Genomic DNA, 144179 nt, shown 5'->3' with positions numbered 1-144179 from the left:
CATTTTTAGAAAGGTTTTCATTCCTGTTGTTGCAAAATGTACTGTAGCAGTTTCATCTTTAGTCTGTTTTTCCCTTACATCCCTGAATAACTCTGTCATTCACATTGAAGTTTTGCAAACTTGGTAACTTTTAGAGCATTTACTGTTCTGCCTTGAGAGAGGACACAGATTTCATTCAGCAGAAGTTTAGTGACACCGCCGCAAAATGACATATCAACTTCTAGCTGGCACTTAGTCTTTATTATAATACATATTTCTTTTACATCAGATGTGTAAATGCTGACATAACCTTCAGGTTTTGGATAATTTGGGTGTGGGTACTGGTGGGGTCGTGAGGAGGAAGGGGTAGTAAAGTCCAAGGGAATGGTTTCCATTGATGTCAGAAGGCTTCGCTTTCATTAACTCTGCTTTCAGTTGAAGCTTTTTCCCCAGAGGGGTGTATGACATTCTGAGTGCTGCTAAACAGCTGCACTGCAATGCTAGCTGCCAGGTCTGCCTTCCTTGGGATGGACTGGTTGTGCCCTCAGTGTCAATGGAATGGCTTGTCTCTCTTTCCTGGGTTTTCCATAACATTGGAATACAAAAATGCCCTCAAGGCATCCTAAGCTTTGCCAATACTAAGAGAAAAGAGGAAGGAGAAATTTGGTTCCTCTAAATAGAACTAAACAGTAAGAGATGTAGATGCTTTTACAGTGTTTCTCTGTTACTCTTGTCATTCTTTATGTCTAAAGTACCTTCCTGTACTTTAAAGAATGGCAGCACCTGGAATATTTTTTCCAGATTTGTAAATCTCCTTACAATTACTTCACTGACTTTTCTCTCCTATTTGATTTACCCATGACTTCCTGACAATATTTTTAGCTTGTTCTCAAGCTCACATTCATGTCTCTATGTGAATTAACTGATTAAAGTTTGTCATTCAGAATAAATATTTGCTTTAGGCTTACCTTTTCCCATCCTGCCAGTTTTCACAAACTGCAGCTTGTGTTTTGTCAGCTAAAGAACATAACTCCAAAGGCAAAAAAAGAGAAGAATGGAAATTAAATTATACCTCCAGTAAAAAAAAAAAAAAAGTTATTTTCTCAAGTTCTAGTTATCCTTCTGTGTGCCTATTTGTAGTGTGTTTGAGCAGTAGGAATACCCAAGATCTGCAAATTAGCCAGCAACAGCTGCTTACACCAGCAAGGCTGGTTTGTGGCAAGTGTGCTTGTCCTTGGCTGAGAGATGAATCACCACAGAATGGTTTGGGTCGAAAGGAACCTTCAAGATAATCTAATTGCAACCCCTCTAGCTTGGGCAGTGATACCTTCCACTAGAGCAGCTTGCTCAGAGCTCCACCCAGCCTGGCCTTGAACACTTCCAGAGATGGGACTACTCACACAGTTTATAAATAAGTAACAACAAAAGACCACTGAATGGAGCTGAAACATATGAAAGACCTTATCACATTAAGTAAATGGTAGTGAAGTGCAAAAATGTCACATAGCACCTTGTTTGTCACTAAAGGGTATCCAAAGGACGCTCTTCTTTGTTTTTCATTCCTTCTCTGATCCCTCATTCCCACTAGGTGTTGAAGAGTCTGAATTAACTCTTCATAAACCTGTTTCCTTGGCTGGATAAAAGTGGCTTGGCAGTCAGCAGTCAGGTGGGGAAAGAATGATGTCTGTTCCCCTTTGGAACAGAGATCCTTCACAATGTACCATAACTTCCAAGTCTCTTTTGGATGTGGCTTTTTTTCCTGCAGGGCTTTAAACATTTTCATGTTGGTGAGATTTTTTTTTTTCCTTTCAAGTCCTTGAGCTTGTAACTCACCTATCTGAACAATCTTAGCTTTGCCTACAATTTTACTTTTCTTACCTTGGACAGATCTGCTCGATTTGTTTTTCATGGCTTATTCTCACAACTCAGCAATTTTCTCAGAAGTTGGAGTCCAGGTTACAGAGCTGTGCTGTATCAGGTGGCCTTGGATTACAGACAGCTGAACCCTTGAGATTACTGGTAGCAAAATGAAGACAAGAAGTTAATTCAGCTTACTTCTAGTAAAAAATCCCAAACAGTTTGGGATGAAGAATCAGAGTGATTGTTTCTTTCCCAGTCATGCACCATCAAAATTCTAGTCTGATTAAGTCTAGGTAATTTGAAGAAGCATCTTTTAATGAATTAGTCCTGAAAAGCAAAAATAGGCCTCAGGTAATTGCTGTCTGATCCATGATCTAGTGCCTGTTGGTGATGCTTGAAAAAGATTCTTGCCTTGCTCAGAGCTGAAGGGGGTGCATAGAGTGGGACACAGAAGTGATGATCGTGGAGTCATGAGGATCCCCCTGTCATGGTTGCTTTCTCTAGGAACAATATCTCTTTAAAGAACTGAAATGGATTATGCTATTCTTTTAAACTCTCAAGCTGTTTGATAAATCTAGGCTGAGATACAAAGGGACCTGCAGCAATGTTTAGGCACAGACACATCCTCAGATTAATTTACAGAATGTAGCTAATTACAATGACAGCTTTCTTGCTTGTTTTTTTTCCTGTATCTTCTGTTTGCAGTAGTCTATGGCTAATAAAACTGTCAATTTTCTTTTACTTCAATAAAAGGTCACCCCCTGACAACAGCCCTGTGCCTCCTAACAGCTACTGCCTTTATTAATATTTAAAATGTACACAGTGATATTTCCAAAAGGTCAGACTTTTAAAAGACATAAAATGTCATCCCTAATTCTTTTCCCTCCCACCCTAATTCTCTGCCTCCTCTTCCCCATCCACCATTTATATGTTCTATTTTAGGTGCAGTATTTAGCATGGCTTGTGTTAAATCAGATAAACATCAAGTGTTTCCCTCTTGCAGTACTACAGAGAGGCAAAGGAGAAATTTGTCACTGATTCACAGTCCAACAAGTTGTGTATGTGGATTCCAATTCTGGCTGTAGCATAGATTCCCTTGAGTTAAATGAGTAATTTGTTCTGTCAGTTCCTGATTTAAGAATGCATTTAAGCCAGGACCTACCTTCAGGCAGGTAGGGTCAAGAGGGTATCAAGGCTTCAGCTGTGAATAAGAGCTTAAACTTTTTCCTCCCTGAGGCTTCTCTTCTTCCCATCTAACATGCAGTCTACAAAATGGAGAAAGTAATACTTCCTAACCTCAGCTCTCTTTAGATGGCAATCTCTCTATTCAGGGTCAGTTTTTCCAAGTATATTTATCTAAACAGAGCCTATTCTGCCTGAAAGAGAATTGAGAAAGGAAAGCATGAACTTTGTATGCTGGCCAGGTCAGAAAATGGTCACTTTTTCCACGAGAAATATGATTATTAGGGCTTCAGAATGTCATTTGTTGCCTCCTCTGCCCAGAGACAGGATTAAAAAAATCTCTCATTCCTGGTAGGAGCTTGATCATGCTGTTACTTTTTAAATTTCTCCAAGGCTAAAGATTGCCTGTTTTGTGGTGAATCATGGATTCTTCACTCATATTGCCCAATAGGTAAGAAATACCCAGGCTCACAGGAGTCCTGGTGAATGAGTTGCCAGATTCCTTCTGAAATCCTTTCACAGAAGTCTGAATTGCAACTAGATGATCCTAATTAGATAGCAATCCCTATTTTTATTTTTTTTTTGTGGAGGTTCTGCTGACACAATCTTTCATCTTCCAGACTGTGACTGGTTATAACATTGACCTATAAGCACTCAACAAAATTAATCTTCAGAACAAGATGAAACATCAAGGAGCAAGCTCTTGTTTTTTCCCACATGTTAGGATTGCATATGAAGATACTTCAAGAACTGATCCCTCACCAGTTACATCATATTTATGTCATCACTGTTTCTCATTCTATCACATACATTTTTTTTTTAAATTAGGTTTATTTGTATAGCTGATTACTTTGTCATAATTAACAGTGTCCTGGATCAGACAATCCAAAAATAGAAGTGAAGGGCTGCTAATACAGTCTTCAGTCTCTGATAATAAATTATCCAGTGAAGATCTGTCAGTGCAGGCACTGGGGAAAAATGTGCAATGAACAGAGTTCAAGCACAAGGAGTAGTTGCTGCTGTTCCTTAATGCCCATGACTGATCGACAGCAGATTGTTATTCAAGTTCTTCCTTCTTTCAAAGAATATGGTGAATTTTTCATGACAGTAGGAGAAAAGTACTTTCTATGCTGAAAGGGACTAATGGCTAGTATCCATCAGCCTAATTTTCTATAAGATAATTTTAAGTCCAGCTGAGAGTCAAAAATAAGATTTTGTAAGCCTTCAATTTGGTTTTGGTTTGTTTTAAAGGATTAAGATGATAAAAAAAATAAATGCATTGGTTATGATAGTGTAGTTTAGTTAAAAAATAGTATTTCCTGCTGTGGTTTGTACCTAACTTTGAAGACTGTAAAAATGCACAGGCATCATGACTGGGTTAAACATACTGCATACTAACTAGCTTGATAGCCTCACAGTTAGTTGTTCCTCTGCCCTGAATGGTGGAATACTGATTTCCATAAGGAGAGGAAAGACTGTTGGGGTAAAGGACAGGCCACCCACCTTGTGTGCAATACCAGATCAGTGCACTTGGTGACCATGGATTGAGAGTCCTGGATCAATAACCCCTTCAGGTGAAGGAGATTCAAACATACATTTCTTGGTTCCCAAGGGTGTGTCCAGCTTCAGGTCATAAGCAGGTGGTCAGAGACAGATGTGGAGATGGAAGGGCTAGGAGTAAACATAGCATTGCTCTCCCAAAATATGACTGCAGTGCAGTAAATGCTGCTTAAAAGAGAGAAAGAGCTGTCAGGAGCCATCAAGTGCAAAAAGGATCTGTGAGCCCTTGTCCAACATGTGTCTTCTTCAGGCTACATCCAAGTATAGCAGGCTTGGGGTGTAGGGAGAAAAATGTCATTGAATTGTTAACATTTGCTTCATTTTCAGTTTATTAGAGGGCTTAGGCAACTCCCAGCAAGCCCTTCCTCCTCCACTGTGCTGACTTCTTAATACATTTTTAGGTGTTAAAGTCTTACTGTCCTTTTTACAGGGTAATTAGACACCTAGCTTGAATTGTGAGAATTGTGAGTTTTCCTGGGTGTCCATCATGAGCCTGAGCCAAGGAACTTCTGCAGTAGTTCTGGCAGTTCATTTGTGGGTAGGTGTGGTGCACGTTTACTTTGGAAGCAATACAGAAAATTATTGATCATGTTCTAGGGTATTTGGAAGTGATACTTAATGATTGGAAGCTCTGGAGCTTTGAAAATTATTTTGTGTTATCTTTAATAATGGATTACAGCATAATGTGTGAGAAGAAATGCTTTGTCTGTGTGAATTTTGGCCTAAAAGTACTTGGGACCAAGTGTTAGGGAACTGTTCTTAGTATTCCTTGGGGATGTTATAAATACCAGTGTGAGAATTTCAGGCCCTAAAATCTTCAAAAAAAGGAAGTGATGAATAGTGAGTAATGAGCACAGCTGGAACAAGACTGTTTGAAATCAGGAGCACAGTGATGTTTGATTGTGATTTCGGGGAATGTAATCTATTTGTGAGCTTAGCAGTTTTAACTCCCTTGGGTTTTATAGCTCTACTGATTTATCTTTAACTACTTTGCTGGTAGTACGGTTGAAAATATATCTCTAGTGATATGTTCCTAATGAAAGCATAAATAGCTGAGTGAATGTGGCTGGCATGTTCCAGGCAGCAGGAATTTCTGAGCCTGGTGAATGGTGGCAATGACTAGAACAAAGCAAATTAATGATTAGGGATATTTTTGATCAGAACTTCTTAAAGGGCCTAATGTGGCGACAGCGGTGCTTTCGGCAAATGTAATTGTTATTGAACTGGTCTCTATTTTAGGGAAGGAAGCAAGGAAATAGGAGTACATAAATAGTCTGAATAGCCTATGCTTTATTTTTTTCAAAATAATGCTTGAGTTTATTTTAGCTGAACTGGCTTTTTCAAATACTTTCTTTAGCAAAGTAATGAGTTTAGAATTGTAATGAAGTGCTCCATTTAGAACTAATATTTATTTAAGTCTAATTTTGCACATTTTACTTTTGCTTATCACTGGAACTTTTGCTTTGTGTTAGGTAAATTGGATTTTGTCTGTCTACCTGTGCTCAGTAAGCTGAAGTATTTTCTGACAAATCAATTAATTCCTCATTGCAAAACTCTACCCACCTGCTCATCAAAGCCCAGGCATTGTCAGGTAGACTTAGCAATCAGTACTGCAAAACTGTTTAGGATTAACAATTAGGTGTGATTAATTCTGTAATCACTGTACCATGGAGGTGGCAAACATATTTATGGCACTTCCCAGCCTGATCCAGAGTTACAACTCGGCTTGCCTTTGTCCCAGCTAAATACCTTTTACACTAGTGTAGAAGGCCTTTGAGTTTAGCCTAATTGTCTTTCTGATTACACCATAAACTGTGCTAAAGACTTGCTGGAGCCTTAACCAGTGACAGCTTCACTGCACATGCACAGACTCAATCTTCTAACTCCCCTCTTAATCTTCAGGGGCTCTTTAATTCATAATGTATGGGACAGTAGACTAATGAGCATTATCAGAAAAACAGGCAATTGCTTCCTTTTCAATTCATGGCAGAGTTATATCTGTCTAGGCATCATTTTCTTACTTGGGTTTTTTTGCCCCCATACTGCTGCTTCTAAACAAGCATGCAGTTCACAACAAAAATGCACAATCTTTCAATTAAATCTACCAAGCAATGACCCACCTTAAGTGATGTGATTTTTATTTGCAAAAATAAAGTTCAGTGAAAGCTAAGGCCACCTGTCTGAATAGAGCAGCTGAGCCCATCTTACCTGTGGACAGATTTGGTCCTGCCTTTACTGTAGACCTCAATGCTGTATTTATTAGTTTGCCTGCAAAGCAAATTTATCTTGCAGCTATGCTCATTGCTATATAGTCAACATTAATGAAAGCAAATACAATTACTGCAGGGCTCCAGCAAAGGAAGGGCATACTCTTCCCCTTTTCCCACTTTTTAATTTTGCACCTACTAATATTTATTAAAAATAAACAGAACTCTTGTCAGCAGAAGCAGTTTTCTTATGTGATTAGGAAAAAAAGAGGGATCTAAGATAAGCAGACCTGAATAGAACTGAAAGGTTACTGAAAGCCTATGTGCTCCTGGTTTTGAAAGCTAAGTCAAAATTTATTTTAGCCAGTCCATCTCACTTGGTGTACCAATGTGGAAAATGGATGGTGTTTGCTGCTACCTCCCCAGAAGTGTCTTCTGAGAAAGCCACTTGGGCAGGCACAGACAGTCACTCAATCCACACTCACACCACAGTTAGATCAGTGAAAAAGACAGAAAGGGTCTCCTGTTTAGAGTTCCAGGGAGGTTTATTTTAACCCCCAAGAAGGGCTCTAGTGACAAAAGATGAGAAAACAATGCAGCACCCTGGGTTAAGTATGTGTGCCTGCAGCTCTCTTCACAGAGAGCAGCAGGCACAACCTTCCCAGGATTTCTCCTGGGGAAGGCAGTGAGAAAGCTCAGAGAACAAGGAGAAAACAATTCTTATCTCTGTTTGCTGCGCCCGTTGTTTGGCACAGGTGGAATGTGTTATGGAGATTGTTTACCAAAAGTGATTTGTTAATTGGACTCTGGTGATGGTTGTTTGGATTGATTGACCAATTAGGTCAAAGCTGTGTTGTGACTGTCTGTAAGGGGTCAAGGGTTTTTCTTTAGTATAGAGTTTAGTATAGTATATGGTGTAGTGTAATATCGTATAGCTTAATAAAGCAATTGTTCAGCCTGAAATCCCTGGAGTCATTGCATGTTATTCCCTGTTTTGCACTTTATTCCCTGCTGCAATAAAGTATGGGCTCAGGGGCCAATGTCTGTGGGCACAGGGGCAGTACAAGGGCAGGGCAAAGGGCAGTGACCTATAAAAAACTGAGGTAAATTAACATAGTGCTGCAGAGCACCGTGGGAGAAGCCCCTTTGTCTCACCCTGAGCTGCAGCATTCTCATAACCTGCGGTAGATTCCTCCAGGGCGTTACCCTACAAGTTCCCCTAATAGGCTCAAAGGCCTCCACAACTTGGTGTCTCCTTTCTTTGGAGATTATTACTAAAATGAGTCATTTCACTGCCCTATGTTCTTTTATTTCTACTCAGCCATGCTCCTTATAGGAAACTGTGAACAGCTGAGGGCAGAATGTGGGGGAGAATGGTCAAACTGTGGTGTGGTGATCAAGGGCTCAGGAAACAGTACTTTAACAAGAAGGAAGCCAAGCCAGAGAATGCTTTTGCAGGGCTCATCCCTGTTCCTGGCTTACACAGAACTGGAACTCCAAAAGTCTATATTATTATTGCTAAATTGAAATAACCTGACTGAAGCCAATTTGAAGATTTCTCTGGAGAAAAATTCCTTCCCTGCTCTAGTCAAACCTTCTGTGCTGTAAAGGCTGTCAGAAGAAGGAGCTTGCCCCTGTTGGATAAGTGATGTATCACAAACTCCAGTAATGCAGGAAAGTTTACAAAGGGAAAACCAGAGTGAGAGGACTTTGAAGATTGCTCATCTAAACAGCAAATACTTGTGCTTTGATTCTCTTTGTATCGCTTGCCTGAAAGTCAGTCTGACTGAAAAATATCTAAAATAATGATCAGATGTGTAAGGTTTTGGGTTGGGTTTTTTGGGGTTTTTTTTTGTTGGTTTTTTTTTAACTTTTGGGGCTTTTTACTTTTTCCTGTATTTCCTGATTTTCAAGGTGCTGCAAACTCATGGATGATGATGAATTGTGGTTTTATTTATGCAGCTAAACTGGCAGCTCTCTAGGACTAATTCTGTTACTCTGAAATTGAGCTGGGTAGAGCTGCAATGTGATCCTACAGAGCTCTTTGACGAAAGATATTTGACCAAATTTATGAGATATTACTGTGGCATTTCCTCCATTTATAATACTTTGATTTAGTTATTAACTAATGTCTCATTTTCAGTGATTCAATCTAAGTTTTATTGGCAAGAATTACAATGCAGTTGCTAGATTGGGATGCACTTTGCAATAAAGGTAATTACATTCTGTTACAGTATAGTGTCATATATTTTGAATTTCCCAGTACACGTTTATTTTGATTCCTATCAGAATCTTCTATTTTATTGCTGTTCTGCCTCACATTTTTTATTTCATATATTTTTTATGCTCAACAATTTAGTTGTGTGTCTGTAGTGTTGTCACTGGTTCCCAGATTTACTTTTCTATCCCGGGATATATCACTATACTTATTTTCCTGGTAGGAGTTCAGCTTTGCTCCTTAGTATATCATGGTAAATCACTGTGAAAGAATGACATTTTAGTGAAACTTATCCAGTCTACACATACCAAGTAGGATAACAAGACTTCACCAGCTACTCTGCTCCCTTTAGCTTCAAAACCAGTTCACCTTCTTTTCCTTAAATATGATCAGCTTGCATACACATGCTGTTGAATGATGGAATCTAGCACAGATCAGTCTCCCTGTCATTTATCACAGATTCCAGTTTCAGGTCAATTAAAAATTTCTTCTAATAGCTGTAGCAGCTTGGTGGAAATCAGATAATATCAGTTTGAGTTCTGTCACAGCCTTAAAATGTTGCTACCTCTACTTCACATTCTTCCTTTCCTGCATTTCCAACCTGACTTTTCCTCAAAAAAAAAAATTTTTTTGTGGACAAACCTATAGGTTTTAGTTTAGTCACAAAGCTGAAAGCTGGAAGAAAAAAAATTGTTCTGTCTCAAAATTCACAGTGCTTTGCATTTTTAAGAGAACTAAAAATTTAACAGGAGAATTGCTATTTATTTGAGGGTGACTAAACCAATTTATCTAAAAAACAGTTACTGAAATTCAAAATTATAAGAATTTAAATTACATATAAAATTATTTATTTAAATAAATATTTAAATTGTATATTCCTATATAATTTATGTTTATAATTTATTTATAATTATATATTTAAATTATATAATTTAAATTATATTTTTCAAAATATTACAAGTCACAATACTGAAAAAGGGTTTTTTATTTTTTTTAAACTTTTCCTACTCACATCAAGTAGAAATAGCAAGGTGCTTTAGATTAAGAAGCCCCATATTAAGAAACCCCAAATCATTGTTCCCATTAAAAAATATCACATATTTTTCCCACATTCTTACTGTTATCCAGTGCCACAACCCACCTTATATGGTTCACTGTGCTTCTGGTAGGTTACAAGTAACTGAGTTTTGTGTGGTTGGGAACTTTGGAAAGTGAGACTGAGCTTGGTGGGTGTTCTTTCTCCTTTTCTTTGTTTTCAGTTAAGCATTTTTAATCATTTGTCCAAGTGTACTGCTCAGAAAAGTAGTGGATCATCAGCTTGTACTGGAAACTGGCAAAATTAGTTTCATTGCTGTTTCATTATCTGTGTGTAGCTCTGGTGGGGCTTTCACAGGCTGACCTATGAAAACTTTTTCTTCTACCCTGACCTTTTCCAAACAGATGATGCTGGCACACATAAATAGAAAACTGTGCAGATGGGCTTGGTTTTTCTTGAATAGACTGAGAGCAACAAGTCTAGTAAGTGGTACCTTGAATTTTGATTTGAAATTGAATCCCCAGGAGTGGGAAGGTTATTTGACTCCAAACCCACTGAAATGCCAGCTTCCTCAAGAAGATTAATTTGATGGAGGAAAAAAAAATCAAAAATCTGCTATTATAGCTTGAAGATTGAACTGAGACAGGCTTTGTCATCTGTAGCTGGCTAGGTTTCTTTCATGTTTGAATTTCAGTCCTTGAAAATGCTGAATTAGCCCATCTGTTCACATTTAATTTTCCCTTTCTGCTGGGACTTGACTTGGTCTTCTTGTGTGTCACTCAGGCACGTTTCCAAAGTGCCTACATGTAAAGTATTCATTGCTTTCTCCTGAAACAGTAAAAATGATGCCTGCTCTGCTTAGCTAACAACAGCCTCCTAGGATACTCTGTAGTTCAGGGAACATCTGTCCCTGGAATGTGTGCATGCTTCATCTGGGCAATGCCTTTAGTGGTGTTAACTGAATTTTTTCCCCAAAGAATTAACTTTAAACTCTTTTCTGGGCAGTGTTGCTATCCCAAATTTTTTAGTTAGGCTGAAAATATTCTCACTTTGTGTATTTCCTTTAAACAAAGAGCAATAAGGATAATCAACTGGAGCTTCCATGCACCTTAAACTAGGAGAAATTTTAAGCATCTACACTTGCCAGTGACACTGCTGAGGTGTCTAGGCCAAGTGTTGTCACAGTCCTGCCTTGTCTTCCTTGGGCTGCTTCCAGCCTGCTTTCAGAACTTGATTTGACTCAATCCCTTTGGTTTTAGGAATATTTAGCCATATGCTTCTCTAGGGATCCATAGGTTGTCTGTGGATAACTCTGTTCCCTCTGTCACCTGCATGCCTTACATCCAGCCTCCCCAGGAGCAAGTTGACAGCTTCAGTAAGCCAGAACTGACACACACCTGACCAGAAGTTCTTCCACACTTGAGGATAAGTGTGGATTGAGAACTGTGTGTATGTACACTCTGGCACAGAGTTATTCTGCTATCACATACGTTTCCATGACAGTATGACAAGGCATGTATGTTGTTCACTAGGTTAACAAAATAAGCCTGGGTACTCTGTTCACTTAAATAACTGTACCTTTAACTGATCCATTAAAATTTTCACCAGTGTTGCCCTGATTTTTTAAGATTTTTTTAAGCTTTTCGATGTTGACATTCTTGTAACGAATTTTCTCATACACTTTTTGTAAATAACTTATTGTTTTGAATTCTATTATGGAGGAGGAGAAATTAGGACTGTTGGTTTGTCTAGTGTCATTGGAGAGGTGGCACTGTCACCCTCCAATCCACTGTTACTTTTGGAAATCTATAAATGTTAGAGTTAGAAAATAAACTTCCCTTTTTTTACCTTGAGAACAGCAGTGTGTGCACATTGTGTTATTTAATATCTTATAGTGACACACCAGTTCATATCTTACCACATCCTGGATGTCAATATAATACCAGTTCCTGTGACTGGGAGTTATCTACCTCTACACTACTTTGTTCCTGGTAATTAGAATGACCCCTTGTCAGAGCAAATGCTCTTTTTCTGCTGCTTTTTTTCTGTGCTCAGGCAGACACTTGAAGCCTGGGGACTGTCATCTGGGTTTCCAGAGCTGTGCTGTCAGGAGGCTCTGTGCTGTGCAGTCTCCTGTGCAGACTGACTGCACATTGGCACTGAACCAAGACCTTCCAGAACTGACAGCCATAGTAGAAGATGATGTATTATACCTACTAATTTCTAGATTACTGCACAGCAGCTTACCTATTTAAATTCTTCCTTGGGACTGGGGACTGCCGTGGATTTCAAACAGCTGTTCCCAACCATTGACACTTTCAGGAGGTAATAAAGCTAGCTGCAAATTGACCATTGAATAGCAGGAGGAAAAAAAATGTAGAAAATCAGCTGTCACTGTTGCACAGAAGGAAGCCCAGCATCCTCTGCCCTTAGTGTGAAGCAACAGAAGTTTGATTTCCTCCCTCTTTCTAGTGAGTTTGAATTTCTAAACTTCTCATGAGAGTCATAAATTGTAAATTGAATTTGAACTTCTTAACTCCAGATCTCCAAAGTATGTGAAGCAGAGAAGAAATCTTTAGGCATAGACAAGTTCTCTTTCCTGGCACAAAGCACTATTGAAAAAGTTCAAAGTAGGAAGCAGAAAAATCTTGCTTTTAAAACCAAAGTACTTAGTATCTGGGCTTTAGCTGTGTATTGCTTCCCAATTCCATTGCCATGGACAAAATGGGTCATTAGGTTTCTTTCTGCATTTGTTTCTTCTTTCTCCTGGGAAATTTTTTATTTCTCATTCTACATTTTTACTCTTTTTACTTACATGACACTTAACAAAGATGTTTGTGCCTTTTCTTCTCTGTATAGCACTGAGGAGAGATGGATTTTGTGTACCTTTTTATATATTTTGAATAGACCCTATCCTGCTCATATAAATTGCAAAACAGTTTTGTTGTAGCTTCTGACAACCTCATTAGTTTGTTACCAGAGGCAATTCATTACAAACCTCACAAAAAAAGCAGCCCAAATATCCCTGTGTTGGTGCACCACTGAGAGCCAAAGTAAATGGAAAGAAACCAATCTCCTTAGTTTTTAGGTTTGGTTGGGTTTTTTTTTTTTTTAAGTAGGAATTAATGAGATAATAGAAGAGGTTATGCAAGAATTTGAAGAACAGTTGCATCTTCTGTTCATCCTAGTTCTGTACATTACTTTTAGCTGAATCAGTGCATCCAGTCCTTGAAGACTGCAGGATCTTGTGGCCTGTGAGAAAAATATCTCCCTACACATGCAAGTTTTCTTTGTGAATTCTTACTGGGGAGAAAAAAAATGAAGCAAAGGCCTGAGCTGTGTCTTTTACCAGTGCTGTTGTTTTAAAAGCCAGTTCTTGAGGAAGCCCTGTTGGTGGGATGAATGGGAGTTTAGAAAACAAGCATATGCTAATCAAACAGGAGTTTGAGGTGGATAACTGCCTACTTTTAGCAGAAATTGTAAGCAAAACATCCAGTTAGGATTTACTGGAATGTTTGATGAGGGATAAAGTGCTGTGCTAACACGTTTGTATCCCAGTTTGTGGTGTGACACATTTTCTGACAATCTAGCCTAATACTTGGAGTATGTTTGCAGGGACATGAGGAAGAAGGTTACAAAAGAAAATTGTACCCTTCTAAAGGTTACATGCCCAGGCAGTCTCTCCATCACTGTAGAAAGATGCTCCAAATTCCCTCAGTAAGGTTCTGTACAGAGAAATGCAGGACAAGCATCTCCTTCCCTCTCTTCTCTCTCCTTCCACCTGCCCTGGGACAATAGATGAAGCTTGAAGAGATTAACCTTCTTAGTTTAAACAGAGCATGGCAAACAGTTCCCAGAACATTAAAGTGACAGAATTGGAAAAAAAAAAAACCTATGAAATCTTCATAAATAATAATGAAAATGGTGAACTGATAATAAAGGCTTTATGCTTATGACTCTGAAGGCTGCCTTCTGCCCTAATGGGAAAGATAATTTGCAGAAGCTAATTTTCTGGGTCTATTTCCAAAAAAAACCCATAAGAGCACTGATTATTTTTGCTGGTAATCTGTCAAACCACAACTGGAGTGAAATAATTACTTTATTTCATGTAGGCCATCAAATAGTTTTCTCCACATTAATTCTCAGCCACCAGTGATGCTGGTTACATCTGAATCACTGACCTGGAAAAGCTCTGAAAGTTGCTGCCAATTCCCCAGAGCCATCCAGATTCCTTCCCAGTGAGAGGCAATTGTATGGGAGACCAATTAAAATAGCATCTGTGAATTAAATAAATCTATAAAAAGCATCTATTTTTTTCTGCAATGTGCATGGAAATTAGCAGAGTATTTTTAAATAAATGCCTGATGAACAAATAAGCCTCTCTGGGGAGGAGGGGAGTAGATAAATTTCCTGTATCAGCTTGGAATAATGAAAGAGTAAATGAATAATTGTTGAAGGTTCCACTTGGTATAATTTGAGATTTTTATGGTTAAGATTAATTTCAAATTTTTTACATAGTAAAAAACAAAAATCAAAATAATCTGAATGTCTGAAGAACTAAACTGGCTTTTTAAAATGTCCCTGTTAAATACTTTTGGTATAATTTTTGCATTTTCCACTTCAATTTGGAGCATCCAAATTCTGTATCATTTGAGGAACAAAAATTCCTGTTTCCCCACACAGCATTAGAGATCTTGTCATTACTTCCAGTTAAAAGAATGATGAATGGTGTCATTACTGCTTGATAGTAGTTTAGGATGGATTAACCTGCAGTACTAAATCAAAATTCTGCTGACATCTTCAAGGATATAGATTCTTTCTTTCTTTTTCTTGTGGTGATGCCTTTTGATTGTTCCTTAGACTATGAGAACTTTTCTAGTTTTCATGTAGACTCATAAATACATGGATTTGATAATTTAGCATAATTTTACTGCTGCTATATTTTATCATCACTAGCCTTCAGTTTTATAGATTTGATCAACTGCTATCCAGAGGTAGGTTTGATGTAGTTTCTACCCAAAATGAACTGGCACAGAAAAAAAAGGAGCTTTGACAGGAAAACTAATCCTGTTCATACTCCAGTTTGTTTTCAAACTAAAATAGGCCTTAATTATGTAAGTACTTTTACATAATTAAGTTATCCAATTTGACTTCATATCTTGTAGCTCATATCAGTAATGATACAGGAGCAAAGAATGCTCAGTATATCAAAGAATAAGCTTTGAGTGTTCTGATGCAGAATTGCAGGCATGGAAATGGACAGTTTGTAGTGATTAGGAAGTCAGCTGGTAAACACAGGTGTTTCTGAAGCTCCTGCCTGTCTATAGTTATTTGTCTTGCAACAGGCATTTGCCAATAAATCCATTTTGATGGTGATCCTCACAACCTCTAATTTTCTTCCCTGCTCTCTTGCCATTTGCCAAAGATGCTTGGCCACTGCTTGCCAAGAGAGAGCAACGCCCTGCAATATGGTCATGTGTGTTATGCACCTAGAGCTAAGGCCCAGGCAGGTCTGGAGCAGATTGTCCTACTGCTTTTGGGGACTTCCAGGGCCTGCTGTGTGACAGATTTTCTAGGAGTTTGTCAGTGAACAGATTTGCCACCCACAAAAGTACAGGCGGCTTCATGCATGTCAGGTCACTTAATGTCAGATTTTGTGCTAGACAAGATGAAGGATAAATTAATAGGTTTACCTTGAAAACACCTTTGCAAATGTGGAAAACATTATTTTTAAACAACGTGCATGTTTCTTTAATGTTAGATTGCAGATGCTCTAGATATTCTTGTGCTCTTAAGCTGATAATTGCACTCTACAAACTTGGAAAGTTTCAAGACATGGCACAGGCAACCTGTTCATTTTCAAGCTATTATTTAAGTAACTCCTCTATGCCCTTATTTGATACTGGTTCTGGGAGTATTGTTCACCAGAAAATATCATTCAGCCTTATAGATAAGAACTGTACTTAGACTATCATGTGGCCATTAATCTGCTAATGCTTATCCTTTTGGCAAAATGTGACTTTATCTCTGTTCTTTGCTGTCACATCCCAGTCTCTTTGCTTCCATCAAGCTCTTTATGGCACTCTCTAACAAGTTCTTAACTTTAACAGACATTGGGTCTTTTTCATGCATCAGAGTCCAAAAACTTGGCACCTGTTTAGGTACTGAACAGCACTCTTGGAAAGCTTTGCTCAAGAGGAGCACAGTGAGCTGCTTGCAGCCTGGCACTGCCGTGGTGCTCTCTGGACGTGGGTGTTGGACTCCCAAGGTTGGCAGTGTAGACAGGGAACTGCTGTGTTATTCTCATGGACCTGCATGTGCAAACATGTGGCTTTCTGTGTGATAAATTGCATCTCTCTCATTCCATCTACCTTGGATGGAATTATCCATGAAATGCACAAAAATTTTATGCCTTTCTGGCAGAAGATTACGGTAGTAATGCAGTTGGGGTTAAACATAGAAGCAAAATTAAAATAATAATGAAGTAATAAAGCTCTTTGCTTTCTGGCCCTAAATCACTACAACCTTGTGTCTGCAGTGAGTTCTGGATCAGGCTCTGTGTTGTTGTCCTTGTGTATTTGTACATAGAGAATACTAGTATCAGCTTCTTGGTTATTCTCATTTATTTCCACAAGTTGCAGAGAACTGGAAATGATCCAGTGCTTGCTCCCAACAATAGCACCTTTAACCAGTCTCTATTTGAAGGTTGGCAGTGTAGACAGGGAACTGCTGTGTTATTCTCATGGACCTGCATGTGGAAACATGTGGCTTTCTGTGTGATAAATTGCATCTCTCTCATTCCATCTACCTTGGATGGAACTATCCATTAAAGGCACAAAAATTTAATGCCTTTCTGGCAGAAGATTATGGTATTCCTGATGCAGTTGGGGTTAAACAGAGAAGCAAAATTGTAATGAAGCTCTTTGCTTTCTGGCCCTAAATCACTACAGCCTTGTGTCTGCAGTGAGTTCTGGATCAGGCTCTGTGTTGTTGTCCTTGTGTATTTGTACATAGAGAATACTAGTATCAGCTTCTTGGTTATTCTCCTTTTTTTCCACAAGTTGCAGAGAACTGGAAATGTTCCAATGCTTGCTCCCAACAATAGCACCTTTAACCAGTCTCTGTTTGAACAGATTGTATCTCTGGAGTTTATTTGCTTTTTGCAGACATATTCTCAGTTCTTTCCAGGTCTTCATAGCTAGCATTTGAGAAAGAGGAAAAATAGAAACACATTTTGAATACAGCTATTGATCTTATACTTTAATCTTTGCTGCTCAGGTACAGGTATGCTTTGCATATTCCTTGACAGACACTGAAGATTTATGGAGCTTGAAAGAGTTAACCCTAAATTCAAGCACTTTGTATTTTTTTTTCCTCCTGATTTAGGGTTTATTTTATTATTCAATGGATGGACTAAAACTCGCTCCCTCAAACTAGTTCTTAAGAGCACATGTATAGAAATAGACCTATCATCCTATTAACTCAGGGATGAAATCATATTAAAATTAATACTTCATAAGAAAAAACATATTCGATGCACAGGTTATGTGTTAGTGCCCTGAATGAAAGGTAATTTTTTTTCCCAAGTTTCAGAGCAAATTAAAGCTTGTCCATGCTGACTATTTTTGACTGATAGGAAGCCAATAGATATTTTTATAGTATTTCTGAAAGAGTTTTTCATAAAGGATTATATATTCTGTAGGGGTTTGCTACTTTTCCTGCAGTATTGCTTGTTATTCCTGACACTTTCCCCACCACATTTTGCAGAGGGGAAGAAAAAACACCTTGTTTTGTGGAGGGCAGTGAGAAAGCTATGGGTGGCCAGAAAGAGGGGGAATGCATTCATTTTGGCCCTCCATTCAGCCCTGTCTTTGTCCATTCCCCCTGCATCTTTGGAATCAATAGCAAGGCTCTTGGGTCAGAGCTATCACAAGAGATCTACCTTTGTGGAGTCTAAATAAATTAGACTCATGGTGTGTCATTGCTTGGGCAATAGGGATGCCACAGTACTACAAATGACTCCTGTTCATTTAACTGCTATCACCCTGAAAGTGAGTCTTTTCTTTCATTCTATTTCCTAGTTCTTCTCATGGGACACAGTGATCACTCACTGTTCAAATAATCCATGCATAAAGTTAACATCTAGACTGATAGATACCAGTATGGATTCAGCTCTCCAGTGACACAAATACCAATGTGCTTCCAGTAAAATTTCCTGAATAGACAGTCTTCATGAACAATCTTCCCTCCATCATTCCTTCATGAATTCCTCAACCTTCATTCCTTCTGTCAGTGGAAAAGTCCTTTTTATGTAGAGAAGTAGTTAAGACGTGCATGTGTTGTTAGACATCCATGGATCTTGATTAATTAATTCCCATACTATCTGTCATCTCTCATTCCAGAAATAAATTTCACAATATCAGCTAAAGGACCCCAAAATAGCAAACGAAATGCTGAAAAATGGAGATAAGGAGAACCTTTCACTCACAAAACTTGTGCTGTGTCAAGTGGTGGAGTGTTGTGAGAAATGTGTGTGGCAATTAAGAATTGGTAGACTGTTATACTGCCCAAAGAAAAATGGTTTTAATTAGCATTATTCTTCAGTATTTTTTGAAAAGGGCATATTTGAATATTCCAAAATATTCATACAGTTAAGTGCCTAGAGCCCTGACATGTTTAGAACTGATACTACACTCACATGCAATTTAATCTCTTTCATTTCAAGTTATCATTGAGGGATGTCATGCTTGTGAAGCCAGCAAAGTATGTCTGCTGTGGCCTGCAGGGTGTTGAGAAAAAATGTATATATTTCATATAAGTATGTATGTATGTGTACATATATTTCATATAGAGATATGTGTGTATATATGTATATATATTTTATATTATTATATGAAAGAAATACATAAAATATTTAGCAGGAGCAATAGGAAGCTGACAGTCACCGTCACAGATGTGGTGACAATAAAAGGTACTAATATTCTTTGCCAGAGGTTTGAGTTATGAGAATGAGTGCAGATATCTTAGTAGAACTTCGAAAATTCCAGATTTAATGCTATTGCTCCTGTCTAAATTGTTGGAAGATATAGGTTTGTATGCTGATCACATTTTTATCTTTGTCATTCTTTAATAGTTTAGAAATTCCAATCAGTGATCGCTTTTCTGTTTTTCAACATCTGTTTTTTTAATTAAATCCCTGCATGATTTACAACTCATTCCTGATCAGCTTATCCTCCAAACTGTTGTCAAAACCAGTTAATCTGTTGCCATGTGTAAATAATTAAAGGGGAAGACAAAAAGTCATAAAGCTTTTTTAATACTGTTTGATATGAACAGGTCTAAAACAAAACAACACTACTAAACCTACAAACACTGGTAGTACTGTCTCTTTGCTTTTGATGGCTCTACATCTCAAACCCGTTGGTTATTCTTCCTAAGCACTGTACCATGTAGGCTTAATTTCCTTGTGTAACCTGAACCATTAATCTAAAAAATATTAAAATATTTCTTGCAAGATCATGTTTGAGTGATAATGTTGGTCAGCAGAAACCCCAACACCCAGTCTGATTCATTCCATTTCTTCTTCTCTAAGCCTTTGTGACAGGCTTTGAATAGACACCTTTGAATAGCAAAAATGTCTTTTCCAGGACAGCAGAGGTAGATAGCCATGCTCCAAAATCACAAAAGATTTTGTCAAGAAAGTGTACAACTAGCTAGAGTTGAATAAATACAAGTATATAGAGAAATGTAGAAATGCTTTGCTTTCAAACACAAAGGCATTTCATCTCTTTGCCTTCTTTAATAGAAATGCTGTGTCTCGGCAAGATAATTTTTCTGTTTGTTTGTTTAACTTCTGCCTGTTGCCAGGGATTTTTTTCAATACCCATTATGTTTGTTTTCAGATTGTATAATATTTCTCTTTGCATTAGGCTGTTCAATTATGGCAGGCACACAACAGCAGTACAGGAAAACAATAAAGAGATTTTTACAATGTGGGTAAAATATATGAAAAGAAATGCTATTTTTCTTTTTAGCAGCCTTTTATTAAGCCAGAATTTTCCTCCAGGGGACAGACAAAAGAGATCCTCACAGTCTATTGCAATGGGTATTAGTTGGTTTGGTTCATCTTTCATTTTGAACTTGCTGTGGATACAAATTGAAACCTTTCCAAGCAGCCTGGAATCTTTCAAGCCTCCCAAGACCTGAGCCTCCATCTGCAGCTAATTTTGCAGATGATTTATCTCTTGTCTTCAAAGATGATATGGGTGCAAATTATAATCACACCAAGTCATCTCAGCTTTTTGAGATGTTCAGCTGAATACATATATGCATCTGTCTTCTTTACAACAGAACGAACCAAAACTTTTAACACTTAATCCCCGAGCTCTCAGAATACTGGGTGCTCTGTAGTTGTGAAAAACAACCCAGTCATTTCTGTGCTTTTCCATAACTCTTGATGTCAATACTGAGTGCCAAGTCCATCACAATCGCAATTTGTCCAAGGGTAGAGCATTACAATTGCAAGTTATGATGCAAAAGAGCGTTCAACAGATGCCCAAATTACAGCCAGAGCTGAATCACAGTTCTGAATAATACTGAGCCTACTCTGTGTCCTAGATGGTGAATCTTTGTCTAACATTGGGCAACAGCTGGCTGTTCCTTTGGACCCAGAGAAAGTTCCTTTCACATGAGGAGGAAAAGGGTGTTTGCAGCTTGGTCTGCAGTACACTGCCTTTCTTAACCTTGCCTTTCTACCACCTTTCCAGTTTCCCCTTTCATATTTAGTATACCTGCTGCCCCTGTCTCACCTGTGCTCTCAGACATTGGCTAGGCAGAAATATCAGAACAATGCTTATGCAGTTTTAATGCCAAGTTTAGGGTCCATGTCTGCACTTTTAAGCAGGGTGAATCTCCATTGATTTATTTCATTGTCGACAGTGCCTGACCAGACCATTTAAAATGTTATTTTCATTTTCAGCGTTTAGTTGTGTCACCTTCCTGTGTCAACTCTATTACACGCCACAGAAGCTCTGAACTCTTCCTCTTCCTTTCATTGTCACTTCTTGCAGGGGCCTTCCTCTGCTTTGGAGCTGCTCTTTCCCACAAGCTCTGTGCCCTCCTCAAAGGTGTGTCATGGACTGGCTCTCAGGGGATGGGTCACCACCCCAGCCTTCACCAGGACACAGCCTGGTGCATCTGACATCTCTCTCTGATTCTGCCAAAGAGCAGCTGCTGGTGGGTCACTTCATATGGCTCTGTTGAGAAACTCTGAGAGGTGTTTAGTTTCTGTTGTAGGATAGCTGTGACTCTCTGTGCTAACTTTCAGGAGCAGAATGTTTTCAGCTGCTTCTTCCTATGTAATCTTAATTTTACACACTGCTCTTTTTTTAAAAATGCTGTGGATTCCTTCTATGTTGTTGGGGTGGTTTTTTCCCCTTCCTTCTTAGCTTTTCAGCTGCTAAAGATTTCCTTCACCTCAATGCTGCAGACAGCAAGATCCCCTTTAGTGGTCATCAGAGAGTTTCTGGTCCCATTAATCAGGGATAGAGACTCCATATCAAACTGCCCTGTTGATTTTGTTACCACATCAATGGCAAGATCTCAGGCCATTTAAGCAGTCAGGTTGTTGCTTTATCTTGTTTCAGCTCCCATCTTGAGTGAGCCATTTTTGTGCCAGGTTGTTCATTTACAGTAAATCATCAAAAAGTGGTTGGGACAAAAGAGATTTGCATGGAAACTACAGGATGTGGGTTTGAAATTAATATTTTCTGTACAATCAGCCCTGGCATGCTGGTCATACCTCAGTTTTAGCACCTTGTTGTCAGCTTCAAATAATCCAAAAATCTTTGCATTTCAATTGTATTTGTGTGTACTTTTGTCTTCATATATGCAGAAATATATGTGTTCTATACCTTATGCATGTTAGAGTGTGGCAAAATTATTGTTTCTCTTTTAAAAACATCATACAGGAAGTATAGAAATATACTCATTTCACATATCTTGGTAGTTCTGTATAAAGCTTACAGCTAGAAAGCACTAGCATGTAGCAGTGAAATCAGAATGCAGAACAGAAACATTTTGTATTAACTTGTAGATTAAATTGGTTGCATAGCAAATGTATTGCTGAGCTCTACATCTATTTGTGTTTCTGCAGTACAATATAACTTCTTAATTCACTCTGCCTCTGAGGAATGCCTCGTTCTACAGGAAAAAATGGAGCACTGGATAGTTAGTCTTGAATCTGCTGTTGAGATCATTGACTTAAGGACTTAAGACAAAGGAAAGGAGAGGGACCAAGGTGCTTTGGGAAGGGACAGAAGGGAGAAATAGAAAGGGGGCAAAAGTTACTGATCTATTGCTCACTGCAGTTTGTCCTGTATTCTCAGTTATCTCAATTTCTACAGGTCTTGCTGGGTGAGGGGCTCTGTTCTGAGTGCATCTGTGTGTGCAAGGGTGTCTCATGGCCAGGGAGTGGAACTGGACCAGACAATGGGCTCATGTGCCTGCAATGACATCAAAAGGACCAATTGTGTGTGCATCTGTGTATGATTGCTAGTGAGTGTAAGACTGGATTATCAGTATGAGAGGCCTGTGAGCTGGGTTTCAAGGCAACTGTGAGCCTGGGTCAGATAGCAGTGAGACCAGGGGGGCCTGCAAGTTGACTCTAGGAGGGTCCCAGAAGCCCACAGCTAGGGAGACTAGAAGATCCATAAGCTGGGAGTGGGATCCATTTGCATGTGAGTGTCTCTTTGTGAAGTAAACAGAGATTGAAGGATCCAGAGCAAGATGCTGGATAGGCTGAGTGCCTGTGGCCAGTCACTGGAGGGGTATCTAATGTGGATGGAAGAGTGTTTGTGGGCCAGCAGCTGCAGTGGGGCTGCTGAGGTGCTGCAGCTGGGGAGAGCAAGGCTTGGGGGCAGGCTGGTGGATAGACTGTCTGAGGCCAGTTAGATACAGATGTGTAGATACACCTGTTAATATGTGTGTGTGTGTGTGTATTTTCCATCAACAGACTTTTATCCTGTTCAGCTAGAGAGGAAAGCAGCAGGAAGCTGTTGCTGTTGGTATGAGTGCTTGGTGTTTCTGTCTGCTGTGAGCTGTATAGCTGGCCATGTGCCTACACATCTATTGGTCATACACCTGTGTTTTAGGGGCACCAATTTGGCATAGACACTACCTGTGTTTTATGGGCACCTATTTGGGATAGACACTCAGCCTCACTGCTCATGGAACCTGGGAACATGGAGTGCAGCAGCCTGGCTCTATCTGGCTCGTGCATTTGACAGCTCCTAACATGTTTGTCACAAACTCTATGAATGCTAAAAAGCAAAAAGGTATTCACTATATATTTTTCTATTGTGATTGCTGAGAAATAGCAGTAGGTCTTTACAGAAAAAAAAAATTGCATAAATTGCTTCAGACCTCCTGCAGCAATAATTTGCTGCACTGTTTGGTGATCACTGAAAGGCTAAGCCAGAAAACAATATTCTGTTCTGTACAGACAAGAACAGACTGGATTTTTTTGTGTGTGTCATAACATCCATTTTGTAACAGGCTGGAAAAATCTGCTGGAAAAAAAATTCTGATGAGGAAGAAAAGTTTGTTGGCTGAAAAAAATGTTACTGAACAAACACACACTCCATTTTGAAGCAAGTTCTTGTGCAGATGATAGACTGCCCTCAATTGGTACACTTAACTTCTGCTGACAGAAACCCTGCTGCAACTTGCTTATAAAACATAGTGACAGAAGGCTCAGAACAATCTTCCTTGTTAACCCTAGTGAGTATGTGATGTAACCCCACCAAACCAGCATGTTGTCATTTGTTCTGCATTCTCTATTCATCTGTACCTTAGTTCACACAGAGCTTATTTGAGGGAAAAGCTTCCAAACCTCTTACAAAAATCTAGACAGCAGCTCTTGAAATATGGCTGTGAATGTACTTTACAGGACTCCATTCCATTCACTGGCTTTGTTTTTGTGATCTTGCTGTTTGGTTCCCTTTTGAATAAAAAGAGGAAAATAAATTGATATTTCCAAACCACTACAAGGTTTAATCACACACAAAAAAATAATATGTTGCCATCAGAAGATGAACACCTCACAGAGCTCACTTCAGTACTTGACATCTTCTAGACAAGCAGCTGAAACCTTTGAGATGAGCTGCTGTTTATGCCAGATCTGAAGCTCCTCCTCCCTGCTGTCAGTCTGATCAAGCATAAGTAATGTTGCATCGTGTCTTCTGCAGGGGGTGAAGAGTTAGAAAATTGGCTCTTCTTGCACTGGAATACATTTGGTTATGATCTGTTTCGAGCCTTACTTATTTTTGGGAATGGGCCATGACTAGCTGTAGGTTAGGCAATAATTTGCTGACAGACTGTCTGTCAGAATAATCTGTAATTATGGCTGTCTTGGCCTGACTCTGATGTCTCAGCAGCTACTGTCAAGACCAGCCTTAGGTAGACAAATCACTGCTGTTGCACCATTGAAACCATTTCAAGTAATACCACTATTACACCCACAGCCTCCAAATGATGATACTGAGTGTCAGCAGGAGGGTGGCTGAGGAGGCAATTTGCATTTAGGAGCATTTGGTTGCTGCTTCTCAGGAGAGTCCATTGCTATACAGACCCAGGCTCCTCCTGAAACCCAAATTCAGTATGTTCACATCAAAATATTTGTTTAGGAACATTTCAATGGTCAGATAACAGCAGTTGGGTTTCTCTTCTATGTTTCCAGTGTGTCCTCTCATCTGACATTTCTCATAAAAAACCTTTTCCACTTACCCAAATCAAATCTAGATCTAAACACAATCCCCATCTGTCACAACCTCAAAGCCTGGTGTATCCTCCTTACTCCCCCTGTCTCAGAATGGGAAGATCCAACTACATTGTGCCAAAGAATATTTCTCTTTCTTGACGTGTCCCTTCAGGCTGTGATTTATTATTGTTGTTGTTGTTGTTATTGTTATTATTATTATTATTATTTCTACTGCAACATCTGCAGGCCTGGCTGTGCTGGGAATTGTAGTAATAAGGGTGGTGGCTCTCACCCTTCTAATCTACTGTCAGAGACAAGATAGAGCACACAGGCAGGGAAAACAAAAGCCTGGGGTTAAGGTGGGATGAAGAAGTAAAATTAGGTATTTGACACTGCAGTACTTGCCTGTTTATTTGCTCAGCTTTAATACTTTTAATACTCACCAACATATACATAATGTTATGAAGGCATAGGGGAAAAGGGAAATTCACTCAACTGTTATATCTATGAATTTTTAGTGATGTTTCAGAACTGTAAGGACTTTGTGGTGCTTGATCAGTATTGCCTGAATTTTTTCCAGGTGTCTCTGATAGGCATTTGCTGAATGATTTTTATGATGATGCATGTATAATTCAGCTCAGACACATATTTTGAGTCTGCTGTTAATCAGATCTGGGGGGGGAAAAAAAAAAGAACAGTATTGCTTACTTCTAAAATGAATTTAAAGCTTTCTGAATGCCTGGATCACAAATATTCCATATCTAATTACCCAATGCCCTCTTTCAGTGTGTCATTGTCTTACTTTTTTTCCTCTTTTTAATATTATGGAAATGTAAAATAACTTGACCTTGAATAGATACCTTGTGGGGATTCCTTTAATATATGCAGTGAATTAGATGAATGCCCGTTGATAGCTGAAAGAATTTTAGCTCTTCTATTTTGTAAGAGAGCTTTGCACTTCAGAAGAGCAAAGTTGCTGATGCTCATTCATTGAATTTTTATTAATTTGTAATATGTCAAATGAATAAGTGATCTCTCTTACTTCTGCTGATTAAAAAGTTCCATTAAGAACATAGATGATAAATATATATTATATGAAATGAACTGAGTTATAAATCCAAAATGTAGATGTAATGTAATTAATAAACCCACCTTTTCTTCCAACATCATACTCCATTTTTCTAATGTGTAGACACCTATTGTCAGCTTAATTATTGTAAGGTAAGATCAACCTTAATTAATCAAAGGAGAGTAAGACTGTCTTTGTAATAGTTAATTTTTAAAAAGAAGGGGAATAGATATATCTATAGTTGACACAATGCAGATAAGTTCAGATATAAGAAGACAAGAAGATATACTTATAAACTGAGCCAGAGTAACCAAGGATGTAGTTGGGGTTTATGCTTCCTTGACACAAAGAGGGATAACTTGCTGTCTTCATCTCAGAAATAAACATCACTGTGTTGGCTGCCAGATGCACCCAGCAGAAAGCTGATTTAATGACTGGTGTGCAAGGGAGGAAGAGGAGAGGGATGCACCCTAAGATTTCAGAAAAATGGGTAGATGTCAAGCTTATTACCAATTGTTTGAGCTGTCTAATTCCTGTGTAAAAAATTCTGAAATCATAAGCCAAGCCCAGCCACCATGTTAACCAGTTCAAGCAGTCCAGCATCATCAGAGTGTTAGAAGAAATCCAAAGCTTGCTTTTAAACAGATCAGGTTTTGTTTGAAGTGTGGTGTTTGGGCTATGGTTTTTTCTTTGATGGATTCAGACCATATTGATCCAGGGTCAGTTTCCTGTGAGTGAGAGCACTTTTAGGAAGTCATTAATTAAGCTACAAGCTGAGTTCATTCCTCCGTGTACAGGCACATTGGCTGCTGCTTTGGATTTTGTGAGATCCATTAGGATCTTAGGACTTGCACCCCATGCATTTGAAGTTCCTGCTTATTCCCACATGAATTCTCCACATGGGGACAAGCAGGATCCACAAACTATGGCAAGCCTTGGAAGAGAAGGCCAGTGCTGGTAGCACCTTCATCCAAAAGCCAAAGGAAGTCTTTTACCTGCTTGATTTGAGAGCCTGGGCAAGGGAAAAGTAAATTCTGCAAAGGGCCCCAGCGCTGACTCTGCTCACACCTCATTATTCCCATGTTCTTCTGTCTGGGAGATGAGGTGGGACTGGCAATGTCATGTTTGTGTCCCCCCCTCACTCAAGTGTAGTGTGCTATATAAGGACTTTGGAAATGACATTCCACACCTAGAAACAAATCAGTTTTAAATCCAGGATTGGTGGGAAAGATCTAATTTTCCCTTTTTCAGTGTGTGTATGTATATTTGGGGGAAAGGGATGAGGAGAGAGGTCAGTAAATTCAGACCTTAACGTGGTGGGGATTTTTTGTGTTGCAGGTATTCATATGTTGGTGGTGCAGCCCTCATTTACTCTTACCACAAATCTGGCTGATTCTCTTTTCCTCAGAGTTGAGCTTGATTTATTTTATTTATTATTTTTCCACACAGCTCTAGTGCAGTGTTTTTGTGGCAGTTATGCAAATTATATGTCACACCACCACATATTTTCCACATAATTTGATTTGACCTTTAAAACTAATAAGAGAATTATCATTTTTATGGGTAATTTGTGTTTCATGGTACGAGACAGCGGGACAGGGACTGATGGGAGGAACATCAGAATGCAGGAGTCGTGCTGCAGATAGTACTGGAGAGCTGTAAGTAGGTATCCAATATACAACTGTGGCTGCTGTGAGCTCCTAAAGAGTAGATTAGAAGATACATTGTGGAATAAACTTCCCAGAGGGGAATTTTCTTTCCAATAACCTTCAATGAGCTCTGGGCTAGCCATTGTACTTTTGGCTCCTAATTGTTTCTAATACCTACATTGATACCTTGTAAAATATACATGGATGTGACTAGGGATGTATTTCAGGTAATGTAATACAGGATATTAGTCTTTCCATACAAATGTTGATGGCTTAAATGTCATGTGCATGTCTAATCCCACTTAATCACAACAATATATTGCTATATTTTCCTTAGTTAATCAATTCTGCTGGGTAATCATACACTGTGTAATTTTTCACTTATTTTTGATGCTGCTATAGTCAACTTTTCTATGCATCCACCTGCTAAACTACTTTGAAAAGCAAAATGCTGAAAGCAAACAGAATTATCTATATATTGTCTGTAGAACAAGTGTGATTGCTAATTCAATCACATTAGGCCCATTACCAGCATTGTAATACTCTCCTTTCAGCCTCCTTCTCCCTCAGAAAAACCTCTGGAAAGTTCAAAGTGTCAAGAAAATTGTTGCAGAACTGTGATAAGGCATGACATTCAAGCAGTGAAGACTTCTATAACACTGGCTAAATGCCTTATTAATCTAACTTGTGTCAGTAAGATTTTCTGTGCGTTTGGGATGATGCCTGGCAGGAGCGTAGGATCTTCTGTGTGGGCTGTAGTTTGGGAAGAGGGAGGCAGAGCATTCTTCTCCTGACAGAAAATTAGTATTTCATATGCACTCAGCTGTACTGGGAAGTACCTGTCTACAAAACCCTAGGATGTGATGGGAGGGCTCTCAAAGGGAATAATGTACATCAGTGTTTTGACCACACTTATCACTTCCCAGCTTCCCTCATTACTTTTATATGATATTTTCTCCTCTTATTGTTTGATTAATCATCAACAATTTTATTGTGTTTTGTTCCCTTTTTGCCCTTTCCCTGTTCTTCAGTTCCTCTCTAGACTTCTTTCTAACAGATGTTTGCTTGTACTGCCACATTTTGGGTGGGTGGTTCTGTGTCCCACCGCAGCAGAGCCATGTGGAACTTCAAATACTTGAACATGAGGTTCTGCTCTAAGCTTATCATGCAGTGAAAACCAGCCTTACAGTGTTAGTGTCAGATCAGAAATCAAACTAAAGTAAAAAATCACAAGGCATTTTTGGCATAACCTGATTAATTTTGCAGTTACATAAGACCTGTGAGTATCCTGCAAATACTCTTCTCACCTTGAAAAGAAGATTGCACCTGTTCCTCCTCATCTTGCAATGCATTTGGTTCTTTTCCCACGTTCTGCTTCTTTCCTTTTCTGAGCATGCTTTTTCCTTTTCCTTGACACAGCATTATCTTGAGGCTTTTCTTCACATAAGAAATGAAACAAAAAATATGAAAACCATCTGACTGGAACACTGAGGTACCCAGAAACTTCATGCCAAATTCCAGTTTTTTCAAGACAAATTACAAAAATGCTAAAATCTTGGTAACTATAGCAGCACAAACACCACCGCTACAATATGCCGCAACAGATTGTTCATATGTCATTATTTTTCCAAAGTTCCTTGGCAAACGTTTCCATCAGTAAACAAGTCAAGTGAAAGAATTGTAAAATGGCCAGCAAACCCCTTAGATCTTCTCTAGGTAGTGAAATAAAATTCTGCTACTTATCACTGTTATTGTGTTCCTTAGCTCCTCTTCTTTCACCTGTGCTGACAGACTGCAGTTGTCTTTGTTTCTGCCTTCCCAATGAGGCTTTTGCCTGTCATGTCACCATCTTCTTTATACTGCAAGTTTATCAAAGCAATGTAATGTCTAAATGTTGGGTCACATTCTCACCTGGGGAGATAACGTACACAGATCCATTAACTTTGTCAGAAAAATGACAAATTGCATGAACTGCTGAGCTGGCACAGCATGTTGTATGTAGCATGGCAAGCATCAATGGAACTGAAAAAAACATTAATAGTGCCAGTTCACTAAAAAAATGATGATTCATTTTTTCCCATTATCTATTTTTCTTTGCTGCTTAATGTGCTGGTATCATCAGAATTTATTGTTGAATGAAATGCCTGGGGTATGGGCCAATTTATGCTGCGTCTTAACGATGGGCAAATGCTAAAGGTTTGGGAGTTCTTAATTGATTATTACTGGAATAATCTCTTGAAGCTGAAAAATATGTATTTCTACCATGCTAGTACATATGGCATTTGTAAAACTAGAATTGGAATATTGGTGAGTTTATGGAAAAAGTAATCTGATTAACCAACGTTTGAAACTGTTCTCCTGGTTAGAAATGGAGGGTTTTGCCTGACTATAACTACCTGGAATTTGAATGTTTCTTAAAGCTATATAAAATCACAGTAGACTGCACTGGAACATTTGCCTCTTCATGTATTGAAGTAACCTGGAAAACTGTTATATTCACTGAAACCAGCAGAAGCTTTGTCATGAGCTTTGAAAAGAATGAATTTAACTTCCAACTCTTAATGGTTTCACTTAGCACATAAAACGATGTTCTCGCTGTGCTTTGACTTTGGCATTGTCTGGAGTTCAAAGTGGCAGGGATGAGTGAAAAAAATTATGTAAGAGAAAGAAATATTTCATCAAACACCCTATGTGATTTAAAAAACCTGAGAGATAAATGTCTAAATGTGTCTTTTACTGATGAAAGGAACAGGAGATATAAGTGGCCACAGATGCAAAATATTATGAATGTATCAATAGAATGTATCTTTAATAATAGAAAAAAAATTAAAATATCAAGATTATGGAGGTCATACAGAAGAAAGGAAGGAGGATTGATTTTTTTTTTTTCTGGGCATGTGAGAAAAGTCCAAGATACTTAGCTATGTTTAATCAAAATGTATAAGCATGACTTAGGACAGGGACTGGAGCACAACAGCCCTTGCTTCTTCTTTATGGCCTCCTCAGTCCTGAATTCTCCTTTCATGCACCTTCTTGGGATGGGGCAGTGAGTGCCTGTGGAGCTGACTGCCAGATGAGAAAAGCTTTTAGATTGGGAGGGTTGCATCCCTTTCCCTCCCAGTCCCAAAGTAGGAATGGATTTAGTGTTCCATTGCTCAGGAGTTGGTCTTTTGGATTTACTGCAGTGTCAAAGAAATGGGCAGTGTTGCTGAGAAACAGATCTTCTTGTGAAGCCCAGCTGTAGTTTGTACAGGGCATGGGTAACTTGGCATTCTCATAAGCCGTGATGTATATCAAGTTGTGTGCTAAAAGAAAATGTATTTTCTTTTATTTCCCTTCTCTGAAAGAAATGTTATTTACTCCAGAGTTGACTTTAGCTCTGTCCCCTGAATTAAAAGAGTGAGGGGGCTTGAGGGGCCTCTGTTGTTCCCACTTGGCTGGCTACAGTGTTTTATCATAACAGTATCATAAGCAAAAGAAATCATTAAGTTCAAGTCCTAGGCTGTCCCCTCATCCATTTTTAGCAATTTAACACATTCTTCACTTGCTTTTATGCCACCCATCCTTGACTTAGCAAATGTAATGGACTGCTCAGCCAGGCCTTTTTATCAGAGCTTTCAGAAAGCTCCATCCATCCATCCATCCATCCATCCATCCATCCATCCATCCATCCATCCAACCATCACCTTCCATGTGTATTTCTCTGAGTGCCCTTCCGCAGTGCTCATTTCTCTCCGTGCAGCATCACAAAAGCTGTGCTAGGTGAGCTGAATTCTGGGTTGCTGAACTGGTGTCGTGACCTGAGACTCCTGCCCTCACTAGCCTGAGTTATTTATGACATGAGCAACAGGACTTTAACCCTAACTTTCTTCAAGGAGCTTACACAATTCACACGTAATTCCCATAGTGAAATTGAGTTTAACAGCCTGGCTTGCCCTCTTTCCTGCATTTATTCCTGTATACGAAAGCAGTGAGTTCCCAACAGGCTTAAAAAGGCAAGAGTACAATACCAACCCTTCTGTTGATTTATTCTCATCACCCAACAGGTGCCTCATACAGAGTTCAAACTAATAAATGCTGAAAGACAAAACTAACAACCTTACAGTGAAATGTTGTCAGGGACAACTTCTAATCCTCTCTGGTTTTATAGCAGTGAAAAGATGAGAGGGGAAAAAAAGAATAGGAAAAGGAGGGGATGGGCGACAAAGAATAAAATTCTGAAAAAAGTTAGTGCCCCAGAGAGCTGCATAATGATGAACAATTCTTTTTTCAAATTGTGATTCCTTTTCAGTCCTGGAGAATAGAATAGAATCATAACTTCATCAAAATTACTTTGAATAGTCCCATTAATGACACGCAGACTTGGTTTGTCCCTGCCTCAATGTCTGATAATATTTTCATACCTCCAATTGAATGTATGTTTAGCTTTGTCCACGTCATTTGCACAATGCATTCATACATATCAAATAATCTTCTTTTGTTCTTTGATGTTCAACAATTCAATCTGATGTTAACAATAAAGGGGGGGTAAAAAAGGAGGAGGATAAGAAGAAGGTTTCTTTTCAGTTCAAGCCAGCTAAACAATGGAAAGGAAAGTGTATTATATGATCTGTAGAAAGCAGCCTAGTTCATCCAACTCTAGCTGCAGAGAGTATTTAGAAAGCATCGGCCTTAAATATGATTTATTGTAGTACAATATTGCCTTCATTGCACATATTAGAGGCATTTTCTCCTAGAATAGCTGATTAACAGAAGAAGCTCCCTTAAGAACAGCTGCACAGAGTATTCCTGTCAAGCCTCTACCTTGTACAAATATTTTTAATTAATAGATGCTTTCATCAAATACAAGAAAAAATTAAGCACTAATACTCACCAGAGACCCTGCTATTAGAGTGATTATTTTAGATTTAGTTTCATTTGCAGATGTCATTAATTTATTTTTAATAGATCGCTAATTTAGTTTTGTCTATTTCTTGTTCAGTTTTTGTAGATATTAGCAGGCTGTGCTTCCTTCAAAGCTTTCCCCTCCCTCTTCCTCCAGGCTCTGTACTCTCCACAGTGCATCTGTGTTTAAATTAGCTGGACTGCTGCAGGCTGAGATAGCGATTAATCTGCACATCTGCCACAAGAGAGAAGTTAACAGTCTAGCTGAGGGACTCAAAGCAAAAAACAGCATTACCACTGCAAGTCATCTGTTCTGTTTGGCAATGCAGTAGTTGTGTCACCCAGGAGCAGGCTGCCCTTGAAGTATCTTGTGTTTGAGTGAGTGGCAGTGGTATTGTTGTGCAGTACATAAACCTCCTTTTGTCAGCTTGCATTAACCACAGAATTGACTTGTAAGACATTTGTACTTGGGGAGAGAGGGATGAGCAATGTCCTGCCTGTAACAAAGGAAACATCAGTGCCACAGCACAGAGCAGAGATACCAGACCTGGTTTATTGGAAAACTACAGCAGCCTGTTCAAAGTCCTCTCTTGCTGCAGCTCAGCTGCTTCTGCTTCATAGGTGTTAAGATTTAGGGTGTCTGTGCAAATGGACAGGATGAGGTGAGTCCCAGAGCAACGTGTCCAACAGCTGCCTGTTCCCAGGAGCTCAGACAACCCTTTTCTTGGTGTCAGTCTCAGCAGTTTTAGGCTTGTGCACACAAGAGCACTTCATTGCTATGAACAGGCTAAGAAAGTTGGGGCTGTACATCCTCGAGAAGAGAAAGTTGTGTGGAGACTTCAGAGTAGCTTTTGAATGTCTGAAGGAAGTCTACAAATCAGCCAGAGAGTGACTCCACAGGAACTGTAGTGATGGGACAAGGACTAATGGGTTCCAACTGAAAGGGGAGATATAGGTTAGATATACAGAAGAAATTCTTTACTTTAAGGGTGTTGAGACACTGGAACAGATTCTCAGTGTTCAAGGCCAGGTTGGATGAAGCTCTGAGCCACCTGGCCTAGTGGAAAGTGTCCCTGTTTACGACAAGGGATTGGAACTAGATGACCTTTAAGGTCCCTTCCAACCTAAACCATTCTATGATGCTATGTTTCTACAAATACGGTGTATAGGATAGTAAGAGATGGAGATAAATCTTCTTTACCCCTTTTAGGCTAATATGAGAAGGGAAGAAATGGAAAGTTTCTTTGCCTTGGGTTTGATCTGACAATTCTGATTCAGAGGGATGGCATGCCTTCTGTTTTTTTTTCACTCACACAGGAAATTTAAGAAGGAGCTATGAGATGAATATAGACCTTCTTTGTCCTAATTCTTTGTTGTTTTATTACACATGAGTGGATTTCCTAAAGGGCAGTGCCATAGTCTGGTCAGCTCTGCTCCATTGCAGTCAATACCACTTTATCACTGACTTTAGAACAAGCAGAGCACACAGTCAACTACAACAAGACAAGAAACTGCTGACTTTATGTTGATTGAGTGAATATGCTTCTCCAGCAGTGTGTCTCAGTTTCTAGCTGGGGATATCTCTAGATTTAATTTTAATCAGATCTCTCCTAAAAGGGATTAAAGAGTACTACATTTTTGTTTTACTTCTGTGGGGATAATTTTGACTTGTACCATTCTTAGGCTGAATATGCACCAGCACCTGTAAGATTTAAGTGTTTTTCCTTGTCAGTTTGCTGTCTCAGTCAGGAAACTGAGAATGTTCATTCATAAACTTTTCCAGTAAGTGACTGGACAGAGACAGGTATTCAGAATCATTTTACACATGCTATTAGTACGCATGTCATAGTAAAAGAAGACTATGAATGAAATATTAATGAAATAGAAGAAGTAAATTAGGATTATTGTCTCCAACCTCAAGATAATACTGGATGTTTTTTCTGTCATGTGTGTGATTTATTTTTTACTTCCATACAGTTTTCTCTTTTTCTTTTAAGTGTTTGAAAGATTAGGGGTTTTTTAATACTAGTAACACTACACAAAATATGACTTGCTTAAAGAAATCTTTATGAATATACTCCATTTAGAAAACCAGGATGTTTTCTCCAGCTGCATTGTTACTTCTTAAATGGTTCCTCCACAATAAATATTTTCCTCTCCTGAAGAATATGAAAGCAGAGATCCAGAATGATTCCCCTGTTTAAGGAAGGATAAGTGTTTTATGAGATTAACCAAACTGGGTGATCTGTGGGATCTTCCTGCACTCTAAATTACCTCTCTCCTATGATAGCTGTTATTATCTCTTTCACACAGACCCTCTGCTACACAATTCCTGTAATAACCTATGCAATCTTCATCCACTTAGGTATTGCCAAAGATCTGTTAGATTGTGGCACCATGAGAATCTTCCAAGACCATTTTTTAGTCTAGGAACGAGATTCCTGTGGTTTGCCAGTTAATCTGAAATAGCCAAGCATAAGTACATATAGAAAAAAATCTACTCATAGCAACCTAATCTTACCAACACTCCTAAAATGGAGTCTGCACACCTATCCCTAAAATAGGGATAGGTGTGCAGACATGAAGCCAAAGCATAGTTGCCCCTTTTGTGTCTTTTAAGTCAGCATCAGTGACATTGGGATGTTGATCATGAGGCTAAATCGTGATGAGGAAGGAGGTCAAGGAATGCAGTCTGTGCATCCCCTACATCAGCAACTGTGAAAGATTTCCCAATAGAAAGCTTATTCCTGGGCAGGGCTGTGCGTGACTGCAGAAACTCAAGAGCTCTGGGTGTGAGGAGCACTGTCTTACAGACTTTGATAGAGGATGAGGTGTTCAGTCCATATCTAGAAATTTGGTGCTAGTCTGCTGACTTGCAGGCCAGCAGGTCTCACTAGCTTCAACTCAGAAACATAAAAAGTTACAATGTTGTGAAGCAGACGGGAATTTGGCAAAACGGGATGGAGACTCCAGGGAAGAATTGCAAGTTCTAGTTAAAGTTATATGAAAGCAATTTAAAGTAAGAAGAAAAGGTTTGACAGCTCCATTATGAATGCATTAGCTGTAAATATGAAATGCAGCCTGCTTAGAAGAAGCTGTGGATAGTGTCCATCAAGACTGGAATGAAAAGGTACTAATATTGATAGGGATTTTGGGAATATTTCACAGTGACCTTTCCAATACACTTACAGGGAAGGATGTTACTTTTTTCTACTGCTAATGCCAGAAGTTATTTTTGGCTGCTAAGGATTTTAAGTTTCATCTAGATGCCAAGGTAACCTTGGAGTATGCTAAGGAGACCTGGCTGTAGTTGTTCCTCTGTGGGTGATAACTCAGCTTCTGAGGAGACACTGTCAATCTCTCTATCAGCCCCACAGGGAGATGAGTGTCTGTGAAGAAGTTGTGCAGCTTCAGCAGAACCCAGCAATCTGGACAATTCCCGTTATCCTGACTGTGGAAAACACTTCTGTTTAAATAAATAAGGTCCTACAAGAAAGATTATCTTGCATACAACGTGCTCTATCTCCTATATGCAAGATAATGAGACCATAGATTTTAAGAGTTGTTGAGAGTCTGAAAAGAACTTGGTTCTTAGCAGAGATGGTGTTGGTGTTTGCTTGGCAAGTCCCCACTGTGTATACAATAAAATTTGCCTTAGGCTGCAAGCCGTGTCAAGTACTAGGCCAGGAACAATTTTCCTGTGGTTGTTCACCTCACAGATAAACTGCTCTTTAATACATTCTTCTGGCATATAAATGTGGGCTACATATTTTTCCAGAAAAAAACCCTGGTCATTGTTTTCCTTTTAATGCTGCACAAAAAATACTTGCCCTTTGATTACTGCAGATTACTAACCTGCTCACAAAAAATGCACCGCAGTAAACACAAGATTGTATGCATTTGCAGAAGAAATGTGAGTTTCTTATTCCCTCTCCTGTGTCCAAGTGTTGTTGCAGGGTGAAGTGTCAGGGTGGATGGAACCAAAAAGACCTCAGGAGTATTGTGAATGTAATCAGTGTCACATCCCTGCTGTTCTGCCTGTTCTTGCTCTCCAGCATGTGAATGTACTCATCACCCTCCTCACAGTCTTTGGCAAGTTTGGGAGGTTGGACTCTAGTGAGACTCCTCACAAAGATATTCTACAAAATCATTATCTGTCTCTTCCTCCGATTCTGAGCTCATGCTCATGTTTGACCTCTACCATGTCAAAAAAGAACCCTTCCCAACACTGAGGGAAAAGACAAGATGAGGATTTGATACCATGTGGACTCTCTCCAAAGTAAGTAACTGTAGATTTTTATTTTCTATCTTTACAGAACCTTTTGCTTAACCATCGTTGCTCTCTTTCCTCTGGAAGCCCAGTTTCGTAAGCCTAGCAACTGCATACTGAGAAACAGTGTGTTAAGGGAAGTAGGGAACAGCAGAAAATATGTTTGATACATTTTAACTTTTCCTTTCTCTTGTGACTTTAACAGTGGTGTTTCGCCAAGCATATTTGTTTAGAATGATTACCTGGGTAACTCTGAGCTATAAATTCCTTTCAACATCTGTTCAGGGGAGTTAATAATTTATTTGATGTGTTAGTTGAGTGAAAGTGTTTCTGCTCTCTTAATGGCTGAGCCATAGACATTTTTATCAAGATTCTTGATTTTATCCTAGAATAGTTAATATGAAACTATTTTTCTATGTAGATTGGGAATTTCATTCTGAAAATGCTGATTTATTGTAAATCTTTAAGCCCATTATAGACTAGAAGTGTTCAAAATTATTCTTGATGAACTAATTTTTTTTTCTTCTGTTCCTGAACTGATCCGCTTTTCTATGAATGCCTTAATTGCTCAAAAATTCTAATATTTCCCACTTAAGAAAAAGAGGAATTGTTATAAAGTCTTTTTATAAATCCCCTGCTACTGGTTCTTTACATATCTGGTAATTTTTTCAGGCATTTGATTTGTCTGCTTACTCAAGTCTTCTGTTTCTACACTATGATTAGATAATTTAGTCTTCAAATGAGAAAATCATCTAAAATATCTAACCCATAATGACTTGCAATATTACTTTTCAACATGAATAATTATTCACTGACTATTTGCAAAGTATTTAGGATTCATAAACATCTTCAGGGCAGAAAAACATTTGTCATGCAGATACGCATATGCAGTCATTAATAATAAGCCACAAGTAATAACTGAAAGAGCTGACAGTGCTTCTGACAAAATTATTCACTATTTTTTGTGGTATTCAGCTAAGTCTGCCTAGGCTTTATAAATAACTGCTGACTTAGAGATTCTGAAGGCCAGGCAGAACTACTGGGTCATTTTTTTTTATTTCCTAGGTAATATTGATCAGCTATTTTTATTTCCTAGGTAATATTGATATTCTTCCCTAATTGTGCTGGATGATGATTATATCCATGTGCATTTATTGTTTTAATTCTGCTGAATGTAGATAGATTGAGAAGTTTTAAATACAATTTAAAAAAATAATAATCTGGCATAGTAGTTGATGAGGCCTAATAAGAAAAAAAGAATCTTTAGTACAGCAGTCACATATATAAATACTGCAGCTCAAGTCATAGTTAAAATATTTTCCATATACTAGGTAGAATGGTTTAGAGACTTTCTTATTCCTTCTTTTTGCAAAATCATGTAGAATCCTGATGGGAAATAGATTGCAGAGAGCAGTGACAGTCATTTCTCTGTAGCAAATGTGGTTGTTAATGGAAAGAAATGCAAGACAGCCATCTGTTGGCTCGTGCAGAAACCTGTTTGGCTCCCAGTCCCAGGGCAGGCTGCCTGCAGCCCAGGCAGGAACGAGAACGGTGCTCCCTGCAAGGACAGGTGGTGTTTGTGCACAGCTGCAATTCAGGCTGAGCACCAGTGCACCGAGAGGGAAATGTATGCCTGTGAAAATGGGTCCTGGGAGCGCTGCCGACACCTGGGACGCAGGCAGGGCTCTGCCATCAGCACCTTACCAGTTGGACAGAGCATTTCTGCATCTTTCCCCTGATATCTGGTCTCTTCCAGCCAGGTCTTATAAGCTCTTGGAGATTTATATCACACTCAAGATAGCTCAGCTACCATTGAAGGCATAAAATCAGCAGGGTGGCTTCTGTGGTAGTGTTGGAAACAAAAAAGTTTTAATGAAAGGCAAAATAACAAAACTTTTTACAGAGAAAAACTGAGCTCCATGCAAGAAGTTGCCCCTGGTAAAAGATCTCACAAAAGCCATTAGTTTCTTTGTTCTCTTCTTTTTCTAGTAAATTGCTTAAGCAGGACTTTTTAGCTCCTGTCCAATTGGCTATCCTTAAGTTTAAAGTGAAGTCCTCCAAGTCCTATGAAGTGTCTTTAACCTAATCAACAAAAAAACAAAAAAAAACAAAAAAAAAAAAAAAAACCAAAAAAAACTTCTAAGCTTTTTTCCTTTTTAAAAACACAAAAGATAGTTTTGTCTCTCCATCAATAAAAAGCACATTCCTATATTTCACAAGCAGCAATTCTGTGCTGCAGGACTATGTAGCCAGGTGCTATCAAGGGTGATGGACTCAGCACTGGTGGCCTTCCTGGGGAGAGCAAATGCACAGCTGATCTCTAAATGTGTGGCAGTGTAGAACAGGAGATTTGCTCATCCCTGGGCTTGTGTGACACCTTCAGATCTACATTGTAAAGAGCACACAAGTGAAAGTAATAATTTATCTTTAAATACTCAGGGTTCTGGTAAAGTTTGAAATAGGTATCTTGAATCTTTATGGTTTGTAGGCTACTGGCTTTTATTAAAAACCTTTTTCATCATACAGATCATTAAATGAAGCAGTTAATAAATGGGTCTTTGATTGTCCCAGATCTCCTGACATAGATTTACACAGATAAACAAGACTAGTCACATATCATTGCCATTTGTGCTGAGGGGCTGACCAGCACATCATCTTTCCCATCTGAGATACTCTCCCAGGCTTATATTTTGAACTGGGACTATTTTGAACTATTCCAGGATCTGGGACCATTTAGGTGGGTTCAATTCTCAATAAAAAAGAGGTGACTTTAGTCTGCTGTCTCTCTCCAGATTTTTTATTAGATACAGACAAAATAGTGAATATACTGGCTCTCCCTCTTTCAACAGTATAAAGATTGAGCAGGTTAAATCTCTTTCAAGTGACAATAACATGAGGGAGTGCTCTTGATATGGTACTGTGGTGCTGTGTGTTTGGGCAGGGATTTTGTGAGCCTCTCATATATTGCTGCTGTCAATAGCCAATACAGGTGCATGCTGGTACTCAGGATTAAGCTCCAATCACAGCAATTTCGATGGAAATTTTATCGATGTTCTTATCTGGCACAAACCACAATTTTCTAGAGGTCTCTGACTTTGCTTTTTTTTTTTTTTTGGTCCCTTGGTCCCTGCTGCGGCAAATTACAGTTAATGGTAGGAAAAGTTGAGCCACTGTTGAAAATCACACCCTATACATTTCTGAGCACAGATAGATTGAATTTCAATAAAAATTAGAGTGAAATAAATGGCCCCTTGTTAAATCTAATGTAATTTTAAATGGGTGTAAATTCATTTTGGGGGTTTTCTTCTAAGTCCTTCACATATCCTTTTGTAGATCAGTGAAATCATAAGAAGGGAGTACAAGCCTTCTTGTAATCACCCATTGATGTGGCAATATACCCTTAATGCACAGAAATGTTCTCAATATGTACAGGAGGTAAATCTTGTACGAAAAATTCAGCTGGAAAGGCATTCCAGTCTATGTGTATGCAACTATTAGAATAGGAATATTCCTCACATCCTCACATTGCTAATAGAGCCCTCTTAGCTGAGCACAAGGCCCCTGAAAGAATGGAAGGAAAAGGTTTACATAGTTTCAGGGGAGATGCCTGGCAGATTATGTGCTGGATTTGAGAAGCTGGTATTTCTGCTAGGTAAGGTTTTACTCTTGCTTCATCAGCAAATTGTGACAAAAAAGGTCTAGACTGGCTCTGATTTTGTTATATTTAATATGAATTTCATGACTTTGCCTCCATTTTAATCTATAAAGTCTGGATTTTTCCCTTTAATTTAAGTGACCTGGTTTTGAAATTGCTGACTGCAGGTCTCTGGGGGTATTCACTTCCAGAAGCTTCTGGGGAAGAAGGACTGATCCTTAATGCCAGAGGAAGGTACAACTGTTATCCTGCATGAATAACTTCATTCTCAGAGCAATGTGGAGTGGGATGTGGGAATTGATACATCGTGTTTGTGTTGACAGCAAGGGAAAGGTAAGACAGCTTTGACAGACATGGTGATGGGGGCTTTATGTTTACTGAAAGCTAAAGAAAAACTCTTAGAAATTTTGGAACAAAACCAAACCAATTTCTTTAACAGAATAGAATGGTTTCCCAGGAATTCTGAATATGTTTGATTCTGTTAATAACCTTATCCAGCCTTTGCCTTTGACCCCAAAACCAAGATAAGAAGAAGGTTTTGTTGCTCAAGACAGATGAGCTTGTTAGAGCAAGCTAACAGGTGTGGATTATGTCACTACAAATACAGAAGGGGAAGGTGACACTTGAGGTGTTTGCCTCTGGCTAGGTGTGTGAGACCAGTGCTGTATTCCTGCTTTCTGCTTACCTTACAATAAATTAAACTGACTACTTGTCACTAGGGTTGAAGCAGCTTTTTTTTCTTTTCTTCCTTCCTTTCTTTTACCTCAGGGTAACTAATATACCTTTGTTTTCCTGTGGTAAAGCATAGTGAAAGCAAGACACTTCTGTTTATAAGATCCATGCTATGCATCTGCCTAAAGCTGACATACCTCCCAGAGAAACTGAAGTATTCTGACATTGCTGCGTTTTTTGTTTGTTTGTTTTGTTTAAAAAAACAAAACAACCCTACAACCTAGTGTGTGCTAATTACAGCATCTTGAGCAATGAATGCATTGGTTTAGGTGCAGAATTCCTAATATATGCTGGTGTGGAGGTTCCAATGCTGACAGTAGAATTTCTGTCTTGGAAGTAGTCAATCTCTTCCCATAGGCAAGCAGTGTTCCTTCATTTCCTGGTTGTTACTCAGTTGCATATTTCAATTTGATTCACTCACCTGGCATTCTGCTCTTCTCCTTCCCAGAGGTACCTGCTCAGATTTAGTCACTTTTAAAGCGCTTGTCCAGCTGTGAGCTTCCTGTTTCACTGTCACCTGCTCTCCACTTAAGCAGATATGATTAACTTAGGACCAGCATTTGCTATCTTTGCACAATTTATCCTTCCACCTCAGAGTGGCAGCCTGAGATTTGCTGGTTTCCTACACTTAAATAGACAAACTCCATTTCCCGTGATTCTTATTTAATTGTTTCTCTTCTCAGAATTAATAGGTGAGATTTTAGCCCTATTCCTGTGCCACTCAGCTTCTTCATTTCACTGCACAAAGGAAAAAAAGTCTGCATATCAATGTAAAAAAATAATTTCTTAATTCCCACTGCACTCAGGATTTCCTGACTATACTCTTAAAGAAGTTATACTGGATTATTTTAGATACTTTCTAGCACATAGTCTCACTCTTGGAAGTTGCTGCTCATAAGGCTCTGTTAAAGGAGAGGCACAGGGTAAAGCTCTAGAAATCCTCAGAGTTTGCATCAGGGACAAACACAAGGGAAAAATCTTGTCAGAATGAAGTCAGCTTCTCCCTTGCTCCCTACCCTTTTTGGTGGCCCAGGCTGGTCCATTCCAGTAATGACAAGGTAGTTTCTACCAGGCTGACAGTGATTTAAGTACAAGTGCTTCTCCTGACTTAGCAGTCCTAGCAACTGGATCCTCTCTAGTGTATTGTGAACTCAGCAGCTGTGGAAATTGTGACAGTAATTTTTTTTTCATGCTCATGTGTTTTTGTTTTCTGCCTTATGAAATAACTTATAAAGAAAAAATAAGGTGGACAATTGTTTTAAGAAAACATTATTAGGAAATTTCCAAACACATGAGACAGAAAAACCAACTTCTCACTGAAAATAACTTCTTGTTTTTTGCAAACACTTGATAATACATATTCACCATGCTTTCAAAAGAGAATGGTGATGCAAAGCAAAAAGAAAAATCCCAGGACTCCCTTATAAATAATTTAGTTTCCACCTCAAAAATTCTTCCTTCTTGTTGTGTCACCATTGCTTTAATTAGAGCACTGGAGCTCCTAAGGAAGCACAAATAATTGCAGGACCATGTTTCATGCACATTCCCAGCCATCAGAGGTCAGTACAAGTTTGTTCATCCAAGCAGCTTTAAGGTCCTTTATTCCTCCAGTTTTGCATAGCAGGTTTTTGCTTATCACAGAAATGACCCTTCACATCTCTAACACCTTGCTGGGTAGCAAGGTTCTTGGGAACAGAAGCTGATGAACACCAAATATATGCTTAGGTAAATGTCTGGGCTCCATGCAGTGTCCCAGGAAAAGCACCACTTCATGTTTGTTCTAGTTTTGGAAGTCCAACTCAGCAGTTGACAAAGGACTGGAATGGGTGGAATAGCTACACCCAGTGCTCTTCCAGGTTTTGGTTAATTCTTGTGGCTCACTGAGCTCTCTGTTTGACATTAATCCTGCTGGTTATGAAGCTTCAGGTGCTAAGAGTGGCCCCAGGACAGCTACAGCAAAGAGCCTACACCTTGACTTGTATTATTTCAGTGGCTCATTGGAGTCCAGTACTAATGGATCACAGTGAAGTGCACTTCGAAAAAAAAAATCTAAATAGTCTTCAGCTAAAGAACATAAAGGTTCAAAGGCCACCTTCTGTAGATTTAGAAGTGATTTTAAAATATATTTATTAAAAAAAAAACAAAAGCCCATGCTATGAACTGCTAAAAATTGGAAAGCTCTGAGGTAAAAAAAAACATTGAGGAAGTTTTGAATTTATTTTCCCAAATTAGTGCTTATTTCTGTACCCTTCTGCATCTGTTTCACTGAAAGAAGTTCCCTAAGGGAATGTGTATAAAATTTTATTTGGCTATAGAGACAGAGAGTGAAAGTAAGCAGTGAATTTGGTGGTTTAAGTCCCTGGTGCAGAAAGAAGCTGAGAATCTCTGTTATGAATCTGGCAGAGAATGAATTTGAACTTCTTTCTCTCACTATAAAAATGGTCTATCAGTTAAGGGATCTTTGCCCTCTAGAGACAAATTGAAAAGGTAAAAAAGGAAAAAAAAAGGCAACTAGAGTGGGATTAAGTGTTTACGAAAAACTTGCTAAACAATTTTGGGTTTGTCCCAAAAGAAATATTGAAACATATGAAAGAATTTATGAAATATGATTATTCATTCCCTGGGCAGCAGAAATAATAATGTGAACTGCTTCTTATCTCTAACTAAGGTCTGAAAATGAAATCCAAGTGTCGAAGGTCAGTTGAAAATTAAAAATGCAGTTTATTAACTTGATTTTGTTGGAACACTGAGACTCGGTCTCAAAGGATCATAAAAATTACAAAATGCTGCACAGCCAGAATTACCAAGGCTTCAGGTTCAACATGGGTCTCACTATATTGATTGTTTATTTTGAAGCCTAGTTCCCACAGCTATTTATCATCTCAGCTTTCATTATAATATCATGATTTTATCTCTGTGCCTGTAGAGGACCATATGAAATAGAAAAAGCACTGTACTGAAGTCAGTTTAAAAGAAAAAAAAGTGCTACTAAAATAACTAAATGTAATTTCAAAAAAAAAAAAGGCACTACTCTAACAAAGTTCCATTGCTTCAGGAGCTGGATCTACAGGAAAAAAACATTAGATCCTGTTAGACTACTGATAAAACTGTGCCAGTTGGAATGCTGAGTATGGGGACTTTCTCCCAATATCTAGCTCAAATGTGAGTCCAGTAAATACATTTTAAGAGAACCAGCTTTGAACTGACTAGAAAGCCTTCACAGCCCTGCTGAATGATTTGGGACATACCAAAATCCTGTATCTAATAAAATACAGTTCAAACATTATCATGTATGCTGTGAGGTTGGAAGAGAGACTTAGCATGGCAGTATCCTGAGTTTTGTTGCCACATTAGCTCTGTTAACCCAAAAGTCTTTGCTGGTGTTCATTCAGTAATAATTACCTGTCTCATACCTTTAGGAGATTGCAAAATAACTTGTATTTTACTGACAGTGAGGCTGAACGACAAAGGTACAACATGAGGTCTTAGGAAGGTCATGGCAACCCTGGAAAGAAAATCCCTTAGAATCCAAACTGTAACCACATTTAATAATCATGATCTGAGGAGTGTCATGAGAAGGGTCAGGAATTTTGGTGTAATTTATAAACAGTTATTTTCAGCCTTAACTTCACACTGTCGACAGCTATATTGATTTGATTGGAAGTGTCAAAAGTATGTATGGAACTGTAGGAGGGCAAAGATGTCTGCAGGAAAAGCCTTGGTGTGTGGAGTGACTGGTTTGGTAAAAAGACTTAAGTTAAAGGTGGTCTGTGTTATCAAAAGGTCATGATAGTGAGCAGTGGTTTGAATTCTTGTGAAGTCCACTGACAGTTCTGATTAAGCTTGTGTGGGAAGGAGCAAATGTGTAAATGACTTTCTTCCTGTTCTATAGTATATGAAATCTGGGATTTATCTTTAATTACTTCCTGAAGTTAATTAAAGTATTTCCCTAAGCATCATGTGTAAGGTGGGTTTGGTCTGAGACTTCTTGTGCTTGGTTTCAGGGTTGATATCTAAGTTTCTTATCAAGTTCAGTAAGATAGTGAATTAAATAGTAAGAATATAAGCAAATATAAACTAGGCGTAGATAGACCCAGGTATAAATCTTTATCTGGACAGAGTGCCTGAAGTCAGCAAAGTCCTGTAGAGGCACATGTGTCTTCTTAAGGAGAAGGCCATGACTCACTGCAAGAGTGATTAGAGGATTTTTTTGTTTTCTCTCTAAGATTTTGGTTTTAGACAGAACTAATAATTTTGTGTGTGTGTTTGTTCATTTGTCTTAAACATCAAAATCTGGTCCTGGGTAATTTTGAACATGTTGCAAAGGTGTTACATTTCCCACTCTTGAGCAATTCTAGTTACATCAGAGAATTTTCCTGAGAGATCCTTTAGTCAAACTCAGATCACTGATAGAGCCCCAGGCTTTGGTCTAGAAGAGTGCTACACTGTCTGAGTAAAACTGTCCTAATCTTGAATTTAATTATTCTAATCTTGAATCTAATGATTGTTAGTGTCTCTTGGCCTCAGAAATCCAGTGATAAAGATGTAATTAATTGTCACACTGCTTTAAAAGGCTAAAAACAGTATCATAATTCTGAAATTCTTCCATGACAATGAGTAGCACATCCTGTACACATGTGTTGATGTCAGTTGGCTCCCAGGGCTGTAGAAACTGGTCCCCATGAGTAAGAGCTCCTGCCAGATCTGTTCCACCACTGCCTTACACAAAGAGAGCAGTCCAAGGGCCATGGCTCAGCTGTCTGCATCACCAGGACCAGAAATCTTACCAGCCCAACTGGCTGCTAGGACTGGCAAAGGTTGCAGTTTGAAGCATGGCAGATGCTGTGGGAAGGAAGGGAGGAGTAAGGGCTTTTCCCTGGCATTTCTGTCACAGAAGTACAATAGTAAACCTCAATCTGGATAATTTCTCCTGACAGTTCTCAAACCCTGCTCTATTCCTTTCCTCTATGCACCTGTTTTCAATGGCAGCAGTCTATTAAACCTTCTCCCACCCTGCTGGGGGTGATGCTGATCTGTCCTGCACAGACTGGCAGGAGTACCACAGCCATGCCCCGTGGTGAAGGGGATGAGCTGAAGCTCTGAACCATCAACCAGGTGAAGACCTTGCAGCAGCACTGCTTTTGCCATGGTGAGTGCATGGCACTGTGGAGAGGCTGGGGTGGGGGATCCAGCCAGGTCTCCCATGGTTGTGGCACAGTCCAAGGGGCTGAGGTGGTACCAGGAATACATCTATCCCATGGATGAACATAAGCAGGGAACCAGTTCAGGCAGTGGAAACCCTAGCAGAGCCTTTAGTGCTGAGTATTTAATTTTTGCCTGTCTCAGTCATGAGTCACCTCTGTTCCATTTTTAGCAGATAAAAAGAAGAGAAGGAAACCTTATGCAAAGAAATTGTAATGATACAATAACTGCATGACATCAGCTGCTGTTTGCATAGCAGGTGAGGAGAGGAGCTACTCCAGGTAAGAGACAGTGTCAGATGTCTGTTAGCTGCAGTGAGAGTGCAGGAGCTAAGGGAAATGCACTGCTCTCAGAGCAAGCTGTAGCTGATCACTTGATGGCTTGAAATTTTAGCAGCATTGAAAAAGCAGCTCAGGACCTCTATCCTGTGTAGAAAAGATTGCTTTGAAAGCCACTGCAAGCAATAGGCTGCTAAATGTGGCTGTGATAGTTGCAACAGTTGCCTCCCCAGCTAAGGGATGAATGGCTGGATAGTGGAATGACACCTGTCTAAAAGTAATCTAAGGCTCAACTTGCCCAACTCTTCTCCAATTATATGAAATATGCTTCATTTGAATAGGGATTTGTTTCAAAAGAGAGCTGTAGAGACTGGAAAATAGTAACATTTGATTCCAATTCTTTACTGAGGTCTGACAAGCTTACTGTGCATAATATTAAAGTTAGAGATTACATGGAATATAAAAACAAACAAATATCACAGGAAAGAGACTTTAGTTTTCTAATGTCTTGGCAGGAGAGTTAAAAGACTCCAGTAAACTTAAGGGGGTTTAATGAAAATCTTTTGTGACTGAAGCTGTGTTGAATAGGACCTGCTGCTCTGGGAAACCTTCAATTGATTTTATTTCCTGTTATATGTACCAGCTTTGAACTGAACTCTTGGAGTTGTAGCTCCTGAAACGTGGCAGTGTTTCTGGAATACCAGATTGGGCTCCTAAAGTTTCTGTAACAAATGTAGGGTGTTTCACACTTCTGCACTGAACCTTTAATGCAAATAACTTCAAATAGGGAATAACATTTAATCTTGTTGTTAAAATGATAAATATAAGTCTTAAACCAGGTTCAAAAAACACCTTTCTCAGAACTCATGGATTTAAAAAACTCTTGAGATAATTTTGGACAGTTGCCCTTCCTGCATTTGGCAACAATTTCTGGAATGAATTTCTCAATTCTCATTCCCCCTTTTAGTCTCCCATCTGATACTTGGTGCCTCTTCAGAGCTCCATTGACTTCAGTGAGGCATGAAATTGAGAAAGAATTGCAGTGAAGTCTGCTTAAAACAAAATTTCAACTGTTTGTGCCAAGCCATAGGGAGACCAAACTCTCAATAGTCAAAAGAAATTCTCCACAAGTGAAAATAGAAAAAACTTGATCTGAAAAAGCTTTTGAAAGTTTAAATGTTTATAGTTAAGTAGGTAAAGTGAACAGTATTTTGGTTTCTTCCATCTGTTTGACTGTGTAGGGTAAAAATATCTAATGTCAACCATAATAAAGTATCATGAGGCAACTGAACAAAAAATATAAAGTTTTTATAAGGCAACACACCTACCACTCCTTTACCATAATTGGCAAACACAGGTTTTGGAGTTTTGTTTGGGTTTTTTTCTCTCTCAACCTGTGCTTCCCTCAGAGATAGGATGACAAAACGGAAAAGGTGAATAACAGAACTATAGGCAGTGACAAGAGGAAATAAGTCTCCAGAGAGCCTATGTATGGAGTCACATTTAACACAAAAATCTAATTCTGTGGCATGTCTTGAAATGATTTGTTCACTGGCAGTGGGGAAGGCAAATAATCTACTGTATCATGTCAATAAGTTTAGTAATGCTAATAAAAAGGTTTTGAAGCATAACTACTACTTGCATGGGTAGGGCTATTGACCTCACTGAGTCTAATTCAATGAAGTGCTTCAGTGAATGAGTAAGAATTGCAAAACGGAGCCACTTGTTAGATTAAAAAATGGGGTATTTTGCAATGCTACTTTTTATTTTTTTCTCAACTGAGTAGCATTACGAGTTCTCATCTGGGCCTTCATAAATCTTCCAGGCTTCTGAAAGCACTGAAAAATTACATTACAAGAACAATAACCTATAACTTCTGTGTGAAATCACTTCATAATTTCCTGTTCAGAGACTGACATTTCATCATTAAACATAGGTTAAAGCTATGGCTGTTTTGTTCAGTTTTATTAGTAATAATAATAATAATAATAATAGTAATGAGATTTGTCTACCTGGTTAAATATCAATTGTCTTAATGTTCCAGATGTTTGTGGTGGAGAATGCCTTGTCTGAATCAACGTGGTGATGACACAGAGGAGGAACAGATGGCACAGAGCTGCCCCTGCTCCATTCATCATGTCCAGTGGAAACAATGACAATGCCATGCTGGTTCTCAGCAAATGACAGAGCTCTGCAAATTAATCAGCCTGACTGGCAGAGGTCTTGGAAAAGTAAATATCTTGAAATCTTCCTTGCATGGCTCTAGAGGTTACATGGCTAGAGATCATATTGCTGCTGAAAGAAATCAGTAGAGAAATGTGCCATGAAAGAGATTTTTCCTCTACCTAGTGCTTGTAACGCGTTTTTTTAGCCTTTGGCTTGACTGAGTTGTTCTGTTGGCATCACTGGGTCTAGCTATCTAAGCTTTTTTATTTAAGGACTAAGAATTGCAAGTTCAACTTTATGAGAAATTTCCACATAAGAGTGTAGTAATGGCATCAGCCTTGTAATTGCAAGAAGATAGAGCAGAAGCCACTCTGGGCTCTCTTGCACTTGCTGCTGGATTTTTGCAGCAGGCTCTTAGTTGCTATATGGTTATTTTTTGTCTCGGTGTGATATTTTTGAATTTATGTTGGTTTTATCTGATTATGACATTCTAGTCAGATTTATTTTATTTTTGTATCAGAAGATAAGGACAGAACTGTATCAATTGTGCAATTTATGAAGACTTAATCCTAAGGAGATAAAGGTCACAAGTTCTACAACTGTCCTCAGGTTAAGTACAAATTTCTAACCAGATTTGTGTATCATATATCAATCAGACACTTGTATCAGGCAGAAAATCCCAACAATTTCCTGCTGCTAGGAGTACTCAAAGCTTGTTGTCACCCAGATGCAGTCAGAAAACTGGTTCTGGTAATATTGCCTAAGAAACCAGGCTGACAGCATCTTTAAATGCTTAAGGTTTTCAAGCATTGTCTTGTCATCTTACTGTGCCCCACGAAGAGCAAGGAGGTGCAGAGGTGTCGGGAAGCAGCTGTGCCAGCCCCAGGGCTCTGCAGGGGCTGTGTGGACCTGCCAGACACAGAGGAGCCCTGCCTGTTGTACCATGCCCTGCCCTGTTGCAACACTGGTTGCGTGTGTCCACCTGTGCCATGGCTCTGAGTTGCTCTAGATTATTCTCTGACCAATATCAAACTATTTTGTGTATCCTTCAAGCTGAGCAAGGGCAGTTGAAAGGATCTCTCAGTATCGGTTTTATTTCCAGGTGTAGTGGCACATCCCTACTCAATCCCATGTATGTATTACTAGATAGGGTGTAAAGAAACAAACACAGATGGGGGTTCTTCCATGTAAGGATTTAGGGAATTTAGTCTATAGCTGGTGCTGGTGAAATGTGGATGACTTAAAAGACACCCTGGGGTTGACTGACCAGCTGATGACTGGTACTTGCTTTGTTGTTGTGGTGTCTCCCCATTTCTTCATGAAGTCTTCTACACATCCAAGGCAGCAATTGCCTCCAACATCCATGTGTCCACATACATAAAATGTAAGTATAAGTCATCAATGGTACACAGAATTTATGAGATGGATTTCTGTTTTAAGGGAAAGGATTGTGAGAACAAAAAAGGTGGTTTTTACTGTCTACTTCATTACTGTCATGCTCTGCTGCCAATTTAAATGCTCCTAGAATCTTGGATTTTGACAGAGGAATAGATTTGGATTCCCAGTTTCTTCAGCTCTTGTTTGACATCAGTGTTTGTCCACTCAAAACAAGAATAAAGCTACCTGGTGTCTTTGCTTAGACCCTTGTTTCATGTAATATGTAAATGGGAATCTGTCAGGAGCTGAAATGATCAAAGTCCTGCCATTAGATTGCAAGACCATTTCACAACACTGCTGTAAGTAACTGTAGTCTGGAATGAGCAGGAATCCTACGAAATCCTTCCAGCTTTTGACATGACAGTTTTCTGGGATGAGCTCTCATGCTTTCTTGCAACATTTTTTTTTTTTAATTGGTAGGTAATGCAGTACTGCTATTATAAATGGGGACACTGTGAATCCAGTATTGTTATTTTAAATGGGGACATTGTGACCACTACAATGACACTGCATGTCTGACTGGGCCAAAAGTCTAACAGAATGTTTTGTCCCTGTTTCTTGAGTGCACCAGCAGAGTTCAGCCTTTTAACCTGTCCTATGTAACAATGGAATTTTTACTAGAAAAGTGATTTTCTTCAAATCTGAGAGATTTGATCAAAACTGAGAGACTACTTAGACAGAGCCCTACCACTCTCTGTTCTCTCTGCTCTATTGCTAAACCTTGGCTAATTAAACTGCATATATTTTACTTCACTTTTGCACCATACTCCTCAGCAATTTGTCTCAGAGCATTTAAAAAGGACTTAAACCCTTTTCTCCTGATTTCAATGTGAGTTAGCAAAAATGCAATGGTGTTAACAGGATGATGACAAAGCAAGGAATAAAACCTAGAACCTTGGGATTCATAACCTAGAACCTGGAGATTCATTTATGGTTTTCCTACAGATTTATAGTAATTGTAGTCACATCGTGGAAACTTCACTAGCATTTTTATAGAACATGGTGTCTGCTGGTCTGCTGGTAATCTTAGAAATTCAACATTTTCTTGTCAAGTATGAAGAATGACCAGTACCCAAGCCACTGAAGAGAAGTGCTCATACAATCTTAGTAGGATTGGTGTCCCCTGCAGTTAAATACATGCAGTTCTTGCACAGTCAGCACAGCAGATTATTTCCTTCCATTTCCCAGAGCAATAAAAATAGGGTATTGCTAGTGGTGGTTTTGGTATTGCAAAGCAGACAATTACTGAGTCCTTCCTCCAGTGTCCAGCACAGATCCTCATACATTTGAGTAATAGATTTAGATGCAGGTAACAGGTAACATGATAGATATGTGTATAGAAGTCTGAGTAATAGATGAGATGGCTTTGAGTAAGATAGAGTTCTAAAGGGCACAATGATTTTTGGTTTTTTTTTTTTTTCTGGTTTGATTTGGGGTTTTTGATTGATTTTTTGGCTATTTTCTGCCTTTTTTTTTGTTTGTTTGGTTTGGGTTTTGTGGGGCTTTTTGTTTGTTTGTTTAGGTTTTTGGGGAGCTTGGGCAGGTTTCTTAGTGGGGGGGGAGTTGTTTTTGTTGGGTTTTTTTTTTGTTTGTTTGCGGTTTTTTTCTACAGGAGAAATACCAAATTCAGTTTACAGGTAATTTTTGTGTGTTTGGTCAGACTCATCCCTTCTATAAATCTTTTCCTCTGAATAGGATCAGGGGAGGAATTTTAGTCAGCTTCTAGTGGTATTTGTTTTGTGAACCCTGGCTTTTAGGTCATGGTTAACAGATATCCAAATGAGCAGCTCTTCTCTGAGTTTATTTTTTTAATTGCTTATTAAACTCATATTTAAATGTGGCATTTTTTTGAAGTTCTATTTGTTTGTTATCTTAAATAATATAGACATTGAAAACTAAAATTACCATAACACATTTAACTTGCTATTTTATTCATGTAAGGACCGTGGTAATTTCATGGGTCTTGAAACAGATAACAAGCATAGACCTAGAGCCTTTGCATTATCTGAACTGTTGTTTTGACTGGAGATTCCACTTCCCTCATGAGCTTAATTGGGGAGGAAAAAAAGACACATATGATATGTTAATTTTATTGCTTTGTGCCCTGAAAGGTGCAGAGCCTGTTGGGAAGAGCACCTGGCAGAGGTGCTGGCTGGGACATGGGAGGCTGCTAAGGAGAGCAGCCCTACTCTGGTGAGTGTCCTTGTCTTTATCACACCAGGGGGAAGATGATCAGTGACTGAGTGAGCAGATGGCATGTTTTACAGGAATTTGGTTTGCTGTGACAATCAAGGACACAATTCCCAAAGGAAGAAAGCTCCTGGATGGGAGAGGCTTGCCAGTTGCAGAGAGAATTCCTTGCATTACCTTGTTCCATTTACCAGCAGCCCACAGGGGATAGGTGTGCAGGATATGTTACCAACCATTTTTCCTGCAGGCTTATCCTCACTTCAGTCTCCTTTTTTCTTTGCAAATATGAGCTCTTAGCCACTTAAGACCAACAATCCATTTTGCCACCATATTTGACATTATTATATTCACAATTCATTTCTTAGTGAGCTATACTTACAGTTGCCTTAATGAAACCTAAGCAAAACTGATTATACAGAAATGAGGTATTCTTGCCTAGGAAAAGCACCAAAAAGATAAAACTTTAAAAAAATCTGATTTCTAATGGTGAATCTTGTAAAACTGTGAGGCAAAAAATTTTGGTGTTTTACTGCTTCTGTGTCATTTTAATAATTTAAGGGGTACTTTCTTCCCCCAAAATACTACAATCTTATTAATTTAAGTTTAGATCACTCTTAAGCAAGACCCAGAATTTTCCTAGTACATTGATGATATCTCACTTTGCAAATTACTTCAAAGAAAATATATTTTAGCAACTTAATGTGTGTCTAAGATAAGTTTTCAGAACCAACACAGTGTATTTCCCTGTGTATTTTCACAGTGGTTTGTTTAACATTTCATCTCCTGCATTCCATGTACTCAAGTTCTAGGCTGCTCTTTCTGTATATAACTTACATTTCATTGCCAGGATGCCATAGCAATTTTTTCTAATTAAAGAACTTCAAGTATTTTTATTTTCCCAGCCTTTCCTTTGAACTGTTTTTCAAAATTGATATCATAATACAGCTTTCCTTTAATCTATCTCCACACTAATTTGAATTATTTTGGGAGGAAGAGATTCTATTAAATGCTACCAGAGGGGTTTCTACGTTTACTTTTTGTCACTAAAATCTGAAGCATGAGAATTTGAGTCAGCAAAGACTGTATATGCATTTTTACAATTAAAAGCCTTTTTTTCATGAAAGAAAGGATGTATGTTAGTTGTCCTAGTAGTTTCACATGTGATTAAAGCCTGACTTGTTTTAAAACTAAATTAATCAGCTTTATAAAAATCCATTTCCCATTATTGTAACAGCATGCCATTCATCCTACTACTGCCAAACTGAGTTTAAAGGGACAGTTCACTCCAGTGAATACTTGGGCACGTGTCTGTAGTATCTAGCTCCAGATAAATTTTCATTTTATTACTAAAATGCTTTCCATTTCTTTGCTGGTATAATGCTGTGTCTGTCATGCTGCTCATATAAAAAGATATTAAAATAAATTTTTTGAAGCGTTTCTCTGCTTTACTCGGGGCAATACTACTGGTTTTCAGATAAAATACTCTTAAAATGAACCGTGTAATTTTACAGATTACACTGTTAAAATTTTCAAAACATTTTGGTAGTTTCCATGGAGTGACCTCACGCTACGCCGAGCGTAATTCGGAGAAAAGAAACGAAGTTTCTCCCTTGGAGGTATTTAAGAGGTAATGTATCTTTAAGTGTCTCCGCCTCTGAATCCTCCCACTTCTTGATAGCTGCAGCAGCCTTGTTGACTCACAGGAGCCGTGTTCATGCAAGAGCCAGCAAGGAGCAGTAATTTCCAGAGATTTTAACAGCACACCTCCTGCCATGTATTTCACATTCTAGCTTGCTGGGGCTGAAGCTGTATGAAAGAAAGTTTTATGTTTTGAAGAGATTGCAAAAGATAGTTCCTCCTCTCATCCTGGAAAATCCTGACAGACCAGTTGGATACCTTTCAGGTCTTAACCAAGAACTTTATCTTCTCATCCCACTGTCATTTTTACAGTAGAAAGACCCGAGACACCCTTAAGAACTGAGAATCTGACTAATTTAAACAGATGGCTAATCCCAGTGCTGTGTGCAATGGACATCTACATCATCATCATCATCAGAAACAGAATAACCTCTTAAAAAGTGGAATATCTAAGAAAAATGGAATCACTAAAGGAATGAAGGTAAGGTTTAATTGTTTACCCTAATTGCCTCAATATTGAAAACAAATAGGTAGTTGCAACATTACTTAATAAGCTATTTTTATGATCATCTTAGTGTCCATTGAACAGCTTGTATGGATTAGGCTTGTGTGTGAATTTGTAATCTTGGGACCTAACGCTGCTTTTGTCTCTCCTAAACTGCAGAGAGAGTTGGGAATGCTCATGCAAATGCTGTTGATCCCATGGACTGACTTAGTGTCTAGTTCATATCAAACACAACAAACACAAGTAGTAACTTCCTTCTAAAGCTTAACTGGTGGTGGACTTGACTTCGCAATGTATTAATCACTAGTGGAAAGCTGTTTTGTCAGCTTCAAGTGTGTGTGGAGTAGTTTTTAAAGTGTGATTTGTTGCTGTACAAATATAACAACAGAAGCACGTAGGCAGGCAAAGCTGCCTTTTCATGATGTTTACATTTATGCAGGGATGGCGTAGCTGACCCCCACACTTTACTGATGCCTGCTATCCAGCCTTGGACTGCTTAAAATCCAAGCCAGTTTACTTTCTGTTTTCTTAGGCTGTTCTCTTTGAAGCAGCACTTCTCACATACATGAGTATTTTGTAGAACTGTTGGCACGTAACATCCTGAAGAATGACCAGATCTAAAAGTATACTTTTACAAAAAGAGCCCAAATCTTAAAGGTTGTCTCTCGGTGATACCTGTTCTGACTCGGAGCTTGCTGTCTGTCTTGGAACGTCCTAATTCTGGCTCTTGATGTGATCATTAGGAGAAAGTCTTGTAGTGACTATAAGAAGGCTGGCTTTACAGCACGGTGTGGTAGTGACAGGGGGGATGGAGAAGGGTGCTTGTGGAGCCCATGCACTCACCTAACCATCCCTGCTAGGTTAGGAGGCTTTGGACAAGGACTGTGGTGAGGGCTCTGCTGTTTTACAAATAAACTGCTATCTTTTATCTTTCTCTAAATGGGGCTCTCACACGCCTTAGCACTCTAATGAGGGCACGCCCAGTGTCATGCTTAATGGTTGTCTGGCTTTAGGTGTCTCCCCTGGTATGAGTATTTCCCAATCACTGGCTTGTGTTGGATGAGGAAAGCAAAAAATCTTGCACAATGATTGAAAAAGACTTTTCTTGGGTTCGCTTCCAGAAACCTAATTCAGTATCCTCTTGTATATCACCTACCCCTCCTTGTCATTTTGTACATTAGCTATTTGCCACAATGAGGTTCTAAGTCCTTGCTTTCCACTTGTGACAGATTTCAAGGACTAAACTTTGCCATTCAATTATTGCTAAATGCTACAAATAAGTAATTTTGAAATCCCAGAAGGGCATTAATTAGGATTTCCTTCTTAATAAAAAAGAGAAGTAAACAGCTAGAGAAGTAATGACTAATATTACTGAGCATGAGCAAAAAAAAAGGGAAATAAATATTGGTCTGAAAGGGGTGGCAAAGAAATGAAGGAAATTAGATGCACCTACAAGATTAGTGAAGTCTTAGAAGCACCACATGGTCAGAGGAGAAAGTGTTTTACCCTGCTGTGTGACATCTGCCAGTAGCACTGAGCCACTTGTAAATGCCATCCATGGCTGAGGGAAGTGGTGAGGAAGTGAAGGCTTAGAAAGTTCAGGAGGCTTATCAAAGGCAGATTTGGTAAGTCTGGGTCAAGCCCTGTGCTCACAATTACATACTATTTCCCCTTTCTTCCTGCTCCAAACACAGAAAGAAGGAAACAATAACATACAGGAGTCCTGAATGAACCAGGAATCTCACTCCTGGCAGGAATCTCCCCATTCCTGTCTGGTCTGTTTCCCCGCCCCAGCTGCCTCACCCTGTTCAGTGCTTATGCTTGATGCTATTTTACAGGAGCAGATTCTGTTCCTTCCTCCCTGTGTGTTTAGGAGCCTCACTGCTGGAGGTGTGCACACACTCCTCCGTGCACTCACACTGGCCACTCCTCGCTGGGGTGTGCTTCCCACTTTGCAAGCTGGGATCTGAAAGACAGGGAATATGGCAGCTTGGTGCACAAGGAAGCCTCCACAAGGCTTCCAGGTTTCTCTTAAATCCAGTCATTCTTCCTTCTTCCTCTTTTGCTCTTCAGCCACCTTGCCCCCATTTCCCCTAACACTGACACACACGTTTATATACTTTACTGCCCATGCAGTAAATTAATTGACCATTAAACACCTTATATAGCAGAAATATAGTACTAGTATATTCAGGAGATGTGGCTGGTGATGCTGTTTCTAGACTTGTTATAGTTCCAAAACTTTTGGGCTTAGTTACAGCTGTGCTACTTTGCAAGGAGGAGAGGAGGGAGAGATGCTGTGGTTTGGGAGGCAACGAGTGCAGAGACTGCAGTGAGTGAATGGCACAGTGAAGGCTTCTAGGCCTATGCAATTGTCTGACTGGAACATCAGGCTTTGCAGCAATCATCTCTATAAACCCTTTTTTTCCAAGAGAGCCCCCAGGAAGCACTGACTTCAGGAAATGCTGGCTTTGGAAACACTGTTTTTGAAAACACTTGCTCAGGAACAATGTGTTTTGCATCTTAATGATGTAAGAACATTTTGTGTGTCTGTGCGTGCTTAACAGAAATAGAGAAGCAATTCTGATACCACAAAACCCCCTGGGTTTCTAAAGAAAGGATTTTGTTTAATGGGTTGGGAAAGGTAATTAGGGATGATCAAATGTGGGGGAGCAGGGAGGCTCTCTTTGCTTCTAGCAATCTGTGGCACGCCAAGGACAGAAAGGAGGTAGCTGAATGATAAAGGAGCAGTGAAGCATCCTACCAGAAGAGAAGCTGTTCCTTTTGGGGAAGTGCTAGAGTGCTTTGGGGTGGGACTGCTTGTTCAGATAGCATCTGTGATTGTTTTAAGTCAGGTTCACTCAATTCTAGCTCATGGCACAGACTCTCGATGTACTAATGGAGACAGGCTTAACCATGTCCCCACAGCCATGCTGTATCCTGGTATTCTTTGGAAGCTGGGCCATAGTAAGGCCTAAACTTTGGGAGATGGGTTGTGGATCATGTCTTCTACTTTGTTCATGCTTTTAACAGAGGCAGATGCTTCATATTCTTCCAGAATCCATAGTCTGGGCTTGCCTTTGCCCAAAGCACAATTCAGTACATAACCTATTTATTTATGTAACTGTATTGGCCAGGAGAAGGTATTTTCCTAGTGATGGTTTCTTTGCTATGGTTTCTTTGTTACATTGCTGTTGATTGAGTACCAATAATAGGGGACATTGTATTTTTCAAACAATAAATATGTTTATCTAGTGGGAACTTTTTTCCCTATAAAACACATGCAACAGTTCAATTTCTTCAATAGATTATTTCCTTGGATGCTTTAGCCTCCAAGACATTATAAAGCTATTTGTAAACTCATTATTTTTATGTTCTGCACTGAGAATGGCAGGGCTTGGAAGAAACGTGTCGTCAACAAGACTATAGGCTTTTCCAAGGATTTCAAGCTCCTATGTGAAAGCAAAAAAGAACCTGGGATGAGATCCAACACAGTAACATCTGCCCCACTTATCTGATGGCCCAAAAATGTGATAGTCTCTAACAATTGGAAGGTCCAAAATTCAAAAGCTGTTTTTCTTTAACATCTGTCCTGTTACATCTGAATCTCCTCCTAGGTGTTCTACTTAGCTATTTGGTTCAATATTCCAGCATCCAGTCTCAGTCCCTTCCATGCTCTTGGCACCCTAGTTTCTTTCCTCTCTTTCCCGCTTTCCAATGTCATTTATTGCCTAATGACCATCTTAAAGAAAACATTGATTGTTTAGAAAGAGAGTCATGAAAGGAATATGCCATCCAACTGTTCTCATGGCAGTAAGTTTCTTTTATGTTGTAAAAGCCTCCTGTAATTTCTTTGCTCTCTCTTCACAAATGCGGGCAGCACTTCAAGTCCTTTTGCAAACCTGGTGTAAGTGGGGCATTTGAGATGCATACTCAATGTAAATGTTAAAGAGTCTGACAGGAACAGAAATAAACTAATTCCCACAATCAGAGTCAAGCAATAAGGGTTATTATTAATAAGGGGAGAGCAAGGAGAGATAGTTAAGGCTGACCAGGCCTTTCCAGCAGTTTGCAGCTTCAGTTGTGCAGCCGTAATGATCTACCAACATAATAGGATTTTTTCTGAAATATCTTCATATTTTGAGATTGGTTTGGGTAAAAACAATTTGAAAGGGAACTTAATTGAGCCTAGCCTGTTTCACTTGGAGCAGCTCAGCATTTTGGGCATTTTTCATTGTTCATGTGTTCATGGAAAATGCAATTGCAATTTTCCCTCTGGAAAAAGTTGAGATTTGATTTTCAGTCAAATTCTCTGCCAATTACTGTACCTGTTGCTTCAGCTGCACCACAGATATGATCTCCTCATCCTCAGCTCCTGCCTTCTTTTCTCCTTGGTTTCAAGCCTGAGAAATGTGTTGCTCTGCACCTGCCCTCTCAGATGATAATCACAGGTCTCGGATCCACGCCCTTGTTTCTGTCATCTGCCCTGCTATGTGATGAGCTCAATGCATTGGAAGCAGGAAACACTGGGGACATCTTTCTGCAGCCAAGGTGTCACCACTGTGTGGGCACATGTAACAGTCTCTGACTCTTGTAGCAATGCTTTGAGCATGTTGCATGAGACTTTACATGCAAGGCTGAGATTTTTCACATAGCTCAATATATAAGGTTGGTCTGAAGTCATTACCCTCTTAACACCTGGAAACCTCTAAATGCAGGTAATTAAATTTTGGAAGGTAAAGCCTTTACAGAAATAGCAGATAGTAATTTACTTTGGCTTGAAAGATTCAGCATGTCGGGTCTTTAAGGTCAGCCTCCTCTTAGTACACTAACAGCTCATCCTTCTACTCATGAAAGCAATAAGTATGTTGGGAGACTGGCTTAGCTACACACACATAATTCATTACTGAGCTCCAGTGCAAAAATAAGCAGTATACAAGAGATAGAAACAAGAATGGCCTTTGAAAGAGAAATTTTGAAACATTCTTGGGGCATCTTTGGAAAGCCAAAGATCTTCTGGAGTCAACATTTGCAAGAAATATCAAGGGAAGCAAGAACAGATCTCACTGCTATATTAGTAGCAGACAAATGAACAAGGAAAATGTGTCCCATCAACAAATGGGGTGGGTGACTTAGTGACCACAGATGCAGGTAAGATGTACTCTGTGTTTTCTTTGACTCACTTTTCACAATCAAAGGCATCCAAGCCTCTGTGTTGTCAAACTACCAGCAGTGAAAGAAGGTTGATTCAAGGATCTCTTGAGAAATGGCAACCTGTACAAGGGTGTGGGATCAGGAGGGAAGCACTCATGTGTGGTAGGTGATATCACAGTGATCTCACACACTATCAGCTTTGGAAGCCTCCTGGTGTCAAAGATCCCTTATAACTTAAGAGAAATGTCCCACCGGTCTTCAAAAGGCAGGTCATTTCTAGCAGAGGTTGCTTCTGGGAGCACAGAGAGGAAGGTGATTTGGAACAGCAAGCATAGATGTACCAGAGATAAATAATGTTTGACTGACTGTCTTCTATGCTGAGGTGACTAGATTTTTCTATGAGAGGTAAGTGATAGATGTCACCTACCTTGACATTGGCCCCATCACCCTCATGTGCTACTTGGGGCACTACGGTCTCGATGGGCAGGCTGCTGTGTGGGTAATAATTGGCTGGATCATCAGCCTCAGAGAGTGGTGGTTAGGGGTTCATACTTGCCTGCAGGCTGGAGGGGTTTCACATGTGTGGAGAGGGAGGGGGACTCAAAATATGGGTAACAGCAATGGGACATATGGAGCCTTTCAGGGCTCACCTGGGCAAAACCCTGAGCGCTCTGCTGGGAATTTGGTGTTGACCTGCCTTTTAAATATGAAGATGAAACAGAGGCCATCCAATCACAGTGAGTCCGTGACCTTGCAGTGCAAGGAGGCAGCATTTCTGTGGTGGGTCAGCAGAAGTGATCCAAAAATGGATGGAATTGATGCAGATCCTCACTTGGGCTTCTATGAATATTTGTCTGGCAAGCAGCTTTTTTGTTCAATAGAAGTAATTGGTAATAGAAAGCCATGGTGTGGCTAGTGCTATTGCCTGCCTGTTTACATCCCTTCAGCATGAGAATTAATTACTTTTGCAAGCTTTAAGTGGCAGTCTGGCTTTCAGAAATGAGGTGAAATGGAACTTCTACCTTCAATGTCAGTGAGGGATGTGGCTGGATGTGTTCCATTGCAGAAGCAAGTTCATGAATAATAAGCTGAATGATAAGATAATGGTTGCTTAGGGCCTGTTGGGGTCTCTGTGTGAGCTGGCATATACAGGACCCAGGGATGACCACAGAACACTGAATGAAATGAGAACAGTTTATTTCCATTACCTTTTCAAACTAGGGATCCCCAAAGCAGCACCTAGGCAGACCCACATGAGCAGGGACACCAGAGAACTCAGTTCTTGCTCAGTCCTTGCTAGAGGATCTCTGAACCTGCTGTTTTCACCTGTATTTCAGGGGCTGTCACAGGTATAGATTACCTCCCTGCTGTGATCTTTTCCACAGCAGGGAAGGAATCTCAAGCATGTTTGAGTGCCTGTAAGTCTAACTCAGGCCTCTTACTGAAACACAGACATTGACCTTAGCCAACACACAAAGCTGAGCAACGATTGGTATATGTGTTTTTCTACACCTCAGCTGCAGATCACTTCAGCATGTTTATAATTCTCCTCAACAGTCTTCTGTTATGTTCCCACAGTTTCTATAAAATCTGACCAGATTTCACCAGAAAAATGTTTAGTATGATGCTGCCTCTCTCACAGCTTGCTCTTTGCATGTGTGCAGTGATGTTTCAAATCCTGGTTTATAGGATACAAGACAACCATAAAGATCCTAATTCATCATGATATGCAGGTCTGTTTCCTCTGCCAATAGACATATGAACCCTCTTGTGGATTTTTGGTTTTTCACTTTCCTTTTAAAGAAAAGTGATTTTTGTTGTGGCAAGGACTGTGGCATTAACCAGCAAAGCAGGAAATTAAATTTTCTTACAATGACCAGTGGCTCAGCCAGAGAATTTCTGCCATTCCTGGCAGCTAATTTTTCCACAGAAAATACTTTGAGAAAGCGACCCAGCCAGGAATTTTGCAAGGCTATTGTCTGAGAGTTGTCATTGTGGGATGGATATGGAATTATAGGATGGAATATGGAAGAAAAATGCCAGTTAAGGAGGAGAGCAGGCAGCAGGACCAGCAGTGTTTTGGGCCAGACTGAAGAGGAACTGAAGTGTTTTGCACTTAAAGATACATGAATTCAGATAGATGACCAGAATATTCTGTGAGATACCTTCAGTATAAAACTGTGAGGTGAAGAGCTGAATTTCCAGGGTAGATGCCATCTATATACACCCCTGTCTTCAGAACAAAGTAATATTTAACCCATCCTGGCCAGGTGTCTTTCTCCCAGCTGAGGTATTTTGAATTTCTAGAACATCCAGTGTAGATGTAATATAGTAATGCCTTATCTGTTCTACTGATCATCTCAGGGGGTTTTTGGAAGTCATTCAGCTGTATCCTTGCCTTCATTCCTTTGATCAAGCACAGGCATGTGCTCTGTCATTTCCCCCTCTTCCAAAAAATTTGGTCTTCTCCATCAGCCTACCAAGACATGAGGGTTTATCCACCTAAAAAAGAAATATAGAAAGACAAATTTGAGATGCAGAGCTGAGACTTGGAGCCATTTCAGCTGCCATGATGCTGCACTCTGCTTCCTCCAGGAATTTCCATTTGAGTTTCTGCTTCCCTGTTGCTGCTGCTGATTCATACAGCCTAAAGAGTTGCCACACATCTCTCTATGTGACTCACATGTAGCTAGCTGAGACTTCAGCCTGCCTAATCTCACAGCCCAAAGCTGTCAGCTTACACCTGGTATCACAGCAGCATCCCAATTTATATGTTCTTGAGCTTCCCGGGCCTGTTCTGCAGGAGAATGCCTCAATCTAGCTTAGAATTTCCATTTCCTGCCCATTTGTTGTGTTTCCACAAAACTTTGCTTGTCTTCTGAAAGGAACACTTCTTCCCCTGTCATCAGCAGGTTGCATTTCCTGCAGGTAAAGGTAAGCTGCAGCCAGGTTCTTATGCACACTGTTGTGGGGGAGATCTGTGAAGAACAGCCCCACTGCTGCCCGGAGAGGGCAGGACACAGATGTTTCCACCCTGTCCCAGCAGCCATGTGTCAGTGACTAGTGATTTACATGAGACATTGGAGGTCAGGAAATACAACCTGAGAAATGAATTTAGGACCACCTATGGCTGTCACATTTTACCTCATTGTCAGCCATTCCCTGAAAAAATCCCAGCCCTGTGATCAGATCAAATGCATTTCCTGCTGACCAACCTCAGATCTTTGGGTGCTACACAGGTCCCAACACCAAACTACAAAACAATTCAAATTGAACAAGATTTTTTTTGAAGGCATTTCCATGGTCCAAGAAAGCATTTGAAAAGTCATGTTTCCTCTGCTTTTTGAGATCATATTGATGCAAGTTTCTGAGTTTGAGCTTTGAACTTCCAACAATCTCTTAACATCAGTCATGCTCAGAGGGAATGTTTTATTTTGTCTCTGGCACAAAATGTGTGTCTGCAAGTCTCTTGAAGTCATCTCTTTTTTATAAAAGGGTCCTTATAAATTGTTCCCCTCTGCAATATTTTCTTCACATCATTGTTATATAAACAGCTTGTCTGTTTGCATATGTGGGTGGTAAAAGTGTCTGGGAGGTTCTAGCAGATATAAGGGTGTGTTAATCTTGAAGGGGGGAATCTTCTTGGCTTTTGATTGTTCTATTTTGAACAGAAACGAAACAAAACTCTTCATCAAACTGCTTTGATGCAATCTCCACCCCTTTTCCTCTTTTCTAATCACAGTCATCCACCCCTGTGGGCCTTATTCTTGGTTTCTTTCCACTTGCTTTAGGTTACAAAAAACTCTTGGGGAAATAAGCCTTTAAGTATTGGATTGGTGCATCTGTGGGTAAATAAGGAGTAAGGAGTGGTCCAAAGCAGATTCTCATTTCTCTCTGTGTAAAACCCAGTTTCATCCCAAGTAAGAAATTACTTTATCAAATTATCTGGAAAGAATCCCATGTGGCCAAGACTTGTCTGTTGTTACTTTTTGGCTCTCAATACATATTTTAACAATGTCTTTTCAGGTTGAAGTCAGAACCTTTGCTTCTTAAATCTGTTTCTTATCCATAACCAAGCAGGAAGTACAGATTCCAAAACAAAAAATATACGTTTGCCAAAATCTACAACTTTTAAAGAAAAAAGTTGGTCATTTTGTTTTTCATTCTGAGATAAGTATGATGTTGATACATGCCAAGTCTAATTGCTCTTTGTTAAAATTTGTTTTCAAGTGTTAGAAAATGTACCAATTCTGTAATTTGTGTCTATTTTCAGATGTGTATTAATGGTGTGCATAGTGGGAAATGTGGGATATGCTATGAGCACTAGCAAGTTAGCAAAATAATTATGAGGTTGTGTCCAGAGACAGGAGACTTGTGCTTTGGGAATGGAGGTGCACCTTTAATAAAATCTGGTTTCACCTTGGGTTGAACCTATTGTCCAAGAAGAGGTATAATTTATTACCTCTCTGAAGAGGAATTAATTGACCTCCCTGCATCTCTTACTCACCAGTGAAAGGTAAAGAAATAAAATTGTGCACACTAGGATTTCTTGACCCAAAGATATTCATCACCAAGAAGGGCTTCAGGGAGGCTGTCCTTTGTCTACATGTCTATTGTAAGGGTGGGGAGCTGAACAGACTGGCCCCTTGGTGCTCTAGCAGAGGATTTGCTGTTACAGCAGCAGTTTTCAGCATTAAAGTAATGTCTGCAAGACCATTCCACCTCCCTGTCTGTACAAGGTCTTCCAAAGCACACCAGGTCAGCTGTTCCTTTCCAACAAAATGTTCTCTGCACTTCATTAGCATCTTGGCTCTTAATAAATTTCTGTTGAGGTGAGAGAAATCTTTTCCTTTTATTGTCTTCCTCATCACCTCTATGATTTGGTAAAGAAATCACAGTAGGTTTTGCACCAGAGATAGATCTCTGGAGATGCAGATTCTTATGCAAGAATTAAAGTCAACAGGCACTCTACTAGTAATAGTAGGACAGTATAGTATGACCAAATATGACAGATCAAGAATGGACCTCTTTTAGCTTCCATCTCGTCCCCAACCCAAAGTATCCATTCATTTATACTTTTGAAAATCTTGTATTAATTTCCTTATGCTTCCACACAGCATAATTAAATCAAGCAAGTCAGAAGGTAAAAATTAGCTTTACCTATCAACATGTAGAAAATATTTTAAATTTGCAGAGATAAGGGGTAACATTAGGAGGTTTTTATGTCTGTGATTCAATTTAACAAAGACCTTCAGAATTCTTGCATGTGGGCTGAGAATTGCATGGATTTATTTAAGTAAATTGAAGCATGATTTCAATCTGGTTTTTTGGGATCGTTATCAGAGACTTGGGCTTTTTTTACTGTTTCAATGTGTACCTGCTGAGAACCAATGCTGTAAGCTTGTGATTTTGTTATAAAGATGTTAACATCTATAGGAAACAAAATTTCAATCAATGGCAAGTTATGCAGATTCTTAAAACCTCAGGTAGGTATATTTGGTTTTATTCCCCCCTGAACACTTTGTAGGTGTCTGAAATGTATGTGATTGAGGAGAGGAGTGTTATATGAGAGGAAAAGCCCCACCTACATAGTTTGAGCTTTCAACATGGTAGCATTATAAAATCTTGGCTGGTTTCCTAAAGAAACAAAACGTATATAGTGATGCTATCTGTCTGTCAACTCCTTAGCAGCTTGTGAACTCATGAGCCATTTTCATATCATCCACTCTTTGCTTTGAGCAGGCTTTTGGACACATGAGAAAGGCCCAGCACCTTCCTTTTCTGAAATAAATAGAAGCTGCAGTTTGAACTCATTCCTCCGGTGACCTGGGCAGTCTGCAGCAGGAAGGAGATTTGACCTATGCTCCAAATAAGAAAGAAGATTCTGTCAGAGTGTTCCTTTATTTTGCATGAAAGCCAACATGAGACACATGTAAAACCCCCACAAATTTATTATTCCCAGAGCTCACACTGCTCTCTTTTTTTCTGCTTGAACTTATTTCTGCATGGTGTGTATCTTACCATTGCATTTCTCAGGAATTCCTTTAGTCCATAAACTTTCTGAGATAAAGACACTTTATTTTGTTCTCTGCTTGTGAAATACTTGGTAAAGATCAGCATCTATTAAGGGTACCTTTATTCACAGGGATTTTTATCCAAGTGTGCCACTTTTTCAAAAATCAGTGATTTGTCAGTATTGTGTAAAGCAGTTGCCCTGTCTCATGTTCTAGCTGATGCTACTAAGTGAGAATGAAGCGTGTTTTGGTGTCATTTCTCATGGGACACTTCTGTTCTACCAGTCTATCTAAGAGATGAAACTTGAGTTCATGTTGAACATTATTGTTTTCCCATAATTCACTTCTAACCCAGTCAGGCATCAGTTCTTCATCTTTAGAGCAGTCTGATCCAAATCCAAAGGGGATCAGATTTGGAGCTTTGCAGTTCCAAACCCATCATTGTTGTCTGGGTGGTGTTTCTCCTGTTCTCAAGGCCTGTGTGATTTCAGTTCACCTCCTGTTGATCAAGTCTCTCACCTGCTCAGCAGCACCATCCCCATTGGAGCTGTGTTTCAGGACACCAGTTTAAAAACAGAAATGCAAACCTCTCACTCTGTGAGAGGTAATTTGTGTGAGCTCAGGCTGGAGGTTGATGGACAGGCATTTTAGAGGGCTTTGAGTACTTCAAGCTTGAAATTAACATGACCATGAGGAGAATATTTTATTTTTCAGGCACACAGAATTACTTGAATAGTGTGGAAAGACTCTTAGGCTTTAACCAGATATCCAAGAAGGCTTGTGCCTTTAAAATATAGCTTAAAGAGACTGACAGAGGATAGTTCTCAAACTATCTTCACTTTTCTTTTTTTTATTGAGTGATTTTTTGCTGGAGAAGCTAATCAAAACATCTCTGCACTTCGACACTTCTCAATAAGTAACCACCACGGTTGACTGACAATAATTTGTTCTCAGACTCCACTGTTTGCTGCTTATTCCTATATTTCTTTTTTCTAGCCCTGGACATCTTCCTGATTTATGGCTACATTTCAAGGCTATATTTAATCACTACTGCACAGTATGTGGCATGCTTAGCTGTGCTACATCCCCACTTAGATGGCATGGCCAAAAAAAAACCCAAAAAAGGACATTTTCCACAGGAAAATGTGGAAGGGAATTGCAGGGTTTGCAATGCAATATTTCAGCAGAGGTAACAGAGATGGGCATCAATCATCTATAACAAATTATGTTTGCCAACTGGACCTTGTTGGAATAAGAAACAGCTTTATCTATGAGATTATGGTGATAAAAATATTTACCAAGTCTGATGATAAATCTTCTGACACCATTTCCTGAAACTTGTGGTAGAGGCAAATAAACGAGTGTTACTTTCTATGCTTTTGGATAAAGGAATATTTTTCTTAACTTGAAGCAGATGCTAGAGTCTTGTTTCTTTATTAGCTTCATTTAGCCATGGTTAAAACAAGCTGACACACCTGTGCTTTATCTATTCACATTTGCAAAATTGAATAGGAGTTTGTGATTTTGGAGGGTTTTTCCAGTTGATATTGCTCAACATGTAAGGTTTAGCAGAGCTCATAAACAACAGTGGTTTTACGGTTGAGTAGGTAAAAGCATTAGCAGTGCATTGAAACACTCTGAGTTTTGAAAAGAGCATTCAGTTGGGTGGGGGAGTTGGGAGGAATAAAAAAGTGCATATACATGCAAGGCTTTGAAAGGGAAAGATGTCTCAAACACTGACAGAAACAGGTCTTTATCTATGCATACTGGTCACTTTTGCCTTAGAAAAATTAATTCTCAAGCTACCTGATATCTAATTTACCTAATAATGGTTAGTTTCACATTGAGGGTGATCATCAGCTGGATACAAATCTGCTTATGTTACAAGCATGTTACAACTATAAACAAACACTTTGGTTTAGGTCCCACTTTCTAAGTATGTCTTTCTCAAGCATGAAATGAGACACTCATGGCTACAGCAATTTGTAATTATTTTACAAATTATTTAGCATTTATTTATGTGGAAAATGCCAATTACTTGTTTTTAAAATTTTAAAAGTTTTAGTAATAAATAATAGTAATAAAATGGTTATAAAAGTAGTAATATAATTAAAGTAATAAAAATTTGGACAATTAGGATTTAGGACGAGACAATAGAAACAAAGAGTTATGGACAGTCCGGGTACCTCTTTCTGGGCAAAATCAGCCCGAAAAAAAGGACCCACGTTAACAGAGGATTAACCCTTAAAAGGAACAGCCTGTTGCATATTCATACACCTCATCCATGATGCATAAATTCCATTCAAACACAGGATTCTGTCTGGTCAGTGTCAGCTTCTTCCTCTGAATCCTGACAGCGTCTTCAGGGCTGAGCAAAGTGGGAAGAAATTAGTTTCTCCTGATAAGAGAGCAATAAATTCTTTTTCTCTGAAAGATTTAGGTGTCCTGTGGCTGCTATCTCAGTGTGAGTACCTCATTCCTCTCTTTAAAAAAAGTATCCTACACAGCATAGTTTCTATTTTAACATTACAGTTTTGGAATTATCACAAGTCTAGAAACAGCATCACCAGCCACATCCCCTGAATATCCTAGCACTATATTTCTGCTATATAAGGTGTTTAATGGTCAATTAATTTACTGCATGGGTAGTAAAATACATAAACGTGTAAATACGCATTTTTCACAATTTTTTTAATGTAATATTTAATTATTCAGATGTCAATAGAGGGGACAAGGAATCACAGTTTAACTGTTGCAACTTGTGAAAATGCATATTTTATGATTGGCTTTTCACAAATATTCAAATGAATATTATATGTGTTGTGTTAGAAAATTATGCTGTCTTAGTTTTCTTAAGTAGTGTGTTAAATATAGTTTTAGGTTATAACATAATGTTAAAATAGAAACTATGCTGTGTAAGATACCTTTTTTAAAGAGAGGAATGAGGTACTCACACCGAGGTAGCAGCCACAGGACACCTAAATCTTTCAGAGAAAAAGAATTTATTGCTCTCTTATCAGGAGAAACTAATTTCTTCCCACTTTGCTCAGCCCTGAAGATGCTGTCAGGATTCAGAGGAAGAAGCTGACACTGACCAGACAGAATCCTGTGTTTGAATGGAATTTATGCATCATGTGTGAGGTGTATGAATATGCAACAGGCTGTTGCTTTTAAGGGTTAATCCTCTGTTAACGTGGGTCCTTTTTCGGGCTTATTTTGCCCAGAAAGAGGTACCCGGACTGTCGGTAACTCTTTGTTTTTATTGTCTCGTATTGTCCTAATCCTAATTATCCAAATTTTTATTACTCTAATTATATTACTATTTATAACCATTTCATTACTATGAAACTTTTAACATTTTAAACCCAAGCGATTGGCGTTTTTCACCAACTCCTCCTCATTTCCAAGCCCGGCTCAGCTCAATCTGCGTTGGCGAAGGCACGAAGAGCTCTCTCCCGGTGCCAGTGGGGCCAGGCCGGCTGGAAATGAGGGACTCCGATAAAGCAGCGGCCGGACCGGCGAGTCCGGCTGGCTGGGTCGGGCCGAGCTGCTGTCAGCAGCGCTCGCAGGGAGGTGCAGCCGCCGCAGGGAGCGAAATGCGCTGTGAGAACTGGGGCAGGGGCGTGCCGGCTGCGCCGGGGGTGCCGGCCTAGCCCCGGGCTCTGGGGAAAGGCGAGAGGAGGTGAAAGGTGGACGGGTTGAGTCTGCGGCGGGTGAGCTCAGCCACGGTGACGGCGAGGAAGCGCAGGGAGGAGTGGGGTGGTTCGAGGAGAGGAAGATGGAGATCTGCAAGCAACTGCAGTCCTGAAGGGAATTGTGGAAAAGGCGTGTTTTATGATTGGCTTTTCGCAAATATTGAAATGAATATTATATGTGTTATGCTGGAAAGTTAGGCTGTATTAATTCTCTTAAGTAGTGTGTTACATATAGTTTTAGGTTATAATATAATGTTAAAATAGAAACTATTCCATGTAAGATACTTTTTTTTAAAAGAGAGGACTGGCACCACGATAGCAGCCCCAGGACACCTAAATCTTTCAGAGAAAAAGAATTTATTGCTCCATTATCAGAAGAAATGAACTTCTTCCTGCCTCGCTCAGCCCTGAAGATGCTGTCAGGATTCAGAGGAAGAAGCTGACACTGCCCAGACAGAATCCTGTGTTTGAATGGAATTTATGCATCATGGATGAGGTGTATGAATATGCAACAGGCTGTTGCTTTTAAGGGTTAATCCTCTGTTAACGAGTGTCCTTTTTCGGGCTTATTTTACTCAGAAGAAGGTACTCAGACCGTCCATAACTCTTTGTTTTTTATTGTCTTGTATTGTCCTAAATCCTAATTGTCCAAATTTTTATTACTCTAATTATAACCATTTTATTACTATTAAATTTTTAAACCTTTAAAAACAAGCGATTGGCATTTTTCACAGGAATTTATTTTTGCTTTGTTTTTTGTTCTTCACAAATAGCAAAGAAATAAGACTGTGAAGTGGGTAGCTGCCGAATCACAAATAATTTCACAGCCAGCATGTGTATTGACTTGCATATAGTACTCAGAAATGAAATACTTTAGTGTTGACTGAAGGTTTAGTTAAAACAGAGCAGCTGCTACTGCCAGCTCTAGTCTATACTCCCATCAGGAATATTATAACTCTTTTGTAACTGTTTGCAATACTTTTCTTCACTTTGTCTGAGTCTGTAAAAGTGCTTTAATCCATTTTGTCATACATTCTTCAAAGATATACTTCTTAAAAATTTTCTTTCTAGCTCCAAAATCGTAGTATTTCTGGGGAAATGTGGTGTCCTTTGCAGTATGCCTCGTAAGATAGCAAAAGCAGATTTGAGGGCTGTGTGGGACTGAGATGGATCTTGGGAAATGAGGATAGAATTGTAAAGATTTGTGTAGGAATGCCAGGCTTCCACATTATTCTACTGAGATTTGTAACACAGGAAAAAGTTGTTAGCACTTAACTCAAGTTGACTACAGAGACAAAGGAACATATATAGAATTTCAAAATAATTCCACTCAGCTTTGCAAACTAAGTGGTCAGATTTTTGGAATGGCTCCCACAGAAAATAATTTCAAAATTCTGTGGTCTGTGATCCTCTCTCTTGACAGTGCAGGAATGCCTGTGTCAAATATTTTCCATTCCTGCCGTGGATTTATTTCCCCAGAGGTTATGTTCTGTTTTAATGTAAATAATCTATATGGTGTGATGCACCTGAGAGAAGATACTTTAAAGATTTTACATTCCATTCCACTCAAGACCTATGTAATAATCTGAACCTTAAGCATAATTATCTTTTCTTCCTGTATCTTCCATTATATCTCCACTGCAATGTCTGTTGCATTTTCAGTTCTCTTGGTGTAGGAGCCAACCTTACTCTTTGGCTGATAGAATCCCAATCTGGAAGGCTCTTCTGGCTGATAGATACTCCTCCACTGGTCAGGTTTTTTTAAATGAAATTCTGATCTGTTTTGTTCATTTACAAATAACAGAGGATACTGTATTTTACTCTATGCTTTGGCTTACTGGAATTCTGTCAGAATAAAGCAGAAATGCATTCGTCAAGGCAGACCTTTAAGTAAAGTCCTTAAAGGTACTTTAAGAATCTATGTTTTAGAATATTTGATATGAAGTGATGTCATCTCTTGGCATGCTTTTGTCTGGCTCTTCCAAATTTGGCATGACTTTTTGCTGGTACCTTTTGAGGTCTCTTGGGGAAGCCATTGCATTTCACTGGACATTTCTGTATCATTTTTACACAACAGCCCCATGGATTGGCTGTACTGAGCACTGGGCTTAGTCTGAACTGCCTTCATCCAAAAGTGGAAACCTTTCATTCACTTCTCTCTTGACCTAAAGCTACAGCTCATAGAGCACTTCAGGGATTAGGCTCTGGAACTGTTTTTCTGGAAGCAAGGTTCATCATTTTCCAAAGTTTCTCTAGGGCCTTGTTCTGGTGCCCCCAGCTGTGCTTCCTGAGTACCAAGTCATGCTTTTTTGGGAGCTCAGACTGCCTTTAGCTGCATTCCCCACTGGGGCTGTGGATTTACCTCATCACCTGCTGGGGGGGCAGCTCTACCTGAGTTTTGTTCAAGGGCTTCTACTGTCTTCCTCCTAAGCAGAATGCAGGCAAAAAATTATGGTGTAGAAAGTGTAAATAGTATTTTACTATATTTGCTATCTTCCAGCAGCGTTAAGAGATTAGCTTTGATCCATGAAAATAAAGAAAAAAGAGGGATGGAAAAAGAGACAATACTATCTAGTATGAATTTGGTCCTCAGAGGGGGATATTCTTGAATTATGATGGTTGTTCTGCATGTCCTGCTTGCAATTCTTGATTTTGTATCAACTGATGTCTTTTGCACAGGCTGATGTTATTCCATTGGTCCATAAGGGAGCTGTCAGGATGGGCACTTACAATTTCTTAATTATTATTAATTTCATATTGAGTATGAGAGAAGTGCCCAGCTTTCTCCATGGACTGGGAAAGAACACAAACTCAGGAGTTATCAGAGTATACTAATATTGTTTCAGAATTCACTGTAAAGCATTATGTCTGAAATCTCTAAATACTTCCCTACAGGAGTGTCTCCTTGAACAGATTTTGCTCAGAGTTTCTGTCATGTCAGGTAATTTGTTGGTTGGTTTTATTTTTCCCCTATTGTAGCTCAACCTTATTCATTCTTAATTAACTGATTTCTACCATGGAACAGGCTACTGGGATCATTTTGCATATGTGGACATTTTTCACAAGTAAATTATATTTTTCTCTACTGGATGGTAGGCTGTAAGTATGTAGTTCATCTCTCAGGGGAGTTCCTGGACAAACTGAAGTTGTTGGAACAAATTTGAGACCTCTCTCCATTGCAGTTGAAAGAGAAAACTGGGACCTTTTGTCATTGCTCATTATTTGCCTCTTTGCAGAAATACATTTGTAGCAGTCATTATAGAAGGGCACAATATTTCTCTTATGCTCAGGTTTGTATTTTGGGTTGTTTGGTTTGTTTTTTTTCTGATGTGGAAGGTAGAGGTAAAACATGAAGTCTTCTGAAAAAAAAGTTTCTTTATCTTCTCTGTGAACTTTTACAGTTAATTTGCTTATCATGTATAAGTTTCAGCAGTAACTTCTCTCTTTCAGAAGTAAGAGACTACTAGTATTTTAAAATCATTACATTTTATTGGGCTTTAAAACCACATTCCATTTACATGAGCCTTGCTTTTGGATTGTGTTGACAAGAAATCAGATTGGTGTCTAGGCATCTTCTGTTGCTCTTGAAACATATCTGGTAGCTCAGGAGAGTGTCTTCTTGATCAGAGCTTCTAGATCCTTCTAGATGACCCTGCCAGTCTTTGCTTTGCCAACTGTTGTTGCTGTATCTCTGTACTTCCCAAATTTGATTGATAAATTTAATTTTAAGCAGGAAGTCTGTATACCTGTTTCCTTCTTCCAGCATGTCTGAATCAGAGGTTCTTTCTATCTGCTTACATTTTACCCTCTGAAAATATGTACCAGCTGTTTTTGCAGTTCTCAGTCATTTCTGTTCCACATTTCATGTCATTTAGGAATGTGAGGTAAGTAGGAAAATAGGACATGAGGCGTAAAAGAATTTTGAGATGTTATCTAGTCTATTTCTGCAAATCACTTTTATCCGGGGCTGGTTTTCTACTGGAATATCTTGAAGGCTTTTCTGGAGCCTCTTACCTCATAAGATGTGTCACTGTGTTTTGGGGTTTTGTTAAGACTGACAGCACTGTTTTCTTCTGTCTTCTGATAGACAATATCAGCTTTGTCTTCACATAAAATGTCCCTACTAGAGGTTTATAACCACCTTAAACACCTCCATTGCTCTAGATCCAGATTTAACTGATATTATCAGTACAAAGTTCTTTCTAATATCTGATTTAGATCACTTTGGGTGTAATTTAAGCATATTGATGCTTAACAGAGCACAGATTATTGTCTTTCTTTTGTAGTTATCTTTTACAGGTTTGAAGACTCTTAGGCTGCAGTCATTAGGGTTTTCTCTTCTCTTTAAACCAGACAATTCAGATTTGTTCACTCTTTCCTCATAACTCACTTGACCAGACTTTATGCTTCTTTTCCCAGTCCTCTCCATCTGGTTCACCTTTGCTTTCTCAAAAAGCTGGATGGGCACTTCAGCTGAGACCTGCATTAGTACTGCTTAGTAGCTCTAGAGTGGTTTGTCCTTCTGCCCTTAACATGATTTTCTTAAGAGATGGCTGTTTTTTCTCTAACTCCTTTCACTTTTAATGTTGCTTCCTATAGCAATACTTGCTACTTCTGGGTACAGTTATGCTCACCTGAAATCTGTGATTCTGCTGTTCCATTTCCTGCTTTTCCTAAGTCCCTTGATTACTACCATTTTATGATCAGTATAAATGAAAACTTTGAGGTAATACACTATTAATGTCTCCTGAAGTTACTTCCAAAGTGCAACAATGTTTTGAGTATTGCCTTCCAATTTGCCCCATGGCAGTATGGGAGGAAATAATAATGGAGGTAAGAGAAAGACTTGTGAAATGCCTGTAAGCATTTTTTCCCCACAAGCAGTGATTTCATGTTGTTACATATCCAGCATCTTCCACCACCCTGGAACATCCCAGCTTGCCTACCACATCCTTTCTTTCCAGAGGGGCAAGAGGCAGAATGTGCTGAACCTTGTTCAGACCTAAAGAGATGCTGGTTCATGGGTTATTACAATTGTGCTTGTGTAATTCACTCCAAGAACGGCTAAAGAGCCAAGTTATTGCTGTCTGTCCTTCAGTTCAGGGATTTGGATCCCTTTGCACTGTCAAGATCACATTTTCCTGAAGCTTTTAGAAGAGTTGATATCTTGAAGGTCTAATCAGATTTAATTGACATTGCTCTGTGAGCCCAAAAAGCTTTTGTAAATGGGTACTTGCAGATAGAGAGGTAACATGAGGGAGAAGGCCATTGCTTTCTTTAAAAAAAAAAAAGGTTAAGAATGTTCAAACACTAATTTTCAACTTTTTTGCTATACATGTGAAAAGGTGTCTTCCTTTGCTGAAACATCAAAACACTTCAGTAACCCCTTTACCTCAGTAATCTTGTACCTGATTTTTGTCTCTTGAACTTCTCATGTGCTCCTTTTTCCTAACCCTTGTCTTTTCAGCCAAGAACCACAGACTCTAGGTGTTTACCTCTAGGTAGGCATTGATCCACTGGTGAAAATCGGTACCTGGTGGGGTGAGGACTTCCCTTTTTGTCTGTATCTAGGCTGCCGTAAAATCTGAGGAGAGCATTTCTGCAAACCTGGATAGGTGCAGAAGGTTCAGAGGAGTGAAAGCCATCAGGTCTCATGTTCAGTGTTATAACTTAGATAATTACTGGAACAACTTAGAAAGAGCATTTCAGTGTATAATGCACTTTAAAAAAAAGCATCGATTTATTTCTGGATTTTTTAAATTGATCTTCAAGCAATTGAAGTAAAATGAAATTTTTTGAACTCTGATTGAATTAGTCAATTTAATAATAGTTAATTAATATAACAATTAAATAGCAATTAAGAAGTCATATAGGCCAAGATCATCGTTTCCAGTAGTACCAGGCAGAAATTGAAGTTGGTGGGAAGAGGAGAGAGCCTCTTGCAGAACTGCTGTACCTGGAAGCATCCAGTTGTGAGTTTCTCATAGGTGTAGGTGTGGGCACTACTTAACCACTTTTCCTGATAGTTAAAAAAAAAAAATAGCTAGACCAGGATGTTACTGCTTCTGTAGATTTTTAGATGAAAAAAAAAAAAGGTAATTGGTTGTCACTGGTTAAACTATGTAGCTTTTCTACATTAGGGAACAAGCTGGTGAATCTGGGTTACTCTAGACTGGGGTAGTCTGAGGACACTTTGATGATAGGTGGGTTGACAGCCTTCATTGTGTTGTTAAATTAAATGGTGCAGAGATTTGATCACATGTACCGGTTGTGATGCTGGCTTTGGTGTAGGACAACTGGCTTTAATTAGCCATGGTCACTGCTACCAAGTTGCCTAATGATTGGCTAAATGAGTTTTTGTCTTCTTGCTTAAAACATCTTTTATTGTGTTTGAAGGTGTCAAGCTATTAATTTTCTTGACATGTTCATAAGGATGGGTATTGTCTTCACCTTCCTCGAAATCTTCTGTCCTACAAACCTATAAGCTATGCCTTAACTGAATTTATTCCGAGTCTTTTTTCACCCTAGGGCTCTCTTTTGATGCTGAATTCTTATCCCAACTCAGAGGTGGTCCTTGCCTACCCAGATGGTCATCCTCCTACTGAGTTTTTAATCCCCCTGTCTGTCAAGCTAGCAGCACAAATTTGATTGCCTCTTTCTCAGCTGTTCATGAGAAATTCTGCTTTCTCTGTTGGGGATTTTTGCTATGGAATTTCTTATCTCTCTCTCTCTCGCTCCTCTCCATCTGTGGTATGTCAAGATATTTGTATTTAAATATCATTTCAAAGTAGTTAATTACCTTGGAGGAGGTAGCATAAATCCAGCTAAACTGATTGCATTAACAAGATTGGCAATGACTTTCTCTTTCATCACATTTTTGAAATATGCTATGGTACTCCTTGCAATCATAGGAATGTCTTGGAAGGCACACAGTTTCAGCTTTACTTGTGCATAACTCTCAGAATCAGGAAAATAATGTGCAAATTATCCTGATGATATGCAGCTTTCAGGTAAGAAGTGTGAATACATTTGTCCTCCTTTAACAAGGTTATTGTGCCTTCCAGAAGTCTTTATCCAAACTGGTGCTATACTCTTAGGAGCTAAGAATGGCCTGAGACTGGTTCTGTATGTTTATTTGGCATGATCCAGCATCCATGGCCACTTCCATTCTGATAGGGAATGTGTGTTAAACTCATTATTAAATCTATGCAAAATCCTGGCCCTGTTTGAAGCTGTTGTGCCATATAATGGGGAAAGGTCAGGGATCCAATGAGGGTTCATTATGCTAGTTACAGCAGAAGATGAAGCATTTTCTCCACAAGGGAATTTTGCATGAAGAGGAATCTGATAGGTAACTAAAACATTTTCTGGTCAAAGTCACTGTGTAGGAAATATGTAGGAGTTGGTGGATTGCATCATGTGGGTATTAACTCAGAATCCACACTGGGCAAAATCCCTAGCAATCTGGTTAGCATGTCTTGAGAATCTTTACACTATTACAGTCATCATCCTAATAAACAGTTTCATATCAAAAATGTATATGATATCCATAGGATTAATTTCTAAATTCTAGATCACTTCTGATAGCAGATCATCACCAGTCATGCGCAGAAACTGGCAGCCTTTGAAGTGATACCACTTCATCATTATAATCTTGTTTGTTTGTTTGTGTATTTTTAAAGGCAAAGCCATAGGATTTGGATGATCAGGAAATATTCTGATGCAGCTAAGCAGTATAACTGCTGTAACTTACCCTAAGCCTTGGAAATCATAGCAAACACTGCAATTTGACACCACCGTGTGGGGATTGCTGTAACCCAGGTGTTTCATCCACTTCTCTCTGATTCCACAGGCCTGACTTTCTGCTCTGTAATTGCTGTGAGGTTAGGAAATACCTTTTAGTGTCTGTAAGTATTTCTCTGGGTAGTGAACTTCATTGTTTTGTCTGTAATAATTTAAAATTATTAAGCTCCATCTTTGCCCTCTTGCCTTCCTATTTACATTGAGTCACTTTGAAGTTTCTGGGAGTAATAGGAGAATTACAGCTGTATAAGACAATCATGTTACTTTTTCTTTCTAGTGTTTCTTACTATTGCTTGAATGTACAAATGTAAAGCCATTGGGAAAAGAGTTTGCTGTGCATTTTTTTTTTTATCCCCTGTGTCCTGTTATATCCAAGTTCCTTAGTTATTTGGTATTGGGGTGTAGCTGATATGGTTTACATTGCAATTTATGAACCTTGAAGTTCAGAATAGTGTTTTCTATGATTTTTCTCCCCTTCATCAGATTGCATTTTCATGGTTTGCAACTGGGTTTTGTCCTGAGTCTGTGTGCATCAGTCTAAGCTTCTGTGCTATAAAGAGTTACAGGTGGCTTTTCTTTTGACAAGCACTGTGGCCATTCTGCAATGTGCAGTTCTGCCTGCTGGACTAAATTCATGCAAGATGAAAACACCTGCTGATGTTTTCTGTAGGTTTTGCAAAAATTGCACACAGAAGGCAGTTTCCTAATAGGTGAAATTAAACATTCATTGATGGTGGAGTGCATGCTGCCTGTAATAATGTTTGCAGTGGTAGAATTTCTGATATATCATATAAGACAATTAATATAAATATCTTAATAAAATCTTACAAAACTAAGATAAAATGTGTACTTTCTAAGTTTATATTTCTTCTTGTTTGGAACCCTTGCCACTGTTGAATGTTCTTCCTGAATGTTATTTATGAGAAAGTCTTCTGCATCCTCCCAACCTCCTATATTGCAATCAAAAGTTTCATTTTACCATCAGAGTAAAGTGTTAGCCTGAAAATTATACCAAATGAGTATTTTTATCCTGATTACATAACAGCAGTTCACAGTATAGTCTAATGTGTTTGTCATTCACATCTGTATTTTCATAGTATTAATGTCATAGTCAGCCATAGTCATTGCAAGACTTTTGTATTTGATGCTGAAAGAATTGCTGCAAGATTAATATGTTGTAGTTTAATTTGTGTTCAGCTGAAAAGATTAGGCAAGTCTGGAAGGTGAAGATCCTGTCTTTTCATACCTTTGTGGTGTTTGCCTCTAGTGTGCTGTCTTGAAGAGAGGCTCCAAGTTTTTAGTCAGCAATTAGATGACAGTTCATTAACAAATGAAAAGCCTGATGCTTGTGAAAATGTGGTGAAGACCCATCCTTCTAACAAACCTCAAACAGCACAACAAGCAGCATTTAATAGCTGTTTACAGGGAGTGAACTTCTTAGAGTTTCTGAATTGTTAAACCCTAAATCCCTGCAAGTTCAAGAGTACCTGGTTTCCTAAGTTATTTTAAGGGTGTCCTATATTTCCTAAACCTTCTGGACTCTCTTGGAGATTTTATTCTTAGTCTTTATTGATTGTATTACTACCAGGTGTATATTTTTTCCTTGAAATTTCAGTAGAAATCAATCATCAGTCTAAACAAGGATTCTGCAGGCACACTAATAACAACCAAAGCTTTTTTTGGCTTGGTTGCTACTTGTAGTTTGTGTTGTAGCCACTTTCTTGTGGCTTTTCTCACATTGCAAGAGGCAATAACCTTCATTTTAGCATTTATAAGTTAATTTCGAAGTTAGAAACTTAGAAGTTTCACAACTACTTTTAATTTAAGTCTTGTTTTTATAGTTCAGTAATCTATGAATTCCCCGCATAGCTCTTTTTGGTTTATGGTTTAGAAACTTGAGCCAATAAGATCTGAAATGTGTTGTTACAGAAAAGAAATCATTCATTTGAAGTGAAGGATATCACTGCCAGTAAGTGGGCAGATTTATGAAGTAATCTAAATTTGTGTCAGTAGTATATTCATTACAGGGAACTTCTGCTTTCATAATTTCAATTTCCTTTTTTTTCTCCTGGGAACTGCACACAGTCACCCAGATTCCTCCAGCGTCTAATGGACCCCTAAGTGATTTTGGGAAAATGTAGTAATTGTGACAGTCAACATGGTGAGTTTGCAAAGAACCTGACAGTTTTATTCTTTGGGACCCAGCTCTCTGGTGACAGTGATCTGTAGGAGAGAGAATTGCACACCAGACCCTTAAAATTGTGACTGTCCAGTGGCAAGTGCGAAGTGGGATTCAGTTGGACCATGCCTTTCTTTGGCTGAAATGGAATCCTGTAGTGCTCCAGAAGATTACAGGCCTCTGTAGATCCTGTCACTCATTTATGTCATTATTTATGGAGATATTTATATTCTTTCCCATGTGGCTTTCTCACACATCCTAGGACATCTAAAATCATCTACATTTAGGGTCCTGTCCCAGATGCTCTTCAAATGCTGGGGGGGAAACATCTATTTAGAACCAAACTGTCTGCAAGCAATCAGATGTTGCATTAGCAGTTATGTCTATCCTCTCATGGCTTGTTTGTTTTTTTTTTTTTGCTGTAGGAGCACAGTGTCCTAATTTGCTGAAGATTTCACTCTCATCTTGTAGGCCTGTCAGATATTGGGCAAACGTGGCTGTCACTGGGTTCACAGTTTTCAACACCTCTCTCTTCATATGCATATCTGTATGGGAAGCATTATGGAGATCAGTCAGCTTGCATTGTTTTTTAATAGATTGTATAAAAAAACTTGATAAAATCTGATCCAGAAATATACATAAAGTTACATCCACCTCTGGATCAGATTTTATTCCTGGCAGGGAACTTTTATTTAAAGACAAAGACTTTATTGTTCTTGCAGTAGTTTTATTTCAGGGATATACCTATCTGCACCTACTGCTGCTATATTGGAAGTGGATGTAATAGCAGGAGAATATTTAATTAGAGCTTGTGTCTCTGTAGGACAGATTTGCATGAAAACTTGGGGTTTTGGGTCTCAGTTTCTTTGATACAGCTCCACTCACCCAGCATACATGGCTGCCTCTTTGCTGGGGAGGTACTCATGGCCAGCACACAGGTTTGGTACTGTGGCACTCTGTGCTGTTCAATTCTTCATTCTCCCCTTGATGCAAATTTGGCTCATGCCAATCAGCACAATTCCAAGGGCTGCAGGACCTGAATGCAATGAAAAATTATCTCCTAATTTTAACAGTGGTGTGAACAAATATTTAAGTATTATTCATGCTATTGCATAGCTGTCATTTTTTTCTTTGCTAATGAAAATATATAAAATGTATATTGTAGCTATTACTTGTAAAGTTGTTGCCAGAAGTGTGTTTAATAGACTTCAAGATGAGTTTACATTATTGTTAGAGCAAACTCTTTCAATTAAAATTGAAATTTTAAGTGTGTCCCTTATATTCAGTATTTTATACTGATGTCCTTTCTAATAGCACTCTGAGATTTGTTGTGAGAGTTGATTTCTCCATTTGAAAAACTGAAGGCATTTTGGAAGGGGTTCTTCATTAGGGGAGAGTTTTGAAATTCTACAGCTAATGGGAATATGGGAATCTAAGAGGTATTGCACTTAAAGCTGACTTTGGTGCTTTGCCATCACTCCTGTGGACTTCCTTGGCATCAAAATCTTGCTGCAAGGAATTCTCTTGCTGCAGTATCTCACTGAAAACCAGCTAAGCAGAGGATCAGGAGGATCAGCACACAAAAGTTGCATATCCTGATTGCACTTTTGGTTTCCAAGAAGCTGATGAAATCCTAGACTTGTAAAACTCCTTGGTAAAACATCCATTCTCTCTGAATTTCACCCATTGCCTTTCTGTGTTGAGTGTCTTTATGTTGCATTTGTGCCTAGAAGGTAAATGAACTTTGTGGCAGGCCACTGGGAAACTATTTTAATTTGAGATGCCAGCAGAATTTTTTAAAGCAAGCCAGTAAATTGTGGATTAATGCATCCACAAGAGGTATTTACTCAAGATTTTTAAAGGAAGACAATGATGAAGTTGCTGAGTAACTCTGGGCTGCTGTTTATGTTGCCCTTTTTGCAATTTTTTGAGAAATTAGGGGTTACAAATAAACAATTTTTTGAAAAGCTAACGAGGGAAATGCAGGGAATGGAGTCCCCCAGGGATCATTCTTTGCACATGTGTTCTCATATTTTCATTAGTGGTGTGGAAAAAGGGGTGAGGAGAAATAGATGACAATATGTGTTGACAGTACAGAATTCTTCAAGTTGCTGAAAAAATAGGTCTGAACAAGAAACACTGGAGAAGTTTCTCGTTGGTAGTTTGTATAATGTTGACAAAAGATCAGAAAAAAAATTGCAGGTGTCTAAATAAAAACCAAATAATTAATTGGAAGGGAAAATGGTCCCAAAAATGCACAAACAGCAGTGTTCTATTAATTTGGTCTTTTTGCAACTGAGGAAGCATATATGTAATCATAAGAGGTGAAACTGTAAACTGTGGCAAGGAGGCAAATAGAATGTTAACAGTCTTTAAAAAGCAACAGAAAAGAAGACAAAGCATCATTTGCAGATGTATAAATCCCTACTGTGCCCTAAAGTGGGGTATGCAATTTTAATTCTCATCCTCTCCATCTCGAAAAGGTTTTATTGATTTTTGCAGAGTGAAGAGAAAGTTGAGCATGAAAATATAGAACTTTTTTATTTATTTTTTGGAGTTTATATCCATGTAAGGACACGGAGACTGGACTAGAATTATATAGATTAGGATTTTTCTAGGTTGGGAAGAGACAAATGGAGAGGCAGAATTTACTAAAGTATAGAAAATTATGAGTTGTGTAATTGACTGAGTAGGAAAGCACAGCAGTCAAAGTAAACTGTCATGACACTGTCAGGTAATTTCATTATAAACAAGGAAACGTATTTTTACAGATGAAATTAATTATCAAAAGTCACAATTTATTTCCCCAATATTTTTAGGTTCAAAAATGATGAACACATTCATAGTTATCCCCTGATGACTGTTACAAGGTGATAAGACAATCTTAGAGTCATAAAACCTCAAAGTCACCAATTGCTAAAGTTGGAAGGATTTATATGTTTTTTAGAATCTTTCCCCAACCAATTGCTACAGTTTAAGGTATGGAGTAGAAAATGTTCTGTCTACTGCTGGTGTTATTACAGGTAATAAGACATAATTCAGCAGAGCAGCTGCTGTGTAATGGTGTGACTAATGATCTCTGAATGGTTTCAGGCATTTGTAGGAAATCTGCTGTATTTGATTTCAGTGCCAGCAGCAGTTGAATTACATCTCCCTTCACTGTATAGCTGCTGTTCTAAAGCACAGTCTACAAATCCACCTCCTTCCTCTGAGATAAAACTTTATGATAACATAGAAAAAGTCAACAGTAATGTAGTGCAAAATGACAGCCATTGCTTCACTGACCAATTCAGCCAATTTAGACTGGCTGAAATTGAACATCCACATGATATTCAGTCAGTCACTCATGACTTGGATCAGAAATGCTGCACAAAAACATCCCCACTACCACTCTCCCACTCTCCAGAAGCAGCAAATCCACTTGTTTTGATTATTCTTTCTTGAGGCTCTCTCTTTAGTTATTTGTGGGACTCTAGGGTTGGTTTAAATACTCTTTGTTTTCCTCACTTTATTTTTAGAGAAGGTGTCACTGTGTTTTCTGAATTTGTTCTCCCAACCTTATACCAACTGTTTGAAGACTCTTGGGTTTTGTCCTTCGTGGTCTGAAGAATGTGAGTCAGATCTGGCTGCACACTCTTCATGCTTCACTGCTATCTATGCTTGTTCCTTCCAGCTGTTTGTGTTCAGGACAGTGAGAGTGGTTACCTGGTTAAATACTGTGTCACACTGACTGCATCAAATGGCACCTGCTAAAATGAGAGTTCCACAACAGCACAGTTTTATTGTGGAAGAAGGATGTTACAGTGCAGAAGTCTGATAGGAGCCTTCCTGTCCCTTCACCAATAAGGTTTACAGCAATGAAGTGTTTCTTAATAAAATCAATGAACAGAAACATCATAGCTCTCTCCTCCGGGCTCAGGTGCATTATCACATCATCATAGCTTGATGCCAATTGATTCAAGAACATCAAACTACAATGCCACTTGAATTTCCACAGATGACCATAAACATGCTTTTAGCCCATGGCAAATGTAAAGTAATAGGACTGAGCTTAATCCTTTCTGAAATATTTGCTTTATCTCATCACTATGTGCACACAGCTGTTGTGACTCATGTGAAATTTGACTTCACCATGTATTTAACTCATACTCATAAAATGTTTTTCATGGTAAATAGGTTGCCCTAAAAGAGCAATTAGCTTGAGGTAGGAGTGCATGTGTATTATTTCTTCAAAGGTGTTCCCTCACATGGTGAGAGCCAGTCCTGCATTCCTTCTCCCTTGCAGGGCAGTAAGTGTTTCCAAAGTCTAAATATGTTTCTGTTCAGCCCAGCCAGAATTTTTTTTTTCTTTTTAAAGTTTCCTTAACAGCCTTTCTATTTTTCTCTTGTGCCCAACAATGCTTTTTTATATTATTATTATTATTATTATTATTTTACTTTCTTTTTCTCCTCCAAAACCATTGGGCAATCCAGTGATTGGACCAGCAAGTTACAACAGAAATCTAAATCCTGTGAGGGTAAAGACATTTTAATGCAATATGAAGATCAATAATATTCTGTCCTTACAAGTATAGTGAATTGGCAGTTGTTCTTGATATGAATATTCTAGTTCAGCTTGCTACATTACATAACAAGGTAATCTACATTTTTAGTTCATCCTTCCCACAGGCAGAAATGTGTTAATGGTATTTCTTCATATGCTGGCACTTTTGCTTTATAATATGTCAAAATATATGTCGTGGGTATTTGTTTGGTTGGTTTTGGCTTGTTTTAACAGGGCACTATTTTTTTTCTGGATTATGTTTTGTTAATTTTGGATTAGCAGATTGGCTGTTACTAGACAGTAACTGTAAAGGCTATCATGTTTTGCAGAAATAAGGGAGTTACCACTCTTCCAAAGAACAGTCTAATGAGCCTATTGAATATAGCAACTGAAAAACTTAGCTTCTTTAATTTAAAAAATAAAATCTTGATATATTTTAATGACAAAATATTTTGTCCACACACTGTTGTAAATTTCTAGAATTTGCTCACAATGGGATCACTGATTCCAACCAGCAAGGCTGTCTGTGTGTCTTCTTAGGTTTTTTTCTTTACTTTTCCTCTTCTCTATTTTGTTTTAAGTAGCCTTAGAATTAGGGGAGATGTTACTGAAAATAGGATTAAAAGCATTTGTGAAATCAGAAGAGAAACAGAAGGCAGGGATCATAACTGCTTTGGATACTCTCTCAGGTCTGGAGAACATCACAGCAAAGCTGCCCTGGTTTAGGCAGGATTTGTTTTATATAGGTTAGTTGCTGCAATGGGTTGGTTACTCAAGACTTCCAGAAGCAGTCAGGGATAGTGTAGGTGAGCTTTCAATGCTGCCCTTCCCTTTTTATAGTGCTCTCTTGCAAGACAGAGTATTGTGGTTTCCATTTAATCACCTTTGAAATAATTGTCCAATTGCACAATAATACACAGCCAATCTTTCATAAGTTTCATATGTTTCAAAATAGACAAGGGAGTGGTGTTGAAGACACCTGCAGCTGAGGACATGAGAGGAGGGAAAATGGAAGATACTTGTAGTGGTCAGTGGCAGCTGCAGTGTTAAAGGTCCTCCTCTTTAGCTGATCTATAGTGTGAGGTCTAAATGCCTCTCCTTAGCACAGAAAAAGGTTTGCCCCAAGGTCAAAGCTTTGATGAGATTACATGTATTAATCAGAAATTTCTCTTCTGTTTTTTCAGAAGAATGGAGTGTCAAACGGAACCCTCTACAAAAAAACATTTATTGAGCACTTTGAACAGGCACCAATGTATGTTGCAGTTTTTACTTTCGTGGGGTTTGCAGTGGGAACAATATTTGGCTACCTGCGAGATTTTATGAGAGCCTGGGGACTAGAAAAGCGTAACATTGCTGCGGAGAGAGAACAACAAAAAGTATGTATGAAAAAGTCATTCTGTATCCACAGCTGAGTTTTCCTCTGGTTGTAAGTGACTTACAGCAACTTGTGAGAGTTACAAGGCAGACAACTTTCATTTTACAGAGCATTGCGCAGGGGTGAGAGGAGTGACACACCCTGCCAGTGGAGTTGTATGCATGTGTATGATTATATACCTACTTTTATGTAAAATCATCATTTTTACCCAGGGACATGTTCACCTCATTCTAAGAGTGCCATAATACTCTCAGCAAAACAGAATCTCAGTTTATTAAGTCAATCCACAGAAAAAGAAAATTCATAAATGCCTTATTGTTTAATATATCATCTTTCCAAATCTCTTCAACCCAAATTTTCCTTTGTCCCATCTGGCTATCTTATGCTGTCTTTCACTGTGAGTAAGTTCTAATTTTGTTATAATTGAATTCTTGTAACTCCCAACATTTTTTCACCCCATACAGTTCCAAGTGAAACTTGCATTTTAGCAAGATCAACTGCCTTCCAACTTTGCTTAAAATTTTTTGTTCCTCCTCCTTCTCTGTGCAGTTTGATTCATCATTTATGGTAACACCTGGCATAATGAAGGAAAAACATGAGGAGTTTTACTGTTTCTCTTGCAAATAAAACTCCTGAAATTGTTTCCTGTTTTAGATTTTGAAATATCACTTTCAATTCACTTCATGATCTGGCCATTTGTTAATTCCAGTTGTGCCAATTAAATTTTTTGTCCTTCACTATGGATTGCATGTTTATTTAATTTTCCCACATATGTTAACTGCATGCCATGTTATTTTATCTGTTTATTGTATGCAGTGCTCAACATGGATATATATTGCTGCTTCATATAAAGAAAAAGCTGCGTTTAAATTTAATTTCCAAGTAAAATCCATGGATATTCATTCATTCTCAACCAAACAAATTGTCTTAAGTGGATCTCCACCCTAGGCCCAAATCACATATATTGGACTAGCTTTTGTCTTATGTATCCAGCATTTCATGAAATGTAGTGTGTTGTTTATCCTACTTTTCTGCAACCTGATCCACACATAGAAAAATGCTGTTTGAAGCAATTGGTTTCTTTAAGTGAAAGAATCTTGATTTTTTTTTTTTCTATTTCCAATTCTCAGTATATATAGAGTTAGACCAACTTGTTTACCTAAAAAAAAAAAAACAACTGACCAACCAAAAATCCCCCAATCTTTAAACAGAAACAAAATACTCTACCCTCTAAGAAATACAACATTGTGTTTTAAAAGGATTATAGTAAGTATTCACTATTGCTGTTTGGAGTTGTAAGTGACACAGGACCATGTGGCTGCTATGACTCTCTGTTTATTGATGAATCAGTTTTTCCTTGTTAATAGGAAAGACTTAGGTACAGAAGGAGATATTTTCACAGCAACATAACCCTGTGCATGTTTTCAAACCAGGATTTTGTGCCACTTTATCAAGATTTTGAGAACTTTTACACCAGGAACCTCTATTTGAGAATACGGGATAACTGGAACCGTCCCATTTGCAGTGTCCCTGGGCCACAGTTTGACCTCATGGAACGTGTTACAGATGATTACAACTGGACATTTAGGTGAGTCATCTTACACTCTGCTGCTCTCAGCCTCGTGAGCATACTCCTGACACCTCTGCAAAGCACACAAAATTGTGTCCAGATCCTTGTCTAATATCCACCAGCATGTTTCTTTCTGCAGTCAGCACCATGCTGACAATCTGACCCTTTTCTTCTGAGTATTTGTTTGGAAATTCAGCATAGATTTCCAACTCAGTTGCAAATGGGTTTGGCTGTGTCAGCACAAGACTCCTCACACACCATTTATAACAATAGACCTTGACTCTGAATATTACAACAAAATTGGTTTTGTCCCTCATTTAGGTTTTATATCATAATTTTTTGCACTGCATGAATGTGGCTTCTTGCTTTCATTGTGAGTCTTTGGCAGTGGGTTTTAAGCAGATTGAAAGTTTTGGTGTAATGCAGCTGAATTACACAGCTATGGGAATTCACAGCGTAGACAATGTGTAGGTCGGCTATATTTGAGCTTATTGAGAATGTATCATAGTGTTTCCCATATTTTCATCAACTTTAAGTTCTGTGTGTGTGTGAGAAGACTGGTGACTTAATGAAAGCAGTTGACAATTTGCTTGAAAAATTAATGTCTCTCAGTTGTTCCTTAAGTAAAGTCATAGGTTTGTTTGTTTATTTAAATCCATAAAAGCAGCCAGTGATCCCACACCAGTTTATTGCCATCTACAGTGTAGCTTCTAGAAAGCACTCTGACCTTGAAGTACTTAGTAAGGAAAAGAGGAAGGCTAAAAAAACTTTTGGGCTGTTAGAATATGAGGATTGTCAATTCACAAGTAGGAATTTGACACTGGAACAAAATTTGGTGGAAAAATTTTGGGATTTTTTTCTTTTGATTTGGGATTGGAAGGAAAATTGCACTGTTGTTCAAAATTTGCTTTAATTACAGGTTTACAGGAAGGACTATCAAGAATGTAATCAATATGGGTTCTTATAACTACCTCGGCTTTGCAGAAACAGATGTTAATGCTTTGAAAACTGTGACCATAGAGTTAGAAAAATATGGGACAGGAGTCTGCAGTACCAGGCAAGAGATGGGTGAGTAAACTGCAAGATGGCCACCAAAGGTCCTGTAACTAAACTCTTCTTCTCACAGATATCTTAAAAGAATTGGATACAGAGAACTTTAATCACATCAGCAATTACTTGTTTCACAATTAGAAGAAATGCTGTGTTTTATTTGTTCTCACATGGGTTTTTTTTTTCAAAAGGAAAGTTACTATTGATTTTTGGAAAAGCTAAACCAAGTGTGTCATCTACTGGCCTGGGATTTTTAATGATGGAAACACACATTGAGATTTCAACAATTTTTCTGGGGCAAATTCAACTGCATCACAGATTTGTATCAGTTACCACACACAGAGGTTTCAGATTAGTTAAATGATCTTTTGCATAATGTTTTTAATCCCATGTTCTAAGAATGTATTGGAATGTTTTATGAGATACTACTGGCACAAAACAGAAATTTCTAGCTTGCCATTAGCAAATAAATTCAGGGAGGTTCCATTTGACATTTTTGCTTTTCTCTGTTATGATTGTCTGCTTTGTTAGTTTGTAGACTGCATGCAGTGTTACCTTCAACACAAAGCCTTGCATTCCTTAGGGTACAATCATCTTACATTTCAAAAAAAAAAAAAACCAGTTTCAAACCAGAGAAATGCAAGGGGAGGTTTCTCTTCAGGCTTTATCTTTCTTGGGAGTATTAAAAAAAAAGAAGGCTTCCCAGAATGGAGAAGTCTATAAAAAATTATTTTTTGTAATCCAGCAACCTAAAAAAATTACATTTTTATCTCCAATGTAAACTATGTTCTTCCATAAAACTTACAGAAAAAATTATATATATAATTTTTAAATTATATAAATTAAATAAATTTATATATAAATAATATATTTATTATATTATATATTATTATATTATTTTATTATTTTATATATAAATTATATAAATTTATATAAATTATATAAATTAAATTAATACTAAATTAAATATATACTATATTTAATTTAGTTTTTTTAAATAAAGTCTTCATTTCAGAAGAAAAAGTAATGCAAAATTTATGATCTGCTTCTTATCTTGTCATTGTGGTTTGATTTGCCAATAATAATTATGTCAGTGACACCATTCAGAGAGGGTTTACAGATTGATCCTACTTTCCTTGTGTAGGTGACCCATCTGGTGACTGCAATATATTATTATTTAACCTGAATTTCATGCTTGAAAGTGCTCACCATTGCTAGTCCTTTAAGGTATTGAAGGAAGCTTTCTCTCTTTTTCTCCCAGATTCCATTTTGTCTAAGAACATTTCAAGTTGTTTTCAGGACATCTAAGATTATGGCTGATGTTCCTTATTCTGTAGCTTTTGCTGAATTTTTTTACTGGAAGATTCATTCTTAAAAACAAACAACAAAAAAAAATTAAAAACAATAAAACAAAAAAAACCAAAACAAAACCAAAAAACCACCAACCCAACTTCTTATTAAAAGAGGATTCTGTGTTCAAATATTAAAAATCTTACTAAGTAACTTCATCCCATCTATCTGAGAGCCCAGGTATAGAGATTTCTGGGATATTCTCTTCATCTGTTCTGTACTCAAAGTTGTCTTGACTGATTGAGCAAGGATTTAGGTTCATTTTAATTGCCTTCACAATAAACAGTCCCATGAACTGCATCAAGACTCTTCACAATGCAAGAATGGGCTGCAGATAAACAGCATCCTAAAAGCCTTGTGAATCTCAGTCGTTTGGAAATGGATTTTGGAGAGCAGCTTGGACAAAGGAAAGCAGGGTGTTTAGGCCTGGCTTAGCTGGTGTAACTGAGCAGTCACAGCAGTTTATCCTGGGCAGGCAACAGAGGGGCTGTGTTTGTGTGCTCCATGGAGAGAGGTGGCTCCACAGGGCAGCACTGAGGAGTGGCTCCTTTGTTGGTGCTGGCTCTTTGGAGCTCTGTCACCAAGGTCTGTATAAACAGCCTCTTATCCAGAGTGGATACCCTCTTTCCTTGCTCCTTTATGTTCTTTTGCTCCATTCTCATCATAGTAGAACAGAAAAGTTCTGAGTTAGATATATTAAAGAGAGAGACAAGGAAGGGTCTGAATGAAACATCTTACCTTTATCATTTCTCATCTTCATCTTAGATAAAAGGAACAGGATGAGTTTGTCTCTGGGCAGATCACATTTAAAGACTTCTGTTGTTATTGTGTGTGGAGCTAAAGTGTTTTGAAGTAGAAGTGCAGTGAGCTGCAAGAGCCAAGGCTGCAAATTGCCTGTAGGGTTTTAATTCAAGAGAGCACTTGAACATATTTATATTTTCAAGCTAATTCACTTTGAAAGTACTGTTCTGCTTGTGTGCATTTAAGTGTCTGGCACGTCTGAGTTTTACCAAGGTCTCTCTCCAAGCAGTAGTAGCTCTCTTTCTGAGAAATCATTCCACTACTTTCAGAGGATTTCAGATAGAGGGTAAAACAAAGAGGACACAAATAAAAGTAATATGAGTGGTGTTTGAAAGGATACATGATGGTAAAACTGTCCTTTATGGTCTTCTGCCTACACTCCTCCTCTTAAAACTGTGGAGGCTGTGGAGATGGCATACAATGCTGTCATACCAGAATGCTGTTGCAGGTAGTTTCCTCTGAGAACAGGGTTAAAGCTGGTGAAAACAGTGGCTGACCTTCCAAGGCTTATCCCTCATAAAAAGATTTAAGGCTTTTCAATCCATTTTTAATTCCATGCTCTTCTTAATTATAATAATCATAATAATTAATTTCTTACCATAACGGTGTCATTTCAGACATGTTTCTGCAGGGTTTGTGGGACTTTCAATGTGAAATAAAAGTACTTTCCTTTTTTTAAGACCAAGCTAGCTATTAGCCCCTAGGAGCAAGATTTTGAAGTTATAAGGGGTACATCCATGGAAGAATTAACTTGCTGTTCCACGAGCAGAAAGCAAAACAGACTCTAGAAATTACTAGGAAGTACGCAGAAAGCCAACCATAGAGCCTCAGTACACTACTGCATAAAGCTGCTGTTTGTTGTTGTCTTGAGTACCCTGTGCAGGTCTGATCAAAAATATTTAGCAAAACTGGAAAGTGTAAGAGAAGAGCCACAGGGATCGTCAAAGACCTCAGACAGCTTCTGGGTGAAGAACTACTGAGCTGCTTTTCTCCAGCTGTCACAAAGGCCTGTCATCTGTCTCAAAAAAAGAGCCTAAGGGGAGAAATTATAGACATTTTCAGCATAATGTGTGATGTGGAAGAGTGGTCAGGATTCACTGTCCTTTCCCACTACCAGATGTACAGGGCATTGTATGAAGCTGGTAGAAGGTTTTCACCTAAGTGCTGGAGGCTGCCACACCTGAGGAGCTCATCACTGCTGTGAAAAGCATGTTCGTTCTCCTGTGAAAACATAAAAAGTTTAATAAAGGACAGCAGGAGACAAGGACCTTGGAGCAAAGGTTATTATGGCACTCAGCCAAGAGCACACTGTCACCTTTGGGGACACCCTTTAAATACCTTATCCCTTACACCAGCCTGTTGCATATTCATAGAGCCCTATGCATATTTATAAACTAGTTTACATATTCTGGGAGCTATTTTACATGGCCCTTCCTTGGGTCTGCCTTTTTAGAGCATGCATGTTTCTTGGCTGTGATTTTGGCTCCTTCTTTTCACTTCCACTTTGGGCCTTGGTCCACTCTGTCTTCAGACAGCAGATGCTGATAGTTGGCATATCAATAGCAGAGTCCTCATCCTGTGTGCATTGGATGTTATCCCATCCCAGCAGGCATTTTAACACAAGCACAGCTATTTCACTACCGTGTCTAAGCTTAATTAACAACAGAAATAAAAACTATATTTTTATAACAAAATTACTTTAACATCACACATATAAAATCCATTTTAATATTTGCAAAAATGCAATATTATAATATGTATCCATAACACTGCAGATATCAGAACTTCTGTCCCTTAGAACACACACTCTTGTGTGTGTTCTAAGGGACAGAAGACAGACACTCTTGCACACTCTCCACGTGTGCAGAGGAGCACTCACTGATAGTTACTAGAAATACCCAAACTGTACCTGATTCAGGGGGTCCTTATGAACTCTGAGAGATGCCAAGAGAGGATACAGAGAGATCTGCACCTACCAGATCTTAAGGAGAAAATTGACCATGGGTGTTATTTAAATTAAAACAGTTTTTGTCAGCAGCAGTCTCTCCTGCAGGTTCAGGAAAAGGTAATTTTAAAAATTTCTTTACCTCATTCGTTATACGTCAAGAAACCAACTGGGACATAAAAAGAAGTAGGAAGTTTTGCTTTTTAGGTATAAATGTTGGGTCTGAGAAAATTACTCTTGAATGTTGAAGGATTTAAGTAGCCATCCAGTAACTCAAGGTGGCTACAAGAGAGCTTGAGAGGGATTTTTTACAAGGGTGTGGAGTGACAGGATAAGAGGGAATGGCTTCAAACTGACAGAGGGCAGGGTCAGATGAGATTTCAGGAAGAGATTCTTTCCTGTGGGGGTGGTGAGGCTCTGGAACAGGTTGTCCAGTGGATGCCCATTACTAGAAGTGTTCAAGGACAGACTGGGTGGGGCTTGGAGCAACCTGATCTAGTGAAAGGCGTCCATGTCTCTGTCCAAGGCATTGGAATGAGATGATCTGTAAGGTTCCTTCCAGCACAAACTGTTCTGTGATTCATTCTGTGATTCCATAAGTAACTGGCCACCAACTGTTCAACTAACTGGAGTGTTGGGAATGTTAGGGCATTCCATATAAACAAAAATATCTCTACTGTTATATGTATTTTAATTTTTCTCTCAAAAGTGTTATTTTTAGCCTAATAAAACTGCCAGCACATAGAAACCTAAATAAATATGAAATAGCAAGTGTTCCCTCCATATAGTAAAAAAATATGAAAGAATGACAACTTGAACATAAAGTCCTTTTTTTTATAACTGGATTGGGAGTTGGCTACTATTAAATGCAGATCCAAAAGCCTTTTCTCTGAGCCCATCCTGGTTTTCAGTGTTTATAGTCAGCCTATTCTAAGCAATGTGACTGAGAATTATTGAGAAACATGCAAATTAGTTGCCTGCTTGCTGCTTGCAGATAACAAAATCAGCAAAGTTACACTCTTTTTTTTAAGATAAGGCAGATTATCATGCTCTGAGTGCTCCTAGGGCCAGGCTGGTGACAGGACTGTCACATGGACAGCCAGTGCTAACAATTCTCTGTTTATCTAACTCCCCAGTGTTCCTCATGGAGATGACATACGCGAGTAACCGGAGCAAACATGTGATTAGTGCTGCTTAAGCAGCCAGGCAGGATTCCTGCCTTTTGAAATCCTTCTTCTGTGATTATCCCTTAGACCAAAAAACAAGATGGAGCCTGCACAGAGCACTTGCAGGGTGATTCACTCTGCAGGGCATGTTAGGAGATTACCCTTTAGCACCTAACTTGCACTCAGTGTTAGGGCTTTTTTCTTTATTTGAGGATTTTTTTACGCTTGACTGTGATCTCATTTCTAGAAAGCAGATCTGAAAATCTGTGCCAACATTTAATATACAAAAGTAGTTCAGATTCATTCACCTCTTTCCACTGGGTTTTAAGGCCTAATGTGAATTTCTAGCAGCATTTCAAGAAGATAAAAATAGTTATTTGGCCATTCTTTCTTTTATAGTACTTCAAAGCTTTAATTAGGGCCAAGGCTCATTTTAAACATAATACTGTACAAACATGAATAAATGTTTCATTTTTCAGTTTGGAGAAAGAGATAAAGAACTGAATGTCCCATAATTTACAGTTTCCAAGTGGGATTTTAAGGAGAAATAAAGAAACAAAAATGAGAATTTGTGTGCATGTATATATATATGTGTATAGATACACATATTTCATAATCTTAGCTATTTTCTGATAGGGTATGGTACAAATTAGGAAACAGTTTTGTCACATTCACTAACATCCTTTTCCTTTTTGTGCCTACCCTCTCATAAATAACTAATCCAGCTTACAATCAATTTATAATCATTGGGTCAGGTTTGTTCCTTGTATTTCACCATTGCAAAAGTATGCTTTGCAATCCAAGATTAATAGTCTGGCTAGCCCATCTTCTAGCAGGTGGAATTGAAGGCATCTGTAGGAATTAAGGGTTGTGTGATTGTTTAATACCTAAAGTATCTTTGATATATGATGTTATCTTCATGCAAATATTTCGATACTTAAGATGCTGCCATTCAGGCTTTGGCATGAAGATGCTGGATTTACACTGGAAATTTTAACTTTGAGTTTTTCTAAAGGCAAAAGAAAAAAAAAGGAAACGAACCCAGAAGATCTAAATTCATCTGGAAGTTCAGTTAAAACTAATCTACTTTTTGTCTGAGAATCACTAAATTACACTGGTACATTATTAGATTTATGACACCCACGGCATCTTTGTGGTATGAAAGCCCAGTCAGTTGGTAGCAATGTTAAGAAAACTTGAGCATTTCCTTTCTATCAGATGATTCATCAAAACCCCCTTATTTTGGGACTCTTTTCTGCACAGACAGTGTTAAATGAGGCAACTGCATAACATTACTGTGTGCTTTTCTCCTTCTTTTTCCAACAAATCTTATTCTACAAGTTGAGGCTTTCCTCTGCTAGTGGGTCTGTAGGACAGTGATACCATCTGCACCATCTGCTCTGGTAACATGGTGTCAAGAATTAATATAATTTCCACAGCTTCTGTTTCTTCATCTTGCTATTAATAACTCGTCCAATCTTGCTTTTTGTAAAAGCATGTATGTCTTTCAATTATACAGGTTTTTTCATCTCTGACAAGCATCTTACCATGCAGTGTATTCATCTTACCAGAGTGAGTTTGTGACCTTAAGTTTCAGCTGTGACAAGGAAGTTCAGATGTTTTGTTCTGCTCCCCACCCTCCCAAGGATGCTGCTGACAAACCCTCATTTCCATAGTGTAATGGTTCTCAGTCACCTTGGTGAGTCACGCCAGGGATGCACAGGGTTCCCAGCTGCTCTTTTTTCTTTCAAGGCCTTGTTGCTTGTATCAGTTTACTCTTCCAGCTTTTGTTTAACCTGAGGGGAGCAGGTGTTTCCCTGTCTTCTTTGGCTGTTGGAATTCCAAACATAAAATTCTATGACAGGATACTGTTGCCAGTGTTGGCAGTTCAACCAGTCTGTGTCATTAGTGTATAAGAACCTGAAAGACTGTATTGGGCAGACTAACCAGTGGCATAAACCACCTTGTCCAAGCTGAAAATGTCAAACTAAATAATGACTCTGTGGATCATGGGAAGTCCATTTTCCAGCTTTATCTCTCTAGTAGTCTGGCAGTGACTTTCAGCCCAACAGCATGGATATGAAAAAACAGCAAGTGTATGAAAAAGCCTGTGTACTTCATGTTCCCTGTCACCAGAGTGCAGTGGCAAGTTAATGGAGGGAACTGGGTCATCAGATTTTGAAAAGGAGGGGATTTGCTGTGAGAAGTGTGGGAATCTGTGGAGGTGGTTCCCATTGTGAAAGTCCACTTTTGATATGATCTGTGATCTTAATATCTATACAGTCTCGGATCACAGTAACTCCTGCTGTATTGTATTACTTACGGCTGTTCAGCAGGGAAGAATAACTTTCAAAAGGATTTTGTCTCTTAAAAATGCAGGTACCTTTCTCTTTTTTTGTCTTAAATCTTTCCTGGTGATTTGGTGTACATTGCTTACTTGTATCCTCATTTGTTGGGTCAAGCTAAGCTGTAGTCAGTCAGTTGGAAAATTCTAATGTCTGTTTATAGGGCAAGTGTGTATACAGTAGATTAAAAAGATATATCTAGTATATCACTTTTAATTCATCAGATCATGATACTGGTCTTGAATCTAGCACAATACAAAACATTTTAAGGGCCAAGCTAACCTTACTTGACATCTCTAAGGTTGTATTTAATGAGGAGCTGTGTAATTATTGCCTTTGTTATGTAGCTTGAGATGCTGAGATGTTTCAGCTTGTGCCAGTTCCTTTGGATCAAATTTGCATCTGTCTGGCAGTGCTGTTTATACTTGTCATGGTGGTGGCTGTGACCAGCTGGGAATGCTAGTGGACAAACTTCACCCCAGCAGCACATGACTGACCCCTTGTTTCTTCCAGTGGAGAGAGGTGATAGAATTGATGCCATTTCTACAGTGTCCAAGGACATCCTGTCTAGAAATATCTCCTGATATGATTAAATAATTGCATAATTATATGCTTTTTCAATTCTTTTCAATGTATACAGCTGCCATGAACCTCCCACTGACAGTACTGGTGTGTGTTGTATTGCTTCTGCAACACCTTACTTACCACCAACAGTATTGCCATGGTAATTAACATGATTCAAAACCAGGGCTCACTTTGCAAATCTTTGCCATTCAGGATTTTGTTTTGCTAACCAATTTCAATTTGTAGTCTAGGATTTGTAGGCAACAGTGATGTACAGTATCATCTGCGTTCGCACTTAGGATTAGCAAATAATAAGTAGGAATCGGTCACTATCGAAATGAGTCATTCTTCACCATGATAAAATTAATAAAAATAGGTGCAAAATGTGCTGTTCTTTTGTGGGTCATCTAATAAGAGCTTTAACAGAACAGTCTGTATTGAGTCAGGCCTTTCCTGTTTATAAAAACAGAAAACATGTGATGCAACCCCAAAAAGCAATTTAACTCCACCCCAGTGTCAGACTTATCCCTGGAAGAGTCAGAGACAATTGTGTCATGCCTTAAAATGCCTGCCTCGCAAAGCACACACTGCTTGTTTCTCATGCTTTCACAAACCTTCTAATTCAAGCTGTGACCATAATGTGCTTGGCTTCGAGCTTCCATTTCAGATTTCATCTTCTGTTGGTGTGCTGATAGCACTGGAGTGACAAAATAACATCTGCAGGGAGCACGAAGGCAGCTGATCCTCCTGGAACTCTTAGTTGTCCATGGGTGCTGTAGATTGAAGACTAGATGGGCCCAATTTGCAAATAATACAGAACCTCAGAAATAAATGCTGGGTCCTGCTGGGTTTTCACCTTGAGACAGATTCTTACCCACATTTCCAGTGAGCAGCCCAGCTCTGAAACTCTGTTTTGTATTTCATGGAACCTGGGTACTAAACAGTGGCTGTGTGCAGAGCCAGCTCATATCCTCGTGTGTCTTGGGATGTACAAATTCAAAAAACTGCCATCCTCAAAGAGCTTCACACAGACTCAGCTCACAGGTAGTGGAGTTTCTGCAGAGCCACATTTTCTGTGTCACATAATCTCATTCTCAGGGCACAGTGACAACCCAGCCCCAGGTACACGCAGTGTGATACAAGGAGTGCAGAGACACTCTTGAAGCTCTGCTGGAGTAGGCTCAGGTCTAGCACAACCCAGGAAGGCTCTGGCAGAATCTCAGCACTACTGCTGTTCTTTACTGTCCATGTAATCCAGGTTTTTCAAGAAGCCACATGATCCTTGCTCCTTATCTTCCTTGATAGTTGAAAAGTTACCTGCCTGCCTGATAGATATTTGTCACATTCTATTTCCAAATGGATGTCATTCTTACTTTAGATATTTAATGAGAAAAAATAATGAAAACACTCCTTCACTGTAACCAGCTGATTTATTGCTATTGTTGAAACTGTTCTCCTGACATTTATATTTGATTTTTTTTAATGAGCTCTGCTCCATGATGAAGGTAAGATCATCTTCCTGACTCATCATTCTTGTTGAGACACTCTAGCCAAGCTTCTGCATTTCTTCCACTCATCTGCCTTTTGTCCATCACAGTGAGCACAGCTTTCTTGTTCCATCCATTGTAATTCACTTTATATTATTGTGCCATCAGCTTGTGCATTGCAAGTGAGGTAACATATTCACTTGCCTAATTTTTTTCTTCTGTTCTCCGATTACAGCCTTGTTCATAGGGGAAATGCTCTCTCAGAATCCACAGACCACTCTCTTTTCTTCCCCACAGATCACCCTGTAAGAGTTCCTTCTGCCTTGGTCCCTGCAATGCACAGCCAGGCAACCAAAGACTAGAGAGCTGGCAAGTTGAGATGATTCCTTACTGTTCAAAGCTATCTGTTATCTCAGTCTCTTAACACCACTCTTTCGTTTGTTTGCCTTCTGTATTTTGTCATCCTTCACTGTGAATTGGCAAGAAGGATACTGCTTTTGTTGGATAGTTGGAGAACCTTACTTGTTTGGAGACTTCAAGCACTAATATTAGATAATTAATATGCAATAAAGAGGAGTCTCTAGTGTTGCATTATCTTTTATCTTTGCTGTTGAGAGGAAAGAAGGAGCAGAGTTATCATCAGTTATAGGGACTGGAATAGCTTTTACCTTCCAAGGCAGAGAAAAATATGGAGAATGCTTTTGTTTTTCTATCCATATAAAATCCTAATTAAGAATTTTGTACACATATATCGACAGACAATAGAAAAGGAAGAATTTTGTTGTCACCCATTTTTGTTTTCACATTGGAGAGAACTCAAGAATGCCTAAAATGTTTGTCGCACATTTCCTACAAAAAGAAGGTGTTTTTGTCCTCACTGCAGGGGAGAGAAAAAGACAACAAATTAGTCTTCAGAATAAACTATGTCAAAAGTTATTGTGGGAAAAGAAAGCTTTTTTCCATAGCAACTGCTTTGCTGCTCTAACAGCAGCAGTATTTATTAACATTAATCACAGCTGGTTTGCACCTCTTGCATTAGCCCACATGCACAGGATACAAATGGAAAACCCTCATCAGAACTTAATGTCACATAGCTTAATGACACACTTCTAGCCTGTTCTTTTGTATGTTTAGTGTCATAATAACTTTCCCAGTTCAATACGATTTAATATTCCCTGTGCTTATTTCTGCAGGCACCCTAGACAAACATGTAGAACTAGAGAAACTCGTGGCCAAGTTCCTTGGTGTGGAAGATGCTATGGTGTTTGGCATGGGCTTTGCAACTAACTCAATGAATATTCCAGCCCTTGTTGGAAAGGTGAGTACTCCCTTCAGGAACACATAGAACAATCATTTATTAATTGTTTTAACTGCTCTTGCAGTACTCTGGGCTTTCAGTGAGTGGAAAGGCTCGATCGAGGAACAGAGCTTGGTATCAGGAATGTGTGAGTCATAAAGCTGATGACCTTGTGACTTTGAATATGCTCCTTTATCACCTGTGCTAGCACTGAGTGTTGCTATCACTAACATCTGCTGAAGGATCAGTGATACAGCTCTCTAGCTCCTCTTAATGAAGTTGCTTCTCCTTAAAAAGTAACCAAATGTTGAATCCCATGTCCAGGTCTTGTGGGATGAAGTATTTAGGCTACTTGCTGAGATTTTTCCCAGCTGCCTGTGATGGAAGATGATGATTAGGATAGTTTTTACAATACTTTGAGAAAAGGAAAAGCACAGTGCTTTGCATTGCTGGGGGACAGAGCTCCAGCCAGCCCTGCAAAGAGAGCTGCCAGCAAAAGCAAGTCTAGAGCTGTGATCATGTTACAAAAGTTGGGTTCTTGGTGCTGAAGGGACCTCCTCTCCAGTGTGGAGTACCTAACTCAAAGGAGATCCATCATCCTGGTAGCTATGGACATCAGAAACAGGTGTACTGTGCTGATAGCTGGAAAGTGGGTAACTCCTCCTTGGCTTGTCCAGTGTGGGGGAACCTTGAAGTGTGCCATGCAAGCACCAAGCATGACCTCCCTCTTGGTGGAGGTAGAATGAATTAATTTTGTGGTGTATGACCAGGACTTCTGAAACACCAGCATAGAGGTGAAGTCACTTCACTCTCTGTTGAAGATGACTGCAGCTTTTGTAAGATCTCTAAAATACAAGTGTTGGGCAAGGTGAGTTGCTTCAGTTATCCAGAACTTCAGTCTGCAGTGGTGCTGGAGAACTTGTCCAGCAGTTTCAAGGGGAACAGATACAGAGAATTAATGAAGGTAAATTTATGAAATTGGAGATATGCAGTGTGAGACACTTGTCTTAGCTGTGTAATAATTTTCCCTCCCTTACCTGGCTTCATGTAGAGATTCAAGCCTCTGTCAGAGGTGGGATAGATATAAGTGGCACAAATAAAGATATTAATGTATGTATTTTTAATAAATAAATATATGTATATATATATATATATATTTGAAAATTCTGTATGTATTATTATATATATTACAAATATTATTCAACTACTCTATGTTTGAGAGATTTACTCCTATGTTTTCCTCTATAATTAAGTCTAGCAGCTACATTTTCTTGTCAAGCTGCATCTACACTTATTGTTAGTTCTGCAAACCAGTCTCCATGGAGATTGTTGAGTCTCTCTCAACCTAGGCCTAATCTATGATTCCAGAATAAATTTTTCCTTAATTATATGTTGCACTTTGGGTAATGAAACACAGCAAAACATGTTCAATAGAAAGCAGACCTAAACAAGGCTTCAAACTTGAATTTCAGCTGAGTCCTGCCCCTTGTTAATATAATAGACAAGTTTACTTCTCCCACATTTCTATTTTCGCTTCTAAAAACAAAAGGAGTTCTCAGCTGAGTTAATTAATAAAAAGTATACTGCAGGTCAGCTCTCTATGCATTTACCAGAGAAAGACTCTGGTTCCTAAACTTCACTCACATCCTAATGGAGGTGGAACTGACAAGGTATCAGTCTCTCCTCATCTCATTTCTGCAGTCCAAAGGGCTGATGCCAGGCCAGCCTCAGTCTTACTCCTCCTTACACTACTGCCATGCAGCCTTTATATGTGGGATGGTGGTTGCATTTTCCTTACAACTCAAAATGAGCTGTAAAAAGGTGATAGAGGAAGCAACATTGCCTGATTTTATATAAAGCACTCAGTCTTGAATAGGGTTATTTGCTGCTTTCCAGTTACAGGAAATATTGGGCCCCTGTGCATCACCTGGGAATGCCTGAAAATCTGATCCCACTATTTCAGCCTGCCTTTGCAGTGCACCCCTGTGGAAATGTGCCCCTTGTTGACAGAGTGACAAAACTATTTTTTGTCTCTTAAAAAAGGAAAAAAAGCTTAGAAGTTTCTCTCCTCAATCAGGTAAAAAGACACCTCATAAGACCTTGGGGACTTCACCTCAAACTTAAAGAGAGCCAACTGGACATGAGCCAAAAAGTCCTGCCTAAGGAATTTACTAGGAAAATAAGAGAACAAAGAAACTAATGGTTTTTGTGAGGTGTTTTACCAGGAGCAAGAACCTCTTGCCCTGGGTTGGGGCTTTTTTTGTCATTTTGCCTTTTACTAAAACTTTTCTCTTTCCAACACTACCACAGAAGCCATCCTGCTGATTTGATGCCATCTGAGGTGGCTGAGCTATCTTGAGTGTGATATAAATCTCCAAGGGCTTATAAAACCAAATTCAAAGAAACCCTATATCATATTTTGGCACCTTCAGGAAAGCAGCAGAAAATTAATTTAATGTTTAATCCTTACAGCTTAACTGGTGCAATGCTCTATCACAGACACCTGTGTATGCTGGCACACACATGCACACGAGTCTGCAGCCTCCCAGTTCATGCAGATGCTCACTGTACTCCTTCTCCACAGGGCTGCCTCATTCTAAGTGATGAGTTGAACCACACTTCTCTCGTTCTCGGTGCGAGGCTTTCAGGCGCCACTATTAGAATCTTCAAGCATAATAGTAAGTATTGAATTGGAAAACTTTACAGACAGAGTTTTTCACACCACAAAGGCAAGAATAATTTCTTTTAATGCTTATTTTGCTGTCAATTGCCAGATGATGCTTTTGTCCAGGCAGGAGGATCAACTGTTTAATATTAGGAGTGGTTTCTGATGGGAAAAATTAATAGTGCAATACAATAATTGCTATTGTGTCTTTTTGACTTGCTGAATGACTGTGTGCTGCCACAAAAGTTTGTTATTGTCGTTGTAGCCCAAACAGTAGAAACATACTTACAAAAACATGCCTATTTCCAGCAGGTTCAGTGAAACCAGAATTACCTTAACATGGCATTCCTTTGAAGCAGTTAGTCTGAATTCCCAGGGGTCTAATAGCAAAGATGCAGATGGTTATATCAACAGCATCATCCCAAATATTTTTTTAAATAGTATTTTAGTGTAGAAATCACACATTAACTTTGCAATTGTAAAGTTCTTCTAAAATGCTCATGCTCTCTTACTTTTATTCAGTTAGTGTTGCTGTGGTTACTGTGAGAGACATTAGGACTGCCTTTGCTGACAAGAGCTTATTCTTTTCCCTTATTCCGCATTAGAGTTCCCTTTTCTATCTTCACTGTTTCAAGCAGGCAAGAAAGGTTTAGAAGTTAGTGTAGTGGTGAGAAATCAGAAGAGTGGTCTGATTACCTTTCTTAATGGCTAATACAATCCCTTGTCTTTGCTAAATGTTGCTTAAGGGAAGCAAAAATGAATTATGCATATGCTGTAAAAGGCCTAAGGAGGAGTTGGAATGAAAAGAACACTATAATTATACTATAAGATGTTGTTATAATTAATATCAGTTCATAATTTGGGCAAGAAGCAATTTCTGAAGATCATTCAAGGATTAAAGACCATCTGAACATGAATATTTTTACAGAATTAACTATTCATATAATAACTGTAGCATACCCCAACTTGGTCCACGTCCACAAATCTGGAAATGCTAAGCATGGTTGCCACACCAGTCTTTTCTCAACTTTTGCTTGGTTGTTCAAAGCTTTATCCCATTCAGTCAGATTGCATCACATCCTGAATGTTGACCTCTTACTACCCAAATCCAAACACTCTCAGCCTCTCCACCCACCTGTGCTGTGTGTAGTCCAGCTAGCTTGTGTCCCTTCCCACATCATTTTAGAAAACATTTCAGTTTGAGGAGTATATTACTCTCACAGCTGTGAAGATATCACCTGGAGCTGTCATGCTCACTTTAAGGAATTCAGTCTAACCATTCCTCAATATCTCATTCCCCTCCCCAGAACCTCATACCTAACCAGCTTCTGTTGCACTGACGGAAAATTAAAGCTGATGCTGTTCTGAATAATAGGTGAGCCTAAAAATAATAGTGAGCTACCCAAACAGCACTAATCTAGCACTGGAAAATGCAGACAGTTCCTTTAAGGATCTTGTCAAACCTCAGTGGAAGCCCATCCAAGTTGCTTTGGAAAAACTCATTGGTTTCAGGATTAAAGATCTTATTTGCCAAAGACAGCCTTATATGCCATTGCTGGGACATCACCTTAGCTTACTTTCAAAATGAAACTTTGGGAACTTTTGCAAGGGATGGGGTCTTTGGTGTCAAGATGACTTTGAGGTGTTAGAAAGTCTCTCAGCTTCAAGACTGAAGAAGAAAGCAGAATTTTTTAGCTTTCGTTTTCAAGGTTGTTTCTTGGCTTATATTTAATACATTGTCTGACTTGCTGAGATCTGTCTAGCACGTCGGTTTATGGCACACTGACCACCTTGGGGCGGTGTTATCTTTTATACTAAAAATTATGTGTACATTATTTACAATAATTTTCTAATACTTATCACTAATGTTAGACAGTTTGTCTTTAAATTAATTGAAAAGTGTTACTACCACAGCAGAAGATGGAAGCTAAGCAGAAGAAGGAGAAAGACTGGGCACACTTAGATTCTTCTATTTTGTTTCTTGAACCCCCATTCTAAAAACTTTAAAATTCCACATTTTCACTTGGTGATTAATTTACTATCATTCTACTCAAACTCCTGTGGCTTGCAACTCCTCACACAAAGTTGGTAATTGTTTCTAAGGGTTAAAATCAGAGGCACAGGTGTCTTTGACTCCATGCCAAGGTCTCCGAGCCTCCTGCCAGGGTCTCGAGTCTTCTAGGCCAGTCAGAGGAATTTCTTGGGTTCTGACATGCAAGTACTGTTTGGAATTGGGTGTGACAGCTTTTATTGTCACAATTTTGTAGTCTTGACTCTAAACTGCATTTAGAGAGAACTTCACATGCCCATGCTTTCTCTCAGCCCACTCTGAGCCTCTCAGCTTGTTATTTCTATGGTTAGAAAGTTGTGTCTTTTAATATTTCCTTAATCATACCATGAATTACACATCACTAACAACTAAAATCACACATGCAGAGATGTATGTGAGTGCCTTTTGCTTTGGGAGAAATAAGATGTGTTTTGGGGGAGATAGCAGTGAAAAGCATAACCCAGCAGGGCTGCTGCCTTTGTAGGATGCATGCTTTCACCCAAAATGGAGCAGACAGCCTTGTGCCCTCTGAGTCTGTCAGGGAAAAGTGCAATACAAATCAGTACAGCATAAAAATTAAGGACCAAAACTGTATGAATTAAGTAACCAAAAATTCGAGCTTGGTTTGGGAGGGTTCTTTTCATTTAGACAGATTTTGTTTTGTTAGATCAGAGCTGTGTTGCTTATGCTGCCAGAGTCATTCTTGCTCATGTTGTGGGTATGTGACATACACAGGCATGCCCAAATTGTCAGACTGTGCTTGTGCTGTTGTTGTCATGCCTAAGAATAGGAGAATTGAGCCATGCTCCATGTCACAGTGCTTGGTGTGACTGCAAGGTTCCTTCTGCTGGATTGGCCCTGTGCAGGAATAGAAAACTTTGCACTTTGAGCTACTGCTTTAAGATCTTTAATAAGCATTGATTTCACCATCAGGTTCTAACAAGTGCAGAAATCTCTCTCCTCTTTACTTTCCCTGCTCTGTTATGGAAAAACTCTCTGTCTAAAGAAAAATGATACAAAATTTTGTTCTATGATAAAAATATTTCACAGAAAAGAAAGTAAAATCTAACATTTTAAACTTGCTATGAAGTACCTTCATCTTTCAAAGGCTGAACTGTAGCTAATTCTGTAAAAGTATTACTTTATCTCAAAGCATGAAATCTGTAATAGAGGATTGATTTGTCATCTTTCAAAAGTAAATAATTATTATTTACTTATTAATAGAGAATTATTTCATTTGTAAGACGAGAAAGAATCTCTACCTATTTCCTTAATTATGTATCATGTAGTTCTTATTCTTATAGAAGTTAAGGAAGTTCTATTTCAATAAGTGGGTAGCTCTCTTAGACTTTCTTAGACACTTTCCATAAAATTCTGTATAGCTTTTCTAGAACAGACAAAATCGTTAGACATCTCTGCTTTTCCTAGGTGAAATAAAAGGCATTTGGAGATCTTTCCTTTTTGACAAAAACATTGCATGGGTGTATGAGAAGGTTTTCAAGCCTTAAAGTCAATAATAGAAAAAAAAAAAGTGCTGTGGACCTATAAGTCTGTTTTTATTTGGACATAGGAATGTGCCCTGCATCCTGGCTGCCAGTGAACAATCCCTTCCTTGTAAAACAGACAGGAATTTACAGGTCTGGGCTGAGAGAAATGCACAGGCACACACACCTACAGGTCATCTGTGTGAGAGAAATGGAAGAGAATATTCCATCTTAGCCCCATAGCTAAAATCTACTGAACAGGGCCTTCCCTTCCTGTGCACTCTCATTAGCTCTGTCTCTACTCTTCATCCTGCTAAGGGCATAGCAGTATTGGCACATGGGTTTTGGCCTTTAAGGGAGTTTTTCTGTGTCAGGCATTTGTGAGGTTTTGTTTGCAAGCAGCAAAGTTCAGCTCCCTGAAGCTCCTGCTCTGAATCATAGGTCTAGGGGATTTTAATTTTTTTTTCAATTTTATTTTAGGGTCTAAGCAGTCCTAAATGTATGCAGTAGTGTTTTAGTGGACTAAAATCATTCTGACTTGCCCACAAAGCACCTGCCTTTTGTCTCCCCTGCTGTGGGGTGGACACCACTCAATTTGCTGTTTCCTAGGCTGGGATTTTTTGGGGGAAGATAGGAGAGAGCTGCAGTGCTGCACTGGAATTCAGGCAGCAGCAGTGTGCAGTGGTAGAAGGTGGGATGCTAAAACATCTCTCCACCATTGGGGCAGTGGTGGCCTGGGCTTGGTCAGGTTTTTTTTGCTAGAAGGTTTTTGATTGTTACCCTTCACCAGCTTTGGTCTCCAGGGAGTCTCTCCCACCTTCTCCAAGTGACAGGCTTGGGGGTCCCTCAGTTAAATGGGGGCTAAACTCAGATGTTTTTACTTTCTGGCTCAGGGAGAGATTGGCTGGTTTTGGCCTTTTTTTTCTTGTTTTCTTTTTAATTTCTAAGGCAATCTTTTACTGACATCACACATTTAAAAGCCCTTTTTCAGGACCTCTGACCTTTATCTGGTTAAGTATTAGCCAAAATCCTTGACCCTTCCAATAAAACCTGAAAAGCAAAACCAAATATTTAACCATTAATCAGCCTGTGATTTTATCAAGGTGTTTCTCTCACAGCAGTTCTGGGTCTCATACTGGTATCAGGTGTTCCTTCAGTGAACAGATGGGGGTGTTATGGACTGATTATATCCAAGTGAGTTCTGTTCTTCCCAGCCTGTAAAAGAAGGCACCATACAAGGCTTAGGGTTTGTTTATTCTTTCTAATTCTACTACATTTTTCCCATGTAGCATCAAGCAACTGAATTGCAGTCCTGTTTTCAGGTTTAGATTTGCAATTGCCTGAAAAGTCAGTGGGAATGTTGTGACAAGGCACAGAACTCAGGCCATGGGGGAAAAAATATTTGCAGTTCTCTTCATTGCAAGGGATTGCAATGCATTGCATTCACTGAGCAGTCAGAACAAGTGATCCTATGAGGAAGGCAGGAAATTGCAAAGCATAACCAAGCACATTGGTTAGGTGAAAATCCAGCCTGTAATCTGGTGCTTGAATCTGCATCTGAAATGGCAATCAGGGCAATACATTCCTAGCTCCTCCTTATGGACCTTTTCAGTGTTGTGAAAGTAGTAAGGGATTTTTTAGTTTCTCACAGATCAAGTAGTTGGCAACAATTGTGTGAGGCAGGTGTGAGCTGTCCAGGTTTTCATACAAAACACAGTTTCCAGCTTGGACAACAATTGTGAATATATGTTCATCCAAACTCTGGCATTTCTCAGCCTACTCAGTCAAATTACTGCTTTGCTGTTCAGATACAGGAGCCATGAGGACACCTTGAGAATGCACAGCTACCTGGAGGAGCTGTAGTTAATAATGAGGGAACTTCTAGGTGGCAGAAGGCCTTCACCTTTCAGAGAAAATATATTCTATAGCCAAAAAGAAGGAAATGAAAGGAAAATTTAAAAAAAAAAAACGTGGAAACTAAGTACAACTAATTAAGCAAGCAAATAAAATAGGGGGGGAAATGCATGAAAGAGATAAGTAAGCAGGTAAAAATTAGAAAGAGATCTCCTTGGTGGCAAAACTCCAAGAGTTTGTGGTGGCTTAATACAAGATGGTTCCTTAACTTTTAATTTTTTTTTTTCCAACTGTGTAAGTAGCCCTTGAATTTCAGAAGAGAGGGCAGTGTTACAGCTATTACAGAGTAGGATGAAAAGCACATTACCCCCTAAGATTTTGTGCTCCTTGAAGCCTCTGGCCACTATCAGAGACAAGATTGCTGCCCAGATAGGTGGACTGCAGCCTAATCCAGCTGGGTGTAATTCCTGTGACACACACAGACGCTGCCAGGGCAAGGAGACTGGTCTGTCCTGCTCCCTGCATGCTGTGGCTGCCTTCCCCCTCTCTGCTTTGAGAAAGCCACATCTGGCTTGCCAAGTGTGCACAGGGAGCTTTCTTGAGCCATTGCCCTTTACTTTCAGAGAGATTGGTATTTATTGAGGGGCAGGAGGGGAATCTCAGACTGTTGCTGTGGCTGCAGTGATCACCACTCCCACGTTCCAAACAAAGATATTTGTGGGTAGCCACGGAATCCGTGCCACCTTGCATGAGAGTACAAAAGGGAGAAACTGAAAATCAGAGTTACAAGTGCAAAGCAAAAAGCAGAATGTGACAAGAGCAGCAGCAGTCTGTTTATTTTAATTAAACAGCATTCAGCTGACATCACACAGGAGGTTTCCAGCCCACACAGGGGAATGGTGATGACATCCCCAGCATTGCAGGGTAAGGATGAGGGGTGGAGACATCATGTCTCCCTGAGCATGCTGTGCTCCCTCCAGAAGCCTGCTGTCCCACCTGCACTGCAGGCAGCATGACACTCTGCCTGCCCAGGTTCAGACTTGCTCCAGCCCACTGGCAGTTTGTGTTCCTGGTATTGCTCTTGAATTAACTATGAGAGATCTCAAACAAGGATTATGCAAGTCCACCTACCCACTGATAGATCCACTGTCCCCTCTTAGGAAACTTTATCCTCCATATCTGGGGAATATGCTGTAAGGAGAAGGTGGAAAGTGAAACATGGATAGATTTGGTTGTGCTTTGACTGATTAACCAAGTCAAATTCTTAACACCACCTCCAGGGCTGGTGAGCAGTTGTTGGTCATTGCTGCTGCAAACCCTGGGCTGGTGATGGTCAAAGGAGGAAGGACTGTTATTTTCTCTGTAACTGGTTATTCAAGATGGACTCGTGCAGCTCATCATCTTAATATCCTAATGTCTCTCAATCTAACTATATTTAATGAGTAAATAATTTGATATCTGAAAGTCATCTGAGGTTGTGCTGTTGTTTTTCCTGGCATTCAGTAGATCCCACTTTCTGAAAAACTTAAGCACAAGCACATAGAGCACTGTTTTCACCTTGAAGAACAGAAGAAGCCTTTTGTGGGGAATACTAAAGATTTTTTTCTTTCTGCCTATTTCCCCTTTCCAAATGAGGCGGTTAATAAATCAGTAAAATTCATTTGCACACGAACAAATTATGTGTTGACTATTACAGGCTTCAGAAAGGGTCACACATACATGTTTTTCAAAATGAGACATCAGAAAGTGACATGTTCTGCAAGCAGACATGTTCTTAGCCTGTACTCCAGCAGGACTATATTATGTGTAAAATCAGAGAACCTCATCCCTTGGAGAGGTTCTCCCCAGTCTGAGGTCTCATGTTCCATGGTAGTTTGGACAGAGGACCTATTCACAGCCATGTATTTTTAAATACAGAATTATATACATTTCACTTCATTTCCTCTTTCCTTTTTTTCTTCTTTTCATGTGCATGTGCTAAAACAACAAAATCTTCAAGCCATGCTTTTAGCTCAGAGGCAGAATGGCTTTTCCTGAAGTCAAGAGCCAATCTGGACTGACACATAGAATACTGAATTGAAAAACCCTGTGTGATTCAGAAAAGGGGTTCAAAGGTCCCAAAAGGATTTAGAAAACACTGACATCAGTAGGGAATAATTTGGTGGAGAAAAGGGGGTGTCCAAATTTTTTTTTTGTGAGCTGCTCTCTGTCATCCTGAGGGTGCCCTTTAAGAGGAGTTCTAAATATTATCTACTTGAAACAAAAGAGAACGCGAGCAGCTGCAAATTCTCAGCTTGGTTTTAACTTTCCCATATAAAGCACCAAAGAGCTTTCATTGCCTTGATTGCCATCTAGTGGAAAGTGTGCTGTCTGCATTGGATTATTCCTAGCAGTATTCTCCATCTCAGAGCTCACTGAGGTGTGTAGGCCATTGCTCCACTGAAACAAGGGGCAGCTGATATTGTCCATGCCTATTTTGTGCTTTGTAGAGTACAGCAGGGACTTGCTAGGTCAGGTGCAGAGTGGCAACTTGGTTACTGAGAACTTCACCTTCCACCAGCATCACTGAATGTTCCTAGGAAGAGGTGAGGCATCAGGATCTGGAAGGGCTCAGGTCACAACCTGGCCATCTCTCAGGGCACAGGTTACTCACAATGGCCAATTAATGTGCAGATGGCTCCATTCCCCTGGGGCAGAAACCAAACTGTGGGTCAATATTAATATTTCTAAAGTGTATTTTTTTTCCTCAGAACAATTCATTTTACACATTAACTTTGTGCTATTGTAGAAGGTCATATCAACTGTGTTGTGTTGCTGAAGCAAATGGGGTTATATTGGGGAAAAATGCCATTGATTTTCTCAGCCCATGGTTTGAGTTGATCTGTAGTGTTATTTGGATATTATGAGACTCTACAGAATGTTCTTGGATGACATTTTGAAATGCCAATCCAGATTCCTGAAAAGCACCTGAATAATTCATTTTGAAGTGTCCATTCATTGGCAACACCAGAATGCTGGTGCATTGAGAGTCGCTTTTGGCCTGACCCTGATTTCTGTGGTCTATTTTCTTGCTTCTTCCATCTTCTTCAAAATTTCAATGGCTTTCCTTCAAGATGTTTTTTGATTACCCACACTTAGCCCTTAAGGAAGCAGCTAAGGATCATAACCTTGTTCTAGGCCTCCTTATATTGAAGTCCTGCCAAGCATTTAGGCACCAGATTAGTGTATCCATGCCATGTGCTTGTATCCACCTGCCTCTTCCTCTCTCATCAGCAACCTTCCACTTGCTTTCCTTCTTGAGGAGGACAAGACTTCTCTTGCTGCCATCCTTATGTGCTTCATGCAGCCTTGTCAAAACCTTTGCTGATTGTTGTTTGTGAGCTTGTGGTTGGAAAGCAACCAAAACTCACAACTGAATCCTTGATAAATTATGAGTATCAGCAGCCCCTACACAGAACTGCTGGCAGTTAGCCTCAGTACTGAAGCAAAGTGATTCCCCTTTGACTTTAAATACAAATGCATGCTGAGTATTTCTAGAAGTTTCCCAGATCAGGTGAATAACTGGATGCTTTTCAGAACTCTGCTTGTCACTAAATTGCATTCACACCAATGAAAGGAATTGTTTGGTCTTGCCTACTAATAAAAGAAGTTTATCTTTAGGACACTTTTTTTTTTTAATGTTGTCTTTTTCTGACTAGGAAAAATAGCACCCAAGAGAAAATTGAAAGTTCTTGACAAAAAAACTGTTAATGTTTTTCCTTCCTCCTTTTCCTTATTTTTAAATAAAGATATGCAGAGCCTCGAGAAGCTGCTGAGAGATGCAATAATATATGGACAGCCTCGCACCCACAGAGCATGGAGAAAAATTATCATCCTGGTGGAGGGCATTTACAGGTATGTCTGTGTGGTAGAAAAATGAGTATTCTATCATTCCTTAGGACAGAATGATTAATTGAGTGGGGCAAACTCTGACTCTAGGTATCTGAGGGAAATCTTAATGAGAATGGAAGTTGCACTAACTTTCTGTGATCTCAAGAATATGTTGATTTCCATCATGACAGCCTGAACCTTGTATCCTATAGCTACAGCTAGATCCTGTACATTGTTCTGAATGTTGATTTAGAAAATCACGGTGGAGTGGGAGGTGTACTGAGAGCAAGACAGGTAAGGTGATGTATATTGTGACAGATGTGATAAAGTTTGTGGAACTATAGTTGGTGAGGGGTTCTGCTGAGCAAGCCAAGCTTTCTGGAGTTGTTTGTTACACATGGGCAGATCAAAAGACAACTACACAGAATTGATTAAGCTCTGCATGCCCACTTCTTGCCCAGCTGCTGAAATCTTAAGCTAAACTTAGGTTAAGTGATATCAGCACCTTTTCAGTAACTAGTGCTGGATGTAATAGACTCACATTTTAACAGGAAAATTGAAAGACTGGCTTTCAAAGAATTATATAGTGGTATTTAACATAGCCCAAGTCCTGGAGGAATTCAAATGAGAGAAGTGCCTTTGAGAATGCATCTGATAACAGCAGCTTCAATAATACAATGTAATTATAGAGCACCTAAGTCAGATAGCTACACAGTGTGGTGCAGCTTACACCCAACCAGAAAGTCACTGGAGTTGAGCAGCGAAGCAGTGGCACCAGCCAGGCTCATCATCCTGGGCTTCATCCTGGCCACTGCTCCAGTCTGGAGAAGGCAACCAGGGAGCTCATGGAGGAGGAGCTACTCATGGGCAGGAGTTGGAGCAGGGAAGTGCTGAAGAAGCAGGAGTGTGAACAGAAAGAAGGTTTGCAGGGATGTAGGCAAGGCTACTGCATTGATGACAGGAGATGGGGGAGCAGGACAAGGGTGGTTTGGGGAGTATCAACACCTGCCCCAGAGAGAAGGAAAACAGAATCACTCATTCACAGGGCACGAAAGGGTTTATAAAAGTGGCATTAAAACTTTATATGTGGGGATTGTATCATGTGTTGCTGAAATACAGCCTGTCTCAATGGGCAATCACTTATGCCATTTTGCTGCAAAATGCTGCCACAGCTTAGCCAATTAGCTTTTTTTTTGGTAAGAAATCTTCTAGGATCTCATGTCATCACAACTTCATAGTTGTCAGTGCTTTCTTTTTGCCTAACGTTTTCCATCTGCAAAGAGACCAAATCAGTCCTTATCTAAACACCTGTCACTCAGAGGTGAAACAGGATCAGCAAATCAGCTGATCCAAAGCAGGCTGAACGTGTTCTTTCAACCAGAATAAACAGAGCAAAACTACAAATAAACATTGCTTGGCACTACTAAAAGAAAGCTTGGATTTAAGGGCTTTGATCATGCAGAAATTAAGTGGACCACCAACATTTTACTGACAAATGTTCCCTGGGTCGCATGGCTGGCAGAAAAGGCTCCAGCTGCTGAGCTTTGTTCACTTTTAAATCCTTTATCTTGAATATTGATCACTAGGGAAGAAGGTAGACTGGTAACACAGAGGTGTGGATCAATCCAAGAAATGGAGCAAACCCACTGTCAGCTGTTTATCTATACAAACTTATAACTGTATTTCCAGATTTATGTTTGCTGTAGAGTTTTCTCTTCCTATAGTTTTACAGTTCATTCTCAAATGAGTTTTAATTTCCCAGAATTCAAAAACCTTCTGTTGGAATGCAAAAAAAAAAGCACCTTAAACCTCAGAATACCTACTTAAAGGAACCATAAAGTCCCTTCAGCTCCATAAAGGCTAAATAATATTAAGACCACTCATACCCTGAGTGTTTATGCTTCTGAAAGGCACAAGGTCCTGAAAGAACAAAGCTCAGGTCTCTAATAATCTCTCGTTGGAAACTATCCCCAGCAGTAGCTAGGTTGGTTGGTTGGTTGGTTGGTTGGTTGGTTAGTTAGTTAGTTAGTTAGTTAGTTAGTTAGTTAGTTAGTTAGTTAGTTAGTTAGTTAGTTAGTTAGTTAGTTAGTTAGTTGTTTTCACAGTCTAAGGAGATCAGAAATTGGAGAGTGTGGCTTGAGGAAATTAAAAAAAAAAAAGGCAAAAAAAAGAAAGCTGGAGAAGGACAGGGTAGAAACACCCTTCCTCTTTTCATGTGTATGTTCTTTCCTTTCTTGGCCCGGGTTTTTGAAAGACTAAAATTTTCCAGCCCCTTATTGGGTAATGATAGTTTTCTTGAGGGTTTGCCAAATGCCAAATTAACATTCATCAAGAGGGTTTAAGAGGAGTTAGAGTGCAGTTAATGTATGCTTCTTACAATAGTTAATTCCGCTTTTTATTTTTTTTTCCTTAAGTTATGCTTCAGGGACAGCAAATATAGAATTTAAATAACTTGGTCAGAGCCATTCTCCAAGTTAAAATATCTTGATTTGCAAGTTTGACCTGGCAAATTTTTACAGAAATGCTTTTTCCAGAGATGTAAAAGAAAACACTAAGCTTTCCTTCTTTAAAAAAAATACTGTTACATGGGACACCATAGCCTTAGTATGGTGAAGTTTATGGTATGGAAAGAAATTTGCCTTCTGTACCCATTAGGAGTATCTTAAAGTGTTTACACTTACCAGCTGGCAAAATTTGAAAAGGGTCATTGTTAGCCAACATGAGCATTTCTGGAAATCAGACTTGTGTTTGGAACCATATACCACAGATTTTGCTTGGTTTCAACTGAAGGCAGAATTGGCCCCTCAACTTGGGAAGCACTCAAGTTACATGTCAAATAAATAGCATTAGGTATATTTTTGTTTGCTTTTTAATGTCTCTATTATCTCAAAAAGAAAAAAAAATCATCAAAAGTAAATGTAACTCCTAGTGAAAGCTGGTTTTTAACTTGGACCTGCCTAGGAGCAAATATATTCAGTTTGTGTTCCAAACTGAGGGAGACCATCTAGCCATCAATCTTGACTCCAAAAAGCATGAACAAGTTTTGGCAGTAACCAGGGCACAAGTTAAACTGACTTGCTAAATAATATTTTTATTATTTGAATTCCAGCTAATGTTTTTCTTGGCTTCTACCATTTCCAGTTCAGGATTAATCAGTTACTGTGTTCTTACATGGTTTGTGGTAGGCTTCTGCTCTCTTCCATGCATATTTACTTAGGAGTCAGATAGGCCAAGGCTCAGGGCAGAAGTTATGGAGAATCAGAAATTGATCGAAACAGATTGGTTTTCATTTGTTTTTTCCTTACTTTTAATTTAATTTGTGTATTTTCCCTTCCAGCTAAGAAAATAGCTCTGATCAGTTAGATATTGTCCAATGCCTTTTCATGTGCATTAGAAGTTCCTTGGGATTCAATGCCAATAGTGTAGGAAATTTAGCAGGTTTTTGGTTCTATTTTTATTTCCTGGGATTAAGTGACTGGACTTCCAGAAAAAAATGAGGTAACATTTAATGTCTTTGGCCAAGGACCAGCATTAAAGGTTAAAATTTCTATAATTTCAGTGTTGAAATGGAGTTGTATTTGAGGGCAGAGTTGAATGATTTCCTTAAAATTATTACTCTGAACTACAAAACAGAGATTGTTGTATGAATGTACAAAGTTTATGTAAGAAAACAGTACCTAAAGTAACTGTTAAAGTGGAATGTATATGTCTTGTGAGTAGCAGGCCAGGAAAGGAGGGATTTTTCCCAATTACAAACTGGCCTGAAAGGGGAACAGATAAACTCTTCAAATGTTGAAAAGATAGTGGTACTCTCGGGCATGTTTAGAGATGAAGTAGATAAGAGGTGGAATACCTCTTTTTCCAAGAAGTTTCAAGACCAAAAACCCCATCAATATCATGTCAAGGGCGAGCCTGTATTCCAAGTGAAGTGACCAATCCAAGCACACACCTCCTGTCTCTCAAAGCACCTGGATCCACAAGTCAACACCTGCATCAGGAAGAACATCAGTGCTTTGGTGGGGATTGAATCAAGCTCCAAACTGGAGTGTCCTGAAAATTTAGGATTATCTCCTCACTTCTGGAAGTACATTCAAAATGAATGTGTACTGACCCAAGTTTTTGTGCCCGTCCACCACACAAGGGAGATGAGAGTCAGCTGCAGTCTGGAAGCTTTCCATCCCTGCCACCAAGCTAGGAATTTGTGCTACAAGACAAGATGTCATACCATGTAATGAGAACACCTGGCCTGGGCAGAGCCAGCTTTAGTTCATCTGCATCTGGGGGTTTTTTATGTGCCCTGTGTGCTTGAGCAGATCTGGAAACAGACCAATGCATTTGTACACAAAGCTAAGAGGCTCAGCCAGAGTGAGACAGAACCAGTACAGTTCACTTCTCTTTGGTTTGAGCTCACTTGATATAAACATTTACTGGAGGATTCAGTATCCTTTCCATTTGGGCTACTCAAGGGGTTATGTGGAGCTTTATCTTAAAGCAATTTGAGAGAGAGAGGTGTGCATATCACTAACCATCTCCCAAGGTCAAAATAGAGACCAAGACCAGAGCTGGCAGCAAAACCCTTCTCATCTCTGTCATCAGGATGGCTGAGATCTGTTGCAATGGCAGCACAGAACATATACATGACTCCAGCAGCACTTCATCTGTTCCATGGGTGCTTCAAGGCCACATTAGGACCTCTGTTAACTATTGTATTTATGTCAGCCAGCATCTTTCAAGAGCAGTAGATCAAAACTGAAACTGAATACAAGTGCCTTGTTTTGCTAAGCAGCTTAGAGTTCCAAGAGAAATCTCCTACTCATATGAGAAAGAAAAGTTTTCATTAAATCTTCTAGATGGTTAAATCTTGCATCAGCCATGTACCAGCTTCATGTATTCTGGGATTCAGCACAACTTTCCTTCCATTACACTAATACCCAGCATTTTTAATTTACCCTTTTTTACTCTTTTTGAAGTTAAATGCTGTCTCTCCTGCCTGAATCTCCATTAGTCACCAAGCCTAATGATGACCATATAAATGTGGAAAACTGTTATTGTCCTTCTGTGCCTGGCTGTTGTGCTCAAATATGCAGGAAGGTGCAGGGTGGGATTGCAGTGTGCAGAGGTGCTCCTTCTGTGCCTGGCTGTTGTGCTCAAGCATTCAGGAAGGTGGAGGGTGGGATTGCAGTGTGAAGAGGTTCTCCTTGGCTCTCTCTCCCTGCAGACCCACCAGACACAGCTGAAAGCTGCCAAGCCCAGCACATAGGATGGTGCGCGTCCAAGCACATCCAGTGCCTCAGTGTCATTTTAGCTGACTGATGCTTTGACTCTGGGCTATGTAAGGACTGTGGGCCCTGCCCTTGTATTCACTAGGAAAATAGCTGTGGTGGTTTAAATTTCTTTTCCCCCAGCTGCCAAGTACCATTTGGGAAAAGTGAAAAAGCCCAGTCCTCAGAAGCTTGCAGTACAAGCCCACTCTTCTTTGCTGCAAGGGACCGTGGTGCCAACACACAGTCCTACAGCTGCCTCTTTGATGGCTGGGCAAGACAGAAGGACATGATTTGCCAGCAGTCAGCAACAGCCAAAAATATGCCTCCAGGCACACACAGCCAGGCTCTCTGAACCTCCCAGTGTGAGCAGCACAGGCAACCCTTGTCCATAGCTACTCCCCCATGCTGTTACACTAATGGAGACTTGTCTTTGGGCAGGTCTCCTGCAAAACTGGAGACCAGTTTCCAAGTTTACTCAGGAGACCAAAGGATGAAGAAGGACTAAAACTGTGAGAAATTTCCCGAGTGCTAAAAACACATCGTGCTCCTTTTGTGGTGCCAAACTTCCAGCTGCACAGTACAAGTAAAGTGGCAACAAAGCAGCCTGTGAAAGCCATTGGTCCAGGATCCAAAAATTTCCAAGACGCCATTGATTGCACTTCTCTTTTGTACTTGCTATTTGGGACCAAAGTCCATGTTTCTGGTCATCTGAAACTCATTGCATTTGCAAGTGGATACACCTTAGCTGTGGGCCTTAGCCACAGAGCCCTGATTTTCCTGCCCCACAGGACACTGAATTTGTGTTTGATAAGAAGTTTTTAACCTTTAAAGACCTGCTTAGTAGAGCTAGTGGAAGAGAACATGATTAACTCATTATGAAATTAATACTGAGCGCATCTGAGCATATCAAAGCATAGCTGTGGTCATCTCACAAAGGTTTTCAAGACACAAGTCTTCTCAGCAATGCTTTGCAAAGGCCATCTTTATGGGATCAGAGAGCATTTCTTATTTATCTCCCTGCACTTTCATTTTGCTGGACACCATTTACTGACATGACCGCCAACAGTGCAAAAGATCATCTCTTCCCCTTTCTATAAATCTCAGTACACCATTAATCACAGAATCATGGAATGGTGTGGGTTGGAAGGGACCTGAAAGCTCATCTTGTTCCAACACCCCCTGTCAAGGACAGGGACATCTTCCACTAAACCAGGTTGCTCAGAGCCACATCCAGCCTGGCCTAGAGCACTGCCAGGTATGGGGCATCCACAGCTTCTCTGGGCAGCTTGTGCCAGTTCCAAATATTTCATTTTTCAGCATGGCTGTAAGAAAGTAAAGAGAAAAGGAATGGAAACTTTTTTTTTACTTTTGATTACTAGGTAGCAGGCTACATTTCCTAAAAAGTTCATATCAAAGCAAAAATTGGCAAGACTGGATTTCAGCTGCCTGTTTTAATCCCTGATTTTGTGAAGACTGGGAATGCTTAAAGTTTATGGCACCAGCTGTGGGTTTCACGTGGCCCATCTCCAGTGTATGTTGGACCCAGCTCCTCTGCACCAGATGAATTTGCTCTAGAGCTGTTATGCCCAAATAGTGCCACAGTAGCTGACAATGAAGTAAGCAAGGACCAGACTGAATTATAGCTGTTCTTTATAATATTTGTTTTGTAGAGATGAACTGTAGTGTGCTGCTTAGGGTAAGTATCTCCGCCTTGCTTTACACCTTTCCTTCTCCCCTCTCACACGTTGACAATTTACAAACATCCAAAGACTTTTTGACTGGTTTTCAATGTTTGAATTCTAAAACCATTTAACTCTTTTGTACTCATTTGCAAGTGGGAATGGGTTGCGAGTTTGGGGTTTTTTTTTGGCTTGTAAGTAAAAATTGAGACTCCAGAAGAACTTTGGTGGACTAAGGCAATCAATGGCTATATTTCCCGCCAGTATGGAAAAGAGTACAGGGATTTTTGTTGTTCACCCCTGATTCTCTCCATGAGCAGCATGGAAGGATCCATCGTGCGCCTGCCAGAGATAGTCTCCCTGAAGAACAAATACAAAGCATACCTCTACTTGGATGAAGCTCACAGCATTGGAGCAGTGGGAGCAACGGGCCGAGGAGTTGTGGAATACTTCGGGATGAGTCCCAATGATGTTGATGTATTAATGGGAACATTCACAAAGAGCTTTGGTGCAGCTGGAGGATACATAGCTGGCAAAAAGGTAAGAGGAAATCATAAACAATTTCACATCAAGGGTGTGGGAACTGCTTTTGTATGATGTATGATATTTTTCAGTATCTTTTTGAACAGACTGCTTAACACAAGCACTGTTCTAAAGTTAGCATCATTTTTGCTTGGATCCCAAATGCACATCAAACAGTCAGACTTTCTTATTTTTGTCTCATGTTCATATTATGTAATTTGCTTGAGTTGTATTATTCTGTGCCACTCTGATGATTGTTGTTTGTCTTGGAAATGTTTGGACATGTTGTGGTTGGCTAATATACTTCCCTACATTAATTTGCATGCTGATTGCTCATTACTTTTTTCACATTTGTAAACAGTATGTGAAGCAATATTGAGAGATTGAAACCACAGTTTCGTCCACTGATAATAAAATTCCTAAAGAGTTGTGAATTGACATAGTTGCATTTTTTAGGAGAATGGAGAAAGAGGTTACTGGGGGCCTTTTGCAATAGTAAATTCTGTGTCCTCAGTTGCTCCACATACATTAACAAAACAATCTCTTGCCAACAACAGATGTCAACAAAAAGTAGAGCTGAGCTTGCTTTAACTGGGGGTGTAGAAGAGAAAGCATAATCAGCACCATTGTGAAATGTCATTGGTTTTGTTGCTTGACAGAGAGATCAAATGGCTGCTGATTATTTTCTCTTTTCATACCCAGCTGAATGTATTTTTTAAGCAGTCTGCTGAATGAGTGGGAAGCCTGTTTATTTAGCCCATATGGTTGTTGTCAGGATAACATTAATAAGGGTAGCCATACAGTAGAATAAAAGGGCTATAAGGAAGTATAAACTGTGTATTTCTTACTGTCTTTTTTGAGTTTGCCCCTGGAGATCTTAAAACCAAGCATCATAATAGATCAATAATCAATTTTCTTTGTTTCCTTGGCTTCCTGAATTTGTATCTGTACATTTATTTCTTACCAAAAATAATGTGGGTAATGTAGCTAGAAAGTATAGAAAGATTAGACCTGTGAAAAGTAAACTCCCATGTAATTTATCCTCTAATCCTTGGGAGTTTTTTTTGAGTGAAAACAGGTCATTCTTTTCATGCCTATGTGTATCACTAAGTATTGCCTCAGGCTTCTCAGCCTTGGAAGGCTGGTCACCCGTTCACCCACTTATGTTCCTTTCTGTAGGCAAAAACTCACAGTGGTGCTGTTTATTCTGCATCAGCTGGAGCCCAGAAGCCTTCTTAACTTTTAACCAAAACCCTTAGGAATACAATTGCAGTATGGCCATGCACAACCTGTGTAAGGTTAGGCAAATCTTTATCCTCAGCACTGGAGTTACTGTGTAGATTCATACACCATTTTGGTAGTGATTTGTGTTACTCTCACTGGATTTTCTTTTCTGATTTTATTTTTTTATCAAAGTCAATTTTCAAGCAGGCCTCATTCCTTTCTCACTAACACGCACTCAATTTTTAGTGTGGTAACTGTTACTCTGATATTTTGTACTAGGAGATATAAGTTGTTATAAAAATTATGATCTTAGTAAGATCTGAATTCCTACTGCATGCCTGAATTCAGGAGAGTTACTGGTGTTTTAGACATGCCTACAGTATATCAGTGGTTTTTCTAAGAGGACAGATTGTGTTCTTAGGAAATGTTAAAGCAATTATACCAACTCTGACATGACTGTACCTGCCACACTGATTGAAAGTTTTGATTGAAAATTTATGTCCTTATAGACAAAGATAGATCTCAGTGAGGTTGCTTTTCCTGGGCTAGGTGATGTAGCAGAGGACTTATACTGATGTCATATAGCCTTTGTTTCATTACCAGAGGGGAACTAAGCAGCATTATTTTAAGTGCAGCTGTTCATTGGTCTTGAAATTATTTTGGCTACTTTATAATAAGTCTGAGCACAGAAGTAAACATTATTCTATTCCAGACTTTTGTTTCAGCTGTAATTGTCCCACTTACATGGTAAAGCATTTGGACCTGCCTGATGTTTCTTCAGGCCGTGTATTAACAGTGGCAGTCAAGAATGCAATCCAATAGCTGGTGAAATGTCCTCTTGCTTCTGCACATTCCCACTCCTGCAGTAGTTAAGAGGGAGATCTGCTGTTTGGCCAGCTCAAAGCTCATTCATGCTCTGTTTTGCTTGTGTAAGGACCTTGTGGACTTTTTACGAACTCATTCTCATAGTGCTGTGTACGCCACATCCATGTGTCCCCCCGTAGCAGAGCAAATCATCAGGGCAATGAAATGTCTCATGGGACTGGACGGGACAACACAAGGTAAGCTTCCTTCCTTCCTTCCTTCCTTCCTTCCTTCCTTCCTTCCTTCCTTCCTTCCTTCCTTCCTTCCTTCCTTCCTTCCTTCCTTCCTTCCTTCCTTCCTTCCTTCCTTCCGCCACTTCCTTCCGCCACTTCCGCCACTTCCGCCACTTCCGCCACTTCCGCCACTTCCGCCACTTCCGCCACTTCCGCCACTTCCGCCACTTCCGCCACTTCCTCCCTCCCTCCCCTCCCCTCCCTGCCAAACATCATCCAGCAGCAAAGAAGTATTGCAATAGCAGTGAGAATGAAATCCTTCTTATTGTAAAATTAATACTCAAACCATCATACTTCTAAGTACTGTAAACCCTGGGGATTTTTCCATACTCATCCACATGCAGTAGAGATGGAAATATTTTGGAGTTCTGGCTGTGTAGTTGCCAGCCCATCCTGCTTTACAGCAACAAATTGAAATACATAGATTTCCCTTGGAGTATATTTTCTGACTTTTTAGTGGGTTTCATAAGGATATGACTTCATTTTTGGGCTAGGTGCTGTCAGTTTAGCTTCTTTGTAAGTATAAACCTTCAAAATGGCAAGCAACTCAGGCATGGTGCAGCATTTCAGAACAGGTATTGTATGTTAAATAATAGTACGAGAAGATGATTATAATAATTCCTACCTCACTCAGGCATCAATTATGGTGTCCTGAGCCTAGTTTTGTACTGCAATTTGTCCCAAAAGAATTGACTACTTTGGTGTCTTCATGAATAATTAGGTGTATTTCTATTCATCTCTTGAAGTTGCAGATGCAGCTACTTTCTAATCCTCTGTGTGATGTTCTTATCCATGTGATGTTTTATCCTCTGTGTAATGTGTTTCCTATACAACAAACAACAAAACAACTGCGACATACCTATCTATTACTGTTTCAAAGCAATGCTGATATGTTTTCAGTATTCCAGGACTTAAATCCCAACATGGAGAAAAAGTGATGGAATTTGTGTAGTTTTCTTTCAGGAATGCGTGAAAGTCATTATATTCTTTAACTTGCAGCTGAAGATACAGACTCTGCTCTGAATTGCAATCTCTTTTATACTGGTCCAGCAGTGCTATTTTCTGTTACAGAATTAATTCTGTATTAGTCCTCCCTGATAGAAATGACTGGGATAAAGTGGGAATGGAAGAGATAAAGGGTAGATGAGAGCAGGTAAGATACTGCTGTGCACTGTTCCGCTGCAGTGCCCTAGAGGGCTGTTTCGAGAGACAAGGCTATTAATGAGGCCACAACTTACAAGACCCAGAGTACATGAAGGAGGGATGGAGAATCCAATCCCAGTTCCAAATTCTGCTGAGTGCAAGGACAAAAAGCAGCAAAACTCCAGCGCGAGTAGAAAGCGATGCTTTTGTCATTTTCGCAGAGAAGCCGGAGCATAAAAAACTGCTTCCAACTTGAAATTTGGCAGGTCCTGGTTGCATGTGCTGATGCCTGCATGTGTTGGGGATAAGAGACGGTCTCTGACATCTCTCTCGTAGCCTGGGACCGTGGCAGCGGGCGCGGCTCCTGCGCTGGCGTTACCGTGAGAGGGCGGTCTGACACTGAGCCTGCCTGGCTCTCGCTGACTCAGGCGCTCGCAGATGCTCCGCGTAAAAACACGAAACACGCAGAGCATTTCCCGGCCTTCAAAGGCTGTTAAAAATGCTCCTCAGCTAGCGTGATTCTGCATGCAGTTCAGTGCAGGATAACAGGAGAACTGGGTTCAAGATGGAGTATTTGAAGATGTGCATGTCTGTCTTAGGTCTAAGAGTTTGAAGCATTTTCTCTTCAACAAGCAGTGTTGTTTAATGAGACAGTGTTTGGATTTCTGCACAGAATAAGAGCTTATTAAGTCTTCTGCAAATCCGTTATGAAGTAAATTAGTGTTCTGTCAATTTTTTTTAATTGTCTTGTAATATGAAATGCAAATGAGTAGAAAAACAAATGAATAAATCATATATACAACTTAGACCATTGCACAAAGGCTAGCAAGCTGGCTGTGATGTGTAAAAATGTTTCTTGTCCTTCTGAGCCAGACTCATTATTTTAGTCTTTTGGGTTTTCTTTCATGTGGGCCTCCCCTCATTAGGCTGTCTTGTGGACTACAAAAAAACGCCACAAGCCAAAATACAGGGGGAAAAAAATGCTGTGCTGGACCACACTACATAAAATGCATTGCTTTGGCATTGGAGAGAGGAAGGTGGTGGCTTAGAAAGGAGCAAGGAACAGAAAGAAGGGAGAAAGCACTGTCTCTCCTTAGATATTTTTCATTCCAAGGCAAAGTTCTTTTGGTGCACTGTCATGGAAGGTGGTGAATCCTGCATGCGAGTCGTTCTTGTGAGAGCATGAGATGTGGAGCAGAGAAGTTTCAAGTAAACTGAAATTGCTGCAGGGCAGTGTTGAACATGTGTTCTCTGGAAGCCTCTCTGATCCATAGAAGGAGTTTATTCTGCAATTTTTTTCAAATAGCATTCTCTTCCCACCGGACAATTTAGGGAATCCTTTATAAGGAGAGGTCCACTAAGGGCTTATCTTCCAGAGGTTATTTCTCTAGGGGGTGACCCTTGCAAAAATCACTGGGAATGTGTTAGAAAATAATGAAATTAGAGTTTGCTAAAAAGTTCCATGTGAATTAGAGGGTGCTTGTTGGAAAGAGGATGAAATAAGGGGACAAAAAATGTGTTGACCCAGCATGTTCTTACATCTGAACTTTGTGACTCCTTGGCAGATTAATAGATAACTAGGAGAAGGAAAACTGACTTGGTCATTTAAGTTGCCACTCAGAAAAATCCATTTTTTTAGCCTTCTTTATTTTCCCAGATATAAGAGATTATAATCTCTTTAATTTCTTGCTGGTTATTCTCCACTAATTTGTTAAGCAGCTGACTTAAAAAAGAGTAGCAAAGATGCAATTATATAGTAGGTAATGCCAGAGCCAGAAGTGCAGATACTGCTTGTGTATCCTGATGTGCATCCAATTGATTCTGTATTTCCTTCTTTTATTTTCAATTAGTAAGAATATGGTTGCTTGGAAAATGAATCAAGATGGGCATTTCCAGGATAGGATCTGTTTAGGGGATGCATGACTGCAGGATATGAATAGATGTTTATGGGCCCAGGGAGTACTGCTTCATCACAAGGAAGGAACAAGTTAGCACCTTCAGAATAATTCTGTGAAACCTAAACTAACCTAAGCTGGAAATTACCCACAGCCAGTGTCTGTTCCACACTGAAGGGTATAAACATGTGGGTCTATCCCACATCAATATTTGTGATAGTTGTGGGACATCAATGTTGTGATAATGTCACTGGGAGGATATTACAGAGCCCACAGCCAGCTATTACAGTTTTATTTATTTTGCCATGTTTTCTGTGGTGACTTGAGAAAATGAAGGGTGAGAAATGCTAATTTAGGAGAAGAAGTAGCTCCCTCAAAACTGATACTCAGCATTGTTCCTACCTAGGAAGGAGGAACAGGTTGAGGTCAATATTACCATTATTTCTTGAGAAAGTTGCTCAAGAAGAAACTGAAACAAAATATCTGAAACTGACTACAAAATATGCAAACGTGAAATCAAATTTTTAGTGGAGTAAAAGTCCTGTTTTTCTCAGTGCCATGTTTTACAGAACTCTGAAAATTGATGTCTTGTAGAACAAAACACATTTGTTCTTAGTGCCATAACATCATAGACACTTTCATAGTTCCTATAATAGAGTTGTTCAAAAGTGTATGAAATTCTGGCAGCTGTATTTCCTCTTGTAATGTCATAAGGCAGCAAGTTCTGCAGTTCGGCTCATGTAGTCTATTAAAAAAAAAAAAAGAAATTATTTTATCCCTCTTAAGCCTTTGTGGCCTTTTCTTCTCAAATGTGTCTCTCCTCATTTATTAGGAAATATGGGAAGCAGAAGTTCCCATGGCATTTACTCTTTATAATTCATAATATAGACATTTTTTATGTGTTTTCCTCGTGGCTTTCTCATTGCACCACTGGAGATACCTCAGGAAACTCAGCAGCTGCCTTAGTGGTTTTTTATCCCATGATGACACTGGAGTTGACTCAGAATGTTTGGACCCCGCACAAATTTGCAAGTACACTTACTTGCATGCAACACAGCCCCTCCAGCTGTGCCCTCAGACCTTTTCTTCCTCCCCACTTTCTGCATGAGAATGCTGAAAGCATATTTTTACACTTAAATTTGATAGGGATAAAATAGAACCACTAAGCAGACGGAGTTAAAACTGCTGGCAAGTCCAAAGCAATTTTTTTGATGACTAATAATAGATTATACCGGTGAAAAAAGCAAATTGCAGCATTTGTAAAGGAAACATTTTTTTCTGTTTAATGCATGGGCAAACAATAATCCTCCAACAGAAGTGGGCATTTTTTATGTTTTTATGGGATGCTGAAAGATTTAAAAGCTTGTCCTCTGGAATCTACAAGTAAAATATGTTTTGTTAAAATATAATTCCTGAAGTTGTTTAGATTGTGTTTCTTTAAAATGTTCATTTACTTTGCCATTTGTGCTGATTGGTTTATCTTTTTGGAACTATTTGTTTTCATTTGTGTTTTTAGCAAACTCTTGAGTTCTTGCATTTGAGCTCGTTCAGACTGTGAGAAATGGCAGAATGCTGCTTTCTGTTTTGGTTTGGCATTAAAGAAACTGTTTTTAAAAGGTTCCTTTTAAAGATACTTCCATTAGCCTTAGATTTTTTGTATAACTGGAGGACCACCTCCTTAAAATCAGTTTCCACCTTCCTCTGCTATCTATCCTCAATAGTCTTTTGAAAACATTAGTTTTGCTCTGTCAGGATGCTCTGTAAATTTGGAAACCTTAGTTCCACATCACTATGACCTGACATGAACCAACGCTGGTGCAGGGAAGTGCAGCCTTCTCCCCAATTTCTCCTCCCCCTGCCTATCCCCTTTCTTGTGCCCCTTCTCCCTGTGCCAGTGTGAGTGTTCATGCAGCCGTGCAATGAACTGAATCAGAGCATTGATGTAGCTGAAAAATAACCAGCCCTCCCACAAAATGGTTAGCCCATGGCTAACCCAAACTGGCTCCCAGAGCCAATCTGCCAAATGGCTCCATGAGTGCCACTGTCAGGACTTGAGCAGCTGGAGCCAAGAGGAACAATCCATTTTGCAGCAAAATAAATCTGTGCCAGACTGGACTGATCGTGAAACTATTGCTGTAAGCTTTAAATCTGCAAGTGACTTAGCAATGGACCCCTTGGACCTGCTCAAAACAGTTTGCAGAATCAGTCATGCTAAATAAAGCCTTTTTCAAATTCTCATTTTGCTGCTTCATTCAGAGGGGATTGCTTCTCTTAGGTCCTTAGCAAGCAGAATGCTTGAACCCTGGCTTAATTTAAAGTTAGCATTCCCAGTAAGGATGTGGTTACATTTCAAACACTTAAGCACATTTATTCCCTGTTTGCACAGCACTGGCTCCATGACTAGGGCTCCCAGTCATGACTACAGTGAAGATTTTAGTGGTAATAATATGCTGCCACAATTACTGTTTGTCTAAGGTGAACATCACAGTGGATGATGAAACAGAGCTAAATTCTGACATCTTTGCTCAAAATGAGGGAGACCTGCTGTTCTAGCGCAGACACTGCCATGTGATCCACCTGCCACAGGACATCAGATGTATCCATGGAGGGTCAGTGGATCTGAACAAGCAGGGCCTTTGGGCTAAGAGTGTTTGCAGTGATTTGCAACATCTCTGAGGATTAATCAAATTCTGCCTCATTTGCAGTCACTTTTTTCATATTCAAAATAATTTCATACTCAAAGTTCAACCAGTGCTGTTATCCTCTGGTAGACCCTGCCCATGGATAGATGTTCCCTGTATCCTGACATAAGCATCAGCAGTGGGATGGAGCCCTCTGTGATTGATCACCTGTGCTGGGAGGAAATAGGGCCCAGCCAAGGCTGTCCCTGCACTCTGTATTTGAATATAGATAAGGTGCTGGGTAGGCAGATCTGACTCATTCGAGAAATAAAGTACAAATGACCAAATCATTAGAGTTTTTCTCCTTTCTTCTTCAAGTGAAATTGCTATTTTTCTTCCCTTAATCTTCTCTGAAAAGTGTTTTACAGCAGTTTACAGTTAAAATAAGTCCTTAAGGGATTATTTAGCAACTGAATTAAGTTGAAATTACTAGATTTCTAGTTAGCATTAGATTGTAGAAGTAAATGTCTTCACTTCTCCCCAGTTCATAGCAAAGTTATTTTTTATGAAGATTGTTTTATCTGAGAACATATTTCCTTTAGGTGCCCCGCTTTTATAGCATTCTATTTGTGATTTAATGCACATGGAGGTACATGTGTGTTACTCTTACAATGGAACCAGAGGAAAAAAAAAAGGAAATCTGTCCATCTGCAATAGTTTAGTGGGAAAGAGCTATTTTTTTCCAGGTTTTTTCAGCCTATGGAAGATTGCTTTTTCCTAGCTAGTTGCTAGTAGAGGAAGGCAGGGAGTTGAGTGCTCCATCCAAGGAACACTGACACTAGTATGTTCAAGCTCAATTGTGTAACAAATTATCTAGAAAGACCCTATGGAACAACAGCTGGAGAAGATTAAAGCAGGTGGATTTGTGTCTTGAAGAGTCCACTTCCTGCCAAAAACCAGCACGGTGTGGGGTTAGCTTTCCTGGCTTGGGTTCAGGAAAAATATCTCTCCTTCACCTCCTACACCTGAGATCTTGATATGAAAGGCTCCAGGTTGCTTATTCCTCTTTTCAGTCGACTGAGTCACAACTTCCAAGGGTAGGAGCCGACAGGAAGAGTTCAAAGGTGGAGTGTTTGTGCAGGAATTGGATGCAGGCAGCTTCTCTGCTCTTGAGCATTTTGCAGGAGGCAAAAGCAGACATCTCTGGAAGAGGAAAATGAAGTTTTGTTTTAGAGAGCTGATAGTTTTATAGCCCCTTTTGCTGCCAGGATAAGGTCCTCAGCTGGCATGAACAGCAGAGTTCTATTGAAGTGCATGGGGCTGTGCCAGGTAAAGCCAGCCTCAGATCAGGCCCTCAGATATGTAATCAGAATGCCTTCCTGATGTCAGGTGCCCTGAAAATGTGTGACAAAGCTTCTGCCAAGTCTGTTACTCCAAGTGGCTCTCTTAAAATGTTGGTTGCTTCAAGGAAATTATGAGCTACTGCATTTTATTATTTATCTCTCTCTCTCTTGCCTTCTTTTGGTATCTTTCTTTCAACTAAACCATATTAATTTTGAGCTATAAAACCTTCTGAAAGCCTGCATAAATTAATGAGCTAAAGCCAGCAGTATGCAATGATCCATGTCACATAAAAATATAATCAACATTTTTCCCAGAATTGCCGACACCTTAGAACTTTGCAATAAACCAAATATTTTTAAAGTGGTGCAACCAAATGAAAACTCTAAATTTGCCAGCAGAAGGTGGATTGCTGATGCAGTAAATCTGCTTTTCTTGTACCATCCAGGCAATTAATCCTTTATTTCAGAAAAATCCCCATAAACCACCTATGTGTGTTCCCAGCAGCCTGAAGATCACTTGTGAAATTTGGGAATTGTTTATTGTTCACTTTTCTCTCCTTCTGTCCCTTCTTAATTTAACCAAAAAGAAGGTATAGAGCACTTAATAAAGTTATTCTCAGCCTTAGCTGAATACTCTGGAGCATTAGTGTGCTTAGTTTCAAATAGAGGAGTGTTGGTATTCCCTGTCCAGGCTGGTTTTTTTCCAAACATATGCTGTGTTGTGGTTCACATATTTCATGGAATATAACTCTCTGGATATGCTGCATGCTGTGCTATAAGCTCTTTGCATAGACTGTAAATCCTCAAGGATTTGGCAAAGTAAGAATTTTGTAACAAATATTTACTGTCTAGGGACCTGATCCTCTAATTAGTCCCATACAGGTAAATTCTTACACTTACATAGATGCAGGCATATTCTTTAGTTCAAGTCTGCTTGGCAGATTTTCCCTCAATAAATATTAAAGGATGCAAGATCCCAGCCTCAGGAATCAAAGAAAATGCTTCCTAAATGTGGTGCCTTTAGTTAAACATCCCACAGTGAATTTGGATTAAGACCTGATTCTAAACTGAATTCATCACTCTTAATCTGCAGTGTGGGGACAAAATCAGGCCAGTGAGACAAAAATAAACATTTTGCTCAGATCTGCCTCTTTATCTGATGTTGGAAGGTCCCATAAAAGAATGAAAAAGAGTGTTGAAATCCAGCTACAAATTTTAATGGTTTATTGCTCTTATTGGGACAGCATATAAGAACTCTGCATATATGATGTGTGTCTGTTTTCTTTGACCACAAAACTTAACATGAGAAAGTGTTGACATTTGGTAAAGAAATAGGTTCCTCCCAGCCACCCACCCACAAATACAGAGTGTGTAGCAATCGTCTCCTAATGTGCTTTTTCTCCCTCCAGATATATGTGAGTGCTCTGATCTTTTATTTGGCTCTTTAATGCATCCCTGCAAATGAAATTAGTATTCTGGGATATTGCTAAAACATCCAAGTGGCTCTTTTGCATCAGCACTGGCTGGCTTGAAATGAGCTCCAGAGGGAGCCTTGGAAGGGGGGATCTCGCATCACAGACTGTTTGAGGATATAGAACCAGGAAAGGAAGATTAGAAAAGGAAGAGGTGTTTGACTTTTGGGGGGTTGCCTGAACCTCCAGCTCTAAAGTTTCCTTAGCTGGAGTCTAAATTTCCAACACCAAAAATAAGTGGAGACAAAACTGTTCAACTCTGGGTCCTGCGCATATGGTTTGATAAATAGCGAACAGCACAGCCTGGAATCCTGCGTGGCTCACACTGTGCTTCCAGCTCTGTGGTAAACACATGAATAGAAAGGAGAAGGCAGCAAGGCTTAAGCTGCACTCGCCAAGAACATCTGCATTTATGAAAAGCTTTCCCTAATTGAAAATCTAGTAGTTTCAAATGCTTTCCAACTGAGAGTTTGGAAACTCGCTCAGGGGCTGCTAAGATAGCAAGAAGCAGCAGTGGCTTTGAGCACTGAGTTCAGGTTACTCCCCCACCCTCCTCCTCATAGCTTGGACATTGAGGAGGTGCTAATAACGTCTTTACAATTTCTTACAAGGGAAAAATTCTCTCTTTAGACTTCAACCACGTTATTCTGTAGTTCTTTAACTCCCTGTCCTTACCATCATCTCCCTTTCCCTTCTCCTCCTCCTCCTCCTCAATACTTCCTCCTGTTTCTTTGAGATCTACTACACCAAAAATATTTTTGGAAATACCACAGACTATTGTTTTTATTAGTGACTGGAAAGCTTTGTAGTAGGATGCTTTTGTGTTTCATTTGTTTTCCTTGCTCTGGCACAGCTGTTTTTGCTTTAGCAGCATTAGAGAGATAGTTAAACTATTTGTGGCCTTTTCTAACCCAGCAGATCTCTTCCACTGAGTGCTTTAAACTGAATGACTGAGATTGTCAGTAACAGGTTGTCTGCGTGAGCAGTTTTGTGCATAAAGTTACAAATGCACTGTTTTTATGAGATCTCTTAATTTGTTCAAGCAAAACACCGAACACTGTGAAGCAAGTCCCAGTTTCCCTATAAATTTCCCAGCCAGAACACTGGCAGGACCTTGACTCTGGAGGATACAGAACAAATGAAGTAGTAGATCTTGTTCAACCCTACACATGTTCAGAAATATTAATGTAGAAGAGGTTTGTGTAAGTGTGCTGATGCCCAACTTCAGGCAAGAGGGAAAAGGAAGAAAAGCCAGAGCAGATGTTGGGGGCAGAATGTGGTCTGAGGACAAATCTACCAAAGGTAGCATGTAGCTGCTACAAGTGCCTTACTGGCCACTGTGATTACTCAGAGCAAGATGGGGAATTAGGAAGCTGGCATCCAGTCAGAGAATGGTGACAGCAGAAAGCGGTACATGAAGAATGAAGCCAACAAAATGTAAAGTAAAATGAAAACATAAATGGAGAGTGAAAACATAATATCCATGCAAAGGCAAAGGGAAAAGAGGAAATGAGTTGCACTGGAGGTTTCAGTGTTCATGTCTGGTGACATAATGTAAGTGAAATTGAAAGTATGGGCTGATGAACAGCAGGAAAATGAAAGTTGAGAGTGTAACTGTGTCCTGCTAACTCCCAATCTTACCACACATTCTCACCACCTCTGCTGGGCAAACACAAGCTACTGAACAGTGATTAGGTTTGGAGACTCCATCTGCTTAAGGGTGCCTTGGCAGTTTTGTTCCTGGCAAGGTCAGGCAGATGCAGACCTGGCTCGATTTGGCTGTGTGAACTTGAGCTGGCACTGGGCAGGCATGTGGGTATGGAGGAGGTGGCACCATGCCTGTCAGCACCTCACAGCAGTGCAAAAGCAGCACACAGATCAGCTCACTGATTAGAGATAATGCAGGTGGAATGGTGGAAGGACATAGCTCCTACTACAGTAATGTTTCTTGCCTCTTTATGCAATGGGTTGGGAAGCAATTGCACTTGTCAGAAACCACCTCCTTTGTGGCACTGCAAAAGAAATGGCTGAAATGCCTTTTCAAGCTCATTTTTCTCTGCTGTTTTTTGTCTTTTTCCTTTATTAAAAATAATTGGTTTTAACTCTCCTGTCAGTTTTGCTGGGGTCCCATCTGTGGAGCCATGGCTAAATGAGGTCAGGGACAATGCAGAGGTAATAGTCAGTTATGTTGAGAAAGAAAATACTCTATTTCCATGTCCTGTCTGCACTACTTCTCTGTAGGTGTGTGTCATCTAGCAGGCTTTATTAGCACAACAAAGTCCAGGGAATTGTCCACATGTCTGTCCCCAGACAGGGACTGTTTCTGTCCATGGGAAGGCACAGGAGTATCAGCCATCCATCCTACAATGCCATAACAATCAATGCAGCTGCATTTAGCTCATTCCATGTTTTTCTTCTCAATCCATTAGCAACATTCACATTTCAGCCAAACTGTTATCCCCCAGCCCTGATTCTTACCTGTGACTAGACTCCAGTTATGATCTTTGCACTGACTTTTCTCCTGACTGGCTCGTTTCAGGGCTCCAAAGAGTACGTCAGCTGGAGAAAAACACAAGGTACTTCAGACGAAAACTGCATGAAATGGGCTTCATCATTTATGGCAATGATGATTCTCCTGTTGTTCCCTTGCTCCTTTATATGCCTGGTAAGATAGGGTAAGTACTGAAAGAACCTTGCTGGCAAAATAAACACTATTGAATTTTGTGGGTTATTTGGTACACACTGCAGAAGATGATGTTCTCTGTGGTAGGTGCTTCCCAGGGGAAACATACACTGTAGTTTGAATCTGTCATTTAGTTCTGTTTTCCTTTTGGTCCTAGGTTTAATTTTGAGTTGTTCCAGATGTCAGAATTTTAAAATTTTTCTCTTTTCCTTTTTTAACATGGTCTGGAATAATACTTTTGATAACATTTTGAATTTGAATTTTTTTTTATTTTGAATTTGTAATTATTAAAGGAGGTGCATTGCCTTTGATGTATGAACTGGTTCAGAAGGATGCTTTTTTTTCCCCATCTGATCTTTGAATGCTCTTTACATGTTTTATCATTCAGTTCATCTCAAGCATCACTTGTGCACTGACTTGGACACAGAGACCAGAAGTCAGAAGTAGCATAATGGGAGTGTTGAGCTGTAGGAAGTATTTGTAGGTAGCTTAGGGTGGCTGTGGGCTATAGGTCTCATACATGCTACACAAGCCTTCCTAACTATAACAGATCAATTGTGAGAGCAAATAAACCATCACACAGATTGGTTTATTCCTACTGGTGTTCAGGAACCAAGAATTTATACCTTCCACAAACCCAACCTCTTCCATCCTTATGGACTGTGAATGCCCACATGGTTTGACTTGTACTCAGAGACTTTCATTGACATAAATGAATCATGTCTACCTGCAGAGCCCTCTGTGCCATCACATTTCTAGTATTTCACACCCACTTGGCTTCATGAGCTGCTAAGCAGCAAAGAATCTCAGTCCTGCTGGTAAATTTCTGGCTTTTACAGAAATCAGTGGGAATATTCAATCAATTGAAAACAGGATTTTACCTAATGTTGCATTATATGTGAATGTTTTCTGTCTGTGTTCAGTTTATTGGGGATAATTTATTTTTGATTTTTTCTCCTTCTGCTTTTTCTCTCCTTAGGGCTTTTGCAAGACGCATGTTAGAAAAGAACATCGGGGTGGTCGTGGTTGGGTTTCCAGCTACTCCTATCACAGAGTCCAGGGCTCGCTTTTGTGTGTCAGCTGCACATACACGGGAGATGCTGGACACGGTGAGTGCAGCACATGTCCTGCCCAAATCAACTTCAGGTGCCAAGGAGACCAGGAGAAGCTCTGCCTCTGTTACTTTGAATCTCAATAATTCATTTCTACATTTGTTTTCATGGCCTTGGCACTTGATCTTTAAAGGCATTTGAGCCTTATACATTTTATTTTCTGAAGTAAGTTATGAGACAGTTAACTTCTTATGTTCTTCTATTTCTAATAGTGACCAAATCTGTCATCACTAATAAAAACCTACATGAAAAGCACAGCAAGACAAAAGTTAAATGCTATGTCAAAACTATCAGAGTAGGAAACCTGAAACTATATGGAAATAATTGAAAATCAAGTTTTCCATACCCATAGTTCCATTCCATATTTCCATCTGTTTCATGAACTGCAGAAGTATATGGGACAGCCTTGGGGGTACAGGTGGAAATTGCAAACAGTTTTGGAACTGTTTGAACCTCATCAAGTTTAATTGGTGCTGTCTGGAAAGTTTCAGTTCTGTATCTTTCTCTGATATCAGAAATATCATTAAGACTGTGTTGAGACTTCCATCATAAACCTCTGTTCCAACATGGAAATATGTTTAAAATAAACTCTTTGAAACTTTTCATTTCCTTTTTTTGCCGAAGGTGTTTTTGGCCTGGCTTGAGATACTTTCATTCTCAGAATAAGCCAACTTAGAGGCATGAAACAAAGAGGCTTAACAATAAATTTCAGGCTTTGCTTTTCCTCTCTTTGCACGAGTGTTGATGGTCAAAGCAAAAAATCCTTGAACATGGAAATGCATTTAGGTTAAATGTGCCACTGGTTCATGCAGACAAGCACTGGGGTCTACAGAGAGCTCCTGAATCTCCTTTTGCATCCTGAGATACACGTGGATGTGGGGGCTGGAGCCCTGTCCTGCTGAGCAGCTCCCATACCAGTGTAGGTAGCTTTAAAACAACATCAAAAACCTGCTTTGCATGTGTGCAGTGTAAAATTCCTGTTGCTTTTAAAGGTTCAGTAGTTATTAACAAGGTATAATACCAAGGTAGTATTTTGTAAAACAGAGCATAGCTATGTTCTTGTGTTGGTCCTTACCAGCTTTTGCTGTTTGACTGTGAGGATTTTGGTTTATGTAACAGGCAATGAAGTTGATCTGCAGATTTATCTCTTGAGGTTGCTGCTTTGATTTTTTTCCTTTCTCCCCACCCCCAAATGTCAAGCCCACCTCATTTTTGGGCCATCATGGTGCATTCACTTCCTGCTACCTGCACCTTGCTGCTTCCAGGGAAGGTCTGGCCCTCCCCAGCCATCACTGAACATGCTGTGCTTTTGCCACAGTACTTGTGGCTCTCTTACAGCATGGGGGAATGGAAATGCCCTGACTTTAATTACTTGCAGAAAGAAAGCTTTTAGGACAAAACACTTTGTGAGTGTGCCTAAACCCAGGGTAACAACAGGTAACAAGCACAATGAAAACATTTCCCTTTTGTATCTCAGCCTGCAACTAAAGAGAAAAGATCTATGCAAGGGCAAGCTCCCAAGAATAACTTCCTTAATGACCTGGAAGCTATCTTTCTGCATAAACCATTACTAAATTACTTCTTTTTGTTCTAAATTACTTTTTGTTTATGAGCTTGTTTTAGTGGCTTAACAGAAACAGGCTTAAAATCAAAGTTGCTGTTTCCTTCTTTGATGCCAAAAAGTTGGCTGCTCTTGAATGGGGATCAGATGCTGCAAAACACTGAGCTGCTTCCCTATGGTACAGAGTTCCTCAGCTACTTTTTGAATCCACTGAGAGCTGGGGACACAGCTCAGCAAATTGCATTACAGTATTAATGAAGAAAAATTTGTCCCTGTGATATAGAAAATAATGACATTGACTAAAATCATCTTAAACTATTCAGACTATTTATGCTGACTCTGCTCAGCACTGTGAGCTGAGTACTACCTAAGAAAATGCATTGGCAACCCCAGTCTTTGGGAGCTATAGAGGAATACTGAAGTATAGCCTCACACATTTCTGTTGCACATGCAAAGATAACTTTTTATCTTGGTTGTTATCTCTCTGTGCTTTTGGAAAAAGTAATTTTTTTTCATCTGTGCTCAATTAATGTACTTACTAATAAACCATAACCTACTGAAGGAGTAAATTCCTTTCTCATAGATGCTGTTGTACATCTACAACTGCACTGATGTTCACTGTTGTTGACTGAATGCAAAATTTGCCCATTTGTCCTTTAAACGTTAATTGATTTTTTTAAAATAATCTTCTTGTTCTGCACTAAAGTAAAAGTTAGTAGAAGTTCATTTCTTTTCCAATAGAATTGACAAAGTATCATGGTCTTACAGGTTTTGAATGCTCTGGATGAATTGGGTGATTTTCTACATCTGAAATATTCCCGGTATTCCAAGTCATCTCATCCTGAACTGTATGAAGAATCTAGGCTTGAACTTGAAGATTAAGTTTTCCACCCATGAAAAGAACATTATGATGCTATGAAAGGGCGGAAAACCTGAAAACGAAACAATACAAATGCATTTCTTCCCTTCTAAGGACAATTTTTATTTCTCAGTTAATTGAAAGGAGGGGAAGCTCAGGTGTTGCATCACGTTGTATCAAACTTCTGTATTCAAGAGACTGAAATGTTGATACAGATTTGCCTCCCCAGGAGATCTGTCCTTCTTAAGGTATTTTTGATGCAGAATGAATGCATCCATTGATCCAGTTGGTAACGTACAGCTTTTGATATGGCCCTTTTTTATGAAGAGGCTTCAGATAGTCTTAATTGTGACTGAAATAATAAAGTTTAAAAAGTTAATAGATTCCAGTGTAATATAGCTGAGCTTCATCAGTGAGACTGATCTGTTAAAGAGCATAAATCAAGATGCTGGTGTGGACTGCTACAAAGGAATGAGCAGAAAGTGATTTCTTTAACTAAGTTGCACTATTATTCATTTCTCCAAGGACAGAAAGTGTTAGAAAAAGGCTAATGCTGAGAACAAGAAAAGCAGCCTGATGAGATCATGTATTTCTGACAGCAGGTTATGGGAAAGGGAAAATTCCTCCTCTCCACAGACCTTTTCTCAGTCACCTAAATGCACTCTAAACTTTGAATTGTATAAAAATTTAGGCTTAAACATAAACAGAAATGCTTTTCTGCCAACTCATTTGACCTACAACCTATCACATCTTATCACTACCTAAGTTCTTCAGCAGGCTTGCTCCCTTTTTGTGGGGCAGTAGTAAATAATTTTAATAAACATTTAACTTTCCCATAAAAACCTTGATCAAAACAGTCAGATACTTGCAGTTCACAAACTGCAGATGACATTTATGGGCTCATTCCTAAGTTTCTTGAACTACTTATGGGCCTCATAAATTGACTAACAAGTACATAATGCTGAAGCTGTTAGTAATGCAGAATGTGAAGTTCAGGATACCATTAGCAGTTCTGCCACCTGCTAAACAGAAAACTCCACCATTTCTATACATGCTACAGTCATCCATGAAATAACATTTCTTGAAATATTTTTGTCTGTTTTATGCATGTCAGGGGTTGTTCTGTCCAGGGTTGGGGTTTTTTTTGGGGGCGGGGGAGGGGGTTTGAGTCTTTTTTTTTTAATAATTATTGTATCTCCTGAAGAGGAAGATGCCCTTGTCCCCTTGTCTACTGCCCGAGTGACAAACGCTCAAGGCTACCTGAAGGAATTGTTCCAGCCAGCAGCTTCCCTGCAATGCCAGCAGCCACAAGTATCAGGGCTGTGTGGGTTGGTGCTGGAAGGAGATTGGAGGCTTTTTCTTATTTTTTTTTTCCCCAGCATTGAAAAGCAGTTCTGCAGCTTTAAGAATGAACTCCAAACAATTCCACGCTATCAAATGTCATTGTAAACACATCAGATGAGGGATGTTTAGCTTTCTGTTGCACAGATGTACCACACTTTCATGTTCTCTTGAAAGCTGTGGTGTAAACTTAACCCACAGCTGCAATATTAGATTTAAGAACAGAACAATTAAATTGTGGAGTACCAATTACACTATATTACTCCCTGCTTGTTAAAGCAGCTTTCAGGATATAACAAGGCTGACTGATTATGAGGGCCCATTTTTTGTTGGATTTTTGTTGTTGTTGTTGTGCAAGTTAATAAAAATCCAGTGGTGCTATAACTTTAAGAATTGATTACAACACATTCCGTAATCCCAAATGTCGGCTTTGGGAAATATTTATCAAGGGCTGGGGGAGGACTAAGTGGTGTGTCATGTGATTCTTCACTCTGGTAGATGGACTGGAAAAGCATTGCAGAGGTTCAGGGGAGCTGTGTTTGTGGATAAGAGCAAACTCACTGTATAAATCTATTTAAATACTAGAGCACAGGACAAGGAGAAATTAGGAAACTTCATCTTTGAGTACTCTGGCAGTTTGTGGTGCACAGCTTTGTTACAGGGTGAGGGCACTTACTGTGAAAGGATGGGTTGCGAAATTTCTGCAACCTGTTCCTTGAGGAAAAGTACTGGATTTGATATATTGCTTTTGGATCTCTATTGCTGAACTTCTGCGGCCAGATCCTCAGTTGACTTCTGACCTTCCATTTTGGGGTATACAGCCACAGTTTATATTTCAGCAAACATTATTACATGTACTGTTGCAGGCAACACACTGTTTCCCTCAAAGAGAGGCCTGAGACTGATTAAACTACAGAGTGATCACTTTCTGTACCCCAATAGGGGAATGTTTTCAGTCTAAAGCTGAATTCTTCCTGCCCTCAGAACATTACTCTCACTCATATTAAGGAGACAGGACAGCTATTTTTTAGAGACTGTCAGTTGATTTATTATGTGCTCTCTTCTGATTTCTTCCATCCCTTATACACTAGAGAAAGTACAGACTGACTACCCCTGGCCTTGGGGAACAGTTAGGGAGAAATCTCTGCTCCACTGGTGCAATAATAAAACTCCCAGGAACTTAAAGAAATCACTTTAGTCTTCTAGATTTTCCCCATGAAGTTTATAGTCTGGCACTTGCTTTTCTAACAGTGTGGAGTTTTTCCTGGCTTACTTCAATTTTTATAGATTTAGAGTTGATCAGCATTTGAAGACTCTATTTTAGCTGGTGTCTGAAAAAATCTGATGGAGTACCCATTAGGGAATTTGCACCTCTAGCACAGGATCACGTATTTCCTAGAATGTGCTCCCTCTTCAGGCACATGTATTCTTGGAAAATATAGTTCTCTCTAATTGCTTCAGAAGGATTTGAAGAGCTCCTTTCCATAAATTTAAAAAATGCTCAAGTTGTCATATTTTCATCCAGTGGATACATGAAGTATAACTACACCAACTTTTTGTGGGCAAGCTGCATCCTGTTGTCCTATGTAAAGTCTTGATTGACCTTTATGATATGGGAAAATATCACATAGCTAGAGTTTCTGTTTGACAGAGAAACTGAATTGTTTGCCCTTTCCTGCACCTTTATCCTTCCTCATCTTTTAGAAAGTCTTCATCTCCTGAGCTTATCAAACTTGTCAAGGTAGTTCTGTCTTTTTCTATTGTTCTCTCTGTTCTGCTGTTCTCTGTTGGGGGAATCAGGCAGCTGCAGTGGACCTGAGTGCAACAGTTGGCTTTCTGGGCACAGCCTCACTGCCTACTTTTCCTGGTATTCTCATCAGCTCTTCCCAACTTAATCTTTCCTTTTCAAGTAAAAAAGTTGTTTGTTTTTCTTTTCTTGATAAATTCAACATGATGGTGATAAATTCCTATGATGAACCAAATCTGAACTACCCAAGCTGTTGAACCAAGAATGGGCTTGTTCTGTCATTTATACAAGTGTAGATCAGGTTGTCTTGCTTTGAAGTCAGTACTGTTGGTTGAAAACTAGTACAATTAATTACTAGTACAACTTACAACTAGTACTATTTAAAAATAGTACAATTGTGAGAGGAACCTGCCAGTGTGAGGTGAGCTGCCTGCATTTGTTTCAGAGGGGTTTGAACACTGGTGTCTCTGGACTGTTTCACAGCTGCTGCTCTTCACAGGGGACCAAGATATGAAGTGGATCTATTTAAGGTAGGATTTCAGCTGGGTTTTATTTTCTTTTTTTTTTTAGCAAAATGTTTGGTTGAAGGTGTGTTGCATATTTCCCTGTCCTGCTGTGACAGGGAACAAAGTAGTGATGTAAGAAAAGCAGTCTATACTAAAGGTGTTTATGTACTTTGAAATCCATAGAGATTCTCTTACATATGATCTGCTTTGTATTTGTGCATGAGGTTTAACTGCTCTTCAATTTAAAACATAGATCAGGACCACATTTTAAAGAAACCATACCACCAGCTGAGAAATGGCAGATCTCATGCCATGATTGGAAGCCGAACAGTAGATGCCTTCAAAAACAGCATCTAGGTGTTTCCTTCATTCACTCACACATCCAGGGTGGTTTGTGCTCCCTGCAGATCAGTCACAAGATAATGAGGACTCACTTTATCCATTTCAGAGGCAGAGCTTCAGGCTTGTCAAGCTGGTCCCAAAACCACACAAAGTCATAGTTCAGCACCATTGGAACAAGAGTCCAGGGTCTGAGTTAGGCTGGTTGCTCAGAACTTACTAAAGAGAGGAGTGTGTTTCCACATATGTAGCATGCCACTGACAAGTGGCATAAGGAACCAAAGATAAATGCACTTATATCACGTGCTAACCAAATGAAAAGCCTAAGTGTAGTGCCATTACAGGATCTGGAGAGATGTGGTAGACCTGGAGTCTTGGACTGGGTCCAGTTGTGTACAGGGAGCAAGTGCAGGTTCTGATAACAAACTCCGTGCTTCTTCTCTCCCCACTTCACTCTTGGAACCAGTCTTAAAGGTGCAAAACTTATTATCCAGCATAAACAGAACAGACAATTGGGCATACAAGCATCATAAAGTCACCCCAGGACAACTGTGCAGAACCTGTTCTGTGCATTGCTGGGGATTCTACTTTCATGTGGGAGCTGCTTTTCCAGCGACCCTCACATCAAGGACACAGCTACTCTCAGAGTGGCCAGAAGAGGCATGATATTTTTTATTGTTCCAGGACCATCTATTTACACTTTTGGCATTTCCTGATGTGCTGAACATCCTGATACAAACTCTCTGACTCCCACTGCATACTCCATTACCCATATTTTAAAATCTGCTCAATGAACCACTTAACCTAAGAATTAGAACTCTAAACTGCATACAAGAGACCCAGTTCTGATCTGCCTCTGTTCTGCTAAGCAATTGCAGATGAGAAACATTAGTGTTCCTTGCCTCATTTCTATCCCGCTATAGGACTCTGATAGCAATCCTAATTTGTTTGTAAAACAATAAGTTGAACTGATGAGAAGAGCTACAAGAGTGAAATGTTGCTATTATCTGAGTGATCTTTTAATTTCTACATCTCAGAATGTCTCCATTAATCCTGTAAAAGTCACAAGTACTCTGTTTACGAGATCTAGAGTATGAAACAGTACAATGATGAAGACTAATTATAAATCATAGGAAAAAAAATTCTGGTAAACAGATTCCTTTAACATTTCCATTCTGTGCAGGCTTTGTCAGTGTCTTACGACAACGATGCCAGTTGGATCAGAAAGCTTTTTAAAATGTGAATCTATCTTTTCAAAGATTTGTAGCCAAGCCTTTCCAGTTTGTTAAAATGTAATTAGTGTCTGCTTGTTAATATAATGTTCATTGATTTTTAAAGTACACAGACTTCAAAGCTAGAAACAAATAAATAAAAAGAGGGATAATTCAAACCAGAGTGGAACAGCTCGGACAGTTTTACTCTTTTTTTGCCAGGATCCCGAAGCTGTTGTGTTCAAACAATGCCACAGTTTCAGTGGAAATGTGAAGATTAAATCCAAACCCTGCATGTCAGCTATTTTTTTGTAAATGACTATCCAGGATTTTAATAAAATGTCCAACCACAACAGATTATGTCGCAGGGATTTTTATTGTCTAACAGCTTGTGATAGTCTTCTGTTTCTCTAACATGTATTATATACCAGTGCACCTAGCAAGAATCCATGGAATTTTGGTACCTAATTCAGTTATGCTCTTCTGAAGAATAATTTGAAAGGGACAAAAGAGGAAAGGGTTCATAGGATGATGGATAGTTGCAGAATCTCACAGTTTCACATCAGAGCACAAGATGGAAGGTATATAAATATAGAACATAATTTGACCACACTCATGGACAAAATAATGCCAGTGCAAAAAAGACAAGTGGACATAACTTGAAACTCAGACAGAAATTCAAAGATGTGATTGAGGAACATCCTGAGGAGAGAGCAGAAGCAACACTAGCACTCAATAGGAAGGTGGCCTTGAGAGCAAAAAGATGGAAAGGGATATCCATGAGACAACTCTAGCCAAGAGCAGGAGAGAGGATGAAATTAGCTACTGTGGGAGAGATTAAGCCGAGCAACAAATTTATTCAGTTAGAGGAGGAAGACAATTCAGAGGCAAAGAAGAAAGAAAGGGAAACTACTCCCCAAAGACCAAATGACAGGACAGTGGAGACAGCCAGGACTGAGGCTCCACAGCAGAGAATGAAGGGGGAAATAAAAGACAGACATTTTCACACAGGAGGGAGAAAAGATCCCACCACACCAGTGGTGTCCATGGACAGGGGTGTCCATGGCAGCAGACAGGTTCCTTGGTGGTTTGGAACATGGGAGGAACAATGTGGAGCCAAAAAGCAGAGAGATGCCTTGTTCTTCCATGAGTAGGAATGTTAGATATGAACCAAGGGCAAAGAAAATAAGGAAAACTGGTGGAATTAAGGATTGTCTTCTATTCAGGACAAGTGATACTGTGGAAACAGGTGAAGAACAACCCCAACAGAGAGAGGACAGTGCTTTAAATCACAGATGCTCTGGGATTTTCTTCCACAAAACTCTTCCAGTCCCAATGGAAAATGATAAGCTAATAAAAAAGTTCTATTTCCTCAGAACTTGCCCAGTGAAGGAAGCTGCTGACAGGCAAGCAGCTACAGCAGATTCCTCTGAGGGCAGGCTCCATTTGGCTACTCGTGATACTTGCCTTCCAGGACTGAAAATTGCAGTGAGTAAAGCCAGCTTTCAAGTGTAAAACAGTGAGAAACAGGCACAAGAGCCCTGTCTGATTTTCATGCTGGGTTTTAACAGATGGCTAAAGGAATATCCTGGTGGTGAATATAGAAAGGGACCACGGACCCCAAAAGAAGAAAGGAATACTGGCAACAAAATACTCATTCTGTGCTGGTCCCAATACTTGAAGATGGTTTTTTTTTTTTCCTTAAAGGTTTTGGAAATGCTTCACTTTAAAATTGCAGATTTGCTGTGTGATGCCATCCACGGTGAGCACAGAAGGAGTTTAGATGTGTCATGACATCTAAGCTTTGTATACAATATAAGTGTTCTGGTCTCTATCTGTTCCTTAAAAATTAAGAGGCCACCTAAGTTTTGAAATGGCTGCACAGTCATGCTAGACAGTACTGACAGGAGATGTAGGCAGTGAAAACACTTTACCAAGTGGTGAAAAAGAAAGTGCCAAAGGACAAAGGGGAATCACTGAGTTCAGGATTGCCCAGTTGCTTTAGAAACCACTATTTGTAACAATCTCTTGGTCTGAGTCTTGTTGAGTCATCCCATGAGGCTGCAGACATGGCTTGGCTTAAGCCATTTCAATAATAAATCTCCATTACCTTGGTTGGCTTTGACTTCACCAAGCTCTGGATAAAAGCACCTCAGCAGGCAGACAGGAGATAGAAGATCATAAATTGCTACAGAGTTTAGGTGATGGCAACTTTCAAAACAGGGATGATGCTGATGACCACGAGGGAGCAGCAACTGCTTTCTTTGATACTTCTGAAGCCAGCAGGAATATTTGTCCTTGGAGTTGCCCATGGATGCAGCATGATGTGTTTCTCATCTACCTACAGTTAAATCACCAGCAGTCAAAACATCAGTGAAGGGTGGAGAGATCAGAAGCTCAGGGTCTTCTTTAAGTCAGATTTTAATTTCATGATCATCTTATGGATTTGCATCTCAGTGATGTCTTGGGGAGAGTCCTGGGGCAGAAGAGTGGCCAGGGAGAATCTTCTTGACCTCACAATTTATGTAAGTCCTCTCAATCTGCGATAAGAAGTAAGTTCAGATCTTGTAGGCACAGGACAAGTGGCAAGGAAAAACAATGCTGTGATAAGAAAGCACCAAGTGAGAGCTCTGAAACATCTACCTGAGAGAAATGGTGCAAATAAGATGAAAGCACATTGTAATGGGTCTGCTGGCCGTAAAAAGAGAGGCAAAACATTGAGTCATGACTGAGTGAAGTTTACTGCCTATGGCAGCAACAAAATAAAGTCAAAGATTTGACTATGAATGTGCCAGCGTGGTGGCAGAGGTGTGATGAAACACAGCCTGCAGCACTGAGATGTACACAGCATATGGAAAGGACAAAGCACAGGAAAAATAAAAGGCAATTTTGGAAAGACTTAAAATAATTGAGGGGAGGGGAGATAGCCTGGATCCAAACACCCCAAAATTAATTGATACAGGGGAACTGAAGACCTAGAGGAGTAATCAAGAGCTTGCTTAGGCAACACACAATGGAAATTTTCCCATGGAAGAGAAGTTGTAGGGTGGGTCACAATCAGTCAGCAGAGGATTAGATAACACACTCAGGGGAACAAGGCAGGGATAAAGTGATGCTAGGTGTGCAGGGCTGGATTTGGGGACCCACAAGGCCCTGTCCAGCTTAATCATCTACGATTCCATGGAGACAGCAGTGAAAGACCTCCATTGTCTCCCTGAGAACTAATTTTGCTAGGTATGGGCTTAGGTCACGTATTACAAATAGGTCTCTTTTATGTAGGATTCTAGTTTGGAGTTTGCAGTGATTGATGGATTCATTAAAACGTCATCACTGCAAGGGACAAGAATTTTTGGTTTAAAAATAAATAAATGACGACAGAAACAGCCAAAGAGCCTTCTGCTTTTTTTTTTTCTGATCCTCCCTGCAGCTTAACATGCTTCAGGAGACTATTTGGTGGCAGAGAGAGGAGACAGGATAAGAAAGGATTAGCAAGGGATATCAGCATTTCACTTAGATCTTTGGCTACCTGGTCATTCTTGAATTCTACCTCCCAGTATCTTTGTTTTTATGAATGTCATGTAAGTATCATTTTGGTGCCTAATTATACTTACATTCTGATCTCCCATTTGGTCTGGAAAAGGCACTTGGCCAAATTCTCATATGGTTTTAACTGAACTTTGTTGTACAGATGTGAGCAGAGTTGCACTTGAAGATCCAGCCCGCTGGATTGCTGCTTGTACAGCTGCACTGTCTTTTTAAAGCCAAATTAGTCGGTATAGAAAGATTTTCTCCACAGAATCTGTCTGTCATCCTTGTGACAGTAT

The 144179-nt window shown here is 39.3% G+C and overlaps 1 protein-coding gene across 1 annotated transcript; it reads left to right on the top strand.

Annotated features, from left to right (window-relative positions):
• Positions 1 to 54334: 54334 nt before the first annotated feature.
• SPTLC3 (serine palmitoyltransferase long chain base subunit 3) lies at positions 54335 to 136243 on the top strand. The gene is made up of 12 exons (XM_066547786.1): positions 54335 to 54451; positions 85048 to 85239; positions 86672 to 86826; positions 87728 to 87876; positions 98710 to 98834; positions 101398 to 101491; positions 110655 to 110760; positions 118000 to 118219; positions 120360 to 120486; positions 131536 to 131671; positions 132659 to 132788; positions 135121 to 136243. Exons 1-12 carry the CDS (start codon positions 54335 to 54337, stop codon positions 135232 to 135234), a joined length of 1665 nt encoding a protein of 554 aa, XP_066403883.1. The 3' UTR covers positions 135235 to 136243.
• The last annotated feature ends 7936 nt before the right edge of the window (positions 136244 to 144179 follow it).

This window comes from Molothrus aeneus, chromosome 3, assembly GCF_037042795.1.
Source record: "Molothrus aeneus isolate 106 chromosome 3, BPBGC_Maene_1.0, whole genome shotgun sequence".
In the NCBI taxonomy this organism is placed as follows: domain Eukaryota; kingdom Metazoa; phylum Chordata; class Aves; order Passeriformes; family Icteridae; genus Molothrus; species Molothrus aeneus.
This window is presented reverse-complemented; position numbering and strand designations above follow the sequence as displayed.

Coding starts and splice junctions, on each gene's coding strand:
- SPTLC3 (XM_066547786.1), top strand. CDS start 54,335: ATGGCTAATCCCAGTGCTGTGTGCAATGGACATCTACATCATCATCAT. Junction 86,827..87,727: donor GATTACAACTGGACATTTAG/GTGAGTCATCTT, acceptor CTTTAATTACAG/GTTTACAGGAAGGACTATCA. Junction 87,877..98,709: donor CAGTACCAGGCAAGAGATGG/GTGAGTAAACTG, acceptor TTATTTCTGCAG/GCACCCTAGACAAACATGTA.